We start from the raw sequence: 144,179 nt of genomic DNA on the forward strand, positions 1-144,179 counted from the left end.
TCACCACCGACCCCACAGAAAGACAAACTACCATCAGAGAATACTATAAACACCTCTATGCAAATCAACTAGAAAATCTAGAAGAAATGGATAATTTCCTGGACACTTACACTCTCCCAAGACTAAACCAGGAAGAAGTTGAATCCCTGAATAGACCAATAGCAGGCTCTGAAATTGAGGCAACAATCAATAGCCTACCCACCAAAAAAAGTCCAGGACCAGATGGATTCACAGCTGAATTCTACCAGAGGTACAGGGAGGAGCTGGAACCATTCCTTCTGAAACTATTCCAATCAATAGAAAAAGAGAGAATCCTCCCTAACTCATTTTATGAGGCCAACATCATCCTGATACCAAAGCCTGGCGGAGACACGACAAAAAAAGAGAATTTTAGACCAATATCCCTGATGAACATCGATGCAAAAATTCTCAATAAAATACTGGCAAACCGGATTCAGCAGCACATCAAAAAGCTTATCCACCATGATCAAGTGGGCTTCATCCCTGGGATGCAAGGCTGGTTCAACATTCGCAAATCAATAAACGTAATCCAGCATATAAACAGAACCAAAGACAAGAACCACATGATTATCTCAATAGATGCAGAAAAGGCTTTTGACAAAATGCAACAGCCCTTCATGCTAAAAACGCTCAATAAATTCGGTATTCATGGAACGTACCTCAAAATAATAAGAGCTATTTATGACAAGCCCACAGCTAATATCATACTGAATGGGCAAAAACTGGAAGCATTCCCTTTGAAAACTGGCACAAGACAGGGATGCCCTCTCTCACCACTCCTATTCAACATAGTGGTGGAAGTTCTGGCTAGGGCAATCAGGCAAGAGAAAGAAATCAAGGGTATTCAGTTAGGAAAAGAAGAAGTCAAATTGTCCCTGTTTGCAGATGACATGATTGTATATTTAGAAAACCCCATTGTCTCAGCCCAGAATCTCCTTAAGCTGATAAGCAACTTCAGCAAAGTCTCAGGATACAAAATTAATGTGCAAAAATCACAAGCATTCGTATACACCAGTAACAGACAAACAGAAAGCCAAATCATGAATGAACTTCCATTCACAATTGCTTCAAAGAGAGTAAAATACCTAGGAATCCAACTTACAAGGGATGTAAAGGACCTCTTCAAGGAGAACTACAAACCACTGCTCAGTGAAATAAAAGAGGACACAAACAAATGGAAGAACATACCATGCTCATGGATAGGAAGAATCAATATCGTGAAAATGGCCATACTGCCCAAGGTTATTTATAGATTCAAAGCCATTCCCATCAAGCTACCAATGAGTTTCTTCACAGAATTGGAAAAAACTGCTTTAAAGTTCATATGGAACCAAAAAAAGAGCCTGCATTGCCAAGACAATCCTAAGTCAAAAGGACAAAGCTGGAGGCATCACGCTACCTGACTTCAAACTATACTACAAGGCTACAGTAACTAAAACAGCATGGTACTGGTACCAAAACAGTACCAGTGGAATAGACCAATGGAACAGAACAGAGTCCTCAGAAATAATACCACACATCTACAGCCATCTGATCTTTGACAAACCTGAGAGAAACAAGAAATGGGGAAAGGATTCCCTATTTAATAAATGGTGCTGGGAAAATTGGCTAGCCATAAGTAGAAAGCTGAAACTGGATCCTTTCCTTACTCCTTATACGAAGATTAATTCAAGATGGATTAGAGACTTAAATGTTAGACCTAATACCATAAAAACCCTAGAAGAAAATCTAGGTAGTACCATTCAGGACATAGGCATGGGCAAGGACTTCATGTCTAAAACACCAAAAGCAATGGCAGCAAAAGCCAAAATTGACAAATGGGATCTAATTAAACTAAAGAGCTTCTGCACAGAAAAAGAAACTACCATCAGAGTGAACAGGCAACCTACAGAATGGGAGAAAATTTTTGCAATCTACTTATCTGACAAAGGGCTAATATCCAGAATCTACAAAGAACTCAAACAAATATACAAGAAAAAAACAAACAACCCTATCAAAAAGTGGGCAAAGGATATGAACAGACATTTCTCAAAAGACGACATTCATACAGCCAACAGACACATGAAAAAATGCTCATCATCACTCGCCATCAGAGAAATGCAAATCAAAACCACAATGAGATACCATCTCACACCAGTTAGAATGGCAATCATTAAAAAATCAGGAAACAACAGGTGTTGGAGAGGATTTGGAGAAATAGGAACACTTTTACACTGTTGGTGGGATTGTAAACTAGTTCAACCATTGTGGAAAACAGTATGGCAATTCCTCAAGGATCTAGAACTAGATGTACCATATGACCCAGCCATCCCACTACTGGGTATATACCCAAAGGATTATAAATTATTCTACTACAAAGACACATGCACACGTATGTTTATTGCAGCGCTATTCACAATAGCAAAGACTTGGAATCAACCCAAATGTCCATCTGTGACAGACTGAATTAAGAAAATGTGGCACATATACACCATGGAATACTATGCAGCCATAAAAAAGGATGAGTTTGCGTCCTTTGTAGGGACATGGATGCAGCTGGAAACCATCATTCTTAGCAAACTATCACAAGAAGAAAGAACCAAACACCACATGTTCTCACTCATAGGTGGGAACTGAACAATGAGGAAACTTGGACTCGGGAAGGGAAACATCGCACACTGGGGCCTATCATGGGGAGGGGGGAGGGGGGAGGGATTGCATTGGGGAGTTATACATGATATAAATGATGACTTGATGGGTGCTGACGAGTTGATGGGTGCAGCACACCAACATGGCACAAGTATACATATGTAACAAACCTGCACGTTATGCACATGTACCCTAGAACTTAAAGTATAATAAAAAAAAAAGAAAAAAAAGTGCATTTATTTTAATTTTAAAATGGGAATTATGCTAAATCATGAGCTAATATATTTTTATATATGAGCTGTTAGAAACTATTTCTTTTTATAATAATTCTCTTTCATAGACTCATAAGAAATCTAAACATATGAAGAAGATGGATTAGATCATAATGGTCTATATTGATGATTTCTTTACTTCTCAGTTCCTCCGTTCAATACAGAACTTTTAAAAGGATAATACTCTAAAGAACCTTAAATTTTTTTCTAATTAATAAGAAATTGATCTAGATAATTCTCCTTATAATACCTATAACACATTAAAGTCAGTTATATCTCAAGTATGATTTCTGAGGAAGTAATACTGTGTTCTTTCTGGAGAAATGTGTTTAAATAAGGTGACTAAGGTTTTGTTCATAAAAATAATAGTAAATGTTGGCCAGTACAGGTGCTCACACCTGTAATCCTAGCAGTTTGGGAGGCTAAGGTGGGCAGATTGCTTGAGCCCAGGAGTTTGAGACCATCCTGGGCAACATTGGAAGCCCTCATCTCCACAAAAAGTAACAAAAAATTAGCCGGCTGTGGGGGCATGTGCCTATAGTCCCAGCTATTTTGGAGGCTGAGGTGGGAGGATTGCTTAAGCTCTGGGGGCAGAGGTTACAGATTACACCACTGCACTCCAGCCTGGGCAAGAGAGTAAGACCCTGTCTCAAACAATAATAATAATAACAGTAAATGTTGATTACTATGTTTATTATGTGCCAGGTATTCCTTTTTTTTTTTTTTTTTTTTTTTTGGAAATAGGGTCTCACTTTGTTGCCCAGGCTGGTCTTAAACTCGTGGGCTCAAGTGATCCTCCTGCCTCAGCCTCCCACAATGCTGGGATTGCAGGTGTGAGCCACCGCACCCAGCCTGCACCAGGTATTCCTAATCCTAAAGAAGAGAACTATTGTTATCACTTTTTAAGTAACGAAACTGAGACACAGCAAGTCAACTGGTCAGGTAACTTGCCTAATGATTAAGAGTTGGAATCAGAATCCACAAGCAGGCAATCTGACTTCCAGACCCCACACATACCACACTACAACTCTTCAATGCCTTTTCCTGCAAATGAAAATCAAGTGGGCATATTATCACTTTTCTTATGACTATAAGTAATCAAACACTTATTTTAAGTAGGTTGGAATATCTGAAAATCATAATAAATATTAAGAAAGACTTCCTCAACATATAAAAACTAGCGAAATAAGCCATTTTCTGGCCTAGGCCTTCCTCCACCTAAATTGGTCTATGGGACATTGGATCTCCACTACCATACATTGGCCGACTCTTTTGAATGATGTAACAAAACAGTATCACCCTTCCCTAAAGCAATCAAAGAGTTAGATAGGCAAGAGTCAGCGTCTGCTTCTATTTTTTTGGAGTTTTAAAAGAAGTAACCACAATGGGAAAAGGATAGTCTCTTTAATAAATGATGCTGAAAAAACTGGATATCCACATAAGAACAAATGAAATTGGATCCTTATCTTACATCATACTCAAGAATCAACTCAAAATGGATTAGAGATTTAAATATAAGACCTGAAACTGTAAAAATCCTAGAAGGAAACATAGGGGGAGAGCTCCACAGAGTTGGCTGTGGCAAAGATTTCTTTTTTTTTTTTTTTGTCTTGACAAGCACCAGCAGTAAAAGAAAAAAAAAAAAAGCAAATAAGATTACATGAAACTAAAAATATTCTGCACAAATAAGAAAATAATCAACAGAAAGAAAAGGCAACCATAGAATGGGAGAAAATATTTGCAAACCATATGTAAGATAAGGAGTTATGGTACAGTCATTATGGAAAATAGTATGAAAGAACCTCAAAGAATTGAAAATACAACTACCATATGATCCAGCAATCCCACTTCTAGATATATATCCAAAGGAAATAAAATCAGTATCTCAAAGAGATGTGTGAACTCCCATGTTCACCGCAGCATTATTCACAATAACCAAGACATGGAAACCACCTAAGCATGCATGGATGGATGATGGATAAAGAATATGTGATATCTATATATCTATATGGATATAGTGATACATATATGTCTATATCAATAAAGAAAATGTAATATATATGTATATATCTCTTTATCTGACAATGTAATGTAAGAAAATCTAATACACATATATGTATATATCTTTATCTCATATGTATCACATTTTATTATTCATATGTTCATCAGTGAACACTTAGGAGGTTGTTTCCATATCCTGACAATTGTGAATAATGCTGCAATGAACGCAGGTATGCAGATGTATAATATAGATGCAGCCAGACCTTGGAGATATTGCAGGTTCAGTTCAGATGTCTGTGGCAGTTTCTTAAAATAAGATGGCAATAAAGGTTGTTGCATCCATCGACTCTGCCTTTCATGAAAGACTTCTCTGTAGCATATGATGCTGTTTGATAGCATTTTACCCACAGTAAACTTCTTTTAAAATTGAAGTCAATTCTCTCAAACCCTTCTGCTGCTTTATCAACTAAGTTTATATAATATTCTAAATCCTTTGTTGTCATTTCAACAATGTTCACAGCATCTTCACCAGGAGTAGATTCCATCTCAAGAAACCACTCTGTATATCCGTAAGAGGCAACTCCTCATCCACTGAAGTTTTATTGTGGCATTGTAGCATTTCAGTCACACCTTCTAATTCTAGTTCTAGTTCTTTTGCTATTTTGAACCACATCTCTTGAACCCCTCAGTCATCCATGAGGACTGAAATCAGCTTCTACTAAACCCTTGTTAATGTTGATGTTTTGACCTCCTCAAAATGATTCATCATTCAGGATGAATCATGAATGTTCTTAATGGCAACTAGAATGGTAAAACCCTTTTAGAAAGTTTTCAGTCTACTTTGCCAAGATCCATCAGAGGAATCACAATTTATGGCAGGTATAGCCTTACAAAATGTACTTCTTAAATAATTAGACTTAAGAGTCAAAATTACTCCTTGATCTATAGGCTACAGAACGAATGTTGTGTTAGCAAGCATGAAAACAAAACTAATCCTCTCGTTCATCTCCAACAGAGCTCTTGGATGACCAGGTGAATTGTCAATGAGCAGTAATATTTTTGAAAAAAAAAATCTTTTTTATTTCTGAGCAGTGGGTCTCAATAGTAGACTTAAAATATTCAGTAAACTATGCTATAAACAGAAGTGCTGTCATCCGGGCTTTGTTTTTCCATTTACAGGGCACAGACAGAGTTCATTTAACCTAATTCTTAAAGGCCTTAGGATTTCAGGAATGGTAAATGAGGACTGGCCTCAACTAAAGTCACCAATTGTCTTATCCCCTAGCAAGAGAATCAGCCCTATCCTTTAAAGCTTTGAAGTGAGGCACTGACCTCTCCTCTCTAGCTATGAAAGTCCTAAATGGCATTTTGTTCTAATGAAAGGATATTTCATTTACATTGAAACTCTTTTATTTAATGTAGCCACCTTCATTAATGATCTTAGCTAGACCTTCTGGATAACTTTCTACAGCATTTGCTGCTCACCTTGCACTTTTATGTATGGAAGCAGTTCCTTAAACTTCATGTACCAACCTCTGCTATCTTCAAACTTTGCTTCTGTACCTTCCTCACCTCTCTAAAACCAACATCACCACCTAATATCCAGATGCCCTTGGCAAATTACTTAACTTCTCAGGGACTCAGTTTCCCCATTTTTAAATCAGGGCTTATATCTACTTTGTAACAGTTGCTAGGAAGATTAAATGAGATGTTCTACATGAAGTGGTTGGGCACTACTGGCACATGGTAAGCACTCAGCCATACTGGTATTATTCGCATTATTAAGAAAATGAGTTCTAGAACACGTTCTGGGGATCTGCTGTAAACCACAATACCCATAGTTGACAATAAAGTATTATACACCTTGAAATATGCTAAAAGGACAGAGCTCATGTAAAGTGCTCGTACCAATAAACAACAAAAACCACAAAACAACACAAGGAAATAGTTGAAGATGATGAGAATATTTAGTACCTTGATTTTGATGATGGTGTCATGTATGTTCAAACTCATAAAAATGTATACATTAAATATATGCAATATTTTATATATTGATTATATATCAATGAAGCTCTTTTTGAAAAATAATTGTATAAGATTTTCAGGCATTCTCTTGCTTCAGATTCAAGCCTTATTAATGCTTGTGCTTTTCTTTTAATGTTAATTTTAATATGCATTTGGGTGCTTTTACACAAACCAAGCTTTTAAAAAACATTTTAAAATATTTCAGCAGTACTAAGGTTGTTATTTGATCATTTTCTCTCATGCTTCAATCATTTTCCACCCAGATTGTATGTATGTATGTATGTATGTATGTATGTATGTATGTATTTATTTATTTAGTGTGTGTGAGAGGGCATCTCGCTCTGTCACCCAGCCTGGAGTGTAGTGGCACGATTTCAGCTCACTGAAACCTCTGCCTCCTGGGTTCAAGCGATTCTCCTGCCCCAGTCTTCTGAGTAGCTGGGACTACAGGCACCCACCGCCACGCCCGCCTAATTTTTTTTTTTTTTTTTTTTTTTTTTTTTTGTATTTTTGGTAGAGATGGTGTTTCACCCTGTTGGCCAGGATAGCCTTGAACTCGTGACCTCAAGTGATCCACCTGCCTCGGCCTCCCAAGGCACTGGGATTACAGGTGTGAGCCACGGCACATGGCCCCACCCAGATTTTCAAATGCAATAGTCTGAATATTCTGTTTAACTTTTCCTTAGAAATAAACCTGCCAACATTTTTTTCAATGTATCAATATAGAACAGAAGGTATTTGCTATTAAATAAGATCCACATTATTTCCCTTACTTCACCCTAAAAACATACATCATAAATACAGATGTACAAGGAATTTCCTCCAAACACTTTATTCAACAGAAATTATAACAATAGGCTTCAAAGTAAAATCCAGGAGACACGTTGTTAAGTTACTCTGGTAACTTTTTCAGTATCATAATGCTTTTAAAAAACAAACACAACGGAAATAACTGGTGGCATTAGCCAAACATTATGCTGTGTCTTGCCATCTCCATCAAATAATAATATTGGAAAGGCATAACTTTGTCATGTTTAATGGTCATATCCGTGAAATAAAGGACAGTTGTATAAATAGTTGACTTGTAGAAAAAGAGAAAGTGTAAAAAATGTTAAAGGAGCTGCTGTCTGTGAAGTTCCAGTTCTGGATTACCATTGTTAGCAAGGTTGCTCACTGACCAGCTTCCTTCAGTCAACGCCATATCCTACAGGTATTATCCTTGCTGCCTAATAAAACAGATTTCACAGAGTTATTTTTTTTCTTCATTTCATTCACCTCATTCTCTCTTTCTACAAGTTGACATTTTCTGGGCCATTGGTAATTAGCAATGTGCTACATGGGCTAGGTTCTCCGCACCTAGCTGCAGAGTCTCTGAGCAGCTCAGGCACTTTTGAGGTAGTGATTTTTTTTTTTCCCACAATACCAGCTAGTTGTAAATTAAGCAGGTACACATCCTGCTTACTTACACTAGCAAGATTCATGGCTTCTTAGAATGGGAAAGAACTTGAGAATGCAGCCACCTCAGCCATCCCCTCTGCCGTCCCCTCAAACATCACTGCCCAGTGGAAATACAGTCACTTTGAATATCTCCAGGTTTGGGTGATAAGCCTAGGAGGAGGCAGGACATACCACTCTGGAACTTTTCAAAATTTTAGGGAGGGTTTCTCATCATCAGTGGGCACTACTGGTTTTCTCACCTTCAGGGACTAGGCACATAACATCAGTATAAGAAGTGTGAGTGCCTTAGGAACTAGGAAAGCCTATAAAAACCATATCCCACAAAACGACACTTCATGTTTTAAAAAATGTAAAGACCATGCTAGCTACTTTTCTGCCATTTTCTTTGTGATTCTAAACCCAGCCTCAGGCAGCCCACGACAAAATGCCTGCAGTTAATCACACTGGTGTCCACTCGGAAAATAGAGTAGACTCTTTCAAATAAAGTGATTGCTCTATCGATGGAAAGAGAGACGTATCACCCCATTCTAAAAAGCTCTGCTGTCTAGTGAGCCAACGTTAAGCACTTTGGTGCTTTGGGATACACTAAATTACTCAGTGGCATCTTAGAAGCACTCAGGAATGTATGTGCCAGCACCAAAGCAAGGCACAACAACAAAATTTCTTTCGCTAAACTCTCCAGGGTCCTCTGTGAAAACTGGCTGAGAGAAGAGGTACTGTAGAGCCAGTCTCACATGAGGCCATGTGGACTAGGAAAGGCTGGTCTTCCTTCTTTCGCACTCCCTGCAGGAGCGCCCTGTGCCCTCCATCATAGCCTCTCACCTCTTTTCTCATCAAGGAGAAGGATTTGATATTGTGTTGACAACAAAAATCTATGGCTTATTTTCCCAGTGTTTTCGAAGTACCTACATTTTAGTTAACACTTGAAAATCACAAGCCCGAAGATTTTGAAGATCATAAGCCCTGTGATTTTGGAAACTGTCCATGATTAAGTAGACTGGGGAGGCATTTTAGGTGGTATGGGGAGATAATTCTCAGCACCCCTGAAGTTACCTGACTAGGAAACCACCTAATTAGCCAATATGTAAAGCCAACCTTGGGCCTGTGGCATTGAACTTATTAGACCAGTAATTTTTAAATTTGCTCAACACAATGAGAATCACTGGTACTTAGGCAGATCCAGTCTTCTGTGCTCACTTAGGGCACCCTACTCCACACCACTGTGGCACCCGTTCCCTGCCAAGGCCTCCCCTCGAACCACTGCACTAACATGATACCATCAACTTGTCATTTTTCTCCCCTTTCCACAATCTAAGCTACCCTTTTCTTATGAAAAGTTGCTAATATTATTAATTCACTATAAACTGTTAATGGTTGAAAAATGGTTAATACATGTTCTTTTCCCCCCAAACATTAGTGCTTTAGCAGGGGAGAAAACAACTCTGCTCAAAGAATAAATCTCTAATGGGCTGTAAAGCCAACTAGGGAGAATTTTGATCCTGACTTGTTTTGGTCACTAACACTTACTGCAATAAACTCAGTTTTTTTCTTGAGATAGGGTCTTACTCTGTCACCCAGACTGGAGTACAGTGGCATGATCATAGCTCATCGAAGCCTCCAACTCCTTGGCTCAAGTGCTCCTCCAGCCTCAGCCTCCTGAGCAGCTGGGACTATAGGTGCATGCCACCATGCCCAGCTAATGCTCTATTTTTTGTAGAGACAGGGTCTTGTTATGTTGCCCAGGCTGGCCTCAAGCATTCTTTCTGCCTCAGCCTCTCAAAGCACTGACATTGCTGGCATGAGCCAATGCACATGACTGACTAAATATCAACCATTCAATTGATATACAACACCTGGGGAAAGTTAGTAACCAGTCAGGTTACTAAATCTAGATAAATTATTACCTTATCTAGAGCAAATAAAATTCAAAGTTCACAAAGCCTTACTATAGTCAATGGCAGAGCTCACTCCTGCAGGTCCTCATAAAGCTAAAATTAAATAATGAAAATATGAGGGCAGGCCAAGATGAGCTAGTGACTATAGAAAAGAGGTAGGGAATGGGGATGAACTCCTGTTAGTATTCAGCTTGGAAAATCTAACAGCCAATCAAGAAAAAATGAGTCTATGGTGTTGATATCTTCCATACCTGTAATGACTATGTTGCCTTTATAGTTGAAAGTACATGAAAAGATTTCATCAGTGTGCCCCTCAAGAACCTGGAGGCACTGGCCAGTCTGAGCATCCCAGATTCTAGCCGTTTTGTCAGAGCTGCCAGTTAGAAGACGGTTCCCTTGAGGGTTGAAAGAAATCTGCACAAAAGAAAGAAAAATGATCACAGCTTTGTGTAATGGTTCCAAACACATTTCTTATCAGCAAAAAGAGGACATTACTAAGCACATGTCACCTTCCTAGTCTGGTATTTATTCTTGCATAGAACAATTTCTTCATCATGGGGAAAAAAAATATTGCAGGGATTAATACATGGAAATTAAAATCCAGAGAGAAAATTTAACTGCCTACTCCACACATTTTTAAGCATAAAGACCAAAGCATCCATATAATTTGAGTATTCCCCACCCAGCTTCTTTCCAAAGATGCATGATGCCCTTCTCCATGCAAAGACGCAGGGCCCTGGTGTGGGTGAACACACGAGTCAGGATCCTTCATAGCCAAACCCTGATGTCGTCTTTGTGGTCAAAAGCACACAGATCCAGGCCGGGGGCAGTGGCTCAGGCCTGTAATCCCAGCACTTTGGGAGGCCGAGTCAGGTGGATCACCTGAGGTCAGGAGTTCAAGACTGCCTGACCAACATGGCGAAACCCCATCTCTACTAAAAACACAAAAATCAGCCGGGTGTGGTGCCACACACCTATAATTCCAGCTACTGGGGAGGCTGAGGCAGGAGAATCGCTTGAGCCCAGGGAGGTGGAGGTTGCAGTGAGCCGAGATCATGCCACTGCACTCCAGCCTGGGCGACAGAGCAAGACTCTGTCTCAGAAAAAGAATAATAATAAATAAATAAATAATAATAAATTAAAATAAATAAAAAACAAAAAAGCACACAGATCCTTCTCTAATCTGTGCCAGAGAATAAGTGAATGTTAGAACCTATAAGAAAGGAAGTTCTCATCTACTGCCACCCCAAGTTATACTTGGGGATAGCATTTTCCATAAATAACCTTCTGTGCCTCCCACGTGCCAGGTGTTGCCAGTTGGTATCTGAGTGACCATCAGAGGAACCTGTTAGCCCTGCATTCCTTTGGGCATCATGCTTACATCCCTCTCTAATCACCAGAAGACAGTGATTCGGGCCATCTCGTCAATAACTGAAGGTTTGAGGAGGGCAGGGCCATTTCTGTTTTTATCACCGTGTTACCAGTGGCTGTGCAACGCCCAGCATAGTGGACACTCTCTAAAACTGTTTGCTGAATGACTGAATACTTTAGCTTTGCACCCCATAGAAATGCCCTTACCAGATGCCAATTCAATAATATGTTCACTTTAAAAGCATAAAATTTAATAAAATAGCACTAGAGAATTCTTTATAGTCACTCATTCACGAAAATAGATGTTTACTTGTGGAGGGGACACACCAGATGTATCAATAGCTACCTAGTCAGACACTCAGAAATGTGGGCCAGGCTTCCTCCTCGTCCTGCCTCCCACACCCACACCCCACTTTTCCATCCCCTCCTGTCATCCATAAGCCTCCCAGCTTATGAAGCGGCCATAGTCTGCATGCCCTGGAGACCACCACTGACCAGCCAGAGGGCAATGATCACCAGCTGTAGGTGCAGAGGCAGAAGAGCCGAGAGCACAGCATGGGGCAGAGCTCCAGGGTCTAGATGGAGCCTTCAGAAACCTAAAATCATCAAGCTGATATTTTACAAAGCAAGAACACAGCTGATCTCAGACAGGGAACCAAGGGATTGGGCTGAGCTGGGAGGTAAGAGCCACTAAGTCCTAGTCTACTCTACGAAGTTCTGATGACACATCTAAACTTCAGATCACTGACTAGGTGGGCCTGCTCTGTGAATGATATTTTGGGGTAAGTTTATACAAAATCCTAAGATACAGCTTTGTAGTTTCAAAGTGGATAATTTTATATTTTAGGTGTTACGTATTTCCAGGAACTACTTTCTCAATTGCATCTAACTTACAGAACACTTGACACTCGCTGCACAGCATATTTTTTGCACAACATAAACTTATGTGTTTACTGGAACAGGAAGAGCACTTTACACGCTCCTTAAATTGCTGTATTAAGTATTTTCAGCTAACTAAATATTTTGCTGAGAGTGGAAGAGAATGTTGCTCCATACTTTTTAAGAGGTTTTAGAAATCATTATTATGCTAAGTTTGAGGGCACAGTTAAAAATAAAGTCTTTAGGTGAGTGATTTCTAGAAAAAAAAATGAGACAATTGAACAAATCTTAGTACTTCAGTTCCAGTAGACCTATTCATAATAAGCATGCACTTTTTGCTTTTTTAATTTGAGATAGGGTCTTGCTCTGTCACCCAGGCTGTAATGCAGTGGTGCAATCACATCTCACTACAGCCTTGACCTCCTGGGCTCAAGCGATCCTCCTGCCTCAGCCTCCAGAGTAGGTGGGACTACAGATGTGTGACACCACACGCAGCTGACTTTTTTTGTTTTTTTGTAGAGATGTGGTATCCTTATGTTGCCCAGGTTGGTCTTGAACTCCTGGCCTCAAGCAATCTTCTCACCTCTTCTTCTCAAAGTGCTGGGATTATAGGTATGAGGCACTGCACCCATGCCCTGCTCTTTATTTTTTGAAAGTAAATAAACTCCTCCAAATGAGAAAGCAACTCACCTTTGAAATTTCACCTTCATGGCCTTCCAGTTTGGCAATGCATTTTCTTGTGGCAGCACTGAAAATTCTTGCTGTTCCTTTTTGAGAGGGGTGGGGATACATATAAATTCATCTTAAATACAGAACTTTGGATAAAAGACCCTGCATTGTATAAATATCTATCCCCCTGACACACGAGCTCTGTGCTAAGTTCATCTTCTTGCCAGTGGTGAGAGCCGGATACTTAATACTCTAAATGCCTGCTGGTGCCACTGCAGGAGAGGGCGAGAGGGAGCTCCCCAGTAATCCTGAGCTGATTAGAACAAATAATGTATTCCAAGGTAGAAAAGAGAGCAAGAAACTGGAATCCAGAAAGAAAAACCTTTAAGAGAAAAAGAGGAATTAGAGCAAGTTTCAAGAGGCAGGTGATGAAATAAGCAGCAAGACCAGCATGATACACTAGGTGTGAGTCTGAGTTTCTGCAAGGTGCACAAGGAACATCCCAAGAAGGAGCATCAGCCGCTACTCAACAGGTAAAAAACAGGCTTCAAAAACCCTTTTCCACAGAAAAACCTAATCGAACACTTTGTTCCTGCTCTGCCTCCAGCAACTAAAAGTGCCAAGCCTGTAGTAGCCATTCAATAAATAGCTGTAGGATGGATGGATGGATGGATGGATGGATGGATGGATGGATGATGGATGGATGGATGAAGGATGGATGGATGGATGGATAGATGGATGGATGATGGATGGATGGATGGATGATGGATGGATGGATGGATGGATGATGGATGGATGGATAGATGGATGGATGGATGGATGGATGATGGATGGATGATGGATGGATGGATGGATGGATGGATGGATGATGGATGGATGGATGGATGGATGGATGGATGGATGGATGGATGATGGATGGATGGATGGATGGATGGATGATGGATGGATGGATGTAGAAATGGATGGAGTAAGTACTATGGACATTTCCTTATAAGTAAAGGATGAATAAGTTAAATAAATAAATATTGAAAGAGAAAAACATGAGTAGTAAAATTTTTGTTAGAAGAAAAGTTATAATTTGCCTTGCCAGATGAAGACTGCTTTTTTAAATCTCTAATTATAGCTTTACATAGTAGTAAAATATAGCAAGGATTCAAAATTGTAGGTACTTGATTTGCATCCAGAGAAAAGTAAAATATTGTAATAAATTTTTTACTTCCCTTTCTGACAATGTCAACTTCATGAGGAAGTACAAAAATGATAAAACTTGCCATTTTAGAATTAATGTAATTAAAAAACATATAACTTGAAATTCAGCTGGACATTTCAAAAGCCTCAAAGGGAAGTGACCAATTTGGTTTCAGAGTCAATAACATGAAAGAGAATGTCCTGCATAGATCTACACTTTAAATTTTATAAAACTATATTTCTAAACTTCAGAAAACTCAGAAATAATATGGCCTGAAACACTGTAATTTTTTTACAGATAGGGATACAACTAAAGAAACAAAAAAATGATCAGCCTTCAGAATAATTCCAATGAAGAAGAAAAAGTAGATAGATAGATAGATAGATAGACAGACAGACAGATAGATACATAGATAGATGTTGCTGCACAGGTAACTATTAGATGATATCTAAATTTTAAGAAGGGAATTAGGAGCAAACACCGGAGATAAATAAAAAAGATCATTCTAAACATCAAGACTTCCTAGAAAGACTTCTCATTCCTAGAATGAGAAGAAGTTTACAAAGCAAGCAAAAGGAAAAAAAAAAAAAGATATTTTCAAAGCAATGTTTTACCAAACAAGGGAAGAATAGAATCACGGCCAGAGCAAATATCAGATTATAGAGAAAATAAAACTAGAATTGAGCTTGATTTTATTCTCATTCACCCTAAGAATCCTGATTCTTTAATTCTACCTTTTTTATCCCCCCTTAGTGTGAACCAACTTCTAACATTCTATGCAGTCAAACATTCCATGTAATCTAGCATTCTATATAAGATATGAGTATGGTGTTACATATTGTCTGCCTCTCTCTTCACAATGTACCTCCATGAAGGCAGGGATCCCTATCTCTTTTGTTCACTCAAATATCCCATATTCCTAAAACAATTCTGGCACAAAGTAGATATTTTGATACATATTGTTGAGTAAATTATTTCTATCAATAATGATATTTAAAATGAGAGGGGTGGATTAATTACACTTAAGGTATGGTTACTAAAAGCCAGGATCTATGAGAAGATTAAAAAAAAAGTAAATAGTTATTTAAAAAAATTAAATCCTCCAGCCTCAGGATATTTCCATTCTAGGGTATAAGGAAGACTTATATGTATGAGCAAGGGATCACCTTTGAAAAGTCCTCGTGAGTAAGACAGCAAGCATGCAAATGTAATTTTGAAGGAGACAATGAAATACTGTGTAATTACAATAAATCACCAATAAAATTCTACACCTGATTATAACATAAAGGATATGTGACTGCTTAAAAGTATGTTAGTCACAAGATATTTCCATTTTAGCCAGAATTTTTGTATCCAAAAATTTCCTTGCAGCCATAAAAAAGAATGAGTTCATGTCCTTTGCAAAGACATGGATGAAGCTGGAAGCCATTATTCTCAGCAGACTAACACAGGAACAGAAAAACAAACACTGCATGTTCTCACTCGTAAGTGGTAGGTGAATAATGAGATCACATGGACACAGGGAGGGGAACATCACACACCAGGGTCTGTCCGGGGGTAGGGGCAAGAGGAGAAAGGGGACAGAAAGGATTAGGACAAATACCTAATGTTTGCAGGGCTTAAAACCTAGGATTGATAGGTGTAGCAAACCACCATGGTACATGTATACCCATGTAACAAACCTGCGCGTTCTGCACATGTATTCTAGAACTTAAATTTAAAAATAAATAAATAAATAAAAATAAAAACCTTGCTCATAACCCCTCAGCCAGCAAATCACATATCTAAGTTCTGCAACTCCAAGTTTGTCTATCCAGCAAATATTGACCTTTATAAGAGATTTTGAGGCATACAGGGAATGTAGTTATACAATCATTATATTGAATAAAAGAGAAGAACTGCTGTCTAAAAAAATTTCATATAAGTACTTTTTTAAAATGTTTGTTTTTGACAAACAAAAATTACATATACTCAAATTGATGATGATGATTTTATACACAAATATATTGTGTAATGACATCAAAATTGAGTTAATTAGCACATCCACCACCACCCATGCTATACTTGAGACCCCAGAACCTGTTCCTCTTATAACCTAAGTTTGTGCCCTTTGACCAACATCTCCCCATTTTTCCCACCCCTTGACCCCTAGTAGTCACCCTCCTACTCTATCTTCATGAGTTCAACTTTTTTAGATTCCATGTCAAAGTATATCATACAGTATTTTGTCCTTTTGTGTCTGGTTTATTTCACTCAAATCCTCCAGGCTCATCCATATTGTCACAAATGGCAATGTTTTCTTCTTTTATGGTGAAAATAAAAGTATTTTACTATATATATATATCACATTTATTTATCCATTTATCTGTCAATGAACACTTTGGTTGTTACCATATCTTGGCTATACTACAAAGCTATAGTAATCAAAATAGTACTGGCATAAAAACAGACACATAGACCAATAGAAAGCCTAAAAATAAACTCACACATATATGGTCAACTAATCTTTAACAAAGGCATCAAAAATACACAATGGAGAAAGAAAAATCTCTTTAATAAATGGTACTAGCAAAACTGGATATCCACATGCTGAAGAATATTACACTATTTACAAAAATTAACCCTAAATAAATTAAAGACAAACATAAGATACGAAACTGTTTTACTTCTAGAAGACAATATAAAAGGCAGCTTGACATTGGTCTTGGCAATGACTTTTTGGACATGACACCGAAAGCACAGGCAACAAAAGCAAAAATAAACAAGTGGGACCACATGAAAGTAAAGGCTACTGCACAGCCAAGAGAATAATTTTAAAAATGAAAAGGCAACCCATGAAATGGGAAAAAACGTTTGTAAATCACATATGTGATAAGGGGTTAACATCCTAAATGTAGTTCACACAACTCAATAGCAAAAAATAAAAATGGGCAAAGAACCTGAATAGATTTTTCCAAAGAAGACATATTAATGGCCAACAGGTACATATGAAAAGGTGCTCCTTTCACTAATCATTAGAGAAATGCATATCAAAACCACAATGAAATATCACCTGCACTTAGGATGGTTATTGTCAAAAAGACAAGAGATTTTAAAACGTTAGCAAAAGTGTAGAGAAAAAGAAACCCTTGAATGTTGCTAGTGGGAATGCTAATTGATACAGCCATTATGGAAAACAGTATGAAGGCTCCTCAAAAAAAATTAAAATAGAGCTACCATACAATCCAGCAATCCCTCTACTGGGTACATATCCAAAGAAAATAAAATCAGTAACTTGAAGAGATATCTGCACCCTCATGCTCATTGCAGTATTAGTCACAGTAGCCAAGATATAAAAACAACTTAAATTGTCCATTAGTGAATGGATGAACTTCCAGAATCTCTTAAAGGCTGTCAAGGAGTTTATGCAGACATGATGTCGATCACCACATGCAGTCATCAGAGGAATCGGAAGAATCAGAGGAATGTAGTCATCAGGGGAATCAGACAGAAATATGTGCCTGTCAAAGAGACGATAGTGTAGACACAATGTATTCTCATATATGATTGCCAAGCAATGACATGGTCATAATTCAGCATGACACATATCACAGGGGGTGACACAGATATAATGTAGTGTCATATGTGGTCAACACAGATGTAGACATAAAGTAATGTCATGCATGGCCATGAGGGAGATGACACAGACATAGCTTAGTGTCACATGTGGTCAGAGAGATGACATAAATGTACTGTAGGGTCAAATGTGGTTATCAAGGAGATAATGCAGATATAGTATAGTGTCATACATTGTTGACAAGGAGATTATACAGACATAGGTCAGAATTATGGAGCTGACACATACACAGTATAGCATCATACATGATCATCAATAAGATGATCCGGATGTATAGTAGTACCTACACAGGAGTCCAAATGTTAATGCAGACATACTGTACATCACATGAGGATTTAAAGGAGATAATGCAGACATAGTATAGCCTGAGGTGTGATCATTGTCAAGTTCAAGTAGATGAAAAAGACATAGTGTAGCATCACATATGATCATCAAGAAAATAATGGAGACATTGTGTAGGGTCATATGCGGACTATAAAAGATGATACCCAAATAACATAGTATACATGGCCATCATGGATATGACATATATCCATGATTATCATGTGTAATTGTCCAGAAGATGATGCAGAATAGTATGGCACTCTACAAGGTTATCAAGGAGATGACAGAGAAATAGTATAGCATCATACTTGGTTTTCAAGTAGATGACATGCACATGGACATTCATAATATGTGGCTATCAAAGAGAACAACCTTGGTTTAAACATCATACATAGTTATCAAAGAAATAATGCAGTCATAACAGCATCATATGTACTTCTCAAGCAGATTTTGCACATATAGTGTGGCACCACATATAGTTATCAAGGTGATAACACAGATATCTTGCAGCCTCAAATACTGTCATCAGTGAGATTACTCATAATATCATGCATAGATATTTTAAAATTGATGTAAACGTGGTACAAATTCATGTATTGCTGTTAAAAACAATGCAGACATGGTATGTAACCCTAAGTGGTTGTCAAGGAGATAATTACATATTAGATATAGTGTAGCAGTATATTATTTTCAGAGTAATAGTCATACAGGGTCTCAGTAAGACAATGAAGACATAATGTTGCATCATACATGGTTGTCAGGGAAATCAGAAAGGTTTAAATGTCACAGATGTTTATTAGAAATATGTGACTGATAAAATAGCTATAGTGAACATATGCAGAAATAATGTATAATCATATGTAACTTTTAAGGTGATGGCACAAACATTGTAGCATTATAAACTGTCCTAAATGAGATGAACTACAGCACAATATCATAAGGAGTTTTCAAAGACATGATATAGACAATAGTATAACATTGCATGTGGTTATCAAGAAGAGGAAGTAGATACAGTGTAGCATTATATACAGCTATTAAGGATATGACACATAAGATAGCATTGCATATGGTTGACGGAGACAATTATATTGTAGCATAATAACTGGGAGTAGTGAGATGAAACATAGTACATATATTCAATGTTATTAAGAAGACCCAAATAGAGTCTAGTATCACAGGATTTACTACAGACAGGGTATGTTACAGCATCACACATCATTTTCAGGGAGATGATTATCAGAGGTTATTGTCAAGGAGGCATCACATAAATAGTTTAGCATCACACAGGGTCATTGCAGAAAAGACATAGTTATAGTGTTAATCCCACTTGATGTTCAAAGAGATAATGCAGACATCTTCCAGCATCAAACATGGTCATCAGGAAACTGATCCATAAATTAGCATAATTTATGGATATCAAGAAAAAGAGGCAAACATAGAATAGCATATACATGGTACTTAACTTGATGACACATACATAGAGTAACACCATATGTTACCATCAAAAAGATGACCCATAATAGATTGTCATTTGAGAATATTGTGGAAATAATAAAATCATAGTATAGCATCATATATCGTCATCAAGTAAAGGATGCAAATATAGTTTACATCACTACATGACATGAATTAAAGCAGAGCATCATATATTTGTCAAAGCGTGCCGCAGTAATACTATACCATAACACATACTTAATAAAATTATGATGCAGACAGAGTGTGGCACCATATGTTTTTGTCAAGGGTATGATGCAGACATTATGTAGCATCACTGTCATCAGGAAGTTTAGCCATAGTACAGCAGTATCATACATGGCTCTCAAGGTGAAAAAGTCATAATGTGACAACATATGTAGTATGTTAAAAGGTGATACAGACATAGTATAGCATGGTATGTGGTTGTCATGGTGGGCTATAGCCTAGAATTATATATGATTATCAATGACGCAAACATATCATGTGATTGGCAAAGGGATGACATACATTAGTGCAACATTATCTAAGACAGATATTGTATTGAATCCAGCATAAATTTCAAGATGGTGATGAAAACATGTAGCATCATGGGTGGTTTTCAAGGTGATGACTCTGATAAGATGTAGCACAATACATATTAATGCAGACAGTGAAGCAGACATCATGTATCCTCATAAGTGATCATCAGTGAGATGAGGAAGACAGACAATATAATGCCAAATGGGGGGATAAGGGAGATGACATAATCTAGTGTAACATCATATGTAGTCTTCTTGGATGTAAGGTCCACAGAGTGTAACATCATACACGGTTTTCAAAGAGATGACACAGAGTGGCATCATATATGGATATCAACATGATGGCTCAATGTAGAATCATAAGTAGTAATCAAAGTGGTGACAAATAACATAGATCATCAATGATTGTAAAGGAGATGTGGTACACATAGTAGAGCATCGTTTGTGGTTATCAAAGAGATGGTGCATGTAGTATTATAGCACCATCCATGGTTATCAAGTTTACGATGTAGATATATTGTAGCATCATACATTATGGTCAGAGAAATGACCCAAAATATAGGATAATCCTCAGTACGGGATCAGGGAAAAGACCAGGTTCCAAGATCATACATGGTTATAAAGATGATGAAGATGCAGTATAGCACCATATTTGTTTATCAAGGAGGTGGTGCAGACATAGTACAGTGTCACTCATGGTTATAAAGTAAATGAGGTAGACACGAATGTGATGTGATGTCCTATGTGCTTATCAAAGAAATGTCACAGAAATATTGTTGCATTATAAAGGCCTTTAGGAACATGAGTAGACCTAATGTAAAGAAAGAGAGAGAGAGATGACTCTCGATAGATGATAGATAGATAGATAGATAGATAGATAGATAGATAGATAGATAGATAGATAAATAGATAGGATGACTGTCTTCTGGCAGAAGGTGTAGACATGTTGAATGTCATACATGATGATCAGGGAGATGACAGAGACACTGTAGCATACTAGTGGCCATCAAGAGCATGACATAGGCATAGTGCAGGGATATATGTGTTGTACAAGGACTCTACAAAGATTGATTTTAGAACCATACCTAGTTCCAAGGAGATGATACACTTACAGTATCACATGGTTATCAGTGGGATGATGTACATGTAGAGTACCATCACATATGGTAATTTTAAAATAACACATAGGATAGCATTATACATGAATATCAAGGAGATGACTTACACAAATGTAGCACTGTAGGTTTTCCTCATGGAAATAACTTATATTATGGCATCATAAATGTCACAAAGGAGCTGGTCCGTATAAACAGCAGGCATCATATGTGGTTACCAAGGACAAAAACATTACCCATGATGAAAGGGACAGCATAATGTCACATGTGGTTATCAAGGTGATGACTCAGAAATAGGGAGGTATAACACATGGTTACAAAGGCGATAACTTAGTATAATATCATCTATAGTTTTTAAGGAAATGAAGTACACATAGTATAACATCACATGTGGATATGAATGATATCATGCAGTCATGTTTTAACACAATATAACCCAAACAAAGGATAGTGTCACAAATCATTATCAAGAAGATGATCTTCTCATGTGTGGTTCTGAAAGATGAATCCTAAAATTGCACGTCACTTTGTTATCTAGGAGATGATTCAGATATAGTACAGACTCATACACGATTGTGATTGTAAAGGAGATGACAGAGAAATAGTTTAACAATATACATGCTTGTCAAATGTTACATGCTCCTTTGTAGCATTTAGGATGCTATACGCAGTGACAATATTGTACAACACATAGCGGTCAGAGATGATGCAGATGTCTTGGGGCACCAAACATGACCATCAGTGATAGGACCCAAAATGTGGCATCACATATGGTTGCCAAGGAGATTTGGCATGATATTATAGCACACATAGTTGTCTAAGACACACAGATGCAAACATATAAGAGCACAGTCCACAATTAGCATGTTTATCATTGAAGACATATGGCAGCTTTTTATACGATCACCAAGGAGATAACCCAGAATATACCATCCTACATGATTAACAGGTAGGGGATGACAGCAGTATAGCTTAGGTGTGGTTTTCAACAAGGTGACACAGACATAGGAAAACACTTCTGTTTTCAAGGAAATGAAGAATACAAATGAAGCGCAATAGGCGGTCATCACTGAGATGATGAAGACAAAGTGTAGCAATGTCCAGGCCTCCAGTGATATGAAACAGACATACCAGACAGTGCATCATTATATATGATCATCAAGAAGATAAGGAACACAGTATGTAGCATAACATATTGTTGACAGCAGATGACACGGGCATAGTTTAGCATCACATCCAGTGATTAAAGAGACAACACACTGGATAACATCATACATGATTACCAAGAATGTGACATAACTCAGGAGGCTGAGGCAGGAGAATCGCTTGAACCTGGGAGGTGGAGGTTGCAGTGAGCCAAGATCGTACCACTGCACTCCAGCCTGGGCGACAGAGCGAGACTGTCTCAAAGAAAAAAGAAAAAGAGAAAGAAGGTGATCTCGATATCACATAACATCATACATGTTGACCATGGAGATGAGGCAGAATGTAACATTATACTTGGTTCCAAAAAAGACAATGTACACACATAAGTCAGTATAGTATGGTATGGTATGGCATAGCAGAGCAGAGCATGGTGTAGCACAGTATAGACACACAGACACACACAGACACAGCACAGAGCCAAAAACTGTTATCATGAAAGGATCTACACATAGTGAAGCAGGATATATGGTCATGAGAAAGATGAATCAGACAGCGTAGGGGCATATGTGATCAGGGAGATGGCACACATGTAATGCAGCTGCCATCTGTGGCCATCAGGGAGATGACGTAGACATAGTGTAATCTCATAAAGGTCCTACAGAGAGGTAAGAGATAAGACAGCATCACATGTGGCTATCAGGGATATAAGACATATGCTATACCACATCATATGTGGTAGTCAGAAAGATGATGCAGAAAGAGTACATGTGGTTATCAAGGCAATGACACAGACATAGCGGAGAATTACAAGTTGTTGCCAAGGAGAGGATGAAAACATGTTCTTACAAATAAAATGATCATCAGGGAGACAAAGTAAATATATTGTAGCATCATCCTTAAATAACTAGGCCATGTCACCCATAAGGTGTAGCACAGTCCTTTGTAAAGGGCATGATGAAGTTACAGTGTAATTTAAGTGGCTTCAAGAAGATTATAAAAACATAAAATAATATGCAGTCTTCAGGCAAAAGAAGCAAATACACAGTATGTCATATGTGATACTGTATGCTGAATTGTGTCCTTTTAAAATTCATATGTTGAAGTTCTAATTCCCAGTATCTCAGAATGTAATATATATATACATAATATATAATCATGTATAATTTTAGATATATACACGTGTATATGTATTATATATACACACATATATATGTATGTATACACATAGTATGTATGTGTGTATATATACATAGTATGGGTATACATATAGATACATGTATATATGTATATACATGTGTATATATACACACATGTGTGTACAAACATGTGTGTATACATACACACATACATATAAAATTATACATGATTCTTAAATATATGCAAGCACAGCATAGTTTCATCCATTGTCAAGAACATGATGAGACATAGTATAGCTTCATATACAATTGTCAAGGATATGGCTCACAAAATAGTATAAGCTTACTTAGGTTGTCAGAGAGATAATGCAGATACAGGGCAGTGTCATACGTTATCAGGGAGATGACACATAGCATAGTGCCATACAAGGCATCGGGGTCTCATAGATGATTGGATGCAGAAAAAAAAAGGTATCTGGGTGATGACATATAATTTTGTGTCATATGAAGATACCATGGATTTGACACAGATATGTTGTAATGTCACCGGTGCTTATCATGAAAATGAAGCAGACATATTGCAGCATCATAAATTAAGTGATCAGGGAAGTAACACAAAAATATTGTATCATCATACCCTGTTTTCCAAATGGCACAGACATAGTGTAGTATCATATATGTTTGTCCTGGAGATTAATTGTAGCCTAGTGTAATAAATGGTTATTACGAATATGACACAGAAATAGTATAAAGTAACATATTATAGCATCTTATGGGGTTATTAAAGGGGTGATATAGCAATAATATAACATCACACATTGTTGTCCAATATATTTCAAACAATGTAACACCACATATGGCTGTCTAGAATATGAGGGGGGTGTGTGTGCATGTGTGCGTGTGTTCATTAACGAATATATTCATCAAGGAGACAGGGTCTCACTCTATCACTCAGACTGGAGTGTAGTGGCATAATCATAGTTCACTGTAACCCTGAACTCCTAGGCTCAAGTTATTTTCCTCAGCTTACTGAGTAGTTAGGTCTACAGGTGCACACCACCACACCTGGCTAATTTTGTTTTAATATTTTGTAGTGATAGGGTCTCCCTATGTTGCCCAGGCTGGTCTCAAACTCCTGGCCTCAAGCGATCCTCCCACCTTGGCCTCCCAAACTATTGAAATTACAGGCATGAACCACCACACCTGGCCACGACGCATATATTATATAGCATCATACATGATCATCAAGGAAATTGTCATAGTACAACATCATATATGACCACCAAAGAATAAGATAGGCATAACACATGCTTTAGGATACCTCAGAAACATCATGACAATGTATTTGGTTATCAGTGAGATGATGCACATATAGTATAGTATCATACGTGGGTAACAGGTTATACACAAACACAGTGTGGCATTGCGATGGTTAATTTTATGCATCAACTTGACTGTGTTAAGGGATACCCAGGTAGTTGTTAAAACATTACTTCTGGGTGTGTCTGTGAGGGTGTTAGACTGAGTAAAGAAGAGCCACACTCACCAATGTGGGCGGGTATCATCCAATCCATTGAGGACCCAGATACAATAAAAGGTGGAGGAAGGATGAAATTCTTCTCTCTTCTGGAGCTGGGACATCCATCTTCATCTTCTCTGGCCCTCAGTCATCAGAGCTCCTGGTTCTCAGATCCTCAGACTCCAAGACTGACACCAGTGCCCTCCTCAGTTCTCTCAAGTTTTTGGCCTCAGACTAAGAGTTACACTATTGGTTCCCCAAGTTTTTAGGTTTTCAGACTTGGACTGAATTACACCACTGATTTTCCTGATTCTCCAGCTTGCAGATGGCATATCGCAAGACTTCTCAGCCTTCATATATAAATATGTGTGTGTGTATACTTATATAATATTGGTTACATACTATATATGTGTGTGTGTATTTATATACTATTGGTTATATATTTATATAAAGTATGAACAGAATTATACGTATAGTAAATATAGTATAAAACATATAAATATATAATATATAAAAATATATAAATATATAATATATAAATACATAAAATATATAAAATTATATATAGGATAAAACAGAACAAATAGGATATATATATATAAAATACAATAGGATATATGTATAAAACAGAACCAATAGGATATATATATATGTATAAAACAGAACCAATAGGATATATACATAAAATATCACCACCTTTCTAAAGGTGGCGATGTGATATAGTGGACCCTGCAGACTATGTTGGCCAGGGCAATGAGGTACAAATACTATAGTATCATACATGGATTTCTAAGAAATACTAAGATATGGAACAGTATCATACATGGTTATAAAGAATAGGATAAAGATATAACATACTATCATACATTATTATAAAGAGGATAACAAACACAGTGTAAATTAAAACATAGTAGTCAGATACATGACATAGATAAAATATAGCATCATATGTGGCCATCAGATGGATAACATAGACTTAGTGTAGCTTCTTACGTGGTCATCAGGTAGATGGTATTGATGTAGTTTAGCATCATCTGTGTCTTCAGGAAGATGACACATAGTTCATACTTCATATTCTATGCCTCATAGAATAGCATCACGCATTGCATGTGATGCCATGATATAACATAGACTTAGTATAGCATCACATATGCTTGGAGACATAGGATGACAAGGAGACATAGGATGATGGAGACATAGTATAGTACCATGTGGTTATCAAGGATATGGTGTAGACACAGTTTAGTGTAAAACAGGAAATTGTCAGGGAGATAATGTAGAAGTTGTATAGTGTTAACACATGTTTGTCAGGAATATGCTGCAGCCATAGAGTCGCATCATAAATACTTGCCAGGGAAATAGTGCAGACACAATGAATCATCACATGTGGTTGTCAAAGAGACGACACATAATACAGCATCATATATGTTTGTCATGGGAATGACTTGTTCAGTATCATAAAATGTTATCCAGGACATGACGCATGCATAGTACACCAATACAGATGGTTGTCACTGAGAGAATAAAGATGTCGTATAGCATTGCATGTGGCTTCAATGAGATGATGTGGACACAGAGTTAGTATCATACATATTTGTCAGCAAGATGACTCAAGGTTTTGCATCATATATGATTATCAAGGATATGATGTAGATATGGCCCAGCATCAAATGTGGTTTTAAAGGAGTAGATGAAAACACAGTGTAGCATAATATTCAACTTTCAACAAGATGATGCAGATACAGTGTAGAAATAAACATGATCCTTGGGTGATAAGACAGACACAATATCATGTCACATGTGAGCCACAGGGAGATGACAGATATAGTGTAGTATCACATGTGACTGTCACAGGATTGAAGCACACCTGGGATAGTACCATGTATGGTTATCAATAAGATGACTCATAGTGTAGAATCACAGTGGTAATCAAAGAGACAATGTATACCATAGCATCATGTATGCTTATCACAAAAATGTGGTAGACATAGTGGAACAGCACATGTGGTTATAAGGGAGATTATAGCACCATTGATGGCAATTAAGTTGACAAGGCCAACATAGGGTAACATCATACATAATAATCAGGGAAGCCAGGCACGGTGGCTCATGCCTGTAATCCCAGCACTTTGGGAGGGCAAGGCAGGTGGATCACCTGAGGTCAGGAGTTCAAGACCAGTGTGGCCAACATGGCGAAACCCCTTCTCTACTAAAAATACAAAAATTAGCCAGGCATGGTGGTGCATGCCTGTATTCCCAGCTACTCAGGAGGCTGAGGCAGGAAAATTGCTCGAACCTGGGAGGCAGAGGTTGCGTTGAGCCGAGATCACACCACTGCACTCCTGCCTGGGCAATAGAGTGAGACTCCATCTCAAAATAATAATAATACTAATAATCATGGAGATGACCCAGCATATAGCATCATATACAGATATTAAGAAGATGACAAAGACCTCATATACCTGGTTATCTAGCAGGTGACACAGACATTGTATTACATTTACACATTTATATTTACATTGTATTACATGTACACATTACATGTGGTTATCAGCTATATGATATAGACATACCATTGTGCCATACATGGTCACCACAGAGATGAGACATGGTTTTTAATCATGGCTGGTCATCAAAGAAATGACCCATAGTGTAGAATCATGCATGGTCATCCAGCAAAGCATAAAACTCTCCAAAAATTAAAACATGAACAGATCACATACCATCAGCTGAAGCAGTTGCAATAAGCTTTCCAGTGTAATCAAAGCAGCTGTCTAGTATTTCATCATCATGGCCTGTTAAGGTTGCCACACATTTTCCATTTGTAGCATCCCACAGCTACAATTAAAAGCAACAAAAAACAAAAAAAAAGACTATGACTTTCTTTCTCAAGTGTGAGGATGGCCAGTGGTCTTCATGACATGCTTATGCCTGGTTAAGTAACTGTGCAAATATTACTTGTGTAATTCTCACATGTTCAGTTAGATTTACTTTGATTCATGACCAGAGACCACAGCCAACCATCAAGGAAGGCACACCCTAGTCACAGAGAAAACCAAAGTCAGACATTTAGAATCTGCCACTACATTAAAGAAAGAAAAAATATCTCAGCGTGTATGCTTTACTGGTTGGTGAAGAGTTTTGCTCTTTTTATAGGAAGGACATCAAATGATTAGGAGCTTCATATAAAACTACAATGTCAGAAAATGAAAAGTACATTATAAAATTGTAATATATCTGTTACATAAACAAACGATAATTCCATAGTATAATCTCTTAGTAACCATTTTTTAAGTATAGAAACTTAGGGACAAGGAAACATTGTGTTTGAGGCTCGTTGAGGGTCACTCTACTAATTGAAGTTCTATAAATGAACAGTGGAATATTAAATAAAAATAAAATGCCCTCTCAAATAAGATATTTAATATACTTGAAGAAATTCAAATTGCTTTACTACATCACAATTCCTTCAAATTTGGAAAATCCAAAACTTGAAATTTTAAAAATTACCAATTATTATTTGTAAATTAATATCTTAATTTTATATCACCTTTGAAATTTGTTAATGTTACAGTGGATATCTGACACAGTAAAGAGTATAGACACAATATAAAGCAAAGATATATATTTATTTAGCTCACCATGCAAGTTTTGTCCATAGAGCCAGTTAATATTAGAGAGCAATCCCAATTGAATAAGGCACTGCTAATCTCAGCACAATGACCAATTAAGATATGTACCTTCCTACAACGCAAAAATAATTAAAATTAATGAAAGATATCTTACTTCAGTATATGCACATGAATAATGAGGCCAAGCCCATCTGTGTAAGCTAATCTAAATTTTGGTTTTTATAAAATAATATATTTGATGACAAAACAAATACGGCTTTACTAGTGCTCAAAAAGAAACTACTAATAATTTCATTTCGGCAGGGCGCAGTGGCTCACGCCTGTAATCCCAGCACTTTGGGAGGCCGAGGCGGGTGGATCCACAAGATCAGGAGATCGAGACCGTCTTGGCTAACACGGTGAAATCCCACCTCTACTAAGAATACAAACAAATTCTCCGGGCGAGGTGGCGGGCGCCTGCAGTCCCAGCTACTCGGGAGGCTGAGGCAGGAGAATGGTGTAAACCCGGGAGGCGGAGTTTGCAGTGAGCCGAGATCGTGCCACTGCACTCCAGCCTGGGCGACAGAGCGAGACTCCATCTCAAATAAATAAATAAATAAATAAATAAATAAATAAATAAATAAATAATAATTTCATTTCAACAAAAATGTACTTAGATTTTAAACTATCAAAATAATGCTACTTAAGGCAACATTTCAAAAAGAAATGGGTAACAAATAGTAAAGGCCATGAGAAGTGTTCTTATACCAGACGAGTGCACCCTGGTTGTTCAGAAACCACACGTCAACTGAAAGGTCCTTCTTTCTCTGTCATTTCTTGTTGCATACATCTTGGTCGGCACCCCTGATAATTAGCCCCTCTATTAAATCACAGACAAATCCAAGAGTAGTTTTCCAACACAAATATGCTAATATAGTTAACTTCCTAGCAACTAGGACCAAAAAGCATTAGGAAGGAAGTTAAAGTTCTTGGACTAAATTAAATTTGGGAAATTAACTAAGAGTTTTATTTATACATGATATTCATGCCTAACATAATGACAAGCCATTGAAATTTGATTATCCATGGAATAAATAACAGCTATGTAACCAGACTATTGCTAACATTCTCCTTTTATGTTGCTGTTTGTCATTATTTGCTCAAAATTCCAAGGATGCACGTATTTTGTGAATCAGAAATATCATTAAAGAATGAATGAATTTACATTTTCAATATGTCCTATTTTTATGGAACCCAAAGCAGAGTTAATAGAGAACAGCTTAAGCTAATAAATAACAGAGGGTTTTCTGAACCCCCTGATCCAGGTTAAAACAATTTTTAAGAACTAAGAATTACCTTCCAGTATCAGCGTCCCACACTACAACTGTATGATCAAAAGACCCCGTGATGATTCTGTCTCCTGAGGTGTTAAATGACAAGGAGATGACTTCGCCAGAATGTCCCTAGAAAAAGACCAGATACCGCCAAGTATACCAGCAGATAAAACAATTTCTGCAAGTGTACAATATCATAGTCTAAAAGGAAATGCTGGAGAAGACCGAGCTCTAGGAAGGGAGGTCAGCGGTTGGCTGGGGTGAGGATGGGGAGTGTCTGCACATGGGCACAGGGTTCTTTTTGGGGTGATGGAAAGGTTTGAAAACTAGGTTTTGGTAATGGCTACACAATCCTGTAAGTTTACTAAAATTAGTGACTTACGCACAGCTAGTTCATTTAACTTAATAATGTTGATTAAAAACAAAAGAAAGAGGTTGTGTTTGGGGAAACTAGAGGATGTCCTTTACATTGTCTCGGAAACACTACAGAGCTGGGGACTACATGGGCTAATAATGCATGGTGTGCAAAAGTAAACAGTGTATGAAATAAAACTAATTACTTTTAAAAAGGAAATTATTAGGATAACTTGACATGAAATCGATTGATAAATTCCTGCCTTTGGCCTGACTTTCAGCTCGTTACTGTCCAGTGCTAGTGAATCAAACTGTGAGACAATGGGAAGAAACCCCTCTCTACAGCAGATTCTGGAACTCTGGTAAGGGGATCCTGGGTGGAGTACGTATAGCCCTTGATTCCTTCACTATTTTAGTAAATTCACATAATTATATTTTTAAATAATACAAAGAAATAGAGAAGTTGATTTATAACTGGATATTTCTGATTGATTTCAAAGGACAAAAACATGTAGTTGAATATTAGAATTCTAAGTACGCAAAACAAATGCACTCTCTGGCGCAGACAGGTGTGCCACGCAGGACGCCTCCCTTCGAGTGCTCTTAGGCAGTCTGTAAAAGGAGTCATTTTAGTTGAAAGTGCAGCATTAATGGGGCCTTTCCCTGCACATTTGCCTGAAAGAAGAGATAGTAATGTTGTTGTTTAAAAAAAAAAAAAGAACTGAGAACAGAAAGAGTATACTTACACTAATAATGCTAGATTCTCAGATTCAAGAAAGAAAAGCCATTACTGTTACCTTTAAATGGTGAATTTTTTCTTTCTCAGTCCATGTTTCAACTTTCTTAGAAAAAGCTTTCTGAGGAAACGAATCATGTTTTTACAAATGTATTTACAGTTTTGAAAGGACAAGGAAACTGAATTTCCCATCCAGCTGTTCCCATGAGTACAACATAGGGTCGCCCTATTTTTGTTGCGGTGACTTGGGCTGGCTTGGGAGGAAGGGGAGGGTGGGAGGAAGGGGAGGGTGGGAGGAAGGGGAGCGTGGGAGGAAGGGGAGGGTGGGAGGAAGGGGAGCGTGGGAGGAAGGGGAGGGTGGGAGAAAGGGGAGGGTGGGAGGAAGGGGAGGGTGGGAGAAAGGGGAGGGTGGGAGGAAGGGGAGGGTGGGAGGAAGGGGAGCGTGGGAGGAAGGGGAGCGTGGGAGGAAGGGGAGGGTGGGAGGAAGGGGAGGGTGGGAGGAAGGGGAGGGTGGGAGGAAGGGGAGGGTGGGAGGAAGGGGAGGGTGGGAGGAAGGGGAGCGTGGGAGGAAGGGGAGGGTGGGAGAAAGGGGAGGGTGGGAGGAAGGGGAGGGTGGGAGGAAGGGGAGGGTGGGAGAAAGGGGAGGGTGGGAGGAAGGGGAGGGGAGGGTGGCAGGTCGCAGGGAGGTGCTGGGCGCATGGTGGTGACACACAAGAGCACACCCCACCAGCACTCACTCTGTGGGCAGAGCCCTTTGACCTTCTCCCTCTGGTCACTTGCCCCTCTCTCATTTCAGACTTTGTGATAAGGATGGTTCAAAGAGCAGCGGGCAGGGAAGAGTGTGCTCACAGTCATTGCTTTAAAGATTCTCTTGGCATGGTTCTCCAGTTCTGCCTCTTCCAAAAGTGCCAGCCTCCACCTGCTTTCCTTTTAGCCAGAGAGATGGTGATGGGTTCTAAGCTATAGTTAATGTGTTTTGCAGACTAAAGTTAGTCAAAATAAAAAGCTCCTTGGACTTTCCCAGCACCTCCACCCAAGTCTTTTGGAATAGCCAGGAAACCAGTGGGAATACCCTTTCACCACTACAGTCTGAAAACCAGCAACTCAACAACTTAGAGCTCATTTTGTAACAAAAACACAAATAAGAATTAACACAAATAACAGGCTTATTAACATTACTGACATACTCTTAAGGTGCAAACTTCCTCGCCATTCTGAATGTTCCACAATTTGGCTGTTGTGTCCATACTTCCAGTCGCCACCAATGTGCTTTGAGGGTTAAATGATAAACACACCTAAATTACATGAAATGGGAGAAATTTTAGGAAGCTAGAGTTTCAAAGTGTTCATTATACACAGAAAATTTTCCAGATGCAATTACCTTACCAGATTCAGCCTAATTCTTTGTACAAAACACCACATATGTGTGACCTGTTATCCCCAGGTTGAGTCCTTCAGAGTCCTCCTCTTGAAAAGAGGCTGCTTGTTTTCCCACAGCACCCAGCTCAGGCTTGGAGGGGCACTGGCTCCCTTCGCCACTTCCAGACCACAGAAGAGCAAGAACAAAAGTGAAGCCCACTTCCTTTAAGATCCGTGCTATCTGGCTCTCCTTCTCCTTGCTGCTGTCACCACAGTCCTTCCAATCATTGCCCCTCACTCATCAAGAGACTACTGGCTTGTAGTCTCAATGCCAAGTCTTAGGTGGCCTTCACATGGGCAATCCATCCATTTCCCCCAGACCCATGCCCCAGACAACTCTTTAGTAGTCTCTCCCATGGCCACACCATGGACCTTGGTATTATCTTCTCTAGAAGATTCACCACCAATTCACCAATCCAGGGTCACAATTTCCCTTCCCACTCCCCTCCCCTAGAAGATCTTTCATCTCATTGAGACATCTGCCTTTTCTCCTGGTCCATCCTCCCCATTCAACTGACACCCTGGAAGCATCACTCCTGCCAGTATCCTCGACACTCTTAGTCCCTATCTATCTGATGCACCTTTCGTACAAACTCTTAACATTAACTTTTATCAGGCAAGGATTTTATCCAATCATCTGCCTCCCTGCCTCATCACCCAGCCAAGATAGCTTAAGAGAACTGCACAGAAAGTTACTGATATTGCTCATTTATGCCTCTGTCCTCAACAGAGTCCTCAGCACCATTCCCTACTTTGTTTAAGATGCCTCTGGCTCCATACATTCTCCCATTCCCCACTCCTGCCTCTACTTCCATTCTCACCCCCCCTCAACAGACAAGCTGGCCTCCTGCCACTTCCCTAGGAAAACTCTCCTGTCAGGTAGGAACTTCCCCACTTGAATCTTACTTTCCTTCCCTTCAGTCTCAGATGCAGAGGGATCCTTCCACCTATTCTAAGACCCCCTTCCCTGCACACCTAGGGGAGATGCGCCCACCAGTTTTCCTTCCCTCTAGACTAGATGCTTTTCAGCGACCTGTAAATATGTTTGAGTAAATCCTCCCTTGACCTTATGTACCCCTCTTAGCTACCCTTCTTCTGCCTTTACAACCAAATTTCTTGGGAAACAGTCTACCATCATTTTTGTCCATCTTCTGCTCACTCTTCAACTCTTCTGAAACCACTCTGGCTAAATGTCCAATCCAGGTTTGGTCAGTCATCCCACTTAACCTCCCTGACATCTGCAGCACTGACTCCTTTGTTCTCTAGTTTCCCTCTCTTTCTTCTTGTTTTTCTTTTTTCTTTTTGTATCATTTGAAGTTCTCTCTTCTCCATCCTCCCAAGATTCTGTCAGTCTCCTCTCCACACTCTACCCTTTCCTCTGGGCAATTTCAATTGCTCATTGGTTTCTACTGCCACTCAGATACCAGTGACTCATGCATCCAAGTCTCTTTCCCAGACCTCACTGCTCAGTTCCAGCCCCAAAGAGCCAACTGCTAAATGGATGCCTCTGTTTGGCTATCACACAGGCAGCATATATCAATCTAAGACACAAAAGTCATATCGATGCAAACCTGTTCCTCCTCTTTTATGCACAGAATTGGTGAATGGCACTGCCCATCATGCAAGCACAAAATCAGGGAATCCATCCTGGGTTCCCCTTTTCTTTTATGCCTCATAACTACTTAGTAACCAGGTTCTACTCACATTCTCTTCATCTATCTTTACAACACGCCTTCATCATTTTTCACTTGGATTGCAGCAAGATCCCCAACTGGCCGATAACGTTGATCTTACCACCCTCCCATTTCTTTTTCACACTGCACAAAAATAATCTTTCCAAAGAGCACAGATGATCATACCATCTCCTAGCCAAAAAGTCTCAACAGTATGGCATTACCTGCAAAATAAAATCCAATTCCTTAGCATAGTATATAACTTCCTGCATAATATGACCCTTGCCTGCCTCTCCCACTTTAATTGCTCACACCCTGTGATCTGAATTTGAATGGGCTATAGGTGTGCTAAGGCATGGACACTGTTAACCCAGGCAGCTGGGCAGCAGCAGGGATCCTTGCCCATCGCCTCTGGCCATGCACAGCAGGCAGCTCCCCTCAGTGTGCTGCAAATCCACATTTGCATATTCTGCACATGGCACCACATGGAGGGTCAGGAAGTTCTGCTCTGATCACACAGCCACCTGAGTTTCAGGCACACACCACTTCTCAGCATTTACCAGGACTGCTCGCTCTGCCTGGAATGCACACGTCACCCCTCTGGAAAGTCTTTCCTGAACACCTTTCCCTGGCTCAGGAGGCCGCACAGCTCCCTCTGTGTCCACACTGAAATCCCCATCTACTCTGACCCTTACAACACAACTTTGAACTTACCCATTGAGGCTTTTACTCCTTCTATTAAATTGTAAGAACTGTGTCTGATTCTCTCAGGTACCCTAAGCATGTAGGCCAGGGCTCCACACATAGTCATTATTTAATAAATATTTATTGGATGGATGTTGACTATGAAAAAGATGAATGTCTCCCTAGGAATTATAGATAAAGAAAATACTTCCCAAAATCTGAAGGAGTGTGGGAAAATGGTCACACTCTAAGGACACACACTGTAATGCCCAGACCCGCGATGACCCAAAAGCAACCACCAGAGTCCAGAGACAAAGCCAAGCGGCAGGGTTCACTTTATTTCGAGTTCGAACTCGGTTCCCTCCAGCTAGGTATCAGATCCTAGGGAGAGACCCCGAGCTCGGTGTTCAGCCGTCTTTTATAGTCAGACACAAACGAGTTACAGCAAGTTACAGAGTCACTGGGGATTTGTACAGTTGTAGGTTTACAATTGGCTGACATTTAAAGTTAAACATTAGTCAGTTGTTCATTGGTTCCCGCCCTTTGACCAAACCACAAACGGCCGCTTTCCTGCCCTTTGACCAAACCACAAACGGCCGCTTGCCCTGCTAGGGACTTTCCAGATAACCTTGTTGTTTTTAGCATTAAGGGGAGTTTCCTGACTTTTCTGACCTCTGATATTCCTGACTTTTCTGACCTCTGATATTCAGTATTTTTCCACTTCTCATTCCCCCCTCTCTCTAGTATCTTGAGAGCCAATCTTGGGTCTTATATGTTTGACTCGGAAGTCTTGGTGAGTACAGGTTGGTACTGGGCTCTCAGGATCATAAGCTGGACAGTGTTGAGTCTTTCTTTCACAAAGTTTGTTAATCTGTTTATTATACACGGTCCTATAGTGAGTAAGAGAAGCATACTTATGAATGGTCCTATGAGGGGCACTAGAAGGGAGTACATGGAGGAATTCCACCAGCTGTTGGCCGCAGAGGTGAATTGTTGTTTCTGCAATTCTAGGCTGAGTTTATGTAGCTGTTGAACTCGCGTTTCTACGAGTCCAGATTCATTTATGTAGAAAAAACAATCTTCTCTGAGGAAAAGACAGGTCCCTCCTTTTTCGGCTGTTAACAGGTCTAGTGCACGGCGGTTTTGTAAAGTAACTTGGGCAAGGGAAGTCAATTGTCTCTGCAATGAGGCAAGGGATTCGGTGGAAGCTTCCATAGCTATGGAGAATTGATGAGAGAGTTTTGCAGTGCTGATAAGGGAGTGACCTAAAGCTCCCCCGGCTAGTCCTGCAGCAACTAAGGACATGGTGAGACTCCGGCTACTGGGGGGAGGAATATAGCTCTTTTTGGTCTAGAGAAAGGGGCGGAGTCCCACCTGGAAAATTCTGCAGGGGTGCGCAAGGTTAGTTGGGAGACTAACGTGACAGGGAGACACAGTAGGGTTATAGTGGCCTGAGTGGAAAGGTTCTTATATAGGGTCCCATTGCACCAGAAGAAAGAACCGGGAGGGGCAAAGAGGGTTGAGTTGGGAGTGGAAGTTGTATTACAGAGGGTAGTGCCAGCATTTGAATAACAAAAGGAAACTTGTGTCTGTCCAGGGTTTAGGAACAAGGGGACGTCAGGGATCGGGGGTGGTATGTGGCTATTGTTAGGGTTTAGGCTGAGAGAAGCGTTAGACGGGCCTGGAAGTGGAACTGCAGTTAGCGGCGGTCGCCCTAGAGCCGCGCAGAAGAAGCATACAGAGAGATTGCCTATGCCAGTGGTGTTTGCGATTTCTAACCCTTCTCTTAATAGGGATAACCAGGAAAAGGGGCGGGTAGGAGTTAAAGTTGAAAGCTGGACATTTAATTCCCTTTCCTGGTTCTGTATAGCCGCGTGTAGGGTGGTCTGGATCTGAACAAGGGAACGCCAGAGAAAGAGATGGCTACTAGGCCAGGTAGTTCCTGAAGTCAAGTACGTAGCCCCTTTTTGCTGGGAAGTCCAGCGGGGGTCCCAGGGGTCCCAGATAACCCAGGTGTAGCCTGATGTAGTTTTAAAGAAATTGTGTGACTGCTACGTTTGACTGGATAGGGACTCAGAAGTTTTTAGGATTTTAACAGTGTGAATTTTGCAGGACCTATATGGACAGCTGACACTTTGTTCTACCCATGAGTTATTACAATAAGAGAGTGTTTGGTCAAAGAGGAAACAAATTGCGGGTGCTGCTTTTCCTGGCTGGTTTTTAAAATCAGTGAAATTTAGATGGATGGGAGTGCTACAACCCCCAGGGGGACAGTCAGCAGTGCCTAATACATAGCCCTTTTTTTCTGTCTGAGCATAATTGGTCCAGTTCTCAGTCAGGAAGAAACGCCAAGCAAAAGGGGATGTTGCTGGGTTCGCCTGGGTCTCCCCACAAGGGATCCATAAAAGTAGAAGAGTTATAAAGGAGGTAGGTGTCATAGTTACAGTTTAGGTTGCTGACGGCGTAGAACAAGTTTTAGAGGGTTTTCTTTGGTCCGGTCAACTGTCCAGGTTGCTGCCTCTCCCGTCGAGGATGTAACAAGGTCTGAGAGCGGGTCTATAGGCTTGGCGTGAGTGTGATGAATCCAGGTGGCGATGCCTTCCACTTTGAGGGCTGTAGGCGTGGTCAGGATCACCTGGAATGGTCCTTTCCACTAGGGTTCTAGGGTTTCTTGTTGGTGGCGCTTGACGGTACCTGGGCAGGATTTCTTCTAGGATGTTTTTGGCCACAATCTGTGCAGTTTCTTTCTTTGTCGGAAAAGCTTCTGCCCATCCTGAGAATGTATCTATAAAAACTAGTAAATATTTGTATCCATATTTTCCTGGCTTTATTTCAGTAAAGTCAATTTCCCAATATATACCAGGTCTATCTCCCCTGTGTCTTTTTCCCGTGGTCTGGGTCCCGTGACTGGCATTATTGAGTTGACATACTACACAGTTTTTAACCATGGCGTCTACTTTTTCAGGGGCGTTTTTAATTTTTAGTCCAGTGTGTTGAATCAAATCTAACATCCGCCGCGGGCCCAGATGAGTGCTTCGGTGGATTTGTGCTATTATTCGCTGCCCCAACCTGTCTGGGAGAATAGTATTGTTGTTAGAATCTTTCCACCACTGATTACTGACCTGTGTTCCGGGGAGTTTACTTATCCACTGGAGGTCTTCTTCTGAGTATTCTGGGTGGAAGGGCAACTCTCTGGGCCCGGGATCAGGCAGCTGGAGGGCCAGCAGCTGAGGAGTGGTTTTAGCCACGTCCTTTGCAATCTGGTCAGCCAGGTTGTTTCCTCGAGTGACTGGGTTAGTGGCCTTTTGATGTCCCGGACAGTGGACGATAGCCAGCTTTCTGGGTTCCCAAAGGGCAGCCAGAAGATTTAAGATTTCTTCTTTATTTTTAATGTCTTTTCCTTCAGCTGTGAGAAGCCCCCTCTCTCTGTATATAGCCCCATGTATGTGGGCGGTGGCAAATGCATACCGGCGGTCAGTATATACTGTCAGTTTACGGTCTTTGCCTAGTTTCAGGGCTTGTGCCCAGGCTATTAACTCAGCTTTTTGAGCCGATGTTCCTGGAGGTAAAGGCTCAGCCCAAATTATCTCAGTCTCTGAGGTTACTGCCGCCCCCGCATACCTCTGTCCTTGGTGAATGAAGCTGCTTCCATCAGTGAACCAGGTGAGATCTGCATCTGGCAGTGGTCGGTCCTGGAGGTCTTCTCTGACTCCATGTACCTGGGCCAGTATTTCAGCACAGTTGTGGAGCGGCTTACTTAAGTCTGGGTCTGGCAGCAACGATGCTGGGTTTAGGGTTGTCGGGGGCTTAAATGTTATTCTGAGGGGGTTTAGCAACAGCCCTTGATAATGGGTAAGCCGAGCGTTGCTGAGCCATTGGTCAGGGGGTTGTCGGAGGATGCCTTCAACAGCATGAGGGGTGGTGACTTGTAATTCTTGGCCCATGGCCAGTTTGTTAGCATCTTTGACCATCAGGGCCATTGCAGCAATCATCCGGAGGCAAGGAGGCCATCCTGCAGCTACCGGGTCCAGTCTCTTTGAGAGGTATGCAACCGCTCTGCACCAGGGACCTAAATTTTGAGTTAATACTGCTTTCACTATGCCCCGGCTTTCGTCCACATATAAGTGGAAAGGCTTAGAGACATCCGGAAGACCCAGCGCGGGGGCCGAGAGCAGAGCAGTTTTGATTTACTGGAAAGCTTGTTCAGCCTCTTCAGTCCAATTGAAGGGCTGCTGCTCTTTGGTAGCCTGATAGAGGGGTTTTGCCAGTTCAGGGAAGCCAGGTATCCAGAGTCTGCAGAACCCTGCAGATCCCAGGAATTCTCTTACCTGTCATGTTGACTGCGGTCTGGGGATCTGTAGGACAGTCTCTTTTCGAGCATTTGTTAGCCAGCGCTGTCCCCCTCTAAGTAGATACCCCAAGTAGGTTACCTCTGGCCTGCAGATCTGGGCCTTTTTAGCTGAGGCTCAATAACCCAGGTTTCCCAAGGTTTTCAGGAGGTCTTTGGTTCCTTGGATGCAGGCCTCTGGGGACGTTGCCGCTATTAAGAGATCATCAACATACTGCAAGAGAGTTATACTGGGGTGTTGGCATCGGTACTCACCCAAGTCTTCGTGGAGGGCTTCATCAAACAGAGTTGGGGGGTTTTTGAATCCTTGTGGCAGTCTGGTCCACGTCAGTTGGCCACTTATGCCTCTCTCAGAGTCTGTCCACTCAAAGGCAAAAATTTCCTGGCTTTTAGGGGCTAAAGGCAGGCTAAAAAAAGCAACTTTTAGGTCTAGAACAGTATACCATTGATTTTCAGGACTCAAGGTACTCAGGAGGGTGTATGGATTTGGCACCGTCGGGTGTATGTCCATTACCCTTTTATTGACTTCTCTTAAGTCTTGTACCGGCCTATATTCTTTACTGTTGGGTTTTTGTATTGGTAGCAGTGGAGTGTTCGATGGTGAGTGGCAGGGGCGTAGGACTCCATGATCTAGGAGACGGCGGATGTGTGGTAGAATTCCCTCTTTGGCTTCCAGGGCCATTGGGTATTGGCGCACGTGAACAGGGTCCATCCCGGGCTTAAGCTCAACAAAAATGGCAGGACGGTGCTTTGCTAGCCCTAGCCCTCCTGTTTCTGCCCAAGCCTCTGGGAAGTTCTGGAGCCAGGAGTCTATATTTTGGTTAGGAGGCGTTAACTCCTGGTGAAGCCGGTACTCATCCTCTAGAGTTACGGTAAGAACAGATAGTGGCCTGTTTTGGGAGTCAGTCACTTTGGGCCCTTCTGGTTGAAAATGGATTTGTGCCCCCATTTTTGTCAACAGATCTCTCCCCAACAGGGGACAAGGGCTGTCAGGGATGACCAGGAAGCTATGGGACACTTTCCCGGTTCCCAAGTTTACTGCTCTCTGGGTTGTCCATGGATATTTCTTGGTTCCTGTGGCCCCTTGAACCCAGGAGGAGTTGGAAGATAACTTTCCATAGGGCTTGACTAAGACCAAATGTTGTGCCCTGGTATCGACCAGGAACTGGACCGGGGACCCCTCCACTTGTAAAGTTACCCTAGGTTCGGGGAGGGGATCCGAACCCCGTCTCCCCTAGTCTGTATCTTGGGTAACTAGTATCGGCATAGATTTGGGCTGCCATTGTCCTTGGCCTGGCTGGCGCTGTTTCTTTTTGGGGCAGTCTTTTATCCAGTGACCAATTTCTTTACAATATGCACATTGGTCTTTACTCAGATTGTGCCTAGGGGCACGCGTGGATTGGGTGCTTCCTGGTGGTGGTTGTTCTTTTTGGACAACCGCTGCCAGGACTTTGGTCATTTTCTCAGTGGCCCTAATTTATCTTTCCTCTGGAGCATCTCTGTTGTTATAAACTCTCTGTGCTATGCGAAGGAGGTCCTGGACCTGTTTTCCCTCCAAATCTTCTAATTTTTGTAGCTTTTTCTTAATATCTGGGGCCGCCTGGTTGACAAAGGACATAACGACTGCTGCCTGATTTTCAGGTGCCTCTGGATCTATAGGTGTATACTGTCTAAAGGCTTCCATTAGTCTTTCTAGATAAACAGCAGGGCTTTCTGTCTTTCCCTGTAAAATAGAATATACCTTAGCCAAATTAGTGGGCTTGCGAGCTGCAGCCTGGAGACCCGCCATTAGAGTCTGGCGATAAACGAGTAGCTTTCCCCTACCTTCCGCTGTATTGTAGTCCCACGTTGGCCTGATCAAGGGAAATGCTGTATTAATGAGGTCAGGGTTTGCAGTCGGTTGACTGTCATCTCTAGGAACCAACTTTCTAGCCTCTACCTGGATTCTCTCCCGTTCCTCCATTGTGAACAGAATGCAGAGAAGCTGTTGGCAGTCATCCCAGGTGGGCTGATGAGTGAACATGACACTATCTAGAAGGGCTGTTAGGTTCTTGGGGTTATCAGAGAACCGGGCATTCTGAGTTTTCCAGTTGTACAGGTCACTGGTAGAGAATGGCCAATACTGGAGTCTAGGGTTACCTGTGTCATCGGGGGGTCCTGTTTCCCTTAAGGGGAGCGCTACAGTGGAATCGGGAACTCGCAGAGTTGCCCCACGCTGGACACGCCCGCGCGTTCGCCCTGCCGGCTCTCCTGAGCCATGTTCACTTTCAGTTTCTCCTGGCGCCGCGGCCGCTTCTCGGCTCTCATGGCTTCCTGGGAGTGCAGCCGGTTGGGCTTGGGCATGGGGTCCGGGAAGGGGAGGATAAGGCGGGGGTTCCAAGGATGCGAGGTCCTGGCTGTCAGGCAACACAGGGGGCAAGGGGGCAGTTGGAGTTTTTGGTCTTTTGGTGGTCCCAGTTGGTTGCGCAACTAGGGTTTTACAGGGTTCAGAGGTCAGCAGAAAGGGAGCTAGCCACGGGGGCGGATTTTCCACCAGATCTTGCCAGACTAAAATGTAGGGAATCTGATCTGGGTGTCCCGAACGACCTGGCAGGAAAACCCTTGATTTTACCTGGAGGATAATGGGGAGGCACAGAGTTCCCTCAGCTGGCCAGCCTACACCGAAGGTGGGCCACTCAGAGCGGCAGAGGGTTATTAATTTTCCCTTTTTAAGTTCTATACTGAGATCATGTCCCCTTGCTCTCACATTTTTTAAATTATTGACAAGGAGAGAAAGTGGTGTGGTCTGGGAGTTGCCCATTCCGAGGAAGTCCTGTTGATAGACGATGGGTGGTAAGGGATATTAGTGCCTGGTACAGGACTGGCTCCAAAGCTCCTGTAAATCAAGGTAAATTAGTAGCAACAGATAACTTCCAACAACCAAGATATATTGATCGCTAGCGCGTCTCGGGCTTAGGACCCGACCAGAAGCAGATGGGCCACAGACTACAGAGCCCCAGATGAGCACCAGAGGACGTCTCCCACCGGCCTCCACTGACTGTCCTATAGCACGTCCGCCAGGACTAGATCAGTCTCATATACAGACCCCGCGGGATTATTCAGAGGCAGACAGACAACATATAAACAGAGCCGGCTTACTCACTTTTGCGATGACCCATTGGCCTGGGGTCTGGTGGGCTTAGGGGCAATCCCAGACGAGCCCCCAAGATGTAATGCCCAGACTCGCGATGACCCAAAAGCAACCACCAGAGTCCAGAGACAAAGCCAAGCGGCAGGGATTGCTTTATTTCGAGTTCGAGCTCGGTTCCCTCTAGCTAGGTATCAGATCCTAGGGAGAGACCCTGAGCTCGGTGTTCAGCCATCTTTTATAGTCAGACACAAACGAGTTACAGCAAGTTACAGAGTCACTGGGGATTTGTACAGTTGTAGGTTTACAATCGGCTGACATTTAAAGTTAAACATTAGTCAGTTATTCGTTGGTTCCCGCCCTTTGACCAAACCACAAACGGCCACTTTCCTGCCCTTTGACCAAACCATAAACGGCCACTTGCCCTGCTAGGGACTTTCCAGATAACCTTGTTGTTTTTAGCATTAAGGGGAGTTTCCTGACTTTTCTGACCTCTGATATTCCTGACTTTTCTGACCTCTGATATTCTGTATTTTTCCACTCCTCAGCACTATGTTTTTCTTTGACTTTGGGCAAGTTACTTAAGCTTTCAATGCCTCAGTACCCTACTCTGTAAAATGGGGAAATACCTTCCTCTTAGGGTTGCTATGAGGCACAACTAAGCTAATACCTGTCTACGTAAAGGGGCTTAGGACAGTGCCTCTCAAACAGCAAGAGCTGTCAAAGGATCAGTTATGTTTCACTGCCGTATTCCTAGTCACTAGCAAAGTACCTTCAACAGAGCATGAGTTATTGGTGGATTAATACACCATGAATGTTTAGGATGAGTGTAAATGAATTTTACTTCTAAAATAAGCAGACTGTTTTTGTTCTTGTTTTGTTTAAGGTGTACATAAATTAGCAGGATACAGGACCCTTTCCCACCTACAGGTAACTTCGTTATCCTCAAGAAATATTTCTAAGCATTCTACAGTCTGTCCTAAGTATCTTGTTCCTCAGTTCCGGGGTGGGAGTGGGTGCTAGAACTTGAACACTGCTGGCAGATTGGCTGTCACCAACTATTCACAAAAGCTGTCACCGCTGTGGCTTGCTTTCCCTCCCTCCACCCCTGTATGTTCTTGTTTGCTTTTTCTGGTTCACAGCAGGTATCTTTTCTTCCAGTGAATACTGAGGTTAAAAGATCCGTCACTCTTTGTTATCAATTTCCCCTCTTCATCTAATAATACTTATTAGCACATTCTTTTTATGTCTCTGTTCAATTCAAAAAGTACTGAGCTATATTTCCCTGCTGACAATGATGGGAGAAGTGGTTATATTTTCTTTCCTGCTTTAGCCTTTTCTCTCTTTCACCCTTAAAAGTCTCTATTATTTTTATACCACTACTGCATTGGGTACCTTCTATTTGTGGATTCTCTTTTGGTATTATCCACTTAAGAATAACTTCAAAGTACAACAAGGGAAGTGAGTTAAATATCTAAAGAATCATTCTACCTAATGAAGGCCAGAAATGGAGGGAAAGGGGTGATCCCCACTAACAGGCCAAAACATAACTTGGGGATTTGTTAAAATCAGATCAATTTTTCCATATTTAAATCTTTGATTAAAAACATTTAAGGTATACTAATCATCAGGAGCAGCAGCCTGTTTATTTTTAAGACCTATCATCTGTTCTTACGGAATGCCAATTATTGCACTAATTGTTATAAGATACATCTCAGAATTGGTCAAGGAAAAGGGCTTCCCAATAGTGAAAACTGTTTCGAGTATCAGACTATTCATGCAAATTTGGGCTCTAATGATACACAGAGAACAATCAGCCTAAATATTTCATATAGTAGTTTAAAAATTATATTAAAAACTGTTTTTATCACTTAATTGACCCTTATTGAGTCAGTACTTTAAAGAAAAGTCAATGAAAAAGAAAAAGTAAGATTGGTTATTATATTTATAAATGTATCATATTACGTGTCTACTTAGTCAATGCAGGATACAATTCTTTATAGAATCTGCAAGATATTAACTAGAGTAATTTTTAAATTGTATTGGTACCACCATATAAATATAGGCAGACTAAAAACATGGGGTAGAATTTGAAAACTAATTATAAAAGTGGCTCCACTACTTTTATAATAGAATCCTAAAAAGAAACAGCAACATAAAATAAAATAATAAATTGTTAAATATACTCACTATTTCTGCTGTATGACCCCTGAAAGTATGGTAACATTTTCCTGTTTCTACACTCCAGAGTTTGCAAGTTTTATCAAAGGACCCAGTGGCAATTTTGTCACTAAGATTTAAAAGAAATGTGGAATATTAAAAAAAAGACATGTTATATAATAAACTGAACTAAGATAAGAGATGTTAATACATGAGTAAAAAATTTACTTCACTTCTAAAGCTATAAGCAATCTTAAATTTGTTTCAGTGGATAATAAAAGTCTAATTTTTGAGTGGTATCAATTTACACATTTAATTTCAAAGGTTTCAAAGTTATAGGTATGTTTGTTTGGGATTATAACAATTTTTTTAAATTATACTTTAAGTTCTAGGGTACTTGTGCACAACATGCAGGTTTGTTATATATGTATACTTGTGCCATGTTGGTGTGCTGCACCCATCAACTCGTCAGCACCCATCAACTCGTCATTTACATCAGGTATAACTCCCAATGCCATCCCTCCCCTCTGCCCCCTCCTCATAATAGGCCCTGGTGTGTGATGTTCCCCTTCCAGAGTCCAAGTGATCCCATTGTTCAATTCCCACCTATGAGTGAGAACATGTGGTGTTTGGTTTTCTGTTCTTGCAATAGTTTGCTGAGAATGATGGTTTCCAGCTGTATCCATGTCCCTACAAAGGACACGAACTCATCCTTTTTTATGGCTGCATAGTATTCTATGGTGTGTATGTGCCACATTTTCTTAATCCAGTCTGTCACTGATGGACATTTGGGTTGATTCCAAGTCTTTGCTATTGTGAATAGTGCCGCAGTAAACATACGTGTGCTTGTGTCTTTATAGCAGCATGATTTATAATCCTCTGGGTATATATCCAGTAATGGGATGGCTGGGTCATATGGTATTTCTAGTTCTAGGTCCTTGAGGAATCGCCATACTGTTTTCCACAATGGTTGAACCAGTTTACAGGGATTATAGCAATTTTTAAAACGAGTTTAATGAATGTAGCAAAAGGTTTAGTTTAGAAAATTACTTACAAATTAAAATAAATAACGTATAGTATGAACTGTGTAAACATAGGAAAATTCTGTTCATAAGTATATGGAAAAGAATAACAGTGAATGTAAAAGAAAAATGAAAAAAGATAAATCCCATTAAAAATATGGTTAATAAGGTTTTGAGAATTTAGACAGTGCTTGTTCTCCTGAGGAAATAATGCCTATATTATTCCAGTTGTAAGAGGGCTTAGAAAGGAAATACAAAGACTTCAGTGACTTTCAACTAAGAGGCTTCCCATAGTGACTGAGGGGCAGGACTGTCGTCAACATCCAACAAGCAAGAGTAGATTACCCTGTTTGGCCTTTGAACTTGGAACTAAAACCTTTCCTTTTAACCCTGGCTTACATCTGTCTTTTATACCAACTCTTCAAGGTGTTCACTCAATTGGATTATCATGTACAGCACAAGCTCATTTTCCCAAAGTGTAAGAGATCTCACCACCCAACACATATATCCTAAAGCAGACTAGAAATTTATATTTATCCAGACTAACACTGATGCCTTGATTCTCTCCCTTGTCCCGGGACACCCATATTTCTGTAGTGTCTACGTGATCTCTCAGACTAAAGCACAGTGGCACCCTCTTTGTCAATGATTGAAGGGTAGCTTATATTGGCAAACACTCACGCACCCAAAGCTTCCTAACAGCGTATCTGACCAGGCTTTCACCTCTGGCATCCAGCCCAGGGCATTTTACTTCAGCTGCTGATGTCTTCCAATATGTGCTCAAGATAAGCTCAAAGCCTTGCACTTTTTTTTTTTTCTTTTTTTGAGACAGAATTTTATTCTGTTGCCCAAGCTAGAATTCAGTGGTGCAATCTCAGCTCACTGCAATCTCAACCTCCAGAGCTCAAGCAATCCTCCCACCTGAGTAGCTGGGACTACAGGTACATGTCACCATGCTTGGCTAATATTTTTTATTTTTTTGGAGAGATGAGGTCTCATTATGTACATTCTTTATCAGTTCCCTCAATTTTTTTTCACACTTCCTGCCCCTCAAACATATGAGTCTGGAGTTGTTGTTTCTTGACTGATATCTATTCTACCACAAACTGTTCTCTATATCCACATGACACCACGTTATAGAAGATATCTTATTGGGAGTACCTGCTCCCAATGTTTAACGTGGGTTCTTTGCTATTTCCTAAGTGTCTCGGCTGGGTTGAGAAATAAAGAGAAAGAGCACAAGGGAGAGAAATTTAAAGCTGGGTGTCCGGGGGAGACATCACATGTCGGCAGGATCCGTGATGTTCCCCAAGCCATAAAACCAGCAAGTTTTTATTAGCAATTTTCAAAACGGGAGGGAGTGCACAAATAGGGTGTGGGTCACAGAGATCACATACTTCACAAGGTAAGAAAACATCACAAAGCAAATGGAGGCAGGGTGAGATCACAGGATCACCAGATGAGGTGAAATTAAAATTGCTAACGAAGTTTTGGGCATGCATTGTCATTGATAACATCTTATCAGGAAACAGGGTTTGAGAGCGGATAACCTGTCTGACCAAAATTTATTAGGTGGGAATTTTTCCATCCTAGTAAGCCTGGGAGCACTATAGGAGACCAGGGTTATTTCATCCCATCGGCTTCAACCATAAAAGACGGGACGCCTTAAAAAGGGGCTGTCTATAAGCCTACCTTCAGGGTGCATTCTCTTTCTCAGGGATGTTCCTTGCTAAGAAAAAGAATTCAGCGATATTTCTTCTATTTGCTTATGAAAGAGGAGGAATATAGCTCTGTTTCCGTCCAGCTCACCGGCGGCCAGTTCAAAGTTACCTCTCTTGTTCCCTGAACATCGCTGTTATCCTGTTCTTTTTTAAAGATATCCAGATTTCATATTCAAACACACATGCTCTACAAACAGTTTGTGCAGTTGACATAATCACAGGGTCCTGAGGCGACATTCATCCTCCTCAGTTTACAAAGAAAATGACGAGATTAAGAGATTAAAGTAAAGACAGGCATAGGAAATCACAAGGATATTCATTGGGGAAGTGATAAGTGTCCATGAAATCTTCACAATGTATGTCCAGAGATTACAGTAAAGACAGGTGTAAGAAATTATAAAAGTATTAATTTGGGGAACTAATAAACGTCCATGAAATCTTCACAATTTATGTTCTTCTGCCACGGCTTCAGCCAGTCCCTCCGTTCGGGGTCCCTGACTTCCCACAACAATATCTCTCATGTCAATGTGTTTGAGAATTACTGTATTGAATCAAAGCTTACACCTGCCCTAAGGTATAAAGCAGATAAACAGTAAATTTGGTTGAAGTTTTTTTTAATCTCTCTCTCTCTAATACACACACACACACACACACACACACACACACACACTCCCTCTTATTCTTTGGTGATTGTGTTGAATTCATGCTACCAAAACCCCAGTGACCCCAAAGTGCAATGAGAAACACTGCATTCATGCATACATGAATCATCAGGCGAGGATAACTGATTGGATGAGGGGGTTTTTCATCAGGGGCTCTTGGTAGAATTCAGTTGAAGGGTCAAAAAGTATCCCTCACCTCTCCAACAAGAGAAAACATCACTCTCAGATAGACACCCAAACACGTCACGTTTGTTAAGTAGACTATTAAAGGATATGGCGTTATGTTACAGAGAATATCCTTTAAATAGCATTGCAATGAAAATAGGAATTATACCAGAAGTAAAATAGTGTCATTTATAATTTCAATAAAATCTTTATCTTTTCATAAGCTGGTGTAATAAGGTATTATAAAAACTGTCATTCTCTGGAATATAAAAATGCATAGATCAAAGTTAAACTTTCTAAAACTTAATTGGAATGTTTAATCATTTTAATGTACCAATTTAAGTTTGGTGCCATCACAATTAACATCTTTTGAAAGGGTATTACTTTTTTACAGATATTATATGGGCAACCTAGATATCAAATTTTTAAACTATAGTATAAAATGTCTATTCTAAGTGTATCAAATTTTTATGAAATTCCTCTATTCTTTCCGCCCCTACCCAGGCAATGAGTGTATTACTTTATTACGAGTGTATTGTCGCGTCTGCATCCTAAATGACCCCCTGGTGTCCTGTTTCTTCTCACATCCAAACCCTCTGACCTCTTCTCTCTGCCAGAGCTATCCTTCTATTTAAAACATCACTTTCATTGTTCCACTTTTTGTTCCTAAACCCTTGATGGCAACTCAGTCCTACAGGACAGAGTTTAAACTCCACTGAATGCTCCGACCTCACACACTTCTGTTTCTCAACATGAAGTGCTCACTGCAGAGACTGGCCACTGAGTGTGCCTGATGAATCCCCTCCTTGAAACACTGAGCTGCTGAGGTCTCTTTGCTCCGTGTGTCCTCTCCACTGCTCACCACCTTCATCCTTCTGGCTTCCGCTTTCGGCTCACACCATCTCTAAAGACTCTCACCAGGAGAAATCACAGTGATCTCTTCTCTTAATTGTTAAATCATTTACTGTTTTGTTCTAGTCATCATAACACTAGAGTAAATGAGCCACATTTATAGAACCAGCTTCATCTATGGAAACATTCATTTAGCATGTGCAATCATGAAAACATACATGCTTGTCTAAAAAATGTATACTCCACTAGATAGAAATATATATTTGTTTGCCAATCTTTTCACAAGAGGGCACTGTCTTTCTTTGATTATGTGTCAGCTAAGTGGAGTTCACCATTTGTCTTTCAGAAATGTTATCAAACCTCTACAATATCTAGTTTTCTTTCTTTTTTTTTTTGAGACGGAGTCTCGCTCTGTCGCCCGGGCTGGAGTGCAGTGGCCGGATCTCCGCTCACCGCAAGCTCCGCCTCCCGGGTTCATGCCATTCTTCTGCCTCAGCCTCCCGAGTAGCTGGGACTACAGGCGCCCACCACCTCGCCCGGCTAGCTTTTTTGCATTTTTTTTTTTAGTAGAGACGGGGTTTCACCGTGTTAGCCAGAATGGTCTCAATCTCCTGACCTCGTGATCCGCCCGTCTCGGCCTCCCAAAGTGCTGGGATTACAGGCTTGAGCCACCGCACCCGGCCAATATCTAGTTTTCTTTTCTTGCAAATGGAATGAGAACTTAAAGAACTTAAACACACATGCAGAACAATCTGAGTGCAGAATTTTTCTAGATTTTGACAGTATGCTTTCCAATTGAACATTGATCTCATCCACAACTTCCTTTAGTTGTGAAACAATTTTTCAAAGATTTGCCTTATCTATGCTTCCCTAGAAAAGACCAGGTTTCTTTTCCACTCATATTTTATTCGTTTATGTAATATTTAGTTAAATTACACGTTATGTTACACAATTACAATTGAAAGCACAACCAACATAAGCACATTGGTCGACAAATACAACTAACTCTTGATCAGTTTAGAACCTAACCAGTGGGAGGAGAATGCCCATTCCAGTGGGTATCTTCATTGCTACAGATGCTCAGGGTGCCATGGGAATCAGCAGTGTGTGGTGAGGAAGAATAGAGGACACTGGGTAATCTCCTGTCAATTACCTAGAGGTTGGCTTAAAAATACTTCTGTTGTACTTGGTACTGTTATTTAGCATGTTGGCATGTTGCCACACACATTTTTTTTCCTGCCTGGCAAGACTGTAAATTAACTTCTAAATGAAGTAAACCATGCTGTGTGTATATGTCACATTCCCCCAGAGGCACCAGCCCAGAGCTGTGAACATCAGCATGCACTGCCTGTTGGAACTTCCAAGGGTTGAGAGTCAAGTCTTGCCTGAGCATGAACTCCAGCTCTCCTCTTTACTACCATGTGATCCTTGGAAGCATACTTGAACATTGTATTCTTTTTTTTTCTTTTTTCTTTTTTTGTCAGAGTCTCACTCTGTTGCCCAGGCTGGAGTGCAATGGTGCAATCTCAGCTCACTGCAACCTCCACCTCCTGGGTTCAAGTGATTCTCCTGCCTCAGCCTCCCGAGTAGCTGGGACTACAGGCACCCGCCATCATACAGTACATACATTAGCCCAGCTAATTTTTGAATTTTTAGTAGAGATGGGGTTTCACCACGTTGGCCAGGCTGGTCTCAAACTCCTGAGCTCAAGTGACCCACTGCCTCGGCCTCCCAAAGTACTGGGATTACAGGCGAGAGCCACCGCGCCTGGACTTAAACCTTGTATTCTGTATGAGGATAGTGATAGGTAACCCAAAGACCCCTTTAAGCATTGAAGGAGGTATTTAAAAGGCTTCCAAAGCGCATACCAAGCACTCAGTCAGTTTAGACCTCTTGTCTGCTTCCCTTTCTCCCCAAGCAGATGGAGGGATGAATAAATGAATTAATGAACAAATACGTGAAAGGATGAACACACCCATAAGGATTGTTGAATGCTATGGCATAAACCACATTCCTGTGGCCCTCCAGGGTGTTCAGCTCCTCTCCAGACGCAGTGTCCCAGAGCTTGCACGTCCGATCGTAGCTTCCTGTGATAAAGCTAACACAAGGAATATAAACGTGTTGCAGGGAAGAATGGCAGTGTGTTAATAAACACTTCATGTTTTACCTGCAGGATAATAACTCTATTTAGTATGCTGTTTTGTTTGTTTGTTTGTTTGTTTGAGAGGGAGTCTCGCTCTGTCACTCAGGCTGGAGTGCAATGGCATGATCTCGGCTCACTGCAACTTCTGCCTCCCAGGTTCAAGCGATTCTCCTGCCTCAGCCTCCTGAGTAGCTGGGATGACAGGTACCCGCCACCATGCCTGGCTATATTTTTGTGTCTGTTTTTAGTAGAGATGGGGTTTCACCATGTTGGTCAGGCTGGTCTTAAACTACTGAACTCAGGTGACCTGCCTGTCTCAGCCTCCCAAAGTGCTGGGGTTACAGGTGTGACACACCACACCTGGCCTATTATGCTTTTTACAATGGAAATCATGTGTGCAGAATAAAAAGTTAAATTGAGAACAATATTTAAATTGTGATATATTCCGTTGTTCCAGCCCCACCCCCACCCCACCCCTGAGACAGAGTCTTGCTCTGTCACCCAGGCTGGAGTGCAGTGGTGCAATCTCAGCTCACTGCAACCTCTGCCTCCCAAGCTCAAGCAATTCTCCTGCCTCAGCCTCCTGAATAGCTGGGATTAGAGATGCACCACCATGTCTGTCTAATTTTTATTTTTATTTTTAGTAGAGATGGGGTTTCACCATGTTGGCCAGGCTGATCTCCAACTCCTGACCTCGTGATCTGCCTCCTTGGCCTCCCAAAGTGCTGGGATTACAGGTGTGCACCACCACACTCGGCCTATATTCTATTTAATAAACAAATGAATGGTTCCTTTAACATTCTCCTACAGGAATAGTGAGTCGAGCATAATGTAAAATAGCAGCATCTTAATCATTCCTTCAACATTCAATTAGGAAAGAGACTTTCTTTTTAAAATATCTCTGAAATCAAAATATTGCTTCAAAAGTATAACAAAAATGTATTTCCCCAGCACAGAAAACAATCCACAAAATTGAAAAGCCAGTCTGAATGTCAAGTGGTAACAATAAAAGGTGAAGAAAAGTCTAATAGCAAAACTCAACTAAACAGGCAGGTTGACAAGACAAGGTATCTTTGATTTCTCCTAGGTATTTTCCTTCTACCATCTTCTCCCACAGACTTTCTCTACCTTTGGATAGATGCAAACTCACATTTGCAACTATACACATATATACTATAGATACTTTTATGGGTTGAAATATAAGCCCTCTAAATTTATATGTTGAAGTCCTAACCCCCAGAACCTTAGAATATGAATTTATTTGGAAATAAGGTCATTGCAGATATAATTATTAACAGTTAAGTTAGGGCCGGGCGCAGTGGAATCCCAGTGCTTTGGGAGGCCAAGACAGGCAGATCACCTGAGGTCAGGTGTTCGAGACCAGCCTGACCAACATGGAGAAACCCCGTCTCTGCTAAAAATACAAGAAATTAGCTGGGCGTGGTGGCAGGCTCCTGTAATCCCAGCTACTCAGGAGGCTGAGGCAGGAGAAGCCCTTGAACCTGGCAGCTGGAGGTTGCAGTGAACCAAGATCACGCCATTGCACTCCAGCCTAAGCAACAAGAGTGAAACTCCCTCTAAAAAAATAAAAGAGTTCGTTAAATTAGGATGAGATCATGCCGCAGTAGGGTGGGCCCTAATTCAATATGTCCATATAAGAACGGGCCATATAGACACAGACACGCACAAGGAAAACCACGTGAAGATGAGAGCAGAGCTCCAGGTGATGCTTCTCCACATCAAAGATGGCCAGCAAACCACCAGAAGCTACAGGAACTGTGGAACAGCTTCTTTCCCATGGCCTCAGAAGGAACTGACCCTGATGACACCTTGACCTCTGACCTCTAACCTCCACAACTGTGACACAATAAATTTTGGTTGTGTAAGCCACTCAGTTTGCCCTACTTTATTATGGAAGCCCTAGCAAACTGCTTATTGTATGTCTATTTTGTGTTTATTTTATGTCTGTAGGTCAAGAGGAGGCTTCTCCCTCGTCTCTGCTACCTAGCATGTCAGCTCCCAAGCTGATCACAGCCATGCTCTCAATAGAGACTTGAAGCTACTGTTCACCATACCCCAGATCACTGCTCTGGAAAACGCCTGCTCTGAATAGACTGATCACAGCCAATCAAGTTAGATATGAGGCCACCCTGCCTGACTCATTCCTGAGTTGAGTTCTTCACAAGCCACATTTGCTGAGAACCCAAGATGCCTCCCATTCACTGTGGCATGAATATGACAGAAAACTCAGATTAGAATAGTGGGAAAAAGGGCTTATATTTCTCCTCAATATCCAAGAGGGTACTGAAATCAGAAAAATGAATATATTATGTACTTAGCAAACTGGAATCTTTGATAAACACAGAAATTTGTTTCATTGCTAAAAATTAGATATAAAAAGAGAATCTTACCATGAGCCCGATTTGTTAAGTGCAACGTTAGTCAGTGGCAATATATGTGCTTTGAGAACCTTCAATGAAAGAAAACACCATTTTTTAGACTCAAGCCAAATTAAATGTAATTTGTTGGTTATAACTTCAAACCAATGAAGACATTCAATTTTGTCTTAATTATACATCAGATTTACCTTTAGACAGTGCTATGTGGCATCTTATTGATACCACTAAGTGTTACCAATTAGTGCTATGTAGTATCTTATTGATAGCACTAATTGGTAACATTTTCTTTTACATATGGCACATAGTTTGTACATATGTATAGACTGGGTATATAGGCAATACACTAAATATGTTTCAATAAAGATTTGACAATGTATTATTACTTTATGAATCCTGAAGCTCCTTTAGAGTCAGAATATGTCTTCTTTATCTTTCAATCCCTACAACATCTAACACACAGTGAATGTTACATGAATATTTGTTGAACGCATATATATAGATTGGACAGTCTATTAAGAGTGATTGGCTGGGCTGGGACAGTCCACGTTATGTCTGTTACCCAAATATAACTATTAATAGCATGTACTTTCACTATCAAAAATATTCCCTTTGGAGAATAAATTATGAGACATGCTTGTTATATAGCTCATATTTGAAATTAAACAGTGCCACCTGCTGGACAAAGAAATATTACAAGACTATAACATCCTCTTCCAGAAACAAATGCCTGGATATTTTGTATCAGGTGAGTATATAACTAATAATTATATTTTATTATCATAATTATATTTAAATCATAAAAGATAAAAGCAGTGTAATACGAAGTAATTCTAAGATAATGACAAAGGAAAATTAAAAGCTTTTCTTGAAGTACTAAATGACTAGATTTGCTATATTTAATCATCAAAAAACTATTTAAAAAGCATATTTACATCACATTAAAATTATATGTCATACAAATAAATAATTTACTGAAATATGGTTTAGTTCACATGAAGGCAGAAAATATGAAATGTTGATTTGTCATAAAACACAACTTCTTAATGTTACTTTAACTAGAAAAAAGCTTTACTTATTCCAGAACTTAAAACTATCTTAATAATAATAACCCTTTAAATTTATCCTTATGTGAGGAGCTGATATCTTTATTTAACCTCTCAAGAAATAAGTGTTTTGGATTTCACTCGTTCATTTAACAAATAATTATTGGGACAATCTTAGCAAACATGTGAGGCACTACAGTCACACACTGACATGCATTTTTCATGGAAAAAAATTTTTAGGGAAAGAAAAATAAATAAAGTATCAATCATTTCACTGAAATTCTTCTATCTGATGTTTTTGTAAATCCATTACCTTAAAAAGATAGAATGTATGATTGCTGTGCTGGCCAAGTTTCTCTTGTAACCTCTGTATCAAAAGTTTGACTTGCTCTGTTCGTGAAGCTGTGATTAGAGGTTCTGCCTTCTGGATTTCTTCCACTAAAGCACTGATATCAGTACTGCAATTCACCCAAAAAAAAAGTTTCTTTTATTTTATGTCAAAATTTGCATATATCTTTATTACATGAAGAATTGATTGTATTGTTTCATGAAGCACACTTATAAAATGTCAAAAACATCATTATCTTTCCCAAGAGATATTGGGGGGGGCGGGGATCACATAAGTCAGTAAATAGATGATGGCAGGAAAGCAAGAAGCTTGGAATTTCTAAAATACATTTTTCCAAAGCTAAAGCTTGTTTCATGGAGGCTGTGCCAAGAGTCTAATGTTCTCACCTAGTGTCGTGGTTTGAATGTTTGCATCCCCTTTAAAATTCATGCTGAAACATGTTCACCAATGTCACAGCATTAAGAGGTGGGGCCTGAATAGGTCATTAAGTCACAATGGTGGAGCCCTCCCGAATGGGATTAGATGCCCTGATAACAAGGCTTGACAGAGAGAGCTCATCGCTTTTGCCCTCCTGCCCTCTGCCATATGAAGACACAGCATCAAGTTGCCATCCTGGAGGCAGAGTCCTGCCCTCAGCAGACGCCAAACCTGTGGGGGCCTTGATCTTGGATTTCCCAGACAGAACTGTGAGAAGTCAATAATCCCGTCTCAGGTCTTTTTTGTTACAGCAGCACAAAATGAATGAAGACACCTAGGAAGGCCTAGTCCATACTAGTTCTGAACATGAGCTCTTTTTCCTTCTTTCCTGTCTGTTTTGAATGAACATGTATTGAATGTTCCCAGCATCATACTTTTCACTTTTCACATGTTCTCTTATTTAATCCTGTAACAATTTGCTAGTGTAATGCTTTTATCATAATTATTTTAGAGACGAAGAAACTGAGGTTCAGAAAGATTTGATTTAAAATATTTTTAGGAAGAGAGAAAAATGCCTAACCCATAAATGTAAAGAATCATAAGACTAATATTAATATTTATTATGGACTAAAATATTATTTCCCTGAAAGATAACTGGTCTGAAAAATATACAGATAGATTCAAATTTCCTCTAGCATTCAAATAATTCACAGAAATTCTGAAAATGTTGCTGGTACAGAATAATATTCGGTCAAAAAAGGTTTCAACGTATATACACCATGAAGCATCCAAAATAGAGCCATTTTACAAGTCCTGTCACACACGTGTCTAGAAGATGCACTATGCAGGTTCCCCCACCTTTAAGAAAGAACTCAGGCCCAGCGTCAGGGTTGGAGCTTTGTTGCCTGACAGCTTCTAGCTGCAGCTCTTTCAGGCACCTTGGCATTCCAGGGCAGGGCTGCCTGTTCTCTTGTGGCTCTCCGTCCACGCTGAGCAGGGGCGGAGCAAGAGCCTGGCCATTTCTCCCTGTGAGGCATTCCTCTAGCTGGCCAGTTTTGCTCCTGAGCTCCTCCAGATTGGCAGAGATTCTGTTGTCCCGCCTCCTTCATCGAGGTCAGGTGGCTCCTCCTGCCTGATACTGCTTCTGCTTCATGCCCTGGACTGTCACAAGTGTCACTGCCCAATAAACCTTTGACTCACCCACCTCTGTCTCAGTATCCACTTCCCATGCATGTGGCCCCTGATAAGTATCCCCCTCTTCACCCCATCAACAAACATTAAGCTCCAGTTTTGTGCAAGGCACTGAGCTAGGAACCTGCTCATTCAATTGACATTTATTGAGTTGGTACTATTGCTTTAGCACTGGGTGTGTAAAAGATATGATCCCAGCTCTCAAGAAACATAATCTATTAGAGTAAGAGTGAATATTTTGAACAAAAATGAACCAGGGACCATCCATAATAATGACTTGGATAAACCCTGAGATATTCCATCGTCAAAAAGATAATTAATTTCGTAAGAATTAAAAGGGTAAAAATGCTCCTTTGAAAAGTTTTCAATAACTTGTATAAAAACAGATTTCCTTGCAAGATCCAAATGAACCAGATAACCTAAACACTCCAACCCTGTAGGATTTTCATGCAATAATTCCAGCATGTCATCTATGGTGCCAGTGTTTTTACAGGCACAATACTTCCAGATTCTTGCAAAAACTAGAAATAAAATTCATACTTTTTTGAGACATTTATTTACTTTCTCCTGTCACCAAAAGGTCATGTTTATGAGTGGCTAACGCCTTACATCTCCTCAGGAAAGCATAGCACGATTGAGTGACTATAACTAATATGAAGCCCTTCAAAGTGTTGAGTGCCTGGAGTCAGAGCCCACAAGTCCTTTTTGAAATCACCTAATAATTCATACTTTTAAAATATAAAAATCTGTGGTTTTGCGGAATGTCTAGCTGGAGGTTATTCTCTCATATAGAAGCTTATCTGTACCACTTGTGTGATATCCTATGTTGTACAAGTTGTTTCTCAAACTAGACAAAAAGCCTATCAAGTCTAGGGATTATGATTAATATCTTTATAGCCTCTTATAGAATCTAACCCAGATTAGATTCTTACATACGTGTTGAAGTTACATGTACATAATTGCTGACTAAATAAACGAATGTCTAACAAAGAAACTTTCTGCATGCTAGCATAATCACACAAATCAATAACATGTTCCATTTATAAAAATTACAGGTTGAGTTTGATATTAGGCCTCATTGTTCCTGAAAATAACAAAGACTGTTGTATTCAATGACAATATCTGTGCCACTGTTTATTCTTTGACTTAAAAAAAAAAAAATCAATTGACTACCTTTTTTGTGCCAAGCACCTGAAATAAGACTTAGACCCTACATAGACCACCATCCTCTGAGCCATGCCCCATCCCCACCCTAGACAGGTGTTCCCAGAATCACCAAACCTCTCAGCAGTTCCAGGATTGACAGAGCCCCTGTCTCATCAGCTATGGTGCCAAGTGTACTCATTATAAAACTAGAGAGTAGCCCATATCAGACAGGTCCTTTTGCTTACAGTCTCAGGCCACAAACCTAAAACACAACATTTTTGTTTTGTTTCTTTTGCAATTTTCACCCATTGAGATTATTTTCACCTTATCTGAACTTAGGCTCTCACAGGATAACCACTAGTCTGACTCTCTCTTGAAGTAGGATTTTTGTTTGTTTGTTTGTTTACAAAGACAGGGTCTTGCTATTTTGTGTTGCCTGGGCTGGTCTCAAACTCCTACCCTGAAGTGATCCTCCTGCCTTGGTCTCCCAAGGTGCTGGGATTACAGGTGTGAGCCACCACACTTGGCCTTGGCCTTGAAGTGGAGTTTTGTATGAGATTTCTTTTTTTTTTTTTTTTTGAAGACAGAGTCTCAATTTGTCACCTAGGTTGGAGTACAGTGGCGCAATCTCAGCTCACTGCAACCTCTGCCTCTTGGGTTCAAGCGATTCTCCTCCCTCAGCCTCCTGAAGAGCTGGGACTATAGGCATGCACCACCATGCCTGGCTAATTTTTGTATTTTTAGTAGAGACAAGGTTTCCCTATGTTGGCCAGGCTGGTCTCGAACTCCTGACCTCAGGTGACCCTGCTGCCTAGGCTTCCTAAGGTACTGAAATTACAAGTGTGAGCAACCACGCCCGGCTATTTGCATTAGATTTCCTAAAGAGAATGAACTCTGGGCATTACATGGGTTTCCTCTGGGTTCATACCAAGCTTCAGTAATAGAGATTAGGGCTCCTTGTTCTGCTCCATGATAATTAGTGAGGAGGAACGTACGCAGTCAGCCTGAAGAAGTATTTAATAAGAAAATAACAGGCTCAGTAACATTCTTAAAACTCAGTAACAAGTACTTCTCAAAAATGTAAAGGTCACTGGCTGGGCGCAGAGAATCGCTTGAACTCAGGAGGCGGAAGATGTAGTGAGCCGAGATCACGCCACTGCACTCCAGACTGGGCAATGAGAGCGAAGCTCCATCTCAAAAAAAAAAAAGAAAGAAAGAAAGTAAAGGTCAGCAAAAATAAGGGAAGTCTGAGAAGCGGTCGCAGCTTAGGGAAGCTTAAGGACACATGATGGCTAAATGTCATGCGGGATTCTGGATGGAATCCTGGAACAGAAGAAAGGAATTAGGGAAAAACTAAGAAAAACTGAATAAAGTGGGCTTTAGCTAATAATTATGTATCACACTGGTTCATTAATCCTAATAAATGTACCTCACTAATCTAAGATGTTAACATCAGGGGAAAGTGGGTGTGGAAACTCTACCTTCACAGCCTCTCTAAAATTATAAACTAAAAGGTTTATTTTTTTAAGACCTTAGAAGAAAAGAAAAGAGCGATGACCCTTTTCCCACTTCCTCTTCATTCAGCAAGAGCCTCAGGTGCAACTCCCTGAAACAAACAGAAACTGATACACCACAGAAGAACAATTTTTTAAAAACAATGTATTATTTGCAGTTTATGCAGCTCATCCACACATCACTCTGTGTCAAGGCTTTCCCAGTGCACATTTACTTGTTGAATCCTACAGCTAACTTACCTGGGACCAAGATCAAGCAAATCTATTGACTTCGTCTTTAATTCTCCATGTTTTTCATATTCCAACATAATTCCTATAGAAATAAACAAACATGTTATAAAAACACTTACGATGACCACCTATGTCAAAAGTTAACCTACGTTGCCACAGTTTTTTCCATTTTTATGTTTTAAATGTTTAATTTTTTAACAAAAAATAAGCAGTGATATCTAGTTCCAAAACAAGATCATGTAGACACACTTTTCCCCGGTCCTTCCCTCTAAATTTAACTAAATACCCTTGAAATTGTCCAATAGACAATGATAAAATAATAGAAAGATGGATGGAAGAAGGTAGACTGGCTATGGGTTTCAGGGCTTGAGGAATGACTACGTGGTGAGATTCCTGGATTTTCTTTTTATCACTACACCCCACACCCCAAAACTAGGACAAGAGGGCTCTAATCCCTGCCCCACAAATGGGGCCTCTGCACGCAGTTTGATCCCGTAGTGGAAGCTTGGAGCTGGTCCAGTTCCCATTGCACACGCTGGGCCCCAGCAGGCAGTCGGATCTGGCTGCAGCCCCATCAAGAAAGTCCTGGAACCTCCCAGACCCCGCTCCACAGCCAGGCCTTTGGTGGATGGTCCTCTCCACTTGCACAAGGGGCAACAGTGACATCCACGGATGTCTCAGACCTCACTCCATAACTAGGCACTGAGGCAGCCTTAGCAAAGCTCTGCGTCTCCCTGTCTTCCAGCCAGCAGCACAATCAGGCCAGAAGTGACCACGAAGATCACTCAGTGACCCCAGGCCTACTAGGGAAGTACCTTCCGCTCCCTGCAGGTGGCGCCCGCAGTGACTGAGCAGGAGCCTTAGCAGTACCCGAAAAAACAAAGGACAGTGACGTTGCAAGCAAGGGCCTAGGAAACTGCACCGACACCATTGGAACTAACGCCCGCAAAAGTAGCCCAAGAACACATATGCCAAATCGAAGCAGATTTCGCCAGATTGGAAGGTTTAGACAGGATCAAGGATCCCTGTAATAATCAAAATGTCTAGGATACAATTTTTTTTTTTTTTTTTTGAGACAGAGTTTTGCTCTTGTTGCTCAGGCTGGAGTGCAATAGCACGATCTCGACTCACCGCAACCTCCACCTTCCAGGTTCAAGCGAATCTCCTGCCTCAGCCTCCCTAGTAGCTGGGATTACAGGCGCCCGCCACCATGCCCGGCTAATTTTGTATTTTTAAGAGAGACAGGGTTTCTCCATGTTGGTCAGGCTGGTCTCGAATTCCCGACATCAGGTGATCTGCCCGCCTCGGCCTCCCAAAGTGCTGGGATTACAGGCATGAACCACCATGCCAATTTTTTGAAAATCATCTATTATACCAAGGACAATCAACAAACACTAATACCAAGATGAATCAGAGGTTGGAATCATCTGACAAGGACTTTAAAGAAGATATTATAAAAATTCTTCAACAATCATTTACAATTTCACTTGAAACAAATGAAAAAATGGAAAATCCCAGAAAATATTTATTAAGCCAAATGAGGATTATAGAACTGAAAAATATGATAACAAAAATAAAAACTTGCTAAGGGGTGGAGGAGGGGGGAGGGACAGCATTAGGAGATATACCTACTATAAATGACGAGTTAATGGGTGCAGCACACCAACATGGCACATGTATACATATGTAACAAACCTGCACGTTGTGCACATACACCCTAGAACATAAAGTATAAGAAAAAATAAATTAATTTTAAATAAAGAAAAAAAAAACTTGCTAAGTGAGTTCAAAAGTAGAGATGACAGAGAATAGAATCCGTGAACTTGAAGATGGATCCATAGAATATATTCCATCTGAACAGCCCAGCACTAACAAAAACTAGACAGAGCTTCCCAACCACTTTATTCTACTACCCCTGTCTATGGATATAAACTAATACATCTCAAAAATTTGGCTTCAGGATCACCTTACACTCTTAACAATTATTTAGGACACCAAAGAGTTTTTGGGTTTTTTCCATTATTAAAAACTAAAATTGAGAGATTTTTAAGTATGTATTAAGTAAAATAACAATAATTCATAGCATGTTATTTTTATAAAATGTTTGTAAAAATAACTATATTTTCATGACCCTAAAAAGAGTAAGAAGAGTAGCACTGTTTTATACTTTTGCAAATCTCTAATATCTAGCTTAAGACACTGGCTTCTCATCTCTGCTTCTGCATTCAAGCTGCTGTTAAATATTTTATATATTTAAGAAAAGTATAAGTATAAGAAAAGAATGTATTCAGACACTGATACGTGGTTGAAAATGAAAGTATTAAAATTGCCCTTTTATATCATTGTGAACATTTTTTGATATTATATTAAAACTCAACAAATGGTAACTTCTTAAAATTAGTTGCGATATAGAATCTGAAACCATATTAGTGAACTTTTCCATATACTTGCATTAAACCCCATTGGTCTATTTCACACTTTCGATGGATCTTTTATTCATGCATGATCCATGCATAATCGTGCACTGAACATTTGAAAAATACTGATCTACTAAGTTATGCATATCTTGTAACTGTTGACATATTTCATCACACAATATCAGAAGGTAACATTTGCCACTTTCACTACCAATTTTTATCATAAGAAAACTCTTACTGTTGGTAAGCTGTCAAGATTATGGTGGTAAACAAAAGTTTTCTGAACTTACACTTTTTGCTTGAAAGCTAAAATATATCACTATTAAGAAATGCTGATATTTTTGCTTGAAAGTTGTGGGCTCACATTCTTCATTTTCAAGAAAATGTCTACCAAATGTCTGAGTCTGAAAACCATGTTGTTTCTCAGTCAGTCTTTCAAGTAAAAATGCTTTTCCATGAAAAAAAGTTGGCTCATCTCGGAACTCAAGCGACCACCTATATTTTCCTTAAGACAACTGTATTAGTTTGTTTTTATATTGCTATAAAGAACTTCCCAAGACTGGGTAATTTATCAAAGAAAGAGGTTTAATTGACTCACAGTTCCTTATGGCTGGTGAGGCCTCAGGAAACTTACAATCATGGTGGAAGGAAAAGAGGAAGCAAGACACCTTCTTCACAAGGTGGCAGGAAGAGAATGAATGCAGGAGGAACTATCAAACAATTATACAACCATCAGATCTCGTGAGAACTCGCTCACTATCATGAGAACAGCATGGGGGAACCGCCCCTTGGTCCAATTACCTCCACCTGGTCCTCCTTTAACATGTGGGGATTGTGGGAATTATAATTCAAGATGAGATCTGGGTGAAGACACAAAGCCTAACCATATCAACAACTATCAGACTTCACACTAGAGCAGAAGTGCTTTCTTAGTACTTCCTATTTGATCACCCGGAATACTCAAAATACATGCACTCCCATGTTAATATTTTGCTACATTAATAATTTTCACTGCTTCATCAAGGAAATCCTCAAGCAAAACTAGGTTGTTCTGTTGGGATTTTTTTGTTGTTGTTTTTTCCTATTGTGAGGGTGTGTCAGTGAAGAATAAATACAGTGACCACCATTAGAGTTTGGTGTCACTACCTTGATTTGTAGTAAGGCACCAGCAGTTTCACCTTCCTTTGCTTCTGCACCATTAGTCACAACGTCAGCACAGTGTAGAAAAGGAAGTTACATCTTATTCTTACAAGGAAAAATAAGTTTGACCTTGAGACCCTGCTGAAAGTGTTCAAGGGTGCCCAGGAGTCCTCCACAGTTTAAGAATCACAGCTATAGACCACAGTTTGGTATAACAGATATAATTCCAGCAGTATTTCAGATCAAGGGAAAATAGGAAATGTTGCCAAAACACTCTACTTTTCAAAAGCACTGAGCCATTAAGAATGTGGCAGAGGCCAGGTGCAGTGGCTCACGCCTGTAATCCTAGCACTTTGGGAGTCCAAGTGGGCAGATCACTTGAGGTCAGGAGTTTGAGACCAGCCTGGCCAACATGCTGAAACCCCTTCTCTAATAAAAATACAGAAATTAGCTGGGCACGATGGCAGGCGCCTATAATCCCAGCTACTTGGGAGCCTGAGGAAGGAGGATAGCTTGAACCCAGGAGGCGGAGGTTTCAGTGAGCCAAGATCACACCACTACACTCCAGCCTGGGTGACAGAGTGAAACTGTCTCAAAAAAAAAGAAAAAAGAAAAAGAAAAGAAAAAGAACATGGCAGAGTTGAAAAGTGTATACTTGGCATCAGATAGATCCTCAACCCCTTACTTATGTCATGATCTAGCAAATGCCAATTTTCTCATCTATGAACCTACAGTTTGCTGGTTGAGATTAAATAAGAGGTATATAAAGCACCTGGAATAAAGTCTTAATGAACAGTACTTATTTTCTAGCTATTAATCAAATGCTACCTTGGGGCATATCCTACATGGTCACCTTGTATTACTTAAATTGCATTTATGCCTTCTCTTTCCAGTGAGATTGTAACATCTTTGAAGTAGGAAGTATCCATGTCCTATGCTTCCCTATATTCCCAAAAAGATCCTTCTCAGGGCAAGTCATGATTTAAGCACAGCAGGCCTGTGATTTTTGTTTAGGTTCAAGTACAAGCAACACACTCAGATTCCTCTCTGGATTCCATTTCTCTATCAAAAGTGCCTGCCCTTATCCAGTGTCTTCATGATCTTTCAAAATGCTCTAGCAGTGCTTGTTGAATACCTGAACTAACTGGTAGATGACAGGAAGACCGTCCTCAAATTGCTTAATGCATTTGACATTCTCTGTCCTTATAACATGTGGCCTTTCAGAAATAATCAATACTATAAACAATATATCCTCCTTCCTCAAATATACCCTCTTTAAGCTTTTTATAAAATCTCTTCTTTCTCTTTTTCCAATCACTTTGTTATTTTTTATTCTCCTTTGTCCTCTTTTGCCTGACCTTTAAACACTAAGCATCTTTAAACTTCAGGTCTACAGATTCTTCTCTTCTCACCTTACATTCTTTCCCTATATAAATTCATCGGTACCATGACTTTAATTACCATCAACATGCTAACTATTAATCGCAAATCTCCAGCCTCTATCTCCTCTGAGTTCCAGATACATAGATGTCTCCCTACCACCTCAAAGAGTCCAGGATCTTCTCCTTCAACACTGCTTCTCCTCTGGAGTTTCTACCTCAGAGTCGGACATCACTACCCACTCAGCTGCACAGCTATGATCTCTCGGAAGGAATGTTTCTCAACCCTGTCTTGCTGGACGGATGTGCTGAAACCTAAACAGGAAATCCAAGCAGCTGTTGTATAATGAACTGCAAGATTTTAGAACAGAAAAGTAATTCAAAATGCTGATAATGACTCAAGAAACTGTCCAGACCACAACACAGCAAGCAAATGCTACTTAGAGGATAGTTTGGCATAATTTTGTTTTGGATTTTTTCCCCCCAAGAAGTAGTTCCTTTGTACTAAAGACCTGAAACCAAACTCTACTCTCAAAAGCAAACTTGAAAAAAAGTTTCTGTGGAGAGTCAACCAGTACTTATTTCCTTAGAGTGGAAAAAAAAAAAGACTGTTCATGTCACATTAAACTTTTCAGCAAAATATGGACATTATAGCATTGTTGAAGTATTTTTAAACTTAACTGTGTGCCACATGTTATAAAAAAGATTTAAGGTGCTTACAAAAGATGAATAGAATACAAAAAGCTAAGACTGGAAGAAGATAAGAAAGAGATACTGTATCCACTGAAGATACAGTTAATGGCAAGATCACATTTATAATTGCAAAGAAAATTACTGAATATCTAAACATAGAATTAACAAGAAATGTGCAAGTCCTAAATTTACTATTGAATATAAAAGAAAATTGTGATAAATGAGGAGACACATTTCTGGATGAGAAAACCCAATGCTGTAAAGATGTCAAATTTATGAAGTTAATGTAATTATAATGATTTTACTTTTTGAAATGTGAAAATTTACTCTACCAGATATTACAATGAACTATTTTTAAAAAGTGTGGTTTTGATACAAAATTAGATCAGCATAATCATCAATTTTGATCATCTATGCATCAAAATTTAAAAATAAAATGAAGGTAATATTTCAAGTTAATAGAGAAAGAAGGTATTGTTAAATAAATGATGTGATAATATTTCAAATTAATAGAGAAAGAATGTATTGCTCAATAAATGATATAATAGTTAGATTTTTTGAAAACTTAATAAAACAGATTTCTGCCACATACAATGTACAAAAATATTCCAGGTTGATTACAAATTTTAATAATAAAAATAAAATATAAAATATTCTAGATAATACAATGTATTTGTCTCTTAGCGTCTGTAATCACCTTTGTAAGTACATGAAATACAATAGCTATAAAAGAAAAAATTGACCAATTTGTCTAAAATAAATTGTAAGCTTCTGTACGATAAAAGATGCCACAAAGTTAAAGGCAAATAGTAATCAGCAAAGTTTGAACCATAAACACAAAGCGTTAAGAACTTAATATAAAGAACTCCAAAAATGATTTTTAAAAAGAAAATTGGACAAAAGTCAGGAGCAGTCAATTTACAAAGACAGAAAATGATCAATAAACCAAAACAGAAAGTCCCTAACTTCATTATTAAGAAAAAATACAAAACAGAATAGACATAAGTTTTACCCATCAAATTAGCAAAGATCACAAAGACTGATAACATTCAACATAAGCAGCTTGAAGACACAGGCACTCTAATGTGTCAGGTGGCTCCTTTCAAGTCATGATCGCATCTTCAGGGGGATGAGGCTGATCTTAGCTATTCCTTGATGCATTTTCCATTATTTGGCTATACACAAATATTTTATTAAAGTAAGAGAAGCCAGGCATGGTGGCTCACGCCTGTAATTCCAGCACTTTGGGAGGCCGAGGCAGACAGATCACTTGAGGCCAGGAGTCCAAGACAAGCCTGGCCAACATGGTAAAACCCTGTCTGTACTAAAAATGGAAAAAATTAGCCAGGTGTGGTAGCATGCCTATAATCCCAGCAACTTGGGAAGCTGAGGCACGAGAATTGTTTGAACCCAGGAGGCAGACATTGAACAAGCTGAGACTGTGCCATTACACTCCAGCCTAGGCAAAAATAAATAAATAAATAAATAGATTTAAATTTAAAAAGTAAGAGAAAAATAAGAAAATAGAAAAAATGATAGGGATCTACATCTTTTCTTTTTCATTTTGTTAGAGTCTGAGTCTTGCTCTGTCACCCAGGCTGCAGTGCAGTGGTACAGTCAACACTCACTGTAGCCTCGAACTCCTGGGGACCCATGCCATTCTCCTGCCGCATCTTCTTGAGTAGCCAGGACTACAGGCACATGCCGCTATGCCCAGCTAATTTTTCAATTTTTTGTAGAAACAAGATTTCACTATGTTTCTCAGGCTGGTCTTCAACTCCTGGGCTCAAGCCATCCTCCTGCCTCAGCCTCTCAAAGTGCTGGGATTAAAGGCATGAACCACCATGCCCAGTTGATCAGGATTATCAGAATATAAATCCTTGAAGATCAAGATCACTACAAAGCTATTTGAAAATTCAAGAAAGATACATACTTTAAACATACAAAGTCTGTATCAGTGCAAGGTGCCATTATCATCAAGGGAGTGTTTCATTCTGTACTATAATTTTAGATTTTTTGCATTATATATGAGGATATTTAATATGTGCTATTAATTATTGAGGAAATAAATGCTTGCACAAATAAATGATGTACACAATGAATAAGCCATATAATAATAATCTGTAACTCAGAGAAAGGTTGGAAAGAATTAGCACCTGGCAGTACACAGAGTATGATCTAATACTCCAAGGAAATACATTTTTAACATTTTAGCAGATAAGTTAACAAAAGTCTGCTTTCTTTATTCACTATTTGTTTGTAATAAAGTAAAAAGTTCAAAGTCTTTAAGCTGACTACTAAAAATTCTTTGGGATGCTGTACAAATGGATCTAGAAAATAAAGTACAAAATTTAAACATGGACATTTGACTGCTTCACTGTGACAAAACCTCTAGGCCAGGGGTCCCCCCACCCCACTGGGCCCTGGACCAGTACCAGTCTGTGGCCTGTTAGAACCCGGGCCACACAGCAGGAGGTGAGTGGCGGGCGAGCGAGCATTACCGCCTGAGCTCGTTCAGCCTCCTATCAGATCAGCAGCAGCATTAGACTCCCATAGCAGCACGAACCCTATTGTGAACTGTGAATACAGGGATGCAGGCTGCACACTCTTCATGTGAATCTAACTAATGCCTGATGATCTCAGGTGGAACAGTTTCATCCTGAAACCATCCCCCTGGTCTGTGGAAAAATTATCTTCCACGAAACCAGTCCCCGGTGCCAAAAATGTTGTGGAACTTTGATCTAGGCAATATGTTCGCCCCTCTCATGATTAGTGAGCTCCAATATGAGCAAAAGGCTGTGATATGTATCATGAAGAATAAAAACAGAAAACAAAGAGTCTGGAAGCAGTGGCTCACGCGTATAATCCCAGCACTTTCGGAGGCCAAGGCAGGTGCATCACTTGAGGTCAGGAGTTCGAGACCAGCCTGGCCAACATGGTAAAACCACATATCTACTTAAAATACTAAAATTAGTTGGGTATGATGGCACATGGCTGTAATCTCAGCTACTCAGGAGACAGAGGCAGAGGTTGCAGTAAGCCAAGATTGTGCCACTGTATTCCAGCCTGGGTAACAGAGCAAAACTGTGTCTCAAAAATAAAAATTAAAAATTAAAATAAACAAAGATGCTGCCAGAAATACATGCTTTTCTTCAGTGATTGTTTCCCATAGTATCTTAATAATCTTGATTTTCCCTTGATTGTGCATTATTCAACAAATCTAATTCCCAAAACACTTAGGTGAGAAGCTTCTATTCCTCAAATTCTTTAATACATTAAAAGGGCATGCTTCAAATGATACTAGTATTCTTTACTTAGATTATATATTCAATCAACAGAAATTCTTAAAGTGCTTAGAATGTTAACTAGATTAGTTAATGTTGACTTAATTCCTTCTCCTGGTCAAAGAACTATGAACTTCACACAATAAACGAAATACAAAAATTGTCACAACTGAGTCAGCTGAAAAATACATAGTCAACACCCACTCTTCCCAAAGCAAAGAGCTTATGAATTAATAAATGTGACCAAGATGAAAAGGAATGTCCCATGTTTGGTTAGCCATGTTACTGGCACGTACATTTAGCCTTTGGGAATGTAGGTAGGGAGAGGGATAATTCAGTAGATAGCAGCAAGACAATGCCCCTGACCTATACGTTATTCAAAAGAAAGTGGGAGGGTGAAAATTAGAGGATTGGGAGGCAAAACAAAACTGCTCTATATGCAGAAGGGATAAAGTTAGCACGGGAATGATTCAGTGGAATGATTTTTTCCTATCTGATAATGCTGTTATTGAAACACCTACCTGCTATTCAGTAGTATCCTGGAAACTTGCATATGATTTGGCTCACCAAAGATTGGAATTCAGAAATTAAATGTCAAGCATGCTAAGTAATATGACCTCATTATGAGATAAGCATTAAGGCAATAATGGCAAGCTTGAGTCAAGAGAATTACGTGAGCCTAAGATCTCTACAAGAATCCTAGGCTTGGCTGGGCGCGGTGGCTCATGCCTGTAATCCCAGCACTTTGGGAGGCCAAGGTGGGCAGATCACGAGGTCAGGAGATCCAGACCATCCTGGCTAACACGGTGAAACCTCGTCTCTACTAAAAATACAAAAAAAAAAAAAAAAAAAAAAATTAGCCAGGCGTAGCGGTGGGCGCCGGTAGTCCCAGCTACTCGGGAGGCTGAGGCAGGAGAATGGCATGAACCCAAGAGGCGGACCTTGCAGTGAGCCGAGATCAGCCACTGCACTCCGGTCTGGGTGACAGAGCTAGACTCCATCTCAAAAAAAAAGAAAAAAAAAAAGAATCCTAGGCTTTTAGAGCTGAAGTAGATCAAACATAACTTATCTGGCCCTTTCACATTTCAGGAAGAGTTTGAGGCATTCTGTTTAACACACATCATCTCATTAAACTCCCTTATTCAACAAAAACATTAATGTCATTTTATGCACCAGGCTTTCCTCTGGGTGCTAGAGATAAGGAGTAAACAAAATAGATAAAGTTTCTACCTTCATCAATCTTTTATTCTCAATGAGCAAAATAAATGAGTAAAATAATGAGTTGGAAAAAGATAGTCCGAAGGAGAAAAGACAAACCAGGGAAAGGGGGTGTGAAATATCATGAGAAGAAGATAGAAATGCTCAGAAAGGAGTCATCTAAGTCTTCACTTTACACACTTTTGAGAAAAGAGTTTAAAAAGATGGGGCAATAGCGATGCAAATGTCCAAGGGTAGGTTATTCAAGGCAGAAAGAACAGCAACTGCAGACCCTAGGTGGGAACACCTCTGCCCCATCCAAGGAACACCAAGGAGAGGAGTGTTGCTGGAGGGAAAAGTCGAAAGTGGTGAGGTCAGGGAAGCAACAGGGGGTGAGATTTTGGAGGGCCTTGGGGATCATGGCCCTTTTACTTTAAGCGAGCTGCGAAGCCATTGGAGGGCTGGAGCAGAAGAGTGACATGGTCATATTTATGCTCTAACAGAACCACCCCATTGCCCTATAGACTGAAGAGGGGCAAAGGTGGAAGGAAGCTTTCAAGCTAAAAAGAATGGTACCAGTCAGGTAGGAGAAATTGTTGAATTCTGCATATATTTTGAGGGCAGGACCAGCAGGATCTGTTAGTGGATGTGGAGATGAGAGAGGAGACAAGGAAGAGTCTAAAATGTCTGACATGAGCAAGTGGAAAAATGGAGCTGCAATTTGCTGAGATGGGGGAGACCATCGGAGACCCCCATCTGAGATGCAATTCTCCTGCCTCAGCCTCCTGAGTTGCTGGGATTACAGACCCGCACCACCACACCTGGCTAATTGTTTTGTATTTTTAGTAGAGATGGGGTTTCACCATGTTGGGCAGGCTGGTCTCAAACTCCTGACCTCAAGTGATCCGCCAACCTCAGCCTCCCAAAATGCTGGGATTACAGACGTGAGCCACTGCGCCCAGCTTCAGGATAGTTTTTAAGCCTTGAGAATGGATGAGATTGGCTAGTGTATGAGCGTAGATAGAAAAAGGAAATCCAAGTTTGGGTCTCTGGGGCTCTCCAACATTAAATAATCAAAAAGAAGAAGAGGAACCAACAAGATGGACACAGAAGAAGTGACAGTGAGACAGGAAGGAAAATAGAATATGTGTCCTGGAAGCCAAAGGAAAGCAGAGCGGTCAGACGGGTCGAATGCTGCTGTCAGGTCAAGGCAGGCAAGGACTGTGGCTTGACCAGTGGATTAGCAATGTGAATGTCATTGGAGATCTTGAAGTGGGCAGTTCCAGTGGGGCAATGAGGGTGAAAGCATGATAGGAAGGGAGGACAGCACTTGGGGAGAATATTCTTCCAAAAAGCTTTCTTTACTCTGAAGAGAAAGAATCAAATAAGATAAGCAGCTGGAAGGGTCTAGTAGACCTGTGAAGTGGTGCTGTTGTCACCATGCACCCATGCTTTGATAGAATAAAACAAATTGCCCAAGTTTTTATTATTATTATTATTGTATATGTTGAGAATCAGTTGTTCTGAACCCAGAGCCCACATTCTTAACCTACACTCCACAACAAAGGGATGAAAGCAAGAACTTCATTTATTGGTACACCTATGGGAACCAGCACAGGCCTATGGGCAAAAAGAGCCAAAAGAAAATTATGGAATACTTAAAGGAAACAGACTATTAGTCTTAATTTTTAATTTTCTATATACTATATACCTATGCCTAATTTAAATTTCATAGATACTCTCAGCCTGGTGCAGTGGGTCACACCTGTAATCCCAGCACTTTGGGAGGCCAAGACAGGTAGATAACTTGAGGTCAGGAATTCAAGACCAGCCTGGCCAACATGGTGAAACCCCATCTCTACTAAAAATACAAAAATTAGCTGGGCGTGGTGGTGCACACCTGTGATTTCAGCTACCTGGGAGGCTGAGGGATGAGAATCGTTTGAATCCAGGAGGTGGAGGTTACAGTGAGCCAAGATTGTGCCACTGCACTCCAACCTAGCAACAGAGCAAGACTCTGTCTCAAAAATTAAATAAATTAATTAATTACATAAAATAAATTTCTCGAGACACTCTCATATATATAGCTTTCTCATGTTATTTTAACTGGAATTCTATGACAGAGAAAATGAGTGTCTTTTCTACAAATGTCAACTTCCCATTGGAGAAAGTAGCTGTCCAGGATTGGTCTTTCAGGGAGGCAGAAGCAGCATCCCTTAAGATTTTCAGTATTTATTCTCAGTAATTTCCACACCTGATCTCTCATCAAACACATCCATTTACCCATACATTCATTCAACAAACATTCCTGATCTCCTATGTCCCCAAATCTCTTCTAGGAGCTGGGGATGCTACAATGATCAAAAAACACTAAGATCTTAGTTCTCACGAAGTTTACATTAAATGGGAAAGTGGCAGACATTTGAAACATAACAAGTAGAGTTTTGGATGCTGACAAATATAATTTTTAAGCACTTTATGGCATAGAGTAAAATCAGCACCAGCTACTTCGAATAGGTGGGAAAGTCTCTTCAGGTGGCTGACATCGATCGAAACTGAAGAAAAGGAAGCAGCTTTACCTAGCTCTAGGGAAAGCTGGGTCCACAAAACAAATGAGGAAAAGACACTCTCTTAAGTCTTAGAAGAACAAGCTAAAGAAGTCGGAAGTACAGTGAGGGTACACAAGTGAAGTTTTAGAAGTTAACGGTGCAGGATAAGCCAAATCCCACAGGGTGCAGATTGTATTCTCAGCATGGTAGGAAACTATTGGAGATCTTGAATTCAGATTCCACTGGCTCCTAGTGGCAGATGGATTGTAGGAGATGAGTGAGAAAACCAGGAATCCAGTTGAAAAGCCACTGGAATGGCCCAGCCAGAGGGAATGGTGGCTGGAATGGAGGGTTGGACTAGGCTGGCAGCTGGAAGGGATGTTAGACCAAGAAATCTGTGCTGTGGAAAGAGGGATAATCTGATGGATTCCCAGAATATTTTGGACTTAGAGCTGGCAGAATGGATAAAGCAATGCGGGGGTGGGGGTGGGGTGGAATTAATGATCACAAGAGAGAAACAAAAAGTGGCCACCTAGGTTTCTGGCAAAAAACAGGCAGGGTGATGATGCCTTCTACTGGCAGGGCACAGTCTGAGGAAGCAGGAGGATTGGGATGGGACTGGAAAAAAGAAATCATGAGCTCTCTGTGTGATACCTCATCGGAGATGTTGGATATGTTGCTGGGAAAAGTGAGACATTCAACCTTAAATTCAAGTCCCATCCCTCATAAAGCTATTCTAAACCAAACAAGTCCAAAGTATCTTACCCTCCTTTGAAATCTTTATGACACTTCCTATCCAAACTTCACTGGGCAAGTGTATTTGGTTATCTTCTGCCTGGAGTGGCATGTTTTGCAGATTTGTTTGTTTGTTTGTTTGTTTGTTTGCAGATATTTCTAATTCAGAATATGAGTTCTGAATTAGAACCCAAGAATTCCACTTCTATTTCTGTCCCTAACAAGCTGGGTGATCAATGGGTGTCACTTATTCTTTAAAGGTGACCATGTCCTCACCTAAAATTAGAGTTAGGCAAGGATTAGGTAATTAATGTATTGCTTATGTTACTAAGTAATAGTTAAGTAATTTATTCCATAGTTACTTCACTCATTGAAATCAAGGACTATGAACTTCGTTAAAGGTTCATAGCACAGAGCACAAAGCGTGTACGCAGTAGGCACTCAATAAATTCAGACGGACTGATATGCACAGTCAAGCTAAACTCTTTAAATTCCTAAAAGAGTAATTGTTAATGTTTTGAGGACAAGTCCAGCATCTGAAGGAATGAGGGGCACAGGTTGGGAAGTGCCCGACTTCCAGTCCCACCTGGGAACCCCGCCGCCCCTCAGTCCCCGTGCCCTCCTCTGCCCCAAACCCTCCCAGTCTGGGAGCCCAGGGTCCCACGTGGGGCTGACGGACCGGGCTGGCGCTTACCTGGCGGATAATACCGGAGCAGGAAACTCTTGAGCTTCATTTTCTTGCTCTCCTATCCCCGGCCGACGGGCTTCGTAGCCATGGAAACGGCTAAACAGCAGCGGGACGCGGATGCGCATGCGCAGGTTTCACCAAGCGGTCCTGGGGCTTCCGGGTGATCCCGCTACGCTGGCTGCTGGGGGTGTCCCGCGGCTCCAGTGCGCGGGAGGCGAGTGTTCTGGAGGTGTCTAGAGTGAACGGGGTGGGGGCACCTCGTATTCTCACTAAGGGCGACCTCAGAGGAGCTAAGCATGGCCGGGTACCGACGGCCTAGGCCAGAGCCTGGGCTGCATGCGCTATTTTAGCACGTTCGTTTCCCAAAAGGAAGGGCAGGAGGAAAAGCCCGCTGCTGGTTACCACTCGGAGCCCCAGCCCGTGCCCTGTCCTTGTCCTCCCAAAAGAAAAATGACCTCAACTTAATATCCTGCGTTTCTTGACTCTGTGCCATACGTTGCACTAAACGGTGTATGCACACATACTCATATAATCCGAACAAGGTGTGAGTTATGTACCACTTCTTAAGGATGAAGTAACTGAGAATTAGAGAAAGTGGAGAACTACCACTAGAGGTCACAGCCTAAATGGATAGTAGAGGCAGAAATTGAAGGCAGGTGCGTCGGAACCTACACCAGAAAGCCTGCACCTGTACTCTCAACCTGGGCTTAAAACTCTCCAGGCCTTCATGCGGCCTGTCCTATTTCTTGCCAGCATCGTTGTTTGCCTGCCACATTTCCATCAGGAAGCCTGTGGAGAGAAAGAGTCAGCCAGCCAGCTTGTCAATTTCCTTTAAGAAATTTGGCCTAAATCGGAATTTCCCAAACTTAAGTAACTCCTGTGTTATCTGCACAACTATGAGCCATATCTCTCCTTACCTCTTCCAGAGATCCATACCTAAGTTTTCTTTAAGTTCCTAAAATGTCTCTAGATTGACTCACTTATTTTACTTAACTTTGTAAAATGTAATTTTAAAAATTACCTTTACTTTTACAGTTACTGGCTGTTTACTGAAAATTATATGGAATTTAATTCCACCTGTGAAGTTTTCATTTCTAAATTTAAAATTATATGAAATGTTCAGTAAACAGCCAGTAACTGTAAAAGTAAAGGCAATTTTTAAAGGTGTTGAATTGGTCGTTAAGGGCTGGGCCATCAGGAACTTGTGCGTCCCTCTCAGGGAGATCTGGCCTTCAGAGATGACAGCATTTGGCCCCAGGAGGAGCCTGCAATCTGTCCTCCGTCTTCCCAGCTTGTGCCCCCCATGGGGATACAGGACAGTAAGGAGCTAAACAGAACCTGCTGCCTGAATGGGGGAACCTGCATGCTGGGGTCCTTTTGTGCCTGCCCTTTCTATGCCTTTTTGTGCCTCCTTCTATGGATGGAACTGTGAGCATGACATATGCAAAGAGAACTGTGGGTCTGTGCCCCATGACACCCGGCTGCCCAAGAAGTGTTCCATGTGTAAATGCTGGCACGGCCAGCTCCACTGCTTTCTTCAGGCATTTTTACCTGGCTGTGCTGGCCTTGTGATGGATGAGCACCTCACGGCTTCCAGGACTCCAGAACTACCACCGTCTGCATGTACCACTTTTATTCCAGCTGGCATCTGCCTTTCTGTACAAAGTTACTCTTAATTGCTGTTGACCTATTTCCAGAAATACAATTTTAGATATCATGCAAATTTCATGACCAGTAAAGGCTGCTGCTACAATGTCCTAACTGAAAGATGATCATTTGTTAGTTGCCTTAAAATAATGAATACATTTCCAAAATGGTCTCTAACATTTCCTTATAATGCCAATTACTTCTTACCTCTTTGCCCTGCCCTCCCCACAAAAACTACTTCTTTTGTCAAAAGAAAGTCAGCCATATCTCCATTGTGCCTAAGTCCAGTGTTTCTTGATACATATAATTCTACCAAGGTCTTCTTAAAATGTTATTTTAAACAATTGAATTATATCTTCAGATTATTAAAGACTATGTGGACCTTAGGATACAGTTTTGAGTAGAGTTGATAAAAATCCATTAAAATAGTCTCTTTAAAAGGAAAGAAAGCCTCTTTAAGGGGAGGAAAAAGAGGGTTGAAGGAATGGAAGTTCGTCTGCGTGTATGCAGGGAGACTGGGTAGGAAAGAGGAAGCACATGGGAGAGAGAAGTTGGAAAACATAAAATGGGTTACTTGATGGTGATTAGGTGGGTGTAGAGAAGCAAATTAAAAGGCTAAATGGAAGGCCAAATTTCCATTGTCTGTAGAAAGCTATATGAGATAAGGACTCCCATTTTTTCCCCAAAGGTGTTGTAAAAAGAATGAAGTCTCCTTATAAAAATAAAATTATACCTCAATGTCCCCAACAAGATTGCTTAATAAATTATGTCTCCTCCAAGCTATGCAATTATTTTAACTGTTGTAGAAAATGTTTACAATATATTTAGTTGTAAACCAAGTGATAAAACTACATATTGTAAAGCCAGTTTTTAAAATACATTGTATATATGTGTATGCACAGTAAAAATAGAAAATATATTGATCTAAAGGCATTGAATTACTATATACTACTATGTATTACTATATTACTATATACTAATTACTACATACTGCCACAAAGACTGTGAACCCAAAACTATTCCTTTCTTTGTAAAGGAAGGAAGGAAGGAAGGAAGGAAGGAAGGAAGGAAGGAAGGAAGGAAGGAAGGAGGGAGGGAGGGAGGGAGGGAGGGAGGGAGGGAGGCAGGCAGGGAGGGAAATTAGCAACTATTTGAGATTGTTAAGACAGGCTACAAGATGGAATAGCACTCAACTGAGCCTTCCTACTTGATGTGTTCAGAAGATTGAAAAGATCATTGAGATGGCAAAGCCTTTGCTACTGACACAATTTAGCCTAATATAAACATGCAACACATGTTTTTTTTAAATCGTCTTTTTCTCACCAGTAGTAAGCATCCCATACTTGGAAAACAGCAAACCATGTGAAATCCAAGCTCTCTTCCAGCTCAAACTTTCTCCTGGCCATTAAGACACTCCGGAAGGACTTATGGAGGGAGGGGCAAAGAGTTTGTTCTATAGAAATGAGAAAGTCTTTGGTAGATTTTTGTCACCTATGTTATTGCTTGTGCTCATGCCATTTAAAATGCCATCTTCGGGCAGGGCATGGTGGCTCTTACCTATAATCCCAACACTTTGGGAGGCCAAGTTAGGAGGATTGCTTGAACCCAGGAGTTCAAGACTAGCCTGGGCAACAAGGCAAGATCTAGTCTCTACAAAAAAATTAATTAGCTGGGTGTGGTGTGCGCCCCTACAGTCCCGGCTACTCAGGAGGCTGAGGTGAGAGGACCACTTGAATCAGGGATGACATCACCAATAGTGGGATGAACTGACATATATTACCTTATATTACAATGCATTGAACACAGCAAGGCAGGGTGCAGTGGCTCAAGCCTATAATCGCAGCACTTTGGGAGGCCAAGGTGGGCGGATCACGAGGTCAGGAGATCCAGACCATCCTGGCCAACATGGTGAAATCCCATCTCTACTAAAAATACAAAAATTAGCTGGACGTGGTGGCACGTGCCTGTAATCTCAGCTACTGGGAACGTTGAGGCAGGAGAATCGCTCATACCAGGGAGTCAGAGGTTGCAATGGGCCGAGATCATGCCACTGCACTCCAGCCTGGTGACAGAGCAAGACTGAAGAAAAAAAAAAGCAGCAATTCTCTGGAATTCCTGCCCAAAATGAATTACTTGACTCAAATCATAAGTAAACATCAGAGTAAACCAAATTGAAGAAATTGTACAAAATAATCGTTGACAGTCAAGGAAAGAAAAGTCTGAAGAAATATATGAGATTAAATAAATCTAAAGAGAATGACTAAATGCACTGAGTGATGATAGATCCTGAACCAGAGTAAAAGTACTTACAAAAGACATCATTGAGACAATGGATGAACTCTGAATACGGATTGTGGTTTAGATAATCGTGTTATATCAATGTTAAGTTTCTTGACTTTGATCATTGTACTGGTTATGTAAGAGAATGTCCTTGTTCTTAGGGAAAGCATACTGATTTATTTCAAAGTAAAGGGGCATGCTAGCACCCTGATCTCAGACTTCCAGTCTCCAGAACTGTGAGGAAGAAGTTTCTGTGGTTTGTGAGTCACCCAGTCCATGGTACTTGTTACAGAAGCCTGAACTAAGACGTTCCCACCAGCACCTGCCTTGAACAACCAGAAACTAAATAATGAATAGCAGTAATTTTAATCTGCTAAGCCAATCCAGTCTAATACGGTGAAGTCACTCTGGGTTTCAGTTATCCAAGTATGGTCCCCAAACCAGCAGGGTCAGTATCACCTAGGAATTCGTTAGCAATATACACTCTCACGTCCCCCGAGTTCCAACCTACTGGATCAGAAACACTGATGATGAGGTCCAACAATGCGTATTTAAATGTGCTTTCCTGGTGATTCTAATGAATGATGAAGCTTGAGAGCCACTGTGCCAGCTTAATAGGTTACACTGGCTTGGACAGAATGAAGCAAGTGAAATTGGGCTTTGTCTCCCATGATCAAGTATTTCTGTGTATTCCAGGCAGTCTTCCCTGATTATCAGGAACAGTAAACTGGTTGTTCAGTCACACGCTCGAATGTAAATGAGACCCAGAAACAACATGGGAAGAAGCTGGAATTATCTACATAATTAGGTTTCAGATGCTCCAATGTACTGAGAGAGGACAGTGGACATCAGGCTGAGGGAGGAATCCGAAGGTACCTGGGAGGGTGGGAATTGGGGAGGGAGGTAGTCTCTAAAATCAAAATATGTATAGTGGGCGTGGCGGCTGACGCCTGGAATCACAGCGCTTTGGGAGGCCAAGGCAGGAAGATTGCCTGAGCTCAGGAGTTTGAGACCAGCGTGGGCAACAGGGCAAAACCTCGTCTCTACTAAAACTACAAAAATTAGCCCAGTGTGGTGGCACTTATCTGTAGTCCCAGCTACTCAGGAGGCTGAGGTGGGAGGATGGCTTGAGCCTAAGAGGTGGTGGTTACAGTGAGTTGAGATCACACCACTGCACTCCAGTATATCTATATAGTATAGATATACTATATGGATGTAGTATATCTATACATACATATTATATATGTATGGATGTAGTATATCTCTACATACATATATTTATATTTACAGAGAGAGAGAGAAGGAGGAGGAGGAGAGAGGGAGGAAGGAGTCAGTCTGCGGGATCCAGCGTCTATATTTTTGAGGCTGGGCAAGGTAAGGGAGGAAGAGTTCTGGCTGCAGCTAGGCTTGGTGGATTCCATTTGGCTCAGCTTCTCCTGGAAAAAGCTGACATCAATGAGATGACTGCATCACTGCTGTTGGGGCCTCACCAAGAGCAGCAGATAAAAAGAGAGATGCAATCTTCTCCAAGAAAAAAAAGACACAGATGCTCAGAGCCAGGCAGGAGCAGTCTGCTGTGCACAGGGTTTAAAGGTGGCCTCGTCACAGCAGGCCCCAGAGCAGAGGAACTGCATCAGGGTGGAGGCATATGGACCAGACATCGCCACTTACCCTCTTCCTCTGCCTGCCTCCATCCCCACAGCAGGACTCAAAAGCATCTGATCTTACCTGGAACTTGAAAACTGACAGGGCCAGGGCCACTAATTGTATCATTCAATAAATATGTTTAAGGACCTGCTAGTACCAGGCATGCTGCTCTTATAGATCTAATTCTGAAAAATATTGCAAGGGAGTTATTCACAGAAAGAATCAGACTTCGGGTGAGTTTGAAATGATTGTAGGTTGCCAGGCGCAGTGGCTCACGCCTGTAATCCCAGCACTTTGAGAGGCCGAGGCAATGGATCATCTGAGGTCAGGAGTTCGAGACCAGCCTGACCTACATGGTGGAACCTTGTCTCTACTAAAAATACAAAATAAACTGGGTGTGGTGGTATGTGCCTGTAATCTCAGCTACTTGGGAGGCTGAGGCAGGAGAATCGTTTGAACCCAGGAGGTGGAGGTTAGAGTGAGCTGAGATCACGCCATTGCACTCCAGCATGGGTGACAAGAGTGAAACTCCATCTAAAAAAAAAAAAAGAAAGGAAGGAAGGAAGAAATGATTGTAGGTCAATGGGAGACAGACCTCTAGATGTGACCAAATTTACATTCACTGGTGGGTCAATGCCAGTACATGGCAGGCTGATAAACAGCCAGCACAGCTGATAAAACAGCTTTACCACTGAGGCATTAGAGCAGAATGCCTGACTTGAAGCCTACCGTTTTCTAGACGTGGGATCTTGGCCAAGGTCCGTCACCTCTCTGGGCGTTAGTTTCCTCATCAAAAAGCTAGAAATGATCATGGTATCCAATTTATAGAGTTGTCACTATGAGCTGATTCACTTGAAACATTCTGTAAGAATTAGGGACGGTGATGATAATAATAAATAAGCCTTATTATGCTAAATTTGTTTGAAACTGAGGAAAGGGTATGTACATATCATTTGCATTTCAGTTGATAATCTAGGTCAACAATTGCTCCAATTGCAATTTGGAATCTTTTGTGTGATCCTTGACAGGTATACCTTGCTAATTATGTCAATTAGTGTTAGTATACTTGGCTTAAATATTAAAATTAGCTTACATTTTTTAAAACATAACTACTTTCTCTTTGGACCTATATAGATTTACCTTCTTAAATAAATGGCCTAGAGGATCTAGAAGAGATGAATGGATTCTATACCTTACCAAGCTAGAGATAGTCCAGAGAAGAACGATACAGGTGGAGAAAGACCAGGGATATCTGGAACATGAACCAGAGACCCTGGGGTGGGCATAATGCCACCCTTTGTGCCTGGCACACCATAGGTCATTAATTAGTGAATGATTTTCGTTATGATCTGGAAGAGGAAGTCACTGATTATGGGTGAAACTAGAGGGCAGGGCTAAGAGAGTTAGATTCATGGAGGCAGATGTTGGCTCCCTATAAAGAGCTCCGTGCCAGTTTGTCCAGTAATGAATGAATAGACCAAGCTGTGTCCAAAAGTATGAGAATTTCCCAGCACTGAAAGTGTTCTAGCTGAGGCAATTTGACCGGTTGCCAAGATGATTTTAAAACACGATTCTAAGTTGGCTGAGAGACAAGACTAGATAAAATTTTCCTTTCATTTCTGTGGTTCCATGATCTTGTGCTCTCTGTATGTCTGTGTGTTTTCACAAAAAGATAAAAGTGGAAAGGTATGAAACAGCAGGTTGCTCTTTGGAAGACAGAAGTTCCAATCCTACCCTTTCATCAGTGAAGTTTAAGCAAATCATTTGCCCTTCTAATCCTCAGTTACTCAACTGCAAATGATTTTCGCTCATTCCAGTCAGCACTCACACACCACGACTCACTTATTCCTGCTCTGGCTCTGATTCTTGTCGTTCCTGCCACCCAGTGAGCCTCCCACATCAGCTGTTCTAAAGCCTCACCCAGCGAGAATCACCTTGCACACATGCTCAATTCGATTTTCTGCAACAGTGTGTGCTGGGTGTGGAGTTCACATCACACACTCCAAAATGTCCGTACCATACGATGCCTGCCTCCAATCCCTATGCCAACAACTGCATCTGGCCACTTTCAAGTAAACTCACGGGACCCTAGCGATGGTTCTTTCGTTTTGTGTTGAAAACTCCATTCTATTCGGTGTGGTTTATTTGATTTTTCTTCCTCTTACAGGGTTTATTCTAAACTCCCGAAGGATCTGATACAATTGCCCTTTGCAGAATTATGGAGAAAAGGTCTGAAATGATCAGCCTTGGTTGTCATTGGTTCTATGCTCCCACTTGCATTATAATGCCCTCCTCAGCTTGTCAGGGTGCCTCCTACCACCTCACTGCAGCAACTTGCTGAAATGTCACTGCACCCTGTTTCAGTCCCCAGAGGACAGTCTGCTGTGTGCCACTTCTGGAGTCTCTCCTCTTGGTCCTGGATCCCTTAAAGAACCTATAGTTCTTGGTGACTTCCATGTCCCCACTCTGGGGTCCAGTGAACTTCTAAATACCTAAACTTGCCAGTTTGACAGATAAATTAGTCGTCTGTCTCCAGCCTGCATCAGGCCGCCATTTCCACTCAATGCCCACCCCTTTCTGCAATGCATGAAAGCTGCCTTGTGAGGCTTGCTGGATTTCCAGGATCACCTCAAAGAAGTTTGCCATCATTTATCTCTCTTCTCGGATCCCAACATTCCAAAGAAGTTCTCTTCTGCCCTCCTACCTCCAACTGTGACTAACTGTCTCCCTCCTTCTCCCTTCTACCCAGTTAAATGAGTCATTCTCTACATATGCTGGTGGCAGTGGCACTGGGGATTGACTCGAATCAGATCACTGGTGCCCTCTGCCTTGCCTGAGAAAAAGGCCCTGGTTAGGCTTGTGAATTTCATGCAGACAGGTAAAGACATCCTGCCATGCTTTTTATGGTGCCACCGCTAGCACAAGCCATGCCTTTGGGCACATTGTGGAAAGGCATCAGCTCTGCGTTGGAGGGTGTTCCTTCACACTGCCAGGACCTCCAGGGCTAATGCGGGCATTCCCGAGGCCAGGAGACCCAAGCTGAGCAAGGGCCAGGCTTTGCCCCACTCACTGGCAGGGCTTCGAGAGCTACTCAGACTGCCCAGTGGGCCACCCAGTCCTGCACACGTGCCCAGGGAGCAGCTGATCCTTGCAAACCCCTGCTAGACTAGCCCTGCTCACAAAACACCTTCACCTCTCCACACTCCCTCATGAGCTTATACTCTCCTCTAGTGTCCTTGCCTGCAAGTTGTTTTTCAATGAAAAGGAAGTGGGGGAAAGATGGTGTAACGCGTAATTACATCAGACCTGCCAAGAGTCAGACTTCTGATGTTGCTAATGACTTCGTCCTCTTTAGGGAGGCCTGATGGCCTAGAAAGGACACAAATGTGAGTCAGAGGATCCTGACATTTGAAAGCCAGTTCTGCCACTTACCAGCAGAGTCCCTTTTAGAACCTCGATTCGCTTAAATCAAAAGGGGCATAATAATACTATCTGCCTCATGGGGCTATTTTATAAAACAAATGATGTAAAACACACAGTGTGCTGTATACCCAATTTCTAGGCACCTAAAATCTTTTTTCTTTGAACATTATCATAACGAAATTAACCACATCTATAACTAAATTGTTTGACTCTGGAATACATGTTGATATGCAAAATATATCTAACCGTCTATTTCAAATAAAAGATCACATCGAGGGACTGTTGCAATTCGGTCAAGGTTATTTATCTGCTACATAGATTTCTGCCAGTAGGGGGCAGCAGTGTACACCCGTTTTATAAGCGCGTTTACATTCTTTCCGCAGGGTGACTACAGTCAATAATAACGTAATTGTATATTTTAAAATAACTTAAATAATGCAATTGGGTTGTTTGTAACTCAAAAGATAAATGCTTGAGGGGATGAGGGAATGGATAACTCATTCTCCATGATGTGCTTTTTTTTCCAATCCTCAGAGACATCTGAAATGTGCTTATTTCACATTGCATGCTGTCAAAATATCTCATGTACCCTATAAATATATATACCTACTATGTACCCACAAAATTTTACAAATAATAAAAATAAAACTTTTTATAATAAAATAAGCAATAAATAAAACAAAATACTCAGAAAAGAAAGAGGAAGGAAGGAAGGAAGGAAGGAAGGAAGGAAGGAAGGAAGGAAGGAAGAGCGGGAGGGAGGGAGGGAAGGAGGGAGCGAGACCAGAGCCTATGCCAGACAAAAGAGCCTACGTATCGAGCAAACTCCTTCTTTTTAGCTACCTCAAAGTTATCCTGGAAATAACTTGGCCAGGCGCGGTAGCTCACGCCTGTACCTCCAGCATTTTGGGAGGCAGAGGCGGGCAGATCACTTGAGGTCAGGAGTTTGAGACCAGCCTGGGCAGCATGGGTGAAACACTGTGTCTACTAAAAATACAAAAATTAGCTGGGTGTGGCGGTGAGCGCCTATAATCCCAGCTACTTGGGAGACTGAGGCAGGAGCATCGCTTGAACCCAGGAGGCAGAGGTTGCAGTAAGCCAAAATTACACTGCACTGTACTCCAGCCTGGGCAACAGAGTGAGACTCCAAGAAAGAAAAGAAAGAAAGGAAAGGAAGAAAGAGAGAAAGAGAAAGAGAGAGGGAAGGAAGGAAGGAAGGAAGGAAGGAAGGAAGGAAGGAAGGAAGGAAGGAAGGAAGGAAGGAAGGAAGGAAGGAAGGAAGGAAGGAAGGAAGGAAGGAGAGAAAGAAAGAAAGAAGGAAAGAAAGAAAGAGAGAAAGAGAGAGAGAAAGAGAAAGAAAGAAAGAAAGAAAGAAAGAAAGAAAGAAAGAAAGAAAAGAAAGAAAGAAAGAAAGAAAGAAAGAAAGAAAGAAAGAAAGAAAGAAAGAAAGAAAGAAAGAAAGAAAGAAAGAAAGAAAGAAAGGCTCCTTGCCATGACACACAAACATGCTAGCAATGGTAACAATGATAATAATTAACATTTATTGAATGCGTACTGTGTACCAGGCTCTGGGTTAATTGTATCACCCAAATCATCTGCTTTAGTCTTCACAAAAACTCTACCCAGTAAGGACCATTGTTCCTGTTTTACAGATGACAAACTGAGGCTTTGAGAGAAGAGCACAGCTTGATATGCCCTCTCTGTTTATGGCCATTTTGAAATAGTTCTTTATTTAGCCAACTTTACTTGCCTTGGTCTAAATTTTTTACTTTTTAAATTATTTTCTTATTGCCTTTTGCTAATACAGAACTGTTTATACCACTGCTTCTCCGAGGTGTGTCTGTGCTGACTCAACACCACACGGTCCCTGCAGGACTTCCTGTAACGTCTAACAAACTCCAAGATGATAATATCTTGAATGCCTCTCAGCCAGGATTTTGACTGTGTGTGTGTCAACTGAACTGAATATGTGCTTGCTGAAAAGTGACATTTTAAAGCAGAAAGGGAAAGATCAGCTTGTCCTTATTTCTTGTTTTCAATGGAAATATATACAGGAAATACTTACAACGATAAAAACTTTTGAAACCTATGGTTTTATGCTTGTTACTGCCACTGTTATCTTTGTTCCCAGGACGTAAATCTCACAGACTGCCCAGCATCTCCAAAGAGCAACAGTAGTAGGTAATGAGGAGGTGTAGCTGCGCAAACCTTGGCTACTCTCCCAAAGGGGGATTCCAGATCCTCTCCACCTCCTCTTTCTTTCTCGGACTCTGTTGGCACTCCCTTTTGTCTTGAAGCTCCTTTCACTTTTTCCTGCCTTTCTGTCTTTTTTTTTCTCTCTCTCTCTCTCTTATGTTTTAGTTCCACATTTCTGTCTCCACCTCCACACATGTAGCAGTTTCTTTTCCTAAACCAGCTCTTTCTTCTTCAAAGCCCTCCTGAACACCCCTTTTCCTTTTCCTCACATTTAATCAGCTAAGTCCTTTTATTTCCAAAACTCTGACATGGCCACATTGGCAGATTTGGTGGGTTGGCTCACTCAGTTCTGTTTCATTCCCCTGCCAGTAGGCCTAGTGCCTGCTGGAGCCCGCAGACAGCTCCACAGCCCAGGTTCCACGTGGGGCCTGATTCCCATCAAGCAGGCGACACCCAGGTGATGCCCGTGCCATCTGGAAGCAGAAGCAACATTGGCAGGCAGAGTCAGAGCTGCTGCAGGCAAGCTCGGCCCGGTCATCATGGGGGTAGTCTGTTTCCTTCTGCAGCAGCTCTAACAGAGCTCTCCACAGCTAGGCTCTAGCATCATGGATGGTGACAAGCCGCGTGCAGGCCATTCAGAATGCCAGCGAGACTGTGGTCCCATAGCTGTCAGCTGTGTGCTGGCGTCCCAGTTCCCTGCTCCCTGATCACAGCAGAGTCGGCCACAGACCTAGTTGAACAGTTCTGCAGTGTTGTTTTGGCGGGCCTACCTGAAAAATCTGCTCAGAATCTGTTCTCACCCACTAATGATTTGGAAAACGTACTTCCTGTTTCAATCACTTTAGTTAAAACTACCACTGAGTCCTACCCAATCATTAATTAGTAGAAGAAGTGATTAGAGACTGGGATCAGTGGGTCACCTCTGTAATCCCAGCACTTTAGGAGGCCAAGGCAGGTGGATCACCTGAGGTCAGGAGTTCAAGACCAGCCTGGCCAACATGCCGAAACCCTGTCTCTACTGAAAATGCAAAAATTAGCCAGGCATGGTGGCGTGTGCCTGTAATCAAGCTGCTCAGAAGGCTGAGGCAGGAGAATCGCTTGAACCCAGGAGGCAGCGGCTGCAGTGAGCTGAGATAGTGCCACTGCAATCCAGCCTGAGCGACAGAATGAGACCCTGTCTCAAAAAAAAAAAAAAAAATCCACACTGGCTGTCAGTCAGCCTCCTCCCCAGCAACCCCAGTTTATGCTCAATGGGCTCATGAATAAAGTGGTGTAAGAGGCAGGGATAAAGGTCAGGCATGGCCCATAGAGGATTCCTTGTCACCAAGGCTGGCCTATCTATTGCCGCTGGGCTGGCTTGCCAATTGCTCTGCTACGTATCCAAATTGCCTGCAGCAGCAATCAACCTTGCAGGCCATTCTTTTACCATCCCTGGAGAACCAGGCTGAAACCCAGCAGAAGGTTGATCATGTTGGAACTGCTCATCACTAAGGGGACAGAAGATTGCCCACAGTGAAAAAGACTTATACTAGATAAGAATTTTCCATGTCTGGCCAGGCGCGGTGGTTCACACCTGTAATCCCAGCACTTTGGGAGGCCGAGCCGGGCAGATCACGAGGTCAGGAGATCGAGACCATCCTGGCTAAAACGGTGAAACCCTGTCTCTACTAAAATTATAAAAAATTAGCTGGACGTGGTGGCAGGCGCCTGTAGTCCCAGCTACTCAGAACGCTGAGGCAGGAGAATGGCGTGAACCCGGAGGGCAGAGCTTGCAGTGAGCCGAGATCGCGCCACTGCACTCCAGCCTGGGCGACAGAGCGAGACACCATCTCAAAAAAAAAAAAAAAAAAAAAAAAAGAATTTTCTATATCTGCCTACTGTGCTCCCTCCCGCAACACAATCTGCCTTGTCCATCATCCTGATATCCAAACAATATTATTTCTCACAAAAATCAAGGCAGTCAAATGGTTCTCTTCTCTTACCACATACCTTGCCTGAGCAACTGGCCTATAGAACACTCAGCTCCAGGGCCAAGTGGAAAAGCAACACTTGGCCGGGTGTGGTGGCTCATACCTGTAATCCCAGTACCTTGGGAGGCTGAAGCAGGTGGATCACTTGAGGTCAGGAGTTCGAGACCAGCCTGATCAACATTGCGAAACTCCATCTCTACAAAAACACAAAAATTAGCTGGGCACGGTGGTGCACATCTGTAATCCCAGCTACTCTGGAGGTTGAGGCAGGAGAATTGCATAAACCCAGGAGGTGGAGGTTGCAATGAGCTGAGGCCATGCCACTGCACTCCGGCCTGGGTGACAGAACCGAGACTCCATCTCAAAAAAAAAAAGAAAGAAAGAAAAGAAAAGCAACATTTGTTAGGTTGGGGTGTGTTGTTCTTGATGTGGTTTTTTGGTTCTGAACCAGCACCCGATCATCTTGGGTGCTGTCTCTCCTATGGTCAGAACACGTTGTTCTGGATGGCCAGGGTGGGGATGTGAGTGGCATCTCTTCACATTCCACCCAGTGATTTACTCAAAAAAGTTTGATCGTGATCTATTTGACTGCTTGTTTAGACGTCTGAGATCGCAAGAACAAAATTGTTCCACCATTAGACACACCCGTGTTCCCGTAACTGAAAACTACCCTTTGGCCATTTCAGGTTCCTTTTGTCCCTGAATAAACAGGCCAAAAAAAAAGGGGCAGGGAGAGGAGGAAGGATTTACCACATTGGCTGAGAAGAGTAGACTGATTATCAAGGGGAAATTGAGTTCCTGTTAAATCACGCAGTTGATGGGAGAATATTCCTCAAACCCAATAATCTTGTCATGTCAGGTGGTAAAAGTCAATGGAAGACCATGGGAACCAACATGACAAGAACCTTCCTAGGGTTCATGCCGTTCACAAAGGAAGGTTTGGATGACCCCCCTAAATAAAGACTCTAGCCTGCTCAAGGCAAAGAGAACACAGAATTGGCAGCGGAGTAAGAAATGGACACAATAAATATCAAATAAACCTCATGGTCAGTTGCGGAAATGAACACTGTTCATTGTTATAGCAAACTTATTTCTTCTTTCCACACTGTGTCATATTTTTCTCTCTCTCCCGTTTTTCTACCATTGAGACAGCCAGGTGGGAGGGAGTCCAACCTCTCCAACCAGCCTGCATGCTGGGAGGAGCCACACAAGTTCATGCCATTTGCAACAGGGAGGAGCCTGGCCCCTCCTCTTCCTGTGTGGAACCTGGGATTGGAATGGCTGGGCAGGAAGTGCTCTAACAGGGACCCTGGCCTAGCTGAGAGTTCCTGTTTCCATATTTTCTAACTTTTTTACCCACTAAAACCCTGGGTTTTTGGGTTTTGTGGTTTTTTTTTTTTTTTTTTTTTTTTTTGAGATGGAGTCTCGCTCTGTCGCCCAGGCTGGAGTGTAATGGCTTGATCTTGGCTCATGGCAACCTCCGCCTCCCAGGTTCAAGCGATTATCAGCCTCCCAAGTAGCTGGGATTGCAGGCACCTACCCTCATGCCCAGCTAATTTTTGTATTTTTAGTAGAGATACAGATAGTCTGTTGGCCAGGCTGGTCTTGAACTCCTGTCCTCAAGTGATCCACCCACCTCAGCCTCCCAAAGTAATGGGATTACAGGCATGAGCCACCACGCCCGGCCATAAAACTCTTGTCTTACTCACCATTCAAATTGTCTGTGGGCCTACATTTTCATGGCCGTGGGAGGAAGAACCCCATCTTTAGCTGAACTAAGGAAAAGTCCTGCAACACAATTTTACATAAGGCTCTTTGGTGGGTGTTAACTTCATAATTTTGTCCATAGGTTATAGTAAAACCATACAGGACTGTGGTTAAACAAAAGAAAGAAGGACTAACCCCCAGAGATGAACCCTGCAACTGATGACATTTGCGGTCCTGCTTTGGGAAAAAAGTATTCTCATTTGCATGAGGAATGGTTTATTGCCATCATGAGAGCATTTTTTGTTGCTGTTGTGGTTTGAAAGTTTAAGTGTGGGAAGATGGGGACACATGAGTGTCAAGTGGTCAAAGGTTTGGTCCATGGCAAGAATTGGACTTTGGCTTCATCAGCTCCATCCCAACCCCCTTGGACTCGGCTCCACTGCAAGCTGGAGGCTGAGAAACCAAAAGACTACATTTCTGAGGCATCCTTCCAGCTCAAGTTTTTTATGTGACCTTGCCACCTAAGCCCTCTCTGAGCTGTGAGAAAGGATGGGAGCAGGGTGTTTAAACCCAAATCTGGGCCATGTTCTTAGCTGTGATGAAAAGTTCAAGAGTGTTAGGAGGCCGGGAATGGTGGCTCACGCCTGTAATCCCAGCACTCTGGGAGGCCAAGGCAAGTGGATCACTTGAGGTCAGGAGTTTGAGACCAGCCTGGCCAACATGGTGAAACCCCATCTCTACTAAAAAAAAAAAGAAGGGAGGGGTTAGGGTCAGAAAGGTGGGAGTTCGATCCCTACTCTGCTACCTAATCCCTATGAGAATGTGGGCAATTTACTGACCTTCTCAGAGCCAAGCCTCGGTGCCTCATGTGTCAAATGTTTATCTGTACCTAGTAGAACTATCCCAAGAAATAAGTATAACCACCTTGTAAAGTACCTGGCACAAATCATGAAATGTCATTTCCCTATCCCTTAACAATTGATGATCTCTTTGGCAGTCAGACAACTGGCCATATCTTTTTCAGCGATACAATGAGCAAAAAGTGTGCAACATTACAGGAATGATAAGAAAAAAATTTCTATTATCTAGTAGGGCATAAAGCCAGGGAAAATCTTACCCTAACTGGGGTCTGATTTATTTTTGGAGGTAGAAAGTTATCTGGGCAAAAGCCTCCTTTAGAATACAGGACCAATATCATATTAAAACTTCTGGACTATATCACTGTTTAAACATATGGTTAAATGTACCTACACATAGTTTACAGGTAACAGAACTGTGCTCATATGCAGCCTTCTGCTTCTACTACTATCTTGATTTATTCCTCTCTTGAAACAGAAAGTGCTATTGCCTACAGGGATTTTATTTTTATTTTTTTTTTTTTAGTATTCTTCAAGTTAATGCTAATGTTCCTAAAATATGTTGTTACATGCTCTCTACTTTCACGGTAAAGCAGAACTATATTGAAATGCTTATTATCAAAAGTCACGCATGATTTAACCTATAGATGTGAAAAGAATAAAACTTCAAATCGTTTCTTCACAGTGGAAACCCCCACTTTTTAAACAATGAAGTGTCAGGGTTGGCTGTCCTACTGAGGCTACTGTTCTAGAAATGTTTGGCGCCTGCTAAGCCTAGGCAGAACAAGAAAGCTATTCATTATCCAGTAACAAAATATACAGTGTTAGATATCATTTCTGGTGTAAACTTCTCAGTACTTCCCATGACTAAGGTGGAGGAAAGAAGTTCCCCTTTCAGAGAACAGGTTTGGAGGAGAGAAGGGATTATTTTCTCTTTTACTGAAATATGTCATGGGTTTGATGAAAGCTATGTGTGATGCTTAAATATTTGAAGACTATACTAATTTGATTTTTCTATTGTAACCAGGAATATAGAAACAATGAGCAGATATTTAGATATATAGGATAGAGTACACTCACATATTAATGGTACTAGGAATGGAGTAAGTGAAAGAATAGGAAATACAAGAAAAAACAACTAAGAGACAGATGGCTACAGAAGAGGAAAAGAAGATATTAAATGTAAAGAAAGAGGGACACAAAAATAAAAGAGAGAGAGAGAGAACTCTAAAATATAAATAGAAGGCTGGGCACAGTGGCTCATGCCTGTAATTCCAGCACTTTGGGAGGCCGAGGAGGGAGGATTGCTTGAACCCAGGTGCTTAAGACCAGCCTGGGGAACATGGAAAAAACACATGTCTACAAAAAATACAAAAATTAACTGAGCGTGGTGGTGCACATCTGTGGTCCCAGCTACTTGGAAGGCTGAGGTGGAAGGATCGTTTGAGCCCAGGAGGCAGGGTTTCAGTGGCCAAGATGGTGCCATTGCACTCCAGCCTGGGTGACAGAGCCAGATCCTGTCTCAAAAAATAAAATAAAATGTAAATAGGAAACACAGTGCTAAAGAACCTGAATTCAACACCTAGATCTTGGAATAAGTATAGGAATGGAGTTGTTTATTTCTCTGTCTCCTTTACTTGCCAAGTCAACGAATTCACCACTGCATCACTCAAGTTCAGCACAATGCCAATAAACTCTTGTTCCGTAACTGAGTGAGGTTGAGGAATCATCACAGAACTACTGAATGTTAGTTACAAAGACCTTGAAAGATGCACTCTCTTTGTAGCTATTGTTCACCGTATCTTGGTTCTTTCTGGTAACAAACAATACTCTTCTCAAGACAGCTGGAGATAGATAGCTTTCTTCTAATAGGATAAAACCTCTTGCCTCTGCCTACCAGTTTAGCCCTTGGAACTGTATCTGGCATATCTAACTTCTCTTCTATAGGACAGCCCAGCGGAAGCCAGATTTACATGGCCTTCAAGATCACCTCGAAACTCCACTGGTTACTCACACCACAGTTTCCAGTGCTCTCATCTTCATGACTCCATCCTCTAAGAGCATTTTCCTGATCTTCTTTTCTCCTTTCAAAGCATGGCTGCTTCTCTTGGTGTGGTTGGAACAATACAAAGGAAAGGGGCCATGACTGCCTTCATTCTAGAGACTGCAGGTATAATACTATACCTTCCATTCAAATTACTTTTCTTTGAGCGGTCACATGGTAATAAGAAGAGCTCACCACTGAAGGGCACTTTACAGTTTACATGCCTCATACCTCACACTGAAAAACAGTCTTCATCCTCTCCTCTGGGTACAAAGCTCTGGGAAATGTTTGAAATAGGACAAGGAAGTTTGTCTTTGATCAAACAAACTTCATGCACCAACTCTCCTTCCCGCCCAGGTATGTTCCCAAGTGCCTTTCCTTCAGCTTCTGCACTTAGCAAAGCTGACTCACCCTTACTTGCCAACATACTGGCTTGCCAGCATGCTGGGAGCTTCTCGGTTAACTTCCCTTCTCAACAATCCCCTCCAAATCCTTTCCCAGCCAAGCTCTTCTTCCTCCTGCCCATGATTCTGGTTAAGGGAACGAGTGCTGAGCCAGGTTACAGCATTACTCAGGGGCATGAATCCAGACAATTGATTTGACCTTCATTCCCTCTCCTGTAAAATGAGGATAATAAAAATGCTGACCTTGTTGAGTCCCTGAGAGATATAGCAATAAGTGGAAACCTTTCAAATGGGGCCAGGGACCCAGAAAGTCCTCAGGAAGCATTAGTTAGTATCACAGTGCTTGTCCTGGGTCTGCCTCCTGAGGAAGCCCTGTGATTTATTCAGTCACACGAAAGACTGGCTTCAAACTATCATGTGCAGGGTTCCTTACACTGAGCTCCTGAAACTGTATGCAGTTATGTGAATCCAAACGTATTTCCCCTGAAATTCTTTACCCCAGGTGCAAAGTAGAGTCATGTGGGGAGCTTTTAGAAACCACTGATGTCCAGCCCCATCATCCTCAAGCAGATATTCCGATGCTAAGCATTCCTAAGTAAGGCCCAGGCACTTCTCCCGGTAAATGTAACAGGCAGCCAGGGGTGAGAACCACTGATGCATGGCAAGATTCTTAACAAAGGTGAGCATCAGGTCACTTGTGTGGTCTAAGAAAAATAAACTACCCATGCCAAACCTCCCAGAAACTCAGACCCTATAGGTCTGAGTTAGTATCAAGTAACTGTTTTAAAAGCAATACAGGTGATTTGGATAGAGGCAGGAGGCAGATAAATTCTAGGCAGACAGGGGCAGGACCCCACTGACACTCCATCTTCGAGTCAAAAAGCCTGAAACCCGTGGCCCAAAGTGAGAACTTCTATCCCTTTTTGCCTGCTCTCTCCCAATTGGTTCTTTCTGAATAATGTCTTTTTACCAATCAAATATTGCCCTTTCCAAAACTACCTAGAGCCTGTCCTACCCCCGATCCTGTGCCTATAAAGACCCCAAACTCAGTCGGTAGAAAGAGAGAAGTGACTTGACTGGAAAGAGGTTACTTGGCTTCAGAGGGACAGCCGGACGTCAGAGGAGAGATGGCTTAACTTTGGACTTCAGGAGATTATTGGTCTGTCCTGCCCCATCTCCAGCTTCCCTCTCTGCTGAGACCCATTTTCATCGCTAAATAAAATTCTCCACTTTCACCATCCTTCAGGTGTCCATGCGACCTCATTCTCCTTGGATGCCAGACAAGAGCTTGGGACCCACCTAGTGCAGGAAACCAAAAAAGGCCATCACAGTGGCCCTTTGCTGTCACTGATGGAGCGATGAGAGCATTGTAACATGCCCTCTGGGGCTTTAGGGTTGCAGGAACACCCACCTGGCTACCACTGCAGGGCCCACATGAAGTCTGCTCCTTCCAGCGCCCAAAGTGGCCAGCCAGATCCTATACTCACTCACTCATGTGCTTCCTCCCACGAGAGGTTGAGCACGACAGGCCAAATAAATGGATCACCCCTGTTGCAAGTCTGAAGGGATTGAGAAAAACCCTGCTTCAATTCTGATGTGTGCCAGAGAACCACTGGCTGGCAAGTTTTCATCACATTTTCCAAACATAATAAAAAAATTTTTTAAAAAAAGTGGCTCCCTAACAGAAGTCAATGGTGTGGTATCTACCTAGGATGAGGTTTCTTCTGCCAGACTTCTCTTTTCTGGCCTCAGATGTTCAGCCCTAAGCTCCCAGGGGCCAGCCCTGGCTGTTCTCCCTGCTAATCAGACAGATCACCAACCAGAGCAGCTTTCATCTTTACTGAGAATGAGGAAAAGCAGGAGAAATGGCTGAAACCATGGGGTTCCTTCTTCATCTGTAGTCACAATATTTTAGATTGAATGAAATAGCTTAAAGAAAGTTGTTTCTATTTCTGTCAACATATGCATGTGGGAACAGATTTTTAACAATAACTGATAAAAATGAAATCCAGGAGGAAGTAGGATATTGTCACTTCATTTCACACTGCACCAAATATATATGTGCAAATGGACAAGCTTGTATAAAGAAACAAAAAATAAGCCCAAGTAAGGTAAAATATCTGAACTCCTTAATATAGTCTCTTTAAAAATTTATATATCAACATAAGTTTACCTCCTGGGCTTTCTTAAGTTAAGTTTTTCATTATAGCAAAATTGTTCTTCCCATATTTATGGTGTTAAAATGTCCTTTCTTTAGTGAAATGGTGGCACATTTGCTTTTTCATTGGTTTGTAATGACTTTGCTCTGATAAAGAACTGGAAACTGTATGTTAGTAAACACCCCTCTGCTGTGCATCCCCCACAACTTTTTAAAAACCAATCTGTGAAATTCCAGAGTCTTGCAAACAGGTGGTCTCTGCATATCACTTTTCAAAATACTTAACCAATGTACAAACACCTGAACGCCACGCAGCCCTACAAAATGATTATCTCCCAAATACTGGCTTTTAAACAAGTGCCCCAGACCCATGCTGAAATTTGACACCCATACTGGAGGTATTGCGTTTTTTTTGTTGCCTGTTTGTTTGTTTGAAATGGAGTCCCACTCTGTCACCAGGCTGGAGTGCACTGGCACAATCTTGGATCACTGCAACCTCCGCCTCCTGGGTTCAAGCGATTCTCCTGCCTCAGTCTCTCAAGTAGCTGGGACTACAGGTGCATACCACCACACCCAGGTAATTTTTGTATTTTTAGTAGAGAAGAGGTTTCACCATGATGGCCAGGTTGGTCTTGATCTCTTGACCCTGTGTTCCTCTCGCCGCAGCCTCCCAAAGTGCTGGGATTACAGGTGTGAGCCACTGCACCTGGCCAGTATTGCATTTTTAAAAGGAAAGTTTCTTTACTCAAATGGATCTATAACTAGTGACACAACATAATGAAAGGAAGGATGGAGGATAAAATGTGTCAAGTATTTTGGGAAAGTGGATATGAGTGAACTTGAAAAGTACTCTTTTACATGAAATATGAAAACAAAGCATGGAAGAGGATGTTGGATGGAGGGATGGATGGATGGATGGATGGATGGATGGATGGATGGATGGATGATGATGGCTGGGTAATTGATAGAGAAAAGAAAAGCAATGGAAACAGGAATAGAAAGAATTGGGAAGAGGGAGAGAATTAGATGAAGAGGAAGAGAAATATAAGAAAGTGTGTAGATAGCGTCAAGGAAAGAATGCTGAGAATTACTCTACAAATGAAAATACTGATTATGTCCTCAGTTTTCTTTTCTGAAAATGAACAATAAGGTTCTGCTTTCCAAGTGTAGCATTGTCTCTATCTATGGGGTAGACAAAGAAACAGGAAAAGGAAAAAATGTGTTAGATTATGTGTTAGTTTCCTATTGTCACTGTACCACACTACCACATTTTAGTGGCTTAAAAAACAAATGTATTCTTTTATAGTTTTGGAAGTCAGAAGTCCTAACATCTAGGCAGCCTTCCTGTGCACTTCTCTTGCAGCTCTGAGATCCAGCAACATCTTTGGGTTCTACTTTCTCATGACTGCCAAGATTGCCCTGGGGATAGAGTTGCCAGATTTAGCAAATCGAATACAGGACACCCCAGCAGCTTTGAATTTCAGCTAGACAGCACATGGGTTTTGTTTGTTTGTTTGTTTGTTTTTAAGTGGGCTCCAAATATTGCCTGGGACATAATAGCACCAAAAAAAAATATGTTGTTTATCTGAAATTTGAAGTTAATGAGGCATCGTCTATTTTATTTTATCTGGCATGTTTCCTTAGGGATTATACCTATTCCAACCAGCCAGATGGGGAAAAGATCATGAGTAATCATGCTCTAGGGAATCTTTATGGTCCTGGCTGGGATGCATTCACTCATCAAGAATCAATTCGCTTCCCACTCTGGCCAGGTTTCTCTTACATCCCTCCACCAGCCACGTGTTTCTTCTAATCTGCTTTAATCATATTGCCCCTCTCTGTCAGCCTCCCAAACTCCTCAATGTGTCCTGGAAGTTCCTGCCCCTAACCCAACTGGGCGGCTTCATTTATTCCTCATTCCTCTCTTCCCCAACTCCTGACACCTTTCTTCCATGCCTCATAGAAATTGCTGAGGAAAAGAGGCAAACTCTAAAATATCTGAAGAGATTTACTCTGAGCCAAATATGAGGGACCAATGGTCTGTGACATGGCCCTCAGGAGATCTTGAGAACCTGTGCCCAAGGTGGTCAAGGCACAGCCTGGTTTTATAGATTCAAGAGAGACAGGAGACATTAATCCAATACATGTAAGATGTACATTGATTCAGTCTGGAAAGCCAGGATAACTCAAAGCAGTGGGGCTTCGAGGTTATAGGTAGATTTAAAATTTTTCTGATTGACAATTGGTTGAAAGAGTTACTATCTAAAGACCTGGAATCAATAGAAACGAGTGTCTGGTTTAGGACAATAAGGGGTTGTGAAGATCAAAGTTTTATCATACAGAGGAAGCCTCCAAGTAGCAGTCTTCCAAGAGAATAGACTGAAAGTGTTTCTTACCAGACTTTAAGGTCTGTGTCGATGTTAATGCTGATTGGGTCCCCAAAGGGAGGAGGGTGTAATGAGGCATGTCCAATCCTCCCTTCCCATCATGGGCTGAACCAACTTTGGAATGCCCTTGTCCGAGAAGAGGGGTCCATTCAGATGGTGGGAGGGGCCTTGCAATTTTATTTTTGGTTTACAAACTCTTTGAGCCAAAATGGAGTTCATCTGTGCCTCAATAATTGCTCAGAGAGGGAGGAAAGTCATGACTGAAATGGGCTGATTGTCACTTAAATAAACACCCAGGGCCCCACCAGGAGGAAGTCTGAAGCAAGTCTTCCAACTTCCCTGTGAAATCCCTGATTCCTTTTCCTCTGTCTATGGATTCTGAGTCCAGGGTCTTTAACTGGCTTGAGTAATTTTTGTTAGCATCTCCAAAAAGGTAAAAGAGAAACTGAATATAGAAAATAGTGCAAAAATAGAAATTCATTTAAGGTAGGGTGGTTTTTAGGCTTCCGTTCAAGAAAAATAGTCTGACCCAGTTTTCAACTAGGTCAAGATGTGGTAAACTGAGTTAAATCGTGAAAGGCTCACATTACCCTAGAGCAGAGGAAGATTTTTATGAAGTCACTTCCTTGCTGCTTCATTTGCTGGAGCGAAACTTGCCATTCCAGCCTAGTGAGTATGGTACCCTGAGGGGGCGAGGGAAAATGAACTCATAACTTTAGCAACCCTCTTCTTGCATTTTCCCATCCTCCTCCCACCTTTTACCAGGCTCACCATTCCCTTCTGCAATAGTTGGTTTTTCCCTGTTTTAATGAGTTGGAATGACCCAAAAGGGGTGGCTTTGTGGTGTTTTTCATCTCTTCTTTCCACCTTTTCTTTTACTCTTAGCAGAGTAAGAGGGAGAGAGACTTGCAAGTTAGAAAACCTAATAGTGTTTATCTTTTTTCTTCTTCCTTATTTTCTCTGGCATCATAACTCTTACATAGTTTTTGGTTCTTTCGCTTGAGTATTTACCTTAGCCTCTTTAAATTATCAAACTATTAAGATTCCTCTTATGCCATTCTTGTTTCTCTTAACAAAGGTTTTTCCCATCACTTGGTTCTGTTGATCTTTGAAATTTGAGCCCTTTTGATTTCCTGCAAATGTTTGCTCTTTTAAGAAAGAGAAATAAAAATAAGCCACATTTTATTTTTGCCCCATGAACTTCTAATTTTCATGTTTCTATTAAACGTTTCTGATCATTTCTCTTTTTTTCTGCTAAAACTTTTTTACTTTTCTCTCATGTATCTCTCCCCTTTTTCATCTAAGAGAGATCTTAAGAATGCAGCTGCCAATGTCTTCTTTGTTTATTTCTTCCCTTTTGCACTGCAATGCTTCCCTATACGTTTATCTTCTTATATCTTTAATCTCTTTTCTCTATTTCCCACCTGACTCATTCCCTTCTCTCTCTTCCCCTTTGTATCTTTGCCTGAATTTTCTCAAGTTTTCCTTAGTTTTCTCTTCTTTTCTTTACATATTCCTTGGTTTTTCCATTGGTTTGTATTTCCTTGTTTTAAGGGAGAAGGAGGGATATCTTAGATATTCCTTTTTACTTCATCACAAAAATGTTCTTGCTTCCAAAAAGTCTCTAGTAAATCTAAACATGAACAGGACATATTCTGGCCTCTGACCTGCCTTGGGGGCCCCATTTCTTAAACCCTCACACTCACCTGGAGTGCCAGACTGGAGGGAAGAATCGCAGTGCCAAAGGGGTGAAATAGGCAAAGAAGACTTTAGCGTGAGTCTTGCCTCTGCCTAGAAAGCTCTTTCCTTCTCTGCTAATTTCCTTCTTTCCCTCCAAGACTGATCCTCAGAGTGAGGACTTATTCTCACCTTCCTAGCCCTGCTGGCCAAATCTCATTTAACCTCATTATCACTCTAAATTCAAGGTGGGATTGTAAATTTGATCTTTTAAAAAATTTTTCAGTTATAGCAACATATGGAAGAATGCATGAAATAAATATACAGTATATTAAATCATTACGTTTTGAAAATCTGTGAACCTGCATGCAAATCAGCACTCCCTGAAACCTCATGTGTTTTGTTTCAGCCATACCCTGCTCACATGCTCCTGGAAATAACTACGGTCCTTGCCCTTCTGATAATCACGTCTTCACTTTTCTTTATCGTTTCACTACCTTTGTATGTACGCTTAAAAGTAAAGTTTAATTTTTCATGGTGTTGAATTTTAAAGAAATAGCGTCATCTTGTGAGTGTTCTCTCTTGTCGTCTTCTTTTCACTAGATACCAAGTTTAAGATTCCAGGATGTTATTGCATTCAGCTGCAGTTTATTTTCTCTTCTGTCTAGATTTCCATTGCTTGTGATGTCCCACAATTTATTTATTCTTTCTAAAGTTGACGGCCCAGTTTGGAGCTACAATAAACAATGCTTCTGAAACCATTCTTTTACAAGAATCCTGGCACATGTATACATGCATTACTCACAGGCATGTATGAGAAAGAACTGCTGACTCAAAGAGTATACACGTGTTCAGCTTTAGTAGAAAATGCCACACTGGGCCAGGCACAGTGGCTCACACCTGTAATCCCAGCACTTTGGGAAGCCAAAATGAGAGGATTGCTTCAGCCCAGGAGTTCGAGACCAGCCTGGCCATCATAGTAAGATCCTGTGTCTAAAATAATAAAAATAAAAAAATTAGCCAGGCGTGGTGGCATGTGCCTATAGTCCCAGCTACTTGGGAGGCTAACGTAGAAGGATCGCTTGAGCCCAGGAGTTTGAGGCTTTAGTGAGCTATGATCACACTGCTGGACTCCAGCTTGGGAACAAAGTGAGACTGTGTCTTGAAAAAAATTTTTAAGACAAACTCTTTTCCAGTGGAGTTACCACAGTTTTCTTCCTCAGCAGCAGTGTATGGGAATTCCTTTTGCTCCATAGCCTTGCCAAAACCCTTGCTCAATGGATGGGCAAAGACGGTATTCTCCATCTCTATATGCCCGAACCTACCAGATTGACTGGCATGTAGAAGATGCTCTCATTCGTTATTTTGTAAAATTCCCTTGTGTTTATGAATCATTATAGACTTAGTCCAAGTCTAAAATTTTCCAAGGATCCATCTTAGAGGGATTTCTGGTCAGGAGAATGTGAACAACAGCAACTCTGGAAATTTTTTTTTGAGATGGAGTTTCACTCTTGTCGCCCAAGCTGGAGTGCAGTGGCATGATCTCGGCTCACTGCAACCTCTGCCTCCGGGTTCAAGCGATTCTCCTGCCTCAGCCTCCCAAGCACCTAGAATTCCATGCACTTGCCACCATGCCCAGCTACTTTTTTGTATTTTTAGTAGAAACAAGATTTCACCATATTGGCCAGGCTGGTCTCGAACTCCTGACCTCAGTTGATCTACCCACCTCGGCCTCCCAAAGTGCTGTGATTACAGGTGTCAGTCACTATGCCTGGCCTATATTGCTATGTTTCTCATGGAACATATCCTTAAACCCTCACCTCTAATAAGTAAATAGATGCCTAGTAAATGTTGTAAAATTACAAGTCATTATGTGTGGATTTTTATTAAAAGATGTCAAAGAAGACACATTTGGCCACACCTAGCACTGTGTCTTCATACTTTTCCGGAGATCATTTACTAGGAATGACATGAAGTGAACTTCATGCACAGAAAGCTGAAACTTATAAACACATGTTCCAGGATTTTTTCTTAAATGTCAGTGAAGTTTTGCTAATAAAAATTTCCCCACCTAGAAGTAAATGTTTCCCTTAATTCAGATGTTAATTTGAGTGTACGAGGTAATGCTCTACTTTTTTCTTAATGCCATTTGGTTAGGGTATCTGTGATAAGGTGGCTTAAAATTCTCATCTTTAAATCTCTTTGACCTTTAAAACTTTTTCCTTAAAACAATGTACATTTGAAAATGTTCTTCAAATAGAACACAAGTCTATGAGAGAAATTATTTCCCTTTACAAAGAACTTTTAACAAGTTGATAAGAAAAGAGAATATTAGTCATTAGAAAATTTGTGTAAATTGTTGTTACACTTCAAAAAATAATGTTTGAGACACAGAAAGGAAAGAACCTCCTGGGGCTTCATCTTATCCAATTATCAGTCCCTACCAACTTCATCAAGTCATTTCCTAAATGATGGATAAATCCTTATCAGAGCGTTACAGTCATCAATCAATAGAACAAAAAAAAAGATTAAAACTTTATTCAAAATGATTGTATTTTAGGGCCGGGCACAGTGGCTCACCCCTGTAATCTCAGCACTTTGGGAGGCTGAGGCAGGTAGATCTCTTGAGGTCAGGAGTTCAAGACCAGCCCGGCCAACATGGTGAAACCTTGTCTCTACTAAAAATACAGAAAAATTAGCTGGGCATGGGCATGGTGGCGTGCACCTGTAGTCCCAGCTACTCAGGAGGCTGAGGCAGGAGAATTGCTTGAACCTGGGAGGCAGAGGTTGCAGTGAGTTGAGATCATGCCACTGCACTCCATCCTGGGTGACAGAGCAAGACTCCACCTCAAAAAAAAAAAAAAAATCTCATTTGATTTGGCATAGTGATTCACACCTGTAATCCTAGCATTTTGAGAGGCTGAGGCAAGAGGATTGCTTGAGGCCAGGAGTTCAAGAGAAGCCTAGACAACATAGAGAGATACTGTATCTACAAAAAATAGAAAAGTTAACCACCAGGGGTGGTGGTGTATGGCCTTTGTTCCCAGCTATTCAGGAGGCTGAGGTAGGAGGATTACTTGAGCCCAGGTGGTCAAGGCTGCAGTGAGCCATGATCACACCACCACACCACCAGCCTGGGTGACAGCGCAAGACCCTGATTCAAAATAAAAATCACATTTGCCCCCCGGTCAGCCATATTGTTTCTTTGAAGTCAGAAATAAAGGACTTTTTGCAGAAAGAGGTTGTCATCAGCAAATGACAGGGACTTTGCTGAGTAGAAAGAGCAGTGAGCTGGGGCTAAGAGGTTTCCCATGCTGTAGGCTTCTTGGTGTATACTTGAAAAGCTCCCTGAGCATCAATTTCTTCACTTGTAAAATTAGATAAATTAGATAATATCCAAAATCACATGCAGGCTTTAGTTTATGTGATTGAGTGATTGATACTAAGGCCCAGAAATAATGAGAAAGTAAAACTTTTATTTTAATCAGAGAAAGATCACAATGTAACCACCTCATGGGTTCTTCTTGCCCAGATAGAATCAATTTATCGAAACAAGAGAATTGCAGTAGAGAGTTTAATACACACAGAGCTGGCTAAACAGGAGACCAGAGTTTTATTATTACTAAGTTCAGCCTCCTGAAAATTCAGAGGCCAGGTTTTTTTAAATTTTTTATTGTTTTTTGTTTTGTTTTGTTTTGTTTTCCAGACAGGGTCTTGCTCTGTCTCCCAAACTGGAGTCCAGTGGCATGATCACGGCTCACTGCAACCTCAACCTCTTGGGCTCAAGCAATCCTCCCACTCCAGCCTCCCAAGTAGCTGGGACTATAGATGCATGCCACCATGCCTGGCTAATTTTTGTATTTTTTGTAGACATGGGGTTTCACCATGTTTCCCAGGCTTGTCTCAAACTCCTGAGCTCAAGTGATCCACCCCTCTTTGGCCTCCCAAAGTGTTAGGATGGCAGGCATGCTCCACCACACATGGAATAGAGGCTAGGAAGTTTTTAAAGATAGTTTGGCAAACAGAGGCTAAGGAATGGGGAATGCTGATTGGTTGGGCCAGGGATGAAATCATAGAAAGCCATCCTCTTGCTTTGAGTCAGTTCCTGGGTTGGAGGCACAAGACCAGATGAGCCAGTTTACCATTCTGGGTAGCAGCAGCTGGTTCAACAGAATGCAGTCATAAAAATACTTTGAACACCAATCGTCTTAGGTCTTACAATAGTAATGTTATCTATAGGAGCAATTGATGAGGTTAGGAATCTGGTGGCCTCTGGCTGCATGACTCCTGGGCCATAATTTCTAAACTTGTGGCTAATTTATTAGTTTTACAAAGGCAGTCTTTTCCCCAAGCAAGAAAGGGCTTTGTTTTGGGGAAGGACTATTACCATCTTTGTTTTAAAGTTAAACTATAAACTAAATTCCTCCTATAGTTAGCTCAGCCTATGCCCAGGAATGAACAAGGGCAGCTTTGAAGTTAAAGGTAAGATAGGGTCAGTTAGGTCAGACCTCTTTCACTGTCATAATTGTCCTATGTCATATTTTTCTCATTGTCATAATTTTTACAAACATGGTTTCAATAATGTTTTACATACTCTAGAAATTAAACAAAAAATCCACTACACATTTACCAAAATGGCTTTAAAACATTTAAAAACAACAGTACTAAATGTTGGCAAGTGCGTGGAGTAACTGGAACACCTATGTATGGTTGGTGGGAATTTGAAACGTTATAACCATTTAGGAAAAAGATCCATCACTTTCTTATAAAACTAAACATATATTTACCCCCAACCCAGCAATTCCACCTCTAATGTACCCAAGAGAAATAAAAATATATGTCTACAAAAATATTTGTACAAGCATGTTCGTAACAGTGTGAAACAAAAATGAAATTCTAAGCCTCCCATCTGACTAAATGGACCCTCTCTCCTGATTGGCCAAGGGGATCCTAAAGAAAACCTAAACACTATTTTAGGCTATGAGGGGAAGGTAGGTCAAACATGCCTCAGTTATACCCCATCTTGTTGAAGTTTAAGCAAAATTGACCACCATTAATATTAAAACAGAGATCCTAAGACTGACAAAACAAACTCTTTGTAGCAATGAGATACTGTACTCCAACCTACGCCTGATATAACATCACATGAAGTATAGCAGGCCTTGAAGGAAATCAAAGTATTTCATCCCAAAATATATTTATTTGACATGTATTGAAATGGCCCTGCAAAGTCATCTTTTATGGGGAAAGTTTGCATTTTGTAGAGAATTCGCTTCCCTTTCCAGGTCTTTTCCTTATTCAGGAGAGACTTAACTAAGAGACTGACATCTTTTAAGGTCTAATAAGAGACAGTTATCATCTATTCTCTCTGAAGCCTGCTACCTGGAGGCTTCATCTACATAACAAGAACCTTGGCTTCCCCCTTATCTTAACTCAATCATTTCTTTCTGCTAACTTCAACTCTTTAGGCAAAGCTTAACCTTTTCAACAAATTGTCACTCAGAAAATCATTGACTCCACCTATGACCCATGGCTACCCTCTTCAAGATATCCCACCTTTCTGGGCCAAATCAATGTATATCTTACATGTATTGATTTACATCTTTGCCTGTAACTTCTGTCTCCCTAAAAGGTATAAAACCAAGTGGTAACCCAACACCTTGCGCTCATGTTCTCCGGACCTCTTGAGGCTGTGTTCTGAGCCATGGTCTTATATATTTGGCTCAGAATAAACTTCTTCAAATATTTTACAAAGTTCAGCTTTTTATTGGTCAACAACAGCTTTATTCATAATAATCCAAAACTGAAAATAGCGTGGCTGTCCATCAACAGGTGAATGAAAGAACAAACTGTGGTATAGCTATACAATGAACCACTACTCAACAATAAAATAGGAAATACACTATTCATTTAGCAGCATTGCTAAAAAAAAGAAATAAACAAAATGGGCTATTAATACATGTTACAACATAGATGAATCTAAAAATCACGCCAAGTGAAAGAAATCACATACTGTATGTTTTAGTTGGTTCTTGCATTGATATAAAGAAATACTTGAGATTGAGTACTTTATAAATAAAAGAGGCTTACTTGGCTTGTAGTCCCACAGGCTATATAGGAACCATGATGTTGACATCTGCTCAGCTTCTGAGGAGGCTTCAGGAAGCTTGCAGTCATGGCAGAAGGCGAAGAGGGGAAAGGCACGTCTTACATGGCAGGAGCAGGAACAAGAGAGCAAGGCAGGAGGTGCTGCACATGTTTTAACAACCAGATCTCAGGAGAATTCACTCACTATTATGAGAACAACACCTAGAAGATGGTGCTAAACCACTCATGAGAAACCCACCCCCATAATTCAACCACCTCCCACCAGGCCTCACCTCCAACATTGGGGATTACAATTTGACATGAGATTTGGTGGGGACACAAATCCAAACCATATCACTGTGTGATTCCATTTAAATCAAGTTTTAGAACTAATCTACAGTGGAAAAATTAATAACAATGTTTGCCTTTGGGATAGTTGTTAACTATTGACGAAAAAAGGTGTGAGAGAACTTTCTAGGGTGACGATAACACCATATATTTTTGGGGTTTGGATTTTCACTTTGACAAGTGTAGGCATTTGTCAAAATTGATGGAATGGTACACTTAAGATTTGCGCATTGCATTTTAGGTTAATTACCTTAAGCATAATAAACAAATATTGAACCATAATTAATGATAAGTAGTTTGAAATAGAGAAAGGTAGAGAACACTATGTCTGCAACTTATTTTGAACTTTTTCAGAAACTATGTTGGGTTGATGATGGATAGAATTAGGAGATGAAGCAAATTGGGATTACATATATTAATCACAGTGTCCAGTTAGTGGGGGGATGTGTTCACTGTACAACTGTTTCAATATTTCTATATGTTTTACATTTTAAAATTTGTACAATAAAATGTTAGGAAAACAAATCAAAAATTAAAGTGAAAAGGAAAGAACTGAACCTGATTATTTGTCAAGATGATACTATACCATAGAGAAAAAAAGTTATTTAAAGTCATTTTTTTAACACAATGCTTTGTAATAACTTAGTGGGACAGGGTGGAAGATGGCCAAATAGGAACAGCTCTGGTCTGCAGCTCCCAGTGAGATCAACACAGAAGATGGGTGATTTCTGCATTTCCAACTAAGGCACCCAGTTAATCTCATTGGGACTTACTAGACAGTGGGTATAGCCCACAGAGAGCAAGCCGAAGCAGGCTGGGGCATTGCCTCACCCAGGAAGTGCAAGGGGTCAGGGAACTCCCTCTCCTTGCCAAAGGAGGCCCTGAGGGACTGTGCTGTGAGAAATGGTGCATTCCGCCCTGATACTAAGCTTTTCCCATAGTCTTCACAACCTGCGGACCAGGATATTTCCTTGTATGCCTACACCACCAGGGCCCTGGGTTTCAATTGCATAATTGGGTGGTCCTTTGGGCAGACACCAAGCTAGCGGTAGGGGTTTGTTTTCATACCCCAGTTGTGCCTGGAATGCCAGTGAGACAGAATCATTTACTCCCCTGGAGAGGCAGCTGAAGTCAGGGAACCCAGCGGTCTCGCTCAGTGGATCCTAGCACCACAGAGCCCAGCAAGCTAAGATCCACTGGCTTGAAACTCTTGCTGCCAGCACAGCAGTCTGAGGTCAACCTGGGTCACTTGAGCTTGGTGGGGGGAGGGGCGTCCATCACTACTGAGACTTGAGTAGGCAGTTTTCCCCTCACAGTGAAAACAAAGCCTCCGGGAAGTTCAGACCGTGCAGAGCCCACCACAGCTCCGCAAAGCCTCTGTAGCCAGACTGCCTCTCTAGATTCCTCCTCTCTGGTAGGGCATCTCTGAAAGAAAAGCAGCAGCCCCAGTCAGGGGCTTATAGATAAAATTCCTGTCTCCCAGGGACAGAGAAGCTGTGGGCACAGCTTCAGCAGACTTAAACATTCCTGCCTGCTGGCTCTGAAGAGAGCAGTGGATCTCCCAGCACAGTGTTTGAGCTCTGATAAGGGATAGACTGTCTCCTCAAGTGGGTCCCTGACCCCCGTGCCTCCTGACTGGGAGACAGCTCCCAGCAGAGGTCGACAGACAACTCATATAAGAGAGCTCCGGCTGGCATCTGATAGGTGCCATTCTGGGAAGAAGTTTCCAGAGGAAGGAACAGACAGCAATCTTTGCTGTTCTGCAGCCTCTGCTGGTGATACCCAGGCAAACAGGGTCTGGAGTGGACCTCCAGCAAACTCCAGCAGACCTGCAGCAGAGGGGCCTGACTGTTAGAAGGAAAACCAACAAACAGAAAGGAATAGCATCAACACCAACAAAAAGGACATCCACTCAAAATCCCCATCTAAAGGTCATCAAGATCAAAGACCAAAGGTAGATAAATCCACGAAGATGAGGAAAAACGAGTGCAAAAAGGCTGAAAATTCCAAAAACCCAGAATGCCTCTTCTTCTCCAAAGAATCACAACTCCTTGCCAGCAAGGGAACAAAATTGGACAGAGAATGAGACTGATGAATTGACAGAAGTAGGCTTCAGAAAGTGGGTAATAACAAACTCCTCTGAGCTAAAGGAGCATGTTCTATCACAATGCAAGGAAGCTAAGAACCTTGAAAAAAGGTAAGAGGAATTGCTAACTAGGATAACCAGTTTAGAGAAGTACATAAAAGACCTGATCGAGCTGAAAAACACAGCACGAGAACTTCGTGAAGCATATACAAGTATCGAAAGCTGAATCGATCAAGCAAAATAAAGGATATCAGAGACTGAAGATCAACTTAATGAAATAAAGCATGAAGACAAGATTAGAGAAAAAAGAATGAAAAGGAACGAACAAAGCTTCCAAGAAATATGGGACTATGTGAAAAGACCAAACCTACGTTTGATTGGTATACCTGACAGAGACAGGGAGAATGGAACCCAGCTGGAAAATACTCTTCAGGATATTATCCATGAGAATTTCCTCAGCCTAGCAAAACAGGCCAACATTCAAATTCAGGAAATACAGAGAACACCACAGAGATACTCCTTGAGAAGAGCAACTCCAAGACACATAATTGTCAGATTCACCAAAGCTGAAGTGAAGGAAAAAATGTTAAGGGCACCCAGAGAGAAAGGTCAGGTTACCCACAAAGGGAAGCCCATCAGACTAACAGTGGATCTCTCTGGAGAAATCCTACAAGCCAGAAGGGCAGGGGATGGGGGTGCCAATATTCAACATTCTTAAAGAAAAGAATTTCCAACCCAGAATTTCATATCCAGCCAAACTAAGCTTCATAAGCAAAGGAGAAATAAAATCATTTACAGACAAGCAAATGCTGAGAGATTTTTGTCACCACCAGGCCTGCCTTACAAGAGCTCCTTAAGGAAGCACTAAACATAGAAAGGAAAAACCAGCACCAGCCACTGCAAAAACATACCAAATTGTGAAGACCATCATGACTATGAAGAAACTGCATCAACTAACAGGCAAAATAATCAGCTAGAACCATAATGACAGGATCAAATTCCCACATAACAATATTAACCTTAAATGTAAATAGGCTAAATGCCCCAATTAAAAGACATGGACTGGCAAACTGGATAAAGAGTCAAGACCCATCAATGTGCTGTATTCAGGAGACCGATCTCACGTGCAAAGACACACATAGGCTCAAAATAAGGGGATGGAGGAATATTTACCAAGCAAATGCAAAGCAAAAAAAAGCAGGAGTTGCAATCCTAGTCTCTGATAAAACAGACTTTAAACCAACAAAGATCAAAACAGATAAAGAAGGGCATTACATAATGATAAAGGGATCAATGAAACAAATAGAGCTAACTATCATAATATATATATGCACCCAATACAGGAGCACCCAGATTCATAAAGCAAGTTCTTAGAGGCCTACAAAGAGACTTAGACTCCCACACAATAAAAGTGGGAGACTTTAACACCCCACTGTCAATATTAGACAGATCAATGAGCCAGAAAACTAACAAAGATATTCAGGACTTGAACTCAGCTCTGGACCAAGCAGACGTAATAGACATCTATAGAACTCTACACCCCAAATCAACAGAATATAAATTTTTCTTGGCAACACATTGCACTTATTCTAAAATTGACCACCTAATGGGAAGTAAAACACTCCTCAGCAAATGCAAAAGAACGGAAATCACAACAAACAGTCTCTCGGACCACAGTGCAATCAAATTAGAACTCAGGATTAAGAAACTCAAAACCACACAAGGACATGGAAACTGAACAACCTGCTTCTGAATAACTACTGGATAAATAACGAAATTAAGGCAGAAATAAATAAGTTCTTTGAAACCAATTAGAACAAAGACACAATGTACAAGAATCTCTGGGACACAGCTAAAGCAGTGTTTAGAGGGAAATTTATAGCACTAAATGCCCACAGGATAAAGCGTGAAAGATCTAAAATCAACACCCTAACGTTACAATTAAAAGAACTAGAGAAGCATGATCAAACAAATTCAAAAGCTAGCAGAAGACAAGAAATAACTAAGATCAGAGCAGGACTGAAGGAGATAGAAACATGGAAAACCCTTTGAAAAAATCGACGAATTCAGGAGCTGATTTTTTGAAAGATTAACAAAATAGATAGACCACTACTAGCCAGACTAATAAAGAAGAAAAGAGAAGAGAATCAAATAGACACAATAAATAACGATAAAGGGGATATCACCACTGATCCCACACAAATACCAGCTACCATCAGATAATACTATAAACACTTCTACACAAATAAACTAGAAAATCTAGAAGAAATGGATAAATTCCTGGACACATACAGTCTCCCAAGACTAAACCGGGAAGAAGTCAAATCCCTGATTAGACCAATAACAAGGACTGAAATTGAGGCAGTAATTAACAGTAAACCAACCAAAAATTGCCTAGGACCAGATGGATTCACAGCCAAATTCTATCAGAGGTACAAAGAGGAGCTGGTATCATTCCTTCTGAAACTATTCCAAATAATAGAAAAAGAGGGACTCCTCCCTAACTCTTTTTATGAGGCCAGCATCATCCTGATACTGAAACTTGGCAGAGATACAACAAAAAAGAAAATTTCTGGCCAATATCCATGACAAACATCAATGCAGAAACCCTCAATAAAATACTGGCAAACCGAATCCAGCAGCACATCCAAAAGCTTATCTACCATGGTCAAGTCTGCTTCATCCCTGGGATGCAAGGCTGGTTCAACATATGCAAATCAATAAATGTAAAACTAAAATCCAAGGAATTAAGTAAAAACTCTGTAACATTAAATGTTATTGGAAATACCAATATAAACTAACACATTTTCCAATATATTTCCTAGTTCTTCCCTTATGGATAATATTAGGAGTCATAACACCTATTTACAACAAGTACCTTAGAATTTAGATTGTGATTTCTATATGCCATCACCTGCCACCCACAACATATCTATGGCTTCTTGGAGAAATAGTTGATTCCAGGTCTGAGGTACAGAAGGCCAAAGGCAAGCCTGAGACGTCTTGCTACAGAAAGCCAGGAATGCTCAAAGACTAGTGGGCACATGTCAAAAGGGCACAAGAGCTACATTTGGGTTAACATGGGCTCCACCAACCTTAACCCTAACCCTAACTCTAACACTAATCCTAACCCTAACTTACGTTTCAGTCTTTAATCCATCTGGAGTTAATTTTTCTATAAGGTGTAAGGCAGGGGGAGGTAAGGTGTGAGTGACATGGGTTAACATGGGCTCCACAACAGTAAGTGATTGCAAAACCTTGAATAAATAAAAACCCATACCATATAGAAAGAGGAAGGGAAACATACATTTGCTGTCACATCAAATGCTTACTCTAAAAAATTGTTACATTTTTCTAACTCTATCCTCAGGGACTGAGGAAAAGCTCTTTTTTACAGAGGAATTTTAGCTAATCAATGCAGAAGGAATAAGAGATTTTTTTTTTTTTTTTTTTTTTTTTTTTTTTTTTTTTTTTTTGAGGCGGAGTCTCGCTCTGTCGCCCAGACTGGAGTGCAGTGGCTCAATCTCCGCTCACTGCAAGCTCCGCCTCCCGGGTTCACGCCATTCTCCTGCCTCAGCCTCCTGAGTAGCTGGGACTACAGGCGCCCGCCACCTCGCCCGGCTAGTTTTTTTGTATTTTTAGTAGAGACGGGGTTTCACCATGTTAGCCAGGATGGTCTCGATCTCCTGACCTCGTGATCCGCCCGTCTCGGCCTCCCAAAGTGCTGGGATTACAGGCTTGAGCCACCGCGCCCGGCCGGAATAAGAGATCTTTTTAAACCACCAAAGAAGTAATTGATTCAGGCAAGGATCATCCATGGATTTAAAAATATTACTATTCAAAACCATAATGGGGAACAGGATATTGGCATATATCAAAATGTCACCCTGTGGATTATTTACTATTTGCATAGGGAAGTCCCTCCCTTATAATGGAGAGATCTGACTGGCATCCTGCGATGATCACCAAGTGATGAAATTAGCTTCACTAATTATGCAACAAACTACCATTATTTGCCTTGTGAAGTGAGGCATGTAATCCAAACGTCACCTATAAAATTATGTCAATTTTACCTAAATTTCCTCAGCTTTTAGACTTAACTTTCAGTTTGAAGAAAACGTAGAGGTCAGAGAAAATATTAAATTAAAAGAAGCAACCACCAAATGCAGAATGTAAAATGTAACATATAATTCTTTTTTTTTAATTTTTTTTTTTTTTTTTTTTTTTTTTTTTTTTTTTTTGTAGAGACAGGAATCTCACTATGTTGCCCAGACTGGTCTTGAACGAGCTTCAAGCAATCCTCCTGCTTTCGCCTCTTAAAGTACAGGGATTACAGGCGTGAACCACCATACCTGACCCACATATCTCTTCAAAAAGTCAACGTGGGCTGCGCACGGTGGCTCGTGCCTGTGAGTTCCAGCACTTTGGGAGGCCAAGGGAGGCGAATCACTTGAGGTCAGGAGTTCAAGACCATCCTGGCCAACATGGTGAAACCCCATCTCTACCAAAAATACCAAGGCATGGTGGTGCTCAACTGTAATCCCAGCTACTTGGGAGGCTGAGGCAGGAGAATGGCTTGTACCCGCAAGACAGAGACTGCAGTGAGCTGAGATCATGCCACTGGCCCACAGAGCTCAACTTGGTCTCAAAAAAAAAAAAAAGTTGACTTTTTTTTTTTTAAGATAACTAGAGAAACCTGGTGAAATTTCTAGATTAAAAGAGGTGTAACTGGCCAGGCACGGTGGCTCACACCTGTAATCCCAGCACTTTGGGAGGCAGAGGAGGAAGGATTGCTTGAGCCCAGGAGTTCCAGACCAGCCTGGGTAACATGACAAAACCCCATCTCTATAGAAAAAAAAAAAAAATCATTAAATTAAAAAATATTTAACTAGCAAGGTGTAAACCTTTATTAGGACCTAATTTGGAAGGGAGAAAGAACAGCCGAAAAAGACATGTGGAACACAATTGTAATGTGGATTGGACAATAGATGTATTAGAGAATGATTGGTAACTTTATGAGGTGTGATATTGACATTGATGATGGATGAGAATTTCTTTAGGACACCCATGCTAAATTCTTAGAGATGAGATTGCATTGTATCTGCAACTTACTTGGAATGCTTCAGCTAAAAATTTCAGACAGAGAGAGACTGAGCAAGAGCGAGAGAACAACATAGTAAACAAGTGTTGAAACTAGTGGGTAGGTGCCTGGTGTCCATCGTACCAGCCTTTCAATTTATTTGTACATCTGAAAATCTTTCATAATAAAATGTTTTAACAAAAAGGAGAGCAATGAATAAGATCATCTTTTATAAGCTCATAGCAGAGAGTGTGTTTTGAAAATAGGACAGTATCAAATCAAAATGAATTTAAAATAAAATTATGAAATATTCGAATAAAGTAAACAAAACCAGGGTTCTGTTCACCATGAGTAACACCAGGTTATCTGGCTTCCAGTGCTGGTCTTTTCTAATCTATCCTATGACTTGCTGCCAAAATTCGTTTTCAAAAAATACATCTGATCATATTGTTCTTCCTTTGATGTTTTAGGATCAAATCCTAACTTCTTTCGAAAGACTCCTGACATACTCCTATTCACATTCTCCACAACAGCCAAAAAATGACTTGCTCTTCTTCATAAAAACACCTTTTTTTTTTTTTTTTTTTTTTTTTTTTTTTTGAGACAGTCTTGCTCTGTTGCCCAGGCTGGAGTGCAGTGGCACGATCTCGGCTCACTGCAGCCTCCACCTCCTGGGTTCGAGCGATTGTCCTGCATCAGCCTCCCGAGTAGCTGGGATTACAGGTGCCCACCACCACGTCCAGCTAATTTTTGTGTTTTTAGTAGAAATGGGGCTTCACCGTGTTGGCCAGGCTTGTCTCAAACTCCTGACCTCAAGTGATCCACCCACCTTGGTCTCCCAAAGTGCTAGGATTACAGGCACGAGCCACCGGGCCTGACCCATAAAAACGCCTTTTGTACCAAAGCTTTCTTTGTTCTCTCAGTATGATGGATATCATGGATTGGCTCACTCAACTTCCAGTCAGTCTTTTTTTCTAACTGGAAAGGTCAGAAAGTTAAGAGCAACGTTTTTGAGAACTGCCTTGTGTCTACAGTGCTGGATGTGGATGGGGTCTGCCTATTAGATGAACTAGTAAAAGATTTGGAATGCAGAAATGAGGAAGGGTCTTGTTTGAGAGAGGATCTTGCTCTGTCACCCAGGCTAGAGTGCAATGATATGACCATGGCTCATTGCAGCCTCAACCTTCCAAGCTCAAGCGATCCTCCCATCTCAGTCTCTCAAGAAGCTGTGACCATAGGCATGCACCACCATGCCTGGCTAATTTTTTTCTAATTTTTTGAGACAGGGTCTTGCTCTGTTGCCTAGGTTGGAGTACAGTGACACCATCTCAGCTCACTGCAACCTCCACCTCCTGGGCTCAAGCGATCCTCCCATCTCAGCCTCCCAAGTAGCTGGGACTACAGGTGTGCACCACCACACTCAGCTAATTTTTGTGTTTTATGTAGAGATGGGGTTTCACCACGTTACCCAGGCTGGTCTCAAATTCCTGAGCTCAAGCGATCCACTTGCCTTGGTTTCTTAAAGTGCTGGGATTACAGGCATAAGCCACTGCACCCAGCCTAATTTTTTAATTTTTTTGTAGAGACAGGGTCTTCCTATGTTTACCAGGCTGGTCTGGAACTCCTGGCCTCGAGCAATCTCCCTGCCTCACCCTCTCAAAGTGCTAGCACTACAGGCATGAGCCACTATGCCAGGCTAGGGTCATCTTTACATCTTTTTTTCCTAGTCTTTGCAGATCATGAAGTGTTTCTGCAAGCATTCCATATCCTTCACCAACTTCAAGGGTAATGAGCTGTCAGAGCTTCTTGATGAGGCTTTCTAATCCCTGGATTGTAGCTGTGGGGGGTCCAGCCTCTAGTTTCTTCGTAGTCTAGGTGTGGGTGAAGTGGTGGTCACATTGCCGGCACAGCAGTTGGTGACTCCAATCAATATTCTTAATTCCAGCATAGCTCCCATGGTGGGTCACTTCTTTCTGTTTCTAGAATTATTCCTAGAAGAGCAATTATGAACCAATCCTTTCAGCCTTTCCAGTAATTTTCTATGGCCAGATTTCCTGTATTAAATCCCTTCCTGATTAAATTACTTGCAGTGATTTTCATTTTCCACTCTGAACTCTGATAAAGCTCTATGAATCTAAGAAATAAATATCTTTAAAAAAATAATATTTTGTGCCAGGCATGGAGGCTCATGCCTGTAATCCCAGAACTTTGGGACGCCAAGGCAGGCAGATCACCTGAAGTCAGGAGCTCAAGACAGGCCTGGCCAACATGATGAAAACCCATCGCTACTGAAACTACAATAATTAGCCAGGCGTGGTGATGGGTGCCTGTAATCTCAGCTACTTGGGAGGCTGAGGCAGAAGAATCTTTTGAACCAGGGAGACAGAGGTTGCAGCGAGCTGAGATCGTGCCATTGCGCTTCAACCAGAGCACCAAGAGTGAAACTCCATCTCAAAATAACAATAATAACAATAATAATAATATTTTGAAATGACAGGAACTTACACTTGGGCAAGGATTCCAAAACCTGGAATATCAAACCACCTTTAGACACTTGGGAAAAAATAGATTTCCTGACTCCACCCCAGACCTATAGGATAAGATCCTCTCAAGGTGGAGTCTGGAATACATTTTTAAATCCCCAGGTGATAATGATGCAACCTGCCTAGCATGGAAGTGCATGGACTCATATGTAAGACTTAAAGATGTCAGGTCTCGTAGATGTCATGAAACCCAATCTGATGCAAGACTCTCAAGGCTAACATTTTGTTATTTCCCAACTTTCCTCTCCTACAGATTACAAATTATTATCTGTAGTAATTTATTAGCCTGGCAGGGACAGTCTTCTAAGGAAAGCCACCTTTGCAGAAAAAAAATGAAATCACTTCTTTCAAAACTACATAACAAAATAAATTCACAGACTAACCTGTGACTTAAAAATCCACATTTTACTTTACAAAATATATAATGAACTTACAGTAGTATGTGATATACAACTAAGCTCTTTAAAGATATTTTTAACAGCTCAAAACACAGTCCAGATTTTACTAATATACTAAAACAAGATCTCAAAGTAGTATATCACAGAAACATGATATTACAAGATCAGAAGCAACCTTCAAGATAATTATTCACAACAGGAACTTATAGTAGAAGGCATAGTCCAAAAATAAAGACATTGGGCCAGGTGAGGTGGCTCAAGCCTGTAATCCCAGCACTTTGGGAGGCCAAGGTGGGCGGATTGCCTGAGGTCAGGAGCTCAAGATCAGCCTGGTCAACATGGTGAAACCCCATCTCTACTAAGAATATAAAAATCAACTGGGTGTGATGGTGGGCACCTGTAATACTACCCGGGAGACAGAGGTTGCAGTGAGCTAAGATCGTGCCAGTGCACTCCAGCCTGGGTGACAGAGCAAGACTATGCCAAAAAAAAAAAAAAAAGAGAGAGAGAGAAAAAAGAAAAGAAAAAGGAAAGAAAGAAAGAAAGAAAGAAAGAAAGAAAGAAAGAAAGAAAGAAAGAAAGAAAGAAAGAAAGAAGGAAAGAAAGGGAAAGAAGAAAAGAAAAGAAAATGAAAAAAAGTAAATTCAGAGGCCCTTCACCTTGATCTTTTACTGAGTCGCTGGTTGAACGACAAACACAGTGTTTAATGGGGCATATAGGACGCTTTTCAAATAAATGCCAAACTGTGTTCACTACTCTACTTAATCATTTTTTAATTTTTCCTGAAATCTTACCTTGAGGTGTTTCCTAACCTAACCCCTTCTGTTGATCCTGCACTAATGTGCAAACAGTTGGAGAGTTGATCAAAGATGAACAAGAAAAGCAAAGTAATAAAAAAAGTAACAAAAATCTGTAATATTGAAAGAGGCAAGTGATTGTGGAAATGTGTTCAAGGTACTTGAGTCAGAAAATGAAGGCAGAGGGGCAAAGTTTTCCTCCAACATCACCTTTAAAAGCCTGAGAAATAATCGAGAATAAATACCCATCCACTTCTAATATTCTGAGTCTGACAAGAGCGCTGAGGGAGTGCTGCTTTCTGTTGGTTGCAGAAGTGGACCACAGCTATGCCCGGATTGCTTTCAATTCCTCACCTCTCTTCTGGGTATCAGTTACATTGAGTTCTTTGAAAATTGTAAGACTGAATGGCTAACTGTTAATTCAATATCAGAAATATTCTGACCTGATTTTCAAGGTGGAGAATTGACATTAGTAAATAAATACACATGAGATACATTTTGAAACCCATCTGGGCCTGTTCAGAAGCAAGTTCATGATTAGTAATTTCATATAGACTCTGCATTTGATAAGTAGAGTATCGGGATCTTAGAGTTTAGGGTAAAAGGTGGATCCGATGCTACCAATTCTCACTAGTCCTTATTTGCAGTGATTGCCAATAAGCTCATAGAAGAAAAGAAAAACTTAATTTAGCGACTTGAAATACATAAAGAAAATCAAACATATTTATTGTGTTGTATTTGGGCAAGTGACCTCAAGATCATTAACTTGTCAGGTATTTACAGAGTTTCTAGCATGTGACAGACACTCTGTCCAGCCTGGGATAGAGTGGTGAGCAGGGTCTCTGTTATCAGGGAGCTTACATTCTGGGCACGTTCCAGTGTACCTGGAATGCTACCCATGGTCCGATGATCTCATTCTGCTCAGAATTCTTAAGGCATGGACTTTACAGCCAAGTTGACCTGGACTTGGACCTGGACCTCACCTCTTGCTGAACATGTAAGCCTGGGTGCTTGTTCCACCTACTCTCTCTCCTGTCCTCCCGGTCCCCAGGGTTTACATGTCCATCAACACAGCACCATGTTGGAATGGGAAATGACCTGGTCCCGTGGTGTAGAGAGAGAAAGCTCACCCATGTCCTTCAGATGAGGAAGGCCAGTTCTTGGAGGAAGCAAACAACATTTTCCCTGCAAACTCCCTCTTAATCAACTTTCCAGCTTCAAGGATCCATCCAAAGAGGACTTCTTCAGGCTGATCCTTACCTTCACAGAGATAAGCAGGCCTGTTTTCTCTCTCATGAACTTTGACCAGAAAGCAAACTCACCTAACCATGAGAATCAGCCTGGCACTTGTAGAAGTACAGATTCTTAGACTCTAGGCCTACTAAGTCAGAATCTCCAGAAATTTCTATTTTTAACAAGCAATACGGAGAAACACTATTTCAGGATCATAGCCCTGGACAAAATCTAATTAAGAGATGAAGCCAGGTGGCTTGCTAAACATAGGAGAAACTTTTCTCCCAAGGGGCTAATAGAAATGGTAGTCATCTAATTTCTTTTAACGCGACCACGATAAGCCTAAATTTTTTTTTAATTAAAGGATATGAAGAAAGAGAGATGGCATGTGGTACCTTGTTAAAACTGTCCCTGGTGCTTCAGTTTTTGCTGAGATTGAAACATTCCTGTCCTTTAGATTCAAAAATATTTCTTTAGGCATCCTAGAATTTTACTAAGTCTAGACATTACATCAAAAATTTAGATAGTACTATTTTGTTTTATGTATGTGTGTATGTATATATGTATTATTTATTTATTCATTTATTTATTTTGAGACAGAGCTTTGCTCTTGTCACCAAAGCTCGAGCACAATGGTGTGATCTTGGCTCACTGCAACCTCCACCTCCCAGGTTCAAGCGATTCTCCTGCCTCAGCCTCCTGAGTAACTGGGATTACAGGCTCCCACCACCATACCTGGCTAATTTTTGTATTTTTAGTAGAAACAGGGTTTCACCATGTTGGCCAGGCTGGCCTCGAACTCCTGACCTCAGGTGATCCACCCACCTTGGCCTCCCACAGTGCTGGGATTACAGGCGTGAGCCACCACACCCAGCCCTGTTATGAGCATCTTTATCCACACATATTTATGCTCTTATGCAGTTATTTCCTTAGAATAAATTCACAGGAAATAGAAATACTGTACTGTGAAATAGATACATATTTTTAAGGCTTTTGATGCATCCTGAAAATGTGTCTTTAGAAAATTTCTACTGAATTTTACTTCTACCAATTGTGTATTAGAGCGCTGGTTTCCCCTGGGAATTATCAGGTAGTTTTTCTAGCCATTCCAAGTCATCCCAAAAGCACGTTTTAGCTGCAAGGCTTCGTGTTAGCCACTGCAGGAAATGCAAAGAGGTAGAAGCTATGCAACGTTCCTCACCCAAAGAAAACCACAGCATTGTGGAGAGAAAGCTCATGGAGGAAGAACAGTGCATGGGAGAACAAGGCACAAGCTCCATCAGTGGGAGAAATGCAACATGCTACGGACGCTGAGAGGAATGAGGGAGAAGCTTTGGCTGATCTGGGAGTAGTCCATGGAGGAGCACAACCACTCAAGCTGGACCTTAATCTAGATAGAGATTTGGCAGCGTTCTTGGTGAAGTTCTGTATGAAGATGTGTGGACAGAAAATGGCGACGTATGCCCACGCCATGGTAAAGAAGCCAGTGTGCCTGGAGTATGTGAAACACATACATTAAGAGGCAGGATGAGAACTGGATCATGGAAGGCCCTGCAGCCTAAGCTGAGGACCTGATAAGTAATGGATACCCAGAAGTGATTTAGAATCCTGAGAATGATAAAATCAATATTGTGGCATAGATTTGGCAAAACACGTTCAAATAAGAAGAGATAAAGGGCTAGAAAGCCTCTTCAGAGGTGAAAGCCACAGAAAGATGAGGGCGGTGAGAACGGAAACAAAGAGTAGGGAGGAAAACTGTTGCCAACCATGACCAGCCAGGTGAGTGCCTGACCAGTGGTGGGGGCGGAAGACTAAGGGTGAGGAAGGAGCCAGACGACTTTGTGGTTTTGAACCTAAATGATTGGTAAGTGGAGAGAGACAGACGGACTGGTAGACAACAGACAGAGAGAGAGACAGACAGAGAGAAGTCTCAACCTCAGGGAGAGGTTTTGGGAGGAAATACTCATAGTTTGTCCAGAGAGAGAGGGAGAAGGAAGGGAGGGAGAGTGAGAGGAAGGGGATAAAAAAAGAAGAGAAAAGGAAAGGAAACGAGAGGAAAGGAAGGGAAGGGAAGGGAAGGGAAGGGAAGGGAAGGGAAGGGAAGGGAAAGGAAAGGAAGGGGAGAAAGAAATGAAAGAAGAAAAGAAGAAAGGACGAAAGCCCATTAAAGAAAGAAAGAAGAAAGAAAGAAAGAAGAAAGAAGAGAAAGAAAGAAAGCAAGACATACGAAATAACGCGGGAGAAATATGTATGGACGTGACTGAATGATACAGGAATGACGGATGAAGTAATTACTGAACGGCAGTACTGACTTCATGGAGATTATTCCCCTTTCGTTCTTGGAGGGAGTGAGGACGTGCAGTAAGGAAGGAAAAGAACGAAAGAGCGAGCAAGCCATGTAATGAAAAATATTGAAGAAAAAACAAAGAAAGGGTTAATTTTTGGAGCAAGGTAACGAGAAGGATGAAAAGGAGGTGGAACCCAGCTGGAGAGGACAGCATGGCCTTGGGCTAAAGGGAGAAGCCCCTCCAGCATTCAGGAAGATCTAAGCGGGCGCTGCTTGGAAGTCAAGAGAGAAGCCCGAGGACACCTGTCCATGACATCTGTGCTCCTTGAGAAGCAGGAAGTGAGGCCCCCTAACAAGACAGCTCTGTAAGGAGCTGTGTGTGGGGGCAGCATGGCAGCTCCAAACAAGTCCAGCCTGGAGTAGACACCAGGAGAAGCTGCTAAGTTCAGCTAAAAGACGACTAAGGTCAGGGGGACTTACTGCTCCCCTCATCTTGACCAACTTTAGAAAGGCTTCTTCCTGCCTCTACACCTGGCCTCCCTTTCCTTAGAGCATCTATTAATACTTTAGAAAACTTGTCTTTGTGAATCGTTTCTCTATGCCTTTGAGATGTATATTTTTGGAAAAGCCTCTTGTCCATTTTATAGCACACGAATGTCTTTCTCAAGGACTTGAGGGCCATCTATTTGAAATGTAGATACTGCCCTATCTCCCAGCTCTGCAGTAGTGTGACAACCTAACCTCTGTGGGCAGCCGCCTGGCTCTGAGCTGTAAAACTAACTCCATCACGAAGATATGATACAGTGTACTTTTCCTTTGGTAAAGCCAATCAGCAAATGCAGAGGGCCGACCATACCTTACCCCAGCTCTGAAAAACCCTTCTGTCCTCTGTTTCAGTGGAATTGAGTCCAGACAACAGTACCGGCCTTTCTACCCTATTGTAAGATCCTTGCCTGTCTGACTTTGTCCGGTGCGATTTTTGTTTACTTACAGGCATACGGGAAGCCCAGCTGATTTGGAACATCATGAATTTGCAACTGACCAGACCATAAAAAGCGGAGTTCTGCCCCAGTGCTGAGCCAAACGTAAATCAAGAGGATGAAGGGTGGCACAGCAGCATGTGTGTGGCACAAGGGGACAAAGAGACCAGGATTTTGACAGGAGAATTGTTTTGGTGTCACATCCTGGGATTTAGGCTGGCTGGGGAAAGAACCAAAGCCTGCGGATAAACTGAAAGAAAAGGGAGGAATCAAGAAACTAGAGAACTGCATAAGATTAAAAACTAAAGCAAAGCAGAAATCAAGAAATGAAATTAACTACCAAGAAGAGAGGAAGCCGTCCTCAGAGAGGAGTCAGCCAGTTCAGTTCCTGTCATCCTCCACTTGAGTTCCTTCTTAAGCTCTCCCGATCTCCTCAAGGTGGCAGCTGCCTCTTCCACCCTCATCTCCAGCCCCTTTTGCAGCCTGTGCGCCTACACACATACTCACTAGTGCATACACACGTGTGCACACACGAGCTTCTGTGCACATGCCTCAATTTCCCCACCTGACAACTCCCAAGGCATCCTTACACCCTCAGCTCCTGGAGGCCTCCTGCCAGCCCCAGGTAGAACTCATGGCCTTTCCCTTAACTCCTATAGCATTCCTACTACAGACAGTGCATACAATACAGAATTTCGGTTTTGTGTTGAGTTTCTTTTTTGTTTTTAGTTGGAGAAGATTTTTACCCCTTTTGCGGCAGAACGGAAAACAGGTTGCACCAAACGGAGAAAGTGCGGCTGATTCTTAGGGTAGGGCAGGGAGGAGGGGCAAGTCAAGTCAGGCCTAGACAAGTCAGCTCTGCCAAGCTGAGCAGAGTGGTGGTGGCAGGAAGAGGCAAGTGGCGAGGGCAAGGCCTGCCCCGGGAGCCCTAGGGGTGGAAACTTAGGAAATGGAATCATTTCAACAAGTGAAACAGCATTCGGGCCAAATGGGACCGCACCCAACATGCCAAACCCAGGAAGCCAAGGAACGAGGCTGCGTTGAAGGAGACAGACACCATGTGTCCTTTCTAATTGCATTTGACAGAATGCCCAGGGAAGGCCACGAAACTGCTGCAAAACAGGACAAAGAGCCTCTGCTGTTACAGAGGGCGGTGCAGGGGGATGCAGGGATGCCCTGTGTGATTTTCAGGGAGAAAGACCTATGTCACCCTTTGGCTTGAGATGTGAAGCAATTGCTGCCAAATAATTCAGGTGAGATGGGATGTTCATTAATTCGGAAGTTTTTCCAGGACTACGCCACTTGATAAACAGTTCTACCCCCAAAATGGGGCTAAGATTGATGTGGGAGAATTCCTGGAGTAATTCACATAAGAAAAGAGAGGAATGTATGAAAACATGGTTTTGGTGAACAATGTTAGAAATAAATTGGTCCGGCGAGGTGGCCCATAGCCATAATCCCACCACTTTGGGAGACCAAGGCAGGTGGATCCCTTGAGGTTGGGAATTCAAGACCAGTCTGGCCAACATGACAAAACCCTGTCTGTTCTAAAAATACAAAAATTAGCCGGGCAGGGTGGCACATGCCTGTAATCCCAGCTACTTGGGAGGCTGAGGCAAGAGAATCGCTTGAACCTGGGAGGCAGAAGTTGCAGTGAGCTGAAATCGTGCCACCGCACTCTAGCCTGGGCAGCAGAGGGAGATTCTATCTCCAACAAAAAAACAAAAAGTGTATGAATACATGAAATAAATCCCAAAGGACCCAGCATTAGCCCCCATTTGCTCTTCTTGGCTCCTTAGTCTTTAGGTCCTTTACATACGTGGATCTGCTTCTAAATTTCAACTCTCAGTAATAAGCAGGTCTTTCTTCCCTGGATTTAAGCCTCCAAAGCACTAAGCTCATTATGGCCTGAGTCTGAATGAATCTACATTCAATACTTTCCTCATCACCTGGAATTTAGGTGATGAGGAAATTAGGTGAATTTCTTCAAATTAAGAATTTAAACTTTAATTCACCTAAATGTAAGATTTTAGATTATTGAATTGTAACAATCTCTTAAAATCATTGTTTTTCAGGTGAAGGGAGAGGGAACCAGAAACAAGAAAAATGAAAAAAAAAATGTACACTAGCTTTTCAAACTTGTGAACATTTCCTGCTAGAAGTGCCTTGATGTCAACAATGAAAGGAATACAAATTGTGTTGTACCATTCTGGAGAACAGGCAGCATTTTCTGTAACCACATTGTTGTATGGTATTTATTCCTAGACATTGTTTGTTTTAACTGAGCCAGAGCCACAGAAAGAACACAAATTCGAAGAATCACCAGACTCAAGGAAAGTCAGTGCTGCTGCGTGCTAATGCAATCCCCAAATCACAGTTTGAATGCATATTCAAGTTTTCCTAACTTGAGTTGGCCCCAGCTGGAGACTTGACACTTGGTAAGCTCAGTGAAGAAAATTGTATAATCTTAGGGGTTCTAACCTATGAGCTACCCTTTTACTCAGAGTAAAGCGAGGCCTAGTGCAACAGTCTTCCATGGACCTATGTTATCTCCAAAAACTAAGACTGCACTCTTGGGCCAGGCACGGTGGCACACGCCTATAATTCCAGCACTTTGGGAAGCCAAGGCAGATGGATCACTTGAGGTCAGGAGTTCGAGATCAGCCTGGCCAACATGGGGAAATCCCATTTCTACTAAAAATACAAAAATTAGCCAGACGCGGTGGTGTGTGCCTGTAATCTCAGCTACTGGGAGGCCGAGGCAGGAGAATCGTTTGAACCTGGTAGGTGGAGGTTGCAGTGAGCAAAGATGGCACCACTGCACTCCAGCCTGGGTGACAGAGGGAGACTCTGTCTCAACTAAAATAAATAAATAAATAAATTGTAAAACACCATGGTACTGATGAATTTCTACAGGGAAAGAATGTAAGGTGAGAGGAGAAGAATCTTTAGGCTTGAAGTCTAAATATGCTTGGTGTCTAAAGGTCAGGCAAAAGAGGACAAATCAGTAAAGGAGAATGAAAAAATGACAAAGTGATCAGAAACTGCACTCCAGCCTGGTTGATGGAAGCAAGACTCTATCTCAAAAAAAAAAAAAAAGAAAAGAAAAGACTACACTCTTGGACAGGTTTAATCAGACCTGTCTTCCTTGCCCTATCCAGGGTCTTTTCTAAGCCAAGGGGAAGATGGAGGCTTTGTTTCTGTGAGAAAGGCAGGAAATTGTGTCAGGCTCTACACAGATATGAAGTTCTCCATCCCCACCCTCTGTCCCTTTTCCCAACCTTACTGTCCTCATATTTCATACATTTATTTGGTGATACGTGTTGTATGTCCCCTCTTCTAACCATGAGGCACAGGAAAGCAGCAAGGTTATCCTGTTTATCCCCAGTGACCACCTCAGCACCTGGCACATAGTAAGTGTTCAATAAACATCTCTCGGTTGAAGGAACACATGAGTGAATGAGTGGAAAACATTATTTTTATCCAACAAACTGTGAAGAGATGTAGCAAGAAAGAAAAGTACAACAGTGTGATATATGTCTGGCACTGCTAGGGAAGACGGTGTCCACATCACAACTGAAGCTTACTCCTTGGAGAAACAAACTTTTTATTTAGAAGCCTTTTTGATCCCCCCCAAAAATCTAAAGTGCTCTAATACTTTGATGGTATCGTCTAGAACAGCAGAGCAAACAGATGTACAAGAAGATTGCAAATAAGCAGCCCCAAGGCTGAGCATCAGGCACCGGAAGTGCTGCTGTCTCCTTGAGACAAAAACACCTTATGCCAGAGGCCAGGAGGGAGCCCTGAGAACAACTCTAGACTCCACTGTATCTTTAAAGACTGTGTGACCTTCAGTAAGATTCTTAATTCTCCTGACCCTCGGTTTCTTTATCCAAGAACAGGCATAAAATTAGAGTTCAGAGCTCGTATTCCAATAAGGTACAGTGGCAATCTTAGCAAGTTATATTAACATACAAATGCTTAAATAATCTAGATATTATTAATGACATGATTATCACCCAAATTTTTGCATTCATCTTTTCTTTCTCATACTGCTCGTGCTTCCATCCCAATTCTCCATTGTGCCTCCAACTCAACTCCACAATGTCCCCCATGACCTTCAATGGAAACTTTTTTCTATTGTAAAGCAACTTCCCTGTCCTTCCGTCTTCTACTTCTTCATCTCCTGGCTTCATCTGAAATCTGAGTTTATGGCAAGAACACTACTTCTCCCTGGGATCTTCTCAAGATGAAGGGGCTCCTCTCCCACTCCTCTCCCACCACAGAGCCAGGAGTGGGTAGAGACCAGCATTCTTGTGCTTCCATGACGGCACTTCCTCATTCCTACATACCTTTCCCATCATCTTCTTTGAAGCATATGGATGTCATTAGACCATCCACTTCCCCTCCCTCTGGCTGTCAGTTAATGGCCTTGATCAGTTCTTCAGCTCAGTGTTCCCTTTCATTCCTGTTGATGACATCAGTGTGGACAACTTTGTAACCGTGTGGCACAATGCTACTTATCCAGTAGCCTTATCCCCTTGCATAGTAAACTCCAATCCAATCCAGCCTCTATTTCTAAGTAGGGTCGAAGAACATGCTAAATAACACCACGGGAATGCAATTAACAAAACTCACAAGGTGGGAAACCACAGAACAAATGTCTTGGTTTCTCCAAAGCATAAATTTCAAAGGAAAAGGAAAGGAGATGGGGCTGGTGGTGAGGAGCTCTCAGATTAAAAGCAAAAAAAAAAAAAACAAGCCAAAACAAATGAAGTGTGTGGACCTCTTTTGGATCTTCATTTATACCTTCATCTACATCTTTAAATCTTCATTTAAAGAAAAGATGGATGCAAATAATGTTTTTTAAAGCAACTTTTTTTTTTAAAGCAAGCAGAGAAATTTGAATGCTGACTAGACATTGGATGATATTAGAGAATTAGTGTTGATTTTTAAATCCATGTGAGTGAAATTGTATGTTTTTAAAAGTTCATATATATATATATATATAGAGAGAGAGAGAGAGAGAGAGAAATACTTATAAACAAAATAACTTAATGTCTAGAAATTGCTTCAAAGTAATCCAGGGGGGATAGATGGGAAGAAGTGAGTTGGGTGGTGTACATGTAACAAGATTGGCCATTAGTCAGTTGAATCCAGATGATAGATACATGGGGGCTTTTTATATGATTCTCTCCACTTTTGTATTTTCCTTTAAAAAAGTGGAAGGAAGCAGGGCTTGGTGGCTCACACCTGTAATCCCAGCTCTTTGGGAGGCCAAGGCGGGAGAATGCTTGAGACCAGGTGTTTAAGACCAGCCTGGGCAACATAGTGAGACCCCATCTCTCTTTTTTTTTTTTAAAGGAAAAAGTAGAGGGAAAATCAGTGGGAATGACTCATCCATCCTGGTAGCCTTCCAATCATCACCCTGCTACCCCACCACTTGAGTTGCACACCCACAGTCACACGCTTGAACTTTGGCTCCTGGAGCTGCTCCAGCCCCTCCGGCCCTCCCATTCTCCTGCTCTTTGACCACACTGAGGCTTTTTATCTGAGGCCTCCCCATACTCTCCCAGTGTCTTAGATACCTTTGGACTTCATCTCCTGTCTCTGGTCTAAACTGCATAGTTCAGCACTTTGACCCCTCTCTGTACCCTTATCATTGACTCTCTCGCCCTCTTGTCCTTGCGCTGTGCCTAAATGCAAAGCCTGAGCCTACACTAGTCCAATTAGTCACCACTGTCTATTCTTACACCCAAACTGCAGCAGGCCACCTGGTGCATGCCAATGGAAATCACAGCGGCTTAGTTATCTCCAACCTCAGTGAACCCCAACACTGTGGAACAACCTTGAGTGTACCCCTGTGTCCTCTACTGACTATCTCAAAGCATCTCCTTTCATGTCAAAAGTCACTCATCACTCTCAAAAGGTGACTAGTCTTTCACCAAGAAAAGCAAGACCACCAAATTCAAAGTCTGTTAACTTCCTCCATCACAAATTGTAAAACTCTCCCCACCTACTCCTGAGTGAATTTTGTTCCAAAAGAAGAGATGACTCAACTGAACTGTGTTCTGGAAACCACTTCTGCTTTTTGAGAGAAGTTGAGGTACCATTTGTTACTCTTTTAGAATCTTCACCTCTTTATAATATATTCAGTCTCTCTCTCATTCTCTCTCTCTCCTCTCCCTAACTCTTTCAATACTTTTCCATCTAAAGATAAAAGGCTCTCTTTCTAGCTTTTATTTCCTCTTACCTTCATTGTGAAACTACTTGTCACCATTCATTCTTCAACCCACTATCATTGGGATTCTCTCTCCTACACTACCTCACTGAATACTCCTATAGTTACCAATGACCTACAGATTGCCAGGGGTGAGATATTATTCCATCATTATCTTACTCACCTCTTAAGATGACACTAATGGAAGGAACTAGGGAGGCACCAAAGAACTTGGAGACTACTCTGAGAACACAGCAAGTGAAATCCACTTATAGGGCCTATGGCTATGGCCAGGCATCAGCAGTCTTACACAAGAGACTTTTGGAAAATATATGAGCAAAAACTCAGAATCATTCAGATCGTTAGAGTGTATTTAGGAGACAGAAGTAGACTCTTGCATAAACTAGCAGTGGTTCTCAAGAAGACTGTACAAACAGAAAGGACTACTTAGCCCAGGGGAGAGCAGAGGCATCCTGTGGTGTCACCTCAGAGAGTCAAGGGGCTGGATGAAAGTTCAAAGGAGACCTTCACCGTATCACTATTGCCTGAATCTAAGAATGAGAGTGAATTCATGTACTATACATGTCATTAAAAATAAGTACAGAGACTGAAGATTCTAGTAAAAGAAGTCAAAATCCAAAGAGTACATGCTGGATAGTTCCACATATATGAAATCAAGAAAAGGCAAATTAATCTATTGTGAAACAGGCCAGAACAGCTGTTACCCTTAGGTTGTACAAATGGAAGTGAACCTGAGAGCGCCTTCCTCTGCTGTGTTGTGGCAGGGTTGTTTCACAGGTAGATGCATATGCAAAAATTTATTAAGCTGCACAATTAGGATTTGTGTATCTGGGCCAGGTGTGGGGACTCACACCTGTAGTCCCAACACTTTGGGAGGCTGAGGTGGGCAGATCATGAGGTCAGGACTTCGAGACCAGCCTGACCAACATGGAGAAACCCTGTCTCTACTAAAAATACAAAAGTTAGCCGGGTCTGGTGGTGGACGCCTGTAATCCCAGGTACTCAGGAGGCTGAGGCAGGAGAATTGCTTAAACCTGGGAGGTAGAAGTTGCAGTGCAGTGAGCCGAGATCATGTCACTGCACTTCAGCCTGGATCACTCCAGAGCAAAACTCCATCTCAAAAAAAAAAAAAAAAAAAAAAAAAAATTGTGTATCTTACTGCGTGTAAATTATGCTTCAATTAAAAAGTAAATAGGAAAGCTTTTTTCCAAAATGGGAAAAAAAAGAGAGAGAGAGAGAGAGAGAGAGAGAGAGAGAGAGCTGTGAATCGGGAGTGGCATCCCTAATCCAAGATCATATTTAATCCAGTGAAAACTAGAGCATTAAATATTCAAATTACATAGCTAAGGCCCTGCTCTCTGATCCCAGGCTTAATAAACCAGCTTTGTGATTCCAGTTTGACTGATCAGGTAGCTTGCTCCCCTAATTTAGCCGTGTGCTTATGTCCACATACTTGACCCTTGGATGCTTTCATTGTTGATTAGTAAATTGGCATTCTAGCCTGGAGTTTTCAGTCTTCAGAAACTCACTTAATATTTATTAGTGGTCCTGGCCTCAAAAGATTCAGACAGCTTCAGAGTGCTAACAAACTTTGCTCCTTTCCTGACTCCACAAGCCTTACCTGCTGAGGCCTTCTGGCAGTGAGACAAATGTGCTGCCTCCTGACAATGCCTAGCTTTGGCTGTGCTGTTCCAACAGTGACTGATTGGGAGGAGAGGAGGGGTGTCTGGGATGAGTCCCAGGCTTCGCAATCCCACCTCTTCTGCACTTTTTCTGGTTTTTTTTTTTTTTTTTTTTTTTTTGGCCGTGGCTCTGACTGAGATTTCACCGTTTCTCAGCCTCCTCATTGCAGCTGTCTCTGGTACCTCTGCTTTCCATCCACCCCACCTCCCTTTCCTCTGCCACGCAAAGACAACATCTATTTCGACCTTTACAGTGGTTTCCCAGTGCTGCATGGTCAAGCCCAAACCACGACACTTAGTTGAGATAACAGTTATACTTAACCTGAAGCTACTCCACCCCTGTCCCCACGCACATATACTCCTCTTCATCCAGTATTGCTCAATGGTGGCGTCACTGGCGTTTGGTGTGGCACAGTTCTTCACTGTGCAGAACCATCCGGTGCATTCCAGTGGGTTTAACATCCCTGGTTCCTGCCCACTGCATGCTTGTTGTACCCACCCTCAGACATTGTGACAACTACACATGCCCCCAATATTTCCAAACACTCCCTGCTGTCCCTTTTCCAACTGGCTACTTCCTACTGATTCTTCATACCACAAGCATTGGCCTGAATCTTGTGACATTGCCATCTTCTCAGGTCAAGAACATCAAATATTGGCTATTTACTATGATTCAACTGCATAGTACTTCTTCTGGAAACCCTCAGGAACGATGCCCAGTGACTTTCCTTGTTAAAGTGCTGGCCACCCAGTGTTGTAAGAGCTGCTTTACTCGTTCCTGCCTCTCGCCACGTTGCTCAACCTTAATTATCTAGCAGTAAGTTACTACGTTTTAAGTCACTTCATCTCTGTATTGGCACAGTGCCCAGCACATACCAAACGTATGTGTGATGAATCAGCACACAGGATGTTGAGCATACTTTCCCTGATGATTCAGTGTTGCTGTTCCTGAGGATGCAGACGCCCTCGGGGACAATTGAGCCACTTACTCTTTTTTGGCTCCACGTCAAATGACCCACCACTGCCCTATTTTATGGATTTCTGTGTCTTGATTTTGCATGATATCATCAGTGTGCCTGCCTCCAGTGACCCCGTGTGTTCTTTGGAATCTGAGGCACTCTGTGAACCTTGGTGCATGAATGTACCATAGTTAACTACTGGTTCGGAGTCTTTTCATCGTGTTTCTGGGCTTTTACCAGGTTTCACACGTTTGGGGGCTCCCCTCTGGTGAGCAAGGCAGTCACTAAGAATTCTCTGAATAGTCACTTTCCTTTCAGAAACTGCTTAAAGATGACTCAGGAGGACTTTTAAAGGGAGAAATGTTCGTATGCTGAGATCCTGGCTGGTGACGGAAGGATGGAAGAAGTGATCCCTGAAGGTATATTCTAAATGGTTGTTGTGTCCCTGTAGTCAAAAGGTGTGTGGGCATGGTTTCTTATTTTAAACAGTTTTTTTAAAAATCAACAAACATTGGGTTATGAATTTCAGATATAGGATCTTTTTCAACTTTTAGTCTGGATGACTTGGAATTAAAGAAAAAAATAGAACAAACTGTTCCATTATAATTAATGTAAAATCAAATCCAGGGCCATGAGGGGCCGAGGTCAAGGGAACAACTAGAAGTAAGTGGCGAATGTAATTTCTCAGACAATTCTTATATTTTCTGTGCCTGGAAATGGTTTCAATACACATCATAAAAATGATATATAACTCAATCAGCAAAATAACTTTTTGTTTCTTTCTTTATTTTCAATATTTGTCTTATGAACATTTTTCTTATTTTATGATGTAATTACAACAATTTAGGAGACAGAACAATATAAACAAAAGAATGTTAAATAGTTTTTTTAAAAAAATAGCTTGTTGCTAGCAAGAAAGTCCATATAATCTTATTCCCCCCCAAACATAATTTTATACTTTGCACTAAACCAAAATAGCTTATGGAAAATTAGTATTAAATAGCCAAACACAGAAAACCTACAGTTATAAATAACATAAAATACAGTTTAACTTGAATGTGATGCTTAAACAAAGCAAACTATGATGCAATATGAATCAACTTCATTAATTGGACAAGTCCCAATGAGGTGCAAATTAGATAAGCACTAAAGCCTCCATCATGTGCAAGTGAAACCTCCAGCCCCAGCAAGGTTCTTTCTGTTCTTGGGCTAAGTCCAATTCCATTCCAGAAAAGCCACAGTTTCTACATCTTGTTGATTTTTTTGCTGTAAAATGAAAAAGAAGAAAAGTGTAAGTAATGACAAGGTGACTGCATGGGAGGAATGACTTTGGTACCTAAAGGTTGCTTCATATGCCCTTAATCTCAACTCAGTGTGTCAAGCAGCTCGGAGTTCAGATGAGGAAATTGAGGTTTAGACAGGATGGCCCTTGCCCAACCTAACTCAGCTCATTAATGACAGAAACAGGGTATGTACACATTTCTTGTGTCTCCAAGTTCAGTGGCTATGGCACACTGGTGTTAGGTGCCTTCCGTCCCTTGATAAAGTATTACTGTCTATTATTGTCAGTGTAAATCAGAACCATTGATCTCTGTTTAACTAATGTTTATTTTTCGGTTTTTAACAAACAACCAAATGCTGGATTGCCTTTACATTATATAAATAGGAGGCATCTTTGCAACAAGAATCTGGCAGCTAGTAACTATCAAATGCATAGAGAAATCTAATACATCTTTTAAGAAATCAATAAACTAAAATAATAATAACGACGATGATCTGGAAGTGGAAAAATGCATTCTTTGTTTTTGTGGTCCAACTCAAATTTTCCCTTTAAAAATTCCACAATAGTTAGACTAAAGAATCTCAGAAACCTACGGCCCACCCCTTTGAATACTCCTCTTTCCTCAAACCTTTGCAGAGGCTAAATGTCAGTGTAACATACCTGAGGTGTCGTACAATAAATTTCACCCAGGTCTGCTTTGGATTTGCGCACACAGACAACCCTTTCCTTGTGTGAAAGCTGAAAAATCAGAAAATTTGATTTGTGTTGAATGAGCTTTTAAATGGGTTTTTCATAGAACGTACAATGGAGATTTTATATTCCAGTTCATTACACACTAAACACTTCAGTTGACGAGGTAAAATAAAATGCCAAAAAAACAAACAAAAAAAAATGCTTCTGATGAAGATTGCTGCAAAATGAAAGTGATTCTCCCTTTCTCTGCAATGTAACAAATAATAGTACGATGGCAGAAGATAAACTCCCAGAATTGTCGTATAATTTTGCTATTGGTGGTTACATAGAATATGTATGTATGTGATCAATAACTTCTATAATTCCAAAATATAATATCCTATATAAATCAAGAAAATTGTATGTGATAGTATAATTAGTTTGAGATTTTACTTTTGGTCTCAAACATTTTCTGGTAGAAGATGCTCAAGTCAAAATATGTATCTTCCATATTTTCCTAACATATCACTTTAATAGCCTTAGAAAGTGATTTTTGCCCTATACTAGTTCCTTTTGACCAAACAATTTTTAAAAAAGCAAGTTTTTGCCTTATTCCAGTCCTGTTTAAAGTGAACTTTGACGTAGATATGTACTAAGACAAAGCTATCTTTGCCACATCATTTCTTTCTTTTTAAGATAAGATCCCATGTTCAAAACATCAGGAATTTCTGAATGAAACTCTAAAAAGGCAAACATTTTTAAAACTGAAGTTTCTAAGTATTCCTGATACAATTGAATTAAAATCAATTCATAACTTACATGACAGCATTGATGTCGCAGGTTTCATTGGCCAGCTGCTGTGTGAAGCCCATAATAAATTTAGGATGAAGGATACGGTCTGTATATCGAAGACAGCAGTCAAAGTTGCTTGCTGCTAAAAAAAAAAGTGAAAGGTATTGGGTCCACATGAACAAACTTATCCTGTGACTGGTATTATAAAACTACCTTAAGTTGTGAAAAATCTAGTGAATCTCATGTATATGATGAATAAACCACTTAGTGGAAGAGTTTCAATGTCTTCGAAACTTTTGTAAGGTCGTTGAGAACCAATTTAACACAGTTTACAGTTCTTTGAAACAACAGTTCGTGTGCTGAGAAGTTTTGGTTCGATAATACAATTGAGAAACACACGACTTCTCGTAAGTGGGATATCTTTAGTAAGAAACACAAAATGACAATATTTCATTTCAATTCACTATAATCATTCAAGAATATGAGCACCCCCTTCCCTACTGCTTGAAGGAACCCTTATGTAGATAAACTTCCAAAAGCAGAAAATGAATAAATTGGCAGATCTTAATTTATTATCTGGCTACTAAGTCTTGAGAAATAGAGCTACAAAGGGAAATACGATTTATAGGAGTGAAAACGCTTTGAAATTGTCATGTTAGCTAATAGGAATGTTTAATTTTGTTCACAAAAGTTCAACACGTGGTTGGGCATGGTGGCTCATGCCTGTAATCCCAGCACTTTCGGAAGCCAAGGAGGAAGGACTGCTTGCCTCCAGGAGTTCGAGACCAGCCTGGGCAACATAGTGAAACCCTGTCTCTACAAAATAATGTAAAAAAATTAGCCGGGTGTGTGGCACACGGCCGTGGTCCCTGTTATTCAAGAGGCTGAGACCGGAGGTTCACTTGACTCCAGGAGGTTGAGGCTGCAGTGAGCAGTAATCATGCCACTGCACTCCAGCCTGGGTGATGAAGTGAGATCCTGCCTCAAAAAGAAAAAAAAAAAAAAAAAAAAAAAAAAAAAAAAAAAAATTCGATGTGCATTTTCAGGAATGCACCTGTTGCTAAAAGTGATGTGTGACTATTGAGCAACAAAGCAATACTTGGACATTCCCCGAGTCAGATAACAACATGCTGTCAGGTAAGGGATTAATGTTATTTCAAAGTTGGCAAGCAAAGTCCCCCGGGCCTTGTGGGGATGTTGATGACAGGTATTATAATCTACTCCTTAAGGATGAGTTTTGAACTTTACCAAAACTATTAAGTTGGGAGGTAAGAAAGTTGGGAATGTGGGAGTATTCTCTACATTTCAAAACTGCCCCATCTACTGGTAACATTACACACTTTGTATCACTCCCAGAAACAGCACTTTGGCTTTGTCCTGAAGTTTAGGGGTCTCTAAGAGCCCACCACTCCCCAAATCTGCTGAGACTGACAGCAAAGAGAAAAGCCTGATCCACAGCAGTTAACTCTTCTCTCCTCCACTCCACAATGGGCTGAAAACTTCCATCACTCCCTCTTGTATACTTTCAAACAGTTTTCCACCCCTTAGGGACCCCCAGTTGAGCTCAAGGCTTAAAGGAAAATGAAAATAGTCTTTCTCCTGTGCTGGCAGAAAGAGCGACACTTACCTTCTGATTTGCTGCAGAGGTGGAGTAGCAGCACTGACATCAAAGCAGCCAGGAGCAAACTCTTGCTACAGCACATCGTTTTTTAGCTCAAAAAACAGATCTGCTCAGTGCTGGGTACCCAGTGCTTTGGGAGTGCTGTTGTGTTCTGACAGCAGCCTGGGATGGCTCTATTTATAGCAAATATTGGGAATGTACACAGAAGGTGTGTTGTCACATGGGGTTTTCCCCATTGATCAACCAGCCCCATCATGTCATCATAAAAAAAAAAAAACCCCACAAGGAAAACTTCCTTCTTTTTCCTCATATTGGGAAGATGCAAAGGTCAGGGTAGGGGACAGGAATTTGAGAAAGGGAGAAATCCTGTTAAATTATTTGGATTTGCAAAGAGCAAAAGCAGCTCAGCCTTGTGGCCCAGAAAAGACTTTCATCCAGTTTTAACTTAATCATTTTTGCATCTGAAAGTAGAGGAATAACAGCGATACAAAGGTCAGCCCCACACAGGAACATTCCAGCACTCCTATTGTTACACCCTACTTGCTTTCCAGAGCCAGTCAAGGAGGAGGGGGAGGAGGAGGAGGTGGGATGCCAGGCATACTCTGGTATGCATATACCATCGCATGGTTCATGTTCAGCTGTCATGAAGAAGACCCTGAATTGCTAGACTAACATTCAGAGCAGATACTATAACAGTGCTACGGTACTGTCCGCAGTTAGAGCAGAAAATGTCAGTCTTTAAGTAAGGCTGAAACCTCATCTTCACCTTGATTTAATGTCAACTCTTCTAAGAATCTTATACATTCACTACATTCACATGACTTTAATCAATATTGCAGTTCAGGAAATAATCCTTACCTGCCTTTAGCTCTTCATGATGATGTACTAATAAAACTCAATATAGAGCCTCACAATGGTTGAAGAAAAACCTACCAGCAGTAGCTAGTCAGCAAAACAAATGTCAAATAATGGTACTAATGATGATAATGTAACATGACTCCCTCACCTAAGGCTGTAGAAGAGTTCTCCACTAGACCCAAATAGGTTGAAAGTAAAAGGATAAAGAAAGATGTACCAAACAGTAAACAAAAGAGAACTGGAGTTGGTGATGCCTATATCAGACAAAATAGATTTTTTTTAATGTTACTAGAAATAAAGAGGGACTTTCATGGTGACACAAAATTAACCCACTGGGAAGATATAAAACCTATAACCATACATATACCTAACAGTAGCACCCCAAACTACAGAAAGTAAAAACTGACAGAATTGAAGGGAAGAATAGGAAACTTTATTTTATTTTATTTGAGACAGAATTTTGCTCTTGTTGCCCAGGCTGGAGCGCAGTGGCACCATTCTCGGCTCACTACAACCTCCGCCTCCCAGGTTCAAGCGATTCTCCTGCCTCAGCCTCCTGAGTAGCTGGGACTACAGTCACGCGCCACCACACCCAGATAATTTTTGTATTTGGTAGACACAGGGTTTCACCATGTTGGCCAGGCTGAACTCCTGACCTCATTACAGGCGTGAGCCACCATGCCCGGCAGAATGGGAAATTTAACAATAAAAAAATTGACAGCTTTGATACCACATTTTCACTAAATAATAAAATTTAGGCAGAAGAGCCACAAGAAAATAGAAGACTTGAACAACACTATAAGCCAAATAGACTTAGCAGGCATCTAAGGACTACTCCATCCAACATCAACAGAATAGTTGCACATGGAGCGTTCTCTAGGATAAAGCATATGGTAGGTTATGGAACAAGTCTTGATAAATGTAAAACGACTGAAATCACATAAAGTATACATTCAAACCACAATGGAATTAAATTAGGAATCAGTAACAGACAGAAAGGAAACCATATATTCCTAAATAACCAATGTGTCTGGCCGGGAGTGGTGGCTCGTGCCTGTAATCCTTGTATTTTGGGAGGCTGAGGTGGGTGGATTGCCCGAGGTCAGGAGTTCGAGACCAGACTGGCCAACATAGAGAAACCCTGTTTCTACGAAAAATACCAAAATGAGCTGGGTATGGTGGCACATGCCTTCTAATGACAAAAACACTCAACTAACTAGGAATAGTTGAGAACTTTCTCAACCTGATAAAAGTCATCTATGACCACATCACAGCTGATATGAACAGAGATGAAAGACACAAATAATTGACCCTGATTAAAGAAGAAAATAGAAAATTTGGGATGGGCGCGGTGGCTCACGCCTGTAATCCCAGCACTTTGGGAGGCCGAGACAGGCGGATCACGAGATCAGGAGATCGAGATCATCCTGGCTAATAAGGTGAAACCCCGTCTCTACTAAAAATACAAAAAAATAACCAGGCATGGTGGCGGGCGCCTGTAGTCCCAGCTACTCGGGAGGCTGAGGCAGGAGAATGGCGCGAACCCGGGAGGCGGAGCTTGCAGTGAGTAGAGATCGCGCCACTCACTCCAGCCTGGGCGGCAGAGCGAGACTCATCTCAAAAAAAGAAAAAAGAAAATGATTCCTTTATAATTATTGAGGAATTCAACCTGTTAGCAAATAAAACATTTGTTTACTAAAAATACGTTTTATTTGAATAACAGCTTTTTTTTTTTTTTTTTTTTTTTTTTTTTTGAGACCGAGTCTAGCCCTGTCACCCAGGCTGGAGTGCAGTGGCACGACCTCGGCTCACTGCAACCTACGCCTCCCAAGTTCAAGCAATTCTGCTGCCTCAGCATCCTGAGTAGCTGGGACTACAGGCGCCCGCCACCACGCCCGGCTTAATTTTTTGTATCTTTAGTAGAGACAGGGTTTCACCGTGTTAGCCAGGATAGTCTCAATCTCCTGACCTCATGATCCGCCAGCCTCGGTCTCCCAAAGTGCTGGGATTGCAGGTTTGAGCCACTTTATTCTTCATGACATGAACAGGCTGTAACATAAATTAGGTGCATTCCAGCCTGGCCTACGTGGTGAAACCCCGTCTCTACTAAAAATACAAAAATTAGCCCATGTAGTGGCAGGCACCTGTAATCCCAGTTCCTCAGGAGGCTGAGGCAGGAGAATTGCTTGAACCTGGGAGGTGGAAGTTGCAGTGAGCGAGATCACACCATTGCACTCCAGCCTGGGCGACAGAGCGAGATACCATCAAAAAAAAAATTAGGTGCACAATAGATCTTTATTGAATGAATGAGTGAATTTCTATCCTTCCTCTTCAGTGAACAATAGGGTTCATGTAAATGAGTCATTATTTGAGTGATAATAATGCATGTCCTTTTTCCTCCCTGACCATAGCTTGTCCTTTGTGTGTGTATATTTGTGTGTGAATGTGTGCATGTAAATGTTCTAACATTGAAGACTAAGCAGAGATTATTTTCCATAGCAGAAAAGAAGTGGCCTTAGAAGTTTCATAAATCAGAATTCAATTTAGGGTTCTACGTGAAAGGTTAATTTCTCCCCATGGCAGCACAGTGGAAAAAAACAATTTCTACATGTCTGCCAAAAACATTTTTATTTTCCCAAGATCAAAAACAAGCACTGACAGGCTGGGTGCTGTGGCTCACACCTGTAATGCCCTCACTTTCGGAGGCTGAGGCAGGAGGATTGCTTGAAGCCAGGAGTTGAAGACCAGCTTGGCCAACGTAGTCAGACCCCATCGCTTAAAAACAACAACAACAACAAGAAAGCAGCGCTAATGGTCTACCTGCTGGGCCCTCCAAAAACTTAGGGACATTATCTGATGTACCTGTGTGAAGTTTTCATAATATTTACTATTAAATGAAGGTGAAGAGTTGCTTCTAGTTGGTTAAAAAACAGTTGAGAAGGAGATATTGAAGGTTGTCAGTGGTTGATAAAAACTGGTTTTAATGCTATCCTGGGACCCTCTGGTGGAAGCAAGGAAGGATTCCTATGGCCTCTCTGGTGATGTTTTGCTAAATGAAACCCTCCAACCTGCCAGCTTCAGAAGTATCCCAAGACGGCGCAATGGCTCATGCCTGGAATCCTAACACTTTGGGAGGCCGAGGCCGGTGGATTGCTTGAGGCTGGGAGTTCGATACCAGCCTGGGCAATACAGTGAAACCCCGTCTCTACTAAAAATGCAAAAATTACCCGGGGATGGTGGTGTGTGCCTGTAGTCCCAGCTACTGGGGAGGCTGAGGTACAGGAATCACTTGCACCCAAGAGGCGGAGGTTGCAGTGGGCCAAGATCACACCACTGCACTTCAGCCTGGGCGACAGATTGAGACACTATCTCAAAAAAAAAAAAAAAAAAAAGGTGTCTCAGATGTCTCAGATTATGTAGTCTCAGATGCTATGGCGAAGGGTAAGGAAAAAATTTTCAGCGGCCCTTTGGCTGTCAACAAGCATAAACAGTCAGGCACAAAAAACAAACAAAAACAAAACCCAGAAAACAAAAATAAAAAACACACATTAACAAAACCATTCAAGAGGTGGCCTTCAGCAAAATTAGCAAACTCCAAGGTAGGAAACCAGGTCATTTGGGGTGTGTCTGGAGGAGAAAGAAGCCCAGCATTGCAGTGGAGGTGATGAGAGCTGTAACTGTTCTGTTTCTGGATGAGCCCGCCACTGGCTTAGATGTTAGCACATCAAATGCACTTTTCCTGAAGATGACAAGGCAAAGAAGGCCCATCCTCTTCTCCATTCTAGCCTTGTTAGGCCATCTTCAAACCTTTTGATAGCCTTAGCTTGCTGGCTTCTGGAAGGGTGATGTTCCATGGTCGTGTACAGAAAACTTTGACATATTTTGCATTTGCGAGTTACCAGCACAAGTCCTATAAAAACTCTGCTGATTTATTTGTTCCATATCGTTAATAGAGGCTCCTCTGCTGTGCCCTTAAATAGGAACCAAGGAGGCAAGAAACCTGGGAACTCGAAAAGCCTCCCAATCAGGAAAAACAATGAATAGAGGAATTAGCTGAATTTTATGTCAATTCTTCTTTCTACAGGGAAACTAAATATGAATGTAATGAAATCTTAGTAGGTGAAAAAAGGAGTGAACTTTCTTTGATCATCAACTCAGTTGGAGTCCAGATGTTTATTCAAAAATTTGCTTGGTGAGCCTCAAGGCTCCATTCCTGAAATAAGAGCCCCAGTTATCAGACAGGGCATCCAGGTTCTTTACTGTGGTTTAAACAATAGCCCTGCAGAAATTTATCATAGAAGTGGCTTCCTGTTCTGCTTGTCCCGCAGCCAATGCCTGAACAGTCTCAGTGGTATTTCTTCTGGTCCTTGAAAAAAAGTAGCCTATGCATGAGTTTATTGGTGGCTATTTTAGACTATCATCATATTTCTTTGGAAAGCTGATATCTGACCTACTCCCTGTGAGAATTTTATAAAGTATGACATAATGAGTGCATTGCATCTTTTGTTAAGACCAAAGCTGAAGGTGGAATCTTTTTTTTTGGAGACAGAGTCTCTCTCTGTCACCCAGGCTGGAGTGCAGTGGCGCCATCTCGGCTCACTGCAAGCTCTGCCTCCCAGCTTCACGCCATTCTCCTGCCTCAGCCTCCTGAGTAGCTGGGACTACAGGCACCCACCACCACACCTGGCTAATTTTTATCTTTTTAGCGCCCAGTAGAATAAAGTATGACATATCTACAAAAAATATAAACCACAAAAAGTAACACAGGAGATGATATGCTATCCTACAGAAAGCATACATAGATATAAAACATACAGATAGATATAAAGCATACAGCTAGATATAAAACATACAGCTAGATATAAAACATACAGCTAGATATAAAACACAGGATTTCTCCTACACATGGGAAAGTAAGCCATGTTATTTCACAGCACTTTTGAATGCATCTTCATCTTTCTTTTATTTTGATTTTCAGGCTCAATGTATTTGTGATCAAAAAGTTTGTTGTTATTAGATAGTATAAAATAAAGCAGATCATTTCTGATTATTGCAGATTATTGCTTCCATTATTGGACAAGGAAGTGAGGACCTGGCTGCTTTCCAAGGAACCTTTCGCCATGGTAAAGGCAATTCTATTTATCAATGTACATGAGGGCTCAAAGGTCTTACTAAGAATTTCCCTTTTAACTTTTGAAGCCAGTGAGTCTTCCTTACCACTTCAGAATAATTTGCATAACCAAGCCTATCAACTTTCCGTGATTAAATTGTCCTTACAACAAAGAATCAACTCCATTGAAACAACTTTACAGGTCCACATGAGTGATTTTTTAAATCTTCAAGTCTTTTAGGAAATATGAGCTTTTTAAATTTTAGTATTATCAAACCAACTTTGCCTTTCTTTGCTCAGCTGGTGGTAGAATGCCTTAAGCCCTGTTGGCTCAACCAAGATCTGTGCCTTGAAATCCAGGTTGAAGGAGGATTAAAATGCTAAACAAAACATCAAGAAATTAAAACTCCCCTAAGAAACAAGGTAAATGCTATAGGACATACCAAAATACTCAGTGTTCATGCTGAATGTCTGTGTATGTGTGCATGGCGTCACCATGAGAAGATACCTGGGTGTACTCTGTAACACATGTACACTGATTATTGTGCTTTAAAATAGTATTGATTTAGGCTGGACACAGTGGCTCGCGTGTGTAATCCCAGCATTTTGGGAGGCCGAGGCAGGCAGATCTCTTGAGGGATACGAGTTCGAGACCAGCCTGGCCAACATGGTGAAACTCCATCTCTACTAAAAATACAAAAATTAGCCAGGCATGGTGGCATGTGCCTGTCAGGAGACTGAGGTGGAGAATCCTTTGAATGTAGGAGGCAGAGGTTGCAGTGCGCCGAGATCGCACCACTGCACTCCAGCCTGGGCAACAGAGCGAGACTTTGTCTCAAAACAAAACAAAAAAAAATTATTGATTTTCTGTATTTCCAGCATGTTATATAGAATTCTCCACAATAAAATAAATTGTGCTTTTTTGTTTAAATATTCTAACACATTCATAGCATTTTTCTTAAAGGGAAATGCTATGCTTCTTGGTTTAGAAGAATTTTTTTATAACAATATTACATGAAAAATGCAACAAATACTCTTTACCAGTTTCCTTTCTTCTTTTTTTTTTCTAAAACAGAGTCTGGAGTGCAGTGACATAATCTTGGCTCACTGCAACCTCCGCCTCTCCTGCCTCAGCCTCCCTAGTAGCTGGGATTATAGGTGCGTGCCACCATACCTGGCTAATTTTTGTATTTTTAGTAGAGATGGGGTTTCACCATGTTGGCCAGGCTGGTCTCGAACTCCTGACCTCAGGTGATCTGCCCACCTCGGCCTCCCAAAGTGCTGGGATTACAGGCGTGAGTCTCCGCTCCCGGCCTTTCTTTACCAGATTTCTAATTGATTTTAGTATGACAATTTCCTGAGATAGCAAATGGATGCCAATCTTTGATGAAAGGTATTGGTTGGGATTCTGAGGCTAACTGCACTACATTGAGGAGAGTGGGATGACTGTTTTGAGATGGGGAGATGATGTCATGAAGGCAGTATATTTGTAATTCTAGAATCATATCTGCTCCCAATTTTTTGTAACGGTTTTAATGTAACGTTTGCTGTTTAGTCTTTTCCTTGCAAGGAGACTTTATCACAAAGAAAAAATGTGCATGTCAAAGTACATAAATCTTCTAATGTTTTATCTTCTCTTGAAGGTGGAATAAAGTCTTTGAGGCACAGTACAGAAAGAATAGAGTTTTAAATCTCTTTCTGTGCTTCAAAAAATATTACCATAATACATACTCTGTTGAAAAAATAAAATACATAAATAAGTTAAAAGAGGAACGCAAAGATTAGTCATAGACTCAGCATCTAGAGAATCACAGTGCTAAGTTTTTAATAGCTTCCAGATTCACTTCTGTTCATATATTTAACATAAATTGAATCTTAGAGTACATTTTTTTAACCTAGCCTTTTCATTTAAGGATATGAATACAGTCATCTGTTCATCTTTTAAAAAATGACTTTGTATGCCATCATTTAAAACAGTTGTACAATTTTCAATTGTATGGTTATTCATGATTGAATTCTCCAGGTTGTTTCTAATTTTTCAATTATTATAAATAGTACTATGAAGAACAGTATGGATGAATCTTTGTACATATTCTTAATTACTTTCTTACGATAACTTCAAGAAATGAAACATTGGGGTCAAAAACTATGCATATATTTAACAATTTTGAGATTGTAGGCCAGATGTGGTGGCCCACGGCTGTAATCCCAGCACTTTGGGAGGCTAAGGCAGGCAGATCACCTGAGATCAGGAGTTCAAGACCAGTCTGGCCAATATGGTGAAACTCCGTCTGTACTAAAAATGCAAAAATTAGCCTGGCGTGGTGGTGCGTGCCTGTAATCCCAGCTACTAGGGAAGCTGAGGCAGCAGAATAGCTTAAACTTGGGAGGCCGAGGTTGCAGTGAGCCAAGATCACACCATTGCACTCCAGCCTAGGTGACAGAGTGAGACTCTGTCTCCAAAAGAGAGAGAGAGATTGCAAAACAACCTTCCAGAAGGTATTGGTTGGGATTCCCTGATCAAGTAAACCCATTTCTCTGCATCTTTCACGCAGATCAGATAGAGATAAATTTACTTAGGATATTGCAGAAGCAACTACATCTTCTTCTCATAAATATGAGTATAAAATGTGACAAGAGCCTCAGCACTATCGGCTATTGTGATTATGTCCTCACCTCTACTTCATTAACCACAAGGGACTTTTTATTTTTTCCTGGCACAAACAGCACATGCCCTTGTAAAGTGAGTATGCCACACCCTGAACTCTTAAAGTAAATATTTTGCCAGGGAAATCGAAGAACCGGAAGAAGAGAACCAATGGAAATGGGGAGGGCAGTCCCTACCACTCCCGTACTTTCCAAAGGAGCCTCTGCGTGCCGAGCATATTTACTTAACAGACCAAAGGTTTTTAATATGTATGAGAGTTGTGGCACTGATGATGAAATATTGGTAGAGCTCTCTATCGTAAATCTGAAAATTCCCCTGCATGTGTCTCATAAGAAGGCAGCTACAGTAATCATCCGACTAGGCAGAGAACAGTTTACTAAGGAATGCTGATCAGTTAAGGTACAAACAGGGACTGAGGCCTGCATTCCTTCATAGCATGTAGCTTCAGGTTAGAGCCAAGAATTTCCAAGTGGTCGTTATGAATGGCGTTAATAGGCTAGCACGTTGGCATATTCCAAGTTCTAACGTATGATGTGTAAATACTCCAATTTGATGTGGGTTTAAGTCTATTACAGTTCTGTAGAAAAAGGTTCAGCTATCCATTTGTATATGGCTCCAGAGTTATTCCAGGAAAATCTAAGCCTAACCATTTGTTTAAGACAATGTATATTTACTATGAACATAATCAGAAATGTGTGCAAAAATTCCGTACAAAACTATTCACTGCATCACAATTAAAATAGGAAAGGAAACGAAAAATACACAGATACTCAGTAAGAGAATAGTGATTAAAATCATTCTTGAATATCCACAAAGTTCAATATTATAGTATGTTGCCATTTAGTAATCTGCAAAGCATTTTATGCAAGGGCTAAATGCTAATGACATAATGACAGTGAAACTAGCAGGACACAAAATCATAAATGGTGTGTTAACTCATTATGGGAAGTTGTATATTTCTTATAATTGTGTATTTCCTATATTTATGCATCTTTTAAAAAGACTAGAAGGAAATTCACCAGAATGAAAATACAAATGATCTCTGGTAGTGGGAGGCGCTCCCCTTTGATTTTCACATTTTTTCTATATTTATCGATATCTATTTATTTATACATTTATCCATTTATTTATTTATTTATTTATTTATTTATTTATTTATTTTGAGAGGATCTTGCTCTGTCACCCAGGCTAGAATGCAGTGGAACAATCACAGCTCACTACAGTCTCAAACACCTCTGCTCAAAGGCATCCTCCTGCCTCAGCCTCCTGAGTAGCTGGGACTACAAGCACATGCCACTGCACCTGGATATTTATCCTTTTTTTTTTTTTTTTAAACAATAAACACATATTACTTATAATCAGAACAGAACAAGCTATTTTCAAGACCACATGTGAAACGAACTACAGTTCCTAGTATATGAAGCAAAATAAACTTAGAAATATAGTCGGGCGCCATGGCTCATGCCTGTAATCCCATCACTTTGAGAGCCCAAGGAGGGCAGATCACTTTAGGTCAGGAGTTCAAGACCAGCCTGGCCTACATGGTGAAGCACTGTCTTTACTAATAATATAAAAATTAGCTGGGCATGGTGGTGGGCGTCTGTCATCCTAGCTACTGGGGAGGCTGAGGTACGAGAATTGCTTGAACCTGGGAGATGGAGGTTGCAGTGAGACAAGATCATGCCACTGCACTCCAGCCTGGGCAACAGAGTGTGACTCTGTCAAAAAGAATAAAGAAAGAAGAGGAAGAAAGAAAGAAAGAGAAAGAAAAAAGAAAGAATAAAGAAAGAAGAAATGAGAAGAAATAAAGAAGAAAGAAAGAGGAAAGAAGATAGGAAAAGAAAAAGAAAGAGAGAAAAAGAGAGAAAGAAAGAGAGAAAGAGAGAGAAAGAAAGATAAAGAGAGAAGAAAAGAAGAAGGAAGAAAGTAAAGAAAGAATAAATAAAAAAAAAGAAGAAAGAAAGAAAGAAAGAAAGAAAGAAATAAATAAAGAACGAAAGGAAGGAAGGAAGGAAGGAAGGAAGGAAGGGAGAGAAAGAAAGAAAGAAGGAAAGAAAGAAAGTGTTAGGCTGGGCTCCATGGCTCACGCCTGTAATCCCAGCACTTTGGGAGGCCAAGGTAGCCAGATGACTTGAGCCAAGGAGTTTGAGAACAACCTGGCCACCATGGCAAGACTCCATCTCTACAAAAAATGCAAAAGTAATAACCAGGCATGGTGGCAAATGCTGTTAGTCCCAACAACTCCAGAGGCTGAGATAGGAAGATGGCTTGAGCCTGGGAGGCAGAGGTTGCAGTGAGCCAAGATCATGCTACTTCACTCCAGGATTCCAACATGGGCAACAAAAGTGAGACCCTGTCTCAAAGAAAATAAGAAAAAGAAAAAGAAAAAATATATAATTGTACAGAGTTACTTTTAT

At 41.1% G+C, this 144,179-nt stretch overlaps 2 protein-coding genes and 1 pseudogene across 3 annotated transcripts; 1 reads left to right on the forward strand and 2 right to left on the reverse strand.

Annotated features, from left to right (window-relative positions):
• Positions 1–7,763: 7,763 nt before the first annotated feature.
• Positions 7,764–73,770, reverse strand: DAW1 (dynein assembly factor with WD repeats 1). The gene is made up of 13 exons (XM_030915933.1): positions 73,648–73,770; positions 59,569–59,641; positions 55,025–55,169; positions 53,681–53,739; positions 51,102–51,224; positions 44,735–44,834; positions 32,481–32,588; positions 30,226–30,332; positions 28,900–29,002; positions 27,982–28,096; positions 13,241–13,317; positions 10,552–10,714; positions 7,764–8,173 (listed from the first exon to the last, which is right to left on the reverse strand). The coding sequence occupies exons 1-13, from the start codon at positions 73,685–73,687 to the stop codon at positions 8,139–8,141; spliced, it is 1,248 nt and encodes a 415-aa protein (XP_030771793.1). The 5' UTR covers positions 73,688–73,770; the 3' UTR covers positions 7,764–8,138.
• LOC104671968 lies at positions 73,759–75,317 on the forward strand (annotated as a pseudogene).
• A 54,202-nt stretch (positions 75,318–129,519) lies between these two features.
• On the reverse strand, positions 129,520–133,279 carry CCL20 (C-C motif chemokine ligand 20). 2 transcript variants are annotated; one of them, XM_010375601.2, is made up of 4 exons: positions 133,133–133,279; positions 131,533–131,644; positions 130,702–130,779; positions 129,520–130,025 (listed from the first exon to the last, which is right to left on the reverse strand). In XM_010375601.2, exons 1-4 carry the CDS (start codon positions 133,206–133,208, stop codon positions 130,004–130,006), a joined length of 288 nt encoding a protein of 95 aa, XP_010373903.1. In that variant the 5' UTR covers positions 133,209–133,279; the 3' UTR covers positions 129,520–130,003. The 2 variants fall into 2 exon arrangements, with proteins under 2 accessions (XP_010373903.1, XP_010373902.1); XM_010375600.2 differs by having other exon boundaries at positions 131,533–131,647.
• Between the last annotated feature and the right edge of the window lie 10,900 nt (positions 133,280–144,179).

Source organism: Rhinopithecus roxellana, chromosome 14 (assembly GCF_007565055.1).
Source record: "Rhinopithecus roxellana isolate Shanxi Qingling chromosome 14, ASM756505v1, whole genome shotgun sequence".
Lineage (NCBI taxonomy): Eukaryota > Metazoa > Chordata > Mammalia > Primates > Cercopithecidae > Rhinopithecus > Rhinopithecus roxellana.

Bases quoted from the DNA above. Each gene is read 5' to 3' on its own strand.
- DAW1 (XM_030915933.1), bottom strand. From the start codon at position 73,687: ATGAAGCTCAAGAGTTTCCTGCTCCGGTATTATCCGCCAG. The intron at 44,835-51,101 runs GTGTGTTCATCC...TTTAAATCTTAG, and splicing joins GCATTCAACAATCCTTATGG to TGACAAAATTGCCACTGGGT. The intron at 8,174-10,551 runs GTATGGAAGATA...CTGTTTTATTAG, and splicing joins AGGCAACATAGTCATTACAG to GCAGCAAGGATAATACCTGT.
- CCL20 (XM_010375600.2), bottom strand. From the start codon at position 133,208: ATGTGCTGTAGCAAGAGTTTGCTCCTGGCTGCTTTGATGTCAGTGCTG. The intron at 131,648-133,132 runs GTAAGTGTCGCT...TTTTTTTTTTAG, and splicing joins CCTCTGCAGCAAATCAGAAG to CAGCAAGCAACTTTGACTGC. The intron at 130,780-131,532 runs GTAAGTTATGAA...CTGATTTTTCAG, and splicing joins TGCGACATCAATGCTGTCAT to CTTTCACACAAGGAAAGGGT.